General features: G+C 46.6%; 1 protein-coding gene across 1 annotated transcript; it reads left to right on the plus strand.

Moving 5' to 3' along the window:
- The first annotated feature begins 64,879 nt into the window (after positions 1 to 64,879).
- On the plus strand, positions 64,880 to 121,206 carry LOC116976490 (interphotoreceptor matrix proteoglycan 1-like). The gene is made up of 19 exons (XM_033026382.1): positions 64,880 to 64,892; positions 71,141 to 71,338; positions 73,337 to 73,576; positions 81,060 to 81,226; positions 83,010 to 83,052; positions 85,178 to 85,260; positions 89,037 to 89,186; positions 92,372 to 92,430; positions 95,013 to 95,183; positions 95,418 to 95,641; positions 96,691 to 96,767; positions 100,136 to 101,159; positions 101,972 to 102,594; positions 107,609 to 107,828; positions 110,668 to 110,878; positions 113,465 to 113,650; positions 113,820 to 113,985; positions 118,343 to 118,426; positions 120,786 to 121,206. Exons 1-19 carry the CDS (start codon positions 64,880 to 64,882, stop codon positions 120,882 to 120,884), a joined length of 4,038 nt encoding a protein of 1,345 aa, XP_032882273.1. The 3' UTR covers positions 120,885 to 121,206.
- The last annotated feature ends 3,465 nt before the right edge of the window (positions 121,207 to 124,671 follow it).

Genomic DNA, 124,671 nt, shown 5'->3' on the forward strand with positions numbered 1-124,671 from the left:
AATTTTCCAGAAGGGATGCCAACACCAGGGCTACCAACATTGGCTGGGAGTTGGGAGTGACAAATTGCGAGAGACCAAGCCTAAGGGCGCGCAGCGTCCAAGGTTGGGGGGAGGGTGTGGGAGGGGGGTGTCCCCCCTCCCATTGGTATGGAGCTTTTGCATTTATCAGCTTGAAATTATGCAATCTCGTGCATACTGTAACGAGTCTTTTAACTAACACTTGAATGCAATATTTATGCTTTAAATTAGATTAGCTATGAATAAAATTAGGCCAAATTACATTCCTAATTACATTACACAGTAGAGCCAGGCTCTGATCAACAGGTGCAGCACATGAATGTTCTTAGTATATTCATGTATGGAAACAAATTAAAATCAAACACTTGGCCCATGTTGACCAACCTGGGTCTCACTGCACACCTGGTACTACTCCTGACCCCGACTCCAGTTGCATACCTTCTCTCATTCCTGACCCTGAGTCCAGCCTTACACGTGGCCCCCTATTCTATCCTGATCATAGCTGCTTACCTGTTTAGGTTCCCAGTGCTGAACACTCCCATTGTCCCAGCTTTGACTGCACACCTAGTACTATTCCAGACCTTGACTCTGGATGCACACTTGGCCTTGCTCCTAGCCCCTCTCCACTGACAATATAACTGGCCCACACATAAAGCCCCATATCTGACCCCCTGGACTTAACCTATTACGTTCAAGTCCCTAGGTGCTTATCTAATGCGGTAATCCTTTATGGGGCACTTCACAGACCAAATTTTGTATAATAAAATTTGCTACATCCATTGGCTTTCTTGTTATTTAACATGCCAGTTACTTTGTCAAAGAAATCATCAATTGGTTGAACACAATTTCTCATCCCTAAAATTATACTCACTCAGCTGTATAAGTATTCTGTTATCATTTCTTTCATTTTCCTAACAAAGTGTCCTGAAGTCATTTTCACCCCCAATATTTTCACTATTTTGCTGTCTTCCTCTCAGCTGGGACTTTTCCAAAATGCAAAGTCCAATAACTATACATTCAAGCAATATTATTCTATTAAATGTGATCTTGAGAGTACATAATATTTTCTGTGGTATTCATAACACAACAATGATAAAAAGATATTTGTTTTGATTGCACCTGACAACATGCATACATTATTATATCACAATTAATATATACCGAGGGCAAATTTTTGTTCCAATGCTCCCCATTCCCAATTACTTTTACATTGAAGTGATTGAAATCCATGTGAAGTTTAAATGGCATCAGAAAAATAAAACCTCCGGAATGGATGATATTCATTACGTGATTGGTTGGAGTCAGCATCAGCATAATTAGTATATTAAACTTTGAATCTTCAGATGTCCTGGTTCAAGCTAAAACTAAAGACAAATAATAACCTCCTCACACATTCCCCTGAAAGTATCTCTGTCACTCCTTTAAACTATGCACCTTCTTTGAACAAGCTTAAACATCACATCTGAATCAGTTTCCATCTGATTACACTCCTTGAGGATGTTCATCTACGTGTTCAATTAATAAAACAACAAGATTGGGGACATAATAGTTGAGTGGCAAATGACAATAGTACTACCTGCCCAATATTTAACTGAAGGAAATAATGGGTTATTGGGGCTGTATGTTGTGTCAGACACCCTGACACCTTGCATGTTATTTTAATATTACACTTATCCCATCCCCCTGGATATTCACGGATTAATAAATTAAGGTTTTGTCAACTAATTACAAAACAGGCTAATTACAAATCAATAACGTTAACCAACTCCAAAACACGAAGCGCTGAGCATTAGGATCCAGACATCATGGACAACTGGCCTCAGTTCCCCGCTCACATCTGGCAGTGCTCTCTGTCTGAACCAGGGGCCATGGAGCACTTTTGAAAGTTGGGGGGCTGAGCAATCACTGATCACTGGCCTTGGGGTTACCCGGCAGGGAGTGGAGCAACTGAGTAGGAGGAGGGAGTGGGAGGAGGTTGTGGGACTTTTTGAAATTTGATGTGTTAAAATCATGTTTTAGTGCATTGTAAAAGTATGATTTCAATGTTTTTTGTTTGAAGTATTTTTAAGAGGTAACTTTTTAAGGGGTGACTTTTTCCACACAAAGGGTGGTGGATGTATGGAACAAGCTGCCAGGGGAGGTATTTGAGACAGGGACTATCCCAACATTTAAGAAACAGTTAGACTGATACATGGATAGGACAGGTTTGGAGGGATATGGGCCAAAAGCAGGTAGTGTAAGTGGGACATGTTGGTGGGTGTGGGCAAGTTGCACCGAAGGGCCTGTTTTCACACCGTATCACTCTATGACTACATTATACCTCCACCATGCATGAATGCTTCAAAATCAAGTGGTCGAGTTTTATTGCCATATACTCAAGCATAGAAATATAGAAAATAGTTGCAGGAATAGGCCATTCGGCCCTTCGAGCCAGCAATGCAATTCAATGTGATCATGGCTGTTCATCTAAAATCAGTACTTCTTTCCTATTTTTTCTTCATGTCCCTTGATTTCACGAGCCCCAAGAGCTAAATGTAACTCTCTTGAAAACATCCAGTGAATTGATTTCCACTGCCTTCTGTGGCAGAGAATTCCACAGATTCACAACTCTCTGGGTGAAGAAAGTTTGTCCTCATCTCAGTCCTAACTGGCCTACCCTTTATTCTTAAACTGTGACCCCTAGTTCTGTATTCCCCCAACATCGGGAATTTTTTTCCTGCAGTTACAGTAAGTGAAAATCTAGCAGGCAAGCAGGATGCTTTCTCCAACCACCCCCATTTGAAGGCCACTATCTTCCACCATTTCTACCCAGTGCTTGGTACCTACTTCAAGCAGCCACTGGTTGTCCTCCAGGATGCACCGAGCAGCAGCCTGAACGACCTGTCCCACTTAGACGATCTTTTGGGTGACTACACGCGGCAGTGGCAACAATTTTTGCTGTCGGAGGTTGTCGTAGGTTGTCGGGAGGTGTCGTAGGTGAATGCTAGTAAAACTAGTCCCTGACAGTTGACTAAAGAGTCGCTTCAGTGGGACAGGTCCATAAGTGTGTGGGAATAGTGTAGATCAGGGGAGCCGCGACCAGCTGCGTCACTCGTTGTCCAGCCCACTCTCCAAATCGCCGATAGACACAAAAAGCCGGAGTAACATCCAATTTCCTCTCTGGGTCTGTGGACCGACTCCAAGCACCAGAGGCCCATTGATCTGCGGCACTGCTCGATACGTGATTGGCTTTGTGGAGATCAGAGCCACATGTCACTGTGTCCCGGCACTTGGCCCTACACAGCCCTGCTAACCGGTCAGGGTTCAGTTTAGAGATACAGCACGAAAACAGGCCCTTCGGCCCTCTGAGTCTGCAACAACCAGCGATCCCCCCACTATCCTACACACACTAGGGTCAATTTACACTTATACCAAGCCAATTAACCAGACCAGTCTGAAGAAGGGTCTTGACCCGAAATGTCACACATTCCTTCCCTCCAGAGATGCTGCCTGTCCCGCTGAGTTACTCCAGCACTTTGTGTCTATCGGTTTAAACCAGCATCTGCAGTTCCTTCCTACACGTGTACCTGTCCAAATGCCGTTTAAATGTCATTGTTGTAATTTCAAGTGTAGAATGAAGACAAGAGTGTTTAGTTGTTGCGTGCAGCGACATCAGAACAATGACATTCTCAGTTGCTGCAACTTAACAGGCCGGTTAAAGCAACAACACACAGATACATGTAAATAGATTGATGTAGTTTACTATTGCCACCTGTAGCGAGGTACAGGGAAAAGCTTTTGTTGCGAGCTATCCGGTAAATGCAAGCAAGCCGCTCACAACGTACAGATAAAGGTGAATGGGCGCAACATATATAATCAATAATACAATGGATTAATAATCAGTAATATTGGGTAATCATCCCGGCATACCAGCGGAGGCCCAAGTATTGGCATTACAATTAATGCCCCACAGTGCCGGAGACCTGGGTTCGATCCTGGTCTCGGGTGCTGACTGTATGGAGTTTGCATGTTCTCCCTGTGACCGCGTGGGTTTCCTCCGGGTGCTCCGGTTTCCTCCCACGTCCCAAAGACGTGCGGGTTGGTAGGTTAATTGGCCCTCTGTAAATTATCCCCTAGTGTGTAGGGAATGGATGAGAAAGTGGGATAGCATAGAACCAGTGTGAACGGGTGATCGATGGTCGGCATGGACTCGAGGGGCCGAAGGGCCTGTTTCCACACTATATCTCTGAGCTAATTATAATATTGAACAAATCAAGACTTACCTATCGGATTTGACATGAACAATATTATCTCAAGGTTGCAGAGTATTTGAATGACATTCACTGCATAGTCCCTGAGGTTATTCTTTGTAAGGTGAAGGGCAAAGTTCATCTCTACAAGTTTCATTTTCTGAAGTTAATTTGTAGTTTATATTTACCATCTTGCCTTTGCTTATTTGTTCCCTACGATACATGAATCCAATACTTACATTTAAAGATTGAACAAAATATCAATTTAAAGACCGATATCAACTAATTTCCCCGATTGAATAGAATAATCGATTTCTTTAACGTCCCCTCTCTCTCCCGTTCCCTCCCCCACCCGAGTGGTACTAGCTTCAAAGCCTGTCCTTGTTGGGTCTCATTGTGTGAGAAGGAACTGCAGATGCTGGTTTAAACCGAAGAGAGACACAAAATGCTGGAGCAATCACAGCGGGACCTGCAGCATCTCTGGAGAGAAGGAATGGATGACGTTTCGGGTCGAGACCCTTCTAAGGGTTCACGACCCGAAACGTCACCATTCCTTCTCTCCGAGACGCTGCTGCTCCATGCCGGCTCCAGGGCGAATTCGGCACAGAGACTCTCTGGCAGCGGTGCAACGCTTCCGACGCCTCTGACGGCCCAGGACTCTTGCACTGAGGCTGCTCCATGGCCGGAGCTGCAACGAGCGACTCGCCAGCCCGGCAAACACTCGCCAGACCGGTAAACACTCGCCAGCACGGCAAACACTCGCCAGCCCCGGCTCTCCATCCGCATCTGCCCCCGCCGCTTCATCCCTCCCTCCGCCCCGGCTCTCCAACACCCGCGGCCCATGCACTTAATATGAGTTTTGAAATTCTCGTTGATCACCGAATTTCTCACAACAGAGCATGAGAAATTTGTGATCAGTGCGAGGGCGTGAGAATTTGGCCAACTGCGTGATTCTCACGCTCAATGCGTGAGAGTTGGCAGCCCTGCAATGACTTGGTCTCCACTGCCGACTGTGGCAATGAATTCCACAGTTTCACCACTCTGTGGCTAAAGAGATTCCTCCTCATCTCTATTCTAAAGGTAAGTCTTTTTATTCTGCAGCTCTGCCCTCTGGTCCCAGACTCTCTCACTACGGAAAACGTCTGCTCCACTTCCACTCCATTTCAGAGACTAGAGTCTGAGAGGGGAAAAGTTTAAAGGAGATGAGCGAGGCAAATATTTTTACACAGCAGGTGGTGGGTGCCTTGAACGTGCTGTCAAGGGTTGTGATAGCTAGGTATGATAGCTATTGATGTGCTGTTTAAGAAGCTTTTAGACAGACACATGGATATGCAGAGAATAGAGGGATATGGATCATGTGCAGGGAGAGGAGATCAGTTTAACTTGGCATCATGTTCGGCATGGACATTGTTGGCTGTTCCTGCAATGAAATGTTCCATGGCCAATCAGTGCAGATTCAGTGTACTGAGACAGTTTTCATTCGTGGTCTGATCGTTTTAAACCACATCATTTTCTTTAGTTTTTAGTGTAGTTTAGTTTAGTTTATTGTTATTTGTACTGAGGTACAGTGAAAAGCTTTTTTTTGTTATGTGCTATGACAGATGGGTGAAAATAATCGACTGGTTTTAAATTGAAAGTGTAGATGAAATCAGAGGTAGGAAATAGTAAAGCCCTTCGTGGCTCCATTTAATCCAACATCCATAATTATATGGCCACCATGGCCTTAACAACTGCAGATAAAAGAGTCCTTGCCCTATTTTGCAGTTGTATTGGGCTGCATTAGGTCTCATTAAGGACATCCTTGCAGGAATTGCAGGTGTCCCTTGTCTTTTGATTTTTTAGTTTAGAGATACAGCACGGAACCAGACCCTTCGGCCCACCGAGACCACACCAACCATTGATCACACGTTCACACTAGATCCATGTTATCCCATTTTCTCATCCACTCCTACACACTATGGGGCTAATTAACCTACAAACCCGCACATCTTTGGGATGTGGGACGTAACCGGAGCACCGGGAGGAAACCCACGCAGCTACAGAGAGAACATGCAAACTCCACACAGACAAATCCCGAGGTCAGGATCTAACCCGGTTCTCTGGCAGCGGCTCTACCAACTCTACTGACTGCCCTTAATTTATTTCAACATTGAATAACATCAGACTTTTCATTGGTGAGAAAGTTGAGATACACTTCAATCTTCCCCCTGTCTCGTGATCTCCCCTTGAGTGGGACTTCTGGCGAGAACGCTGGGTGACCTCCCACACCACTCTCTGCTGCCTGAGGCATCTTGCTGATGACCCATGGTAAATTTCATGTCATTTTCCTAGCATTCATAAATGTCCTGTATGTGTGTGGAACATTTCAAAGTAAAGTCAATTGCAGCTGTGCCACATGGCATTTATGGGTTAACAAGAGCCATTATTATTATAATTCAGCTTGAGGAGATTATTCCATTTTGGGATATGTTTCTTGTGCAGGAAGCTGATGTCAGAGTGAATGTGCTCTGTGTTTCTCCGTGTGGAAAGTTGTAGCAGTACTGATGCAAGCTTATTAAGAAATAATTTTCACATGCCTGTTGGGAAATACTTTAGTCAAGTAAAATAACACTAATATATCAGTTTTCAATAACAAAATAAATCACTGAAATGAATTTTTTATATGCATTCCTTACAATTAGAATTTTGTCATATCTTGGCTAAATTGAAGAAAATCCTTGAATCGTCCGACCTCAGAACATTACATATTTTAGCAATCTCTTTCAGCAGCATTAGATTACAGCAGCATCTGTGAATGTGTCTTTTTGGAGGACTATTGAGCCATTATCATGTCTGTCTGCTCTAGAGAGTTGTCCTGATTTTAGTTTCATTTAGTTTTGAGATACAGAGTGGAAGCAGCCCTTCGTCCCATCAAATTCATGCTGACCATCGGCCTTCCATACACTTTTTGCATCCTTCAAACTAGGGACATTTTGCAGAAGCCAATTAACCTTTGGAGTGTGGGAGGAAACCAGAGCACCCAGAGAAAACCCACGCAGTCACGGGGAGAACGTGCAAACGCACCCGTGGTCAGGATTGAACCCGGTCTCTGGCGCTGTGACGCAGCCAATCTAGTGCTGTGCCACTGTTCCACCTGATGTCCTGGTCGACGTTCTTCAGATATCAACACCAAGAGAATCGTCCTGACCCTAAATATCTGAATTCTTCAGATACCGATGGCTTGAAAATATTAACGCCGAGAGAATATAAGTCTCTACCCGAAACATCGCCTATCAATTCCCTCGGTAGATGCTGCCTGATCCACTGTTACTCCAGCAAATCTGTGTTTTGCACATTCACCCTGTGGCCACGTAGGTTTTCTCCAGGTGCTCTGGTTTCCTCCCACATTCCAAAGACATACAGGTTAATTAGCTTTGGTAAAAGAGTAAATTGTCCCGAGTGTGTAGGAGAATACTGGTGCACAGGGCGATCGCTGGTCCACGCAGACATAGTGCGTCGAAGGGCCTTTTTCCGCGCTGTATCTCTAAAGTCTAAAGTCTCAAGGAACTACCTAGCATGTGAGAATGTGCTAGACTTTAACACATACTTCCTACCCGCTGTGGGGTTGGGGTAGCCTTTTATCTCCATTATATTTTGACACTGCCAAAATTTTGACACTGAGTAAAGAGTTCACTCCCTCCCCGGGTGCACCGTGACTGGGTTTATGCAGGCTATAGTGCAGGTACATGAGAGGTTGGTGGATAGTCACACAGTGGGGCCGCTGATACTGATGTCCTGAGAGAGTGAAACAGGGTTCCCTCACACACCGTCTTAAATACTCTATGTGTCGGAAAGAACTGCAGATGCTGGTTTAAATCGAAGATAGACACAAAATGCTGGAGTAACTCAGCGGGACAGGCAGCATCTCTGGAGAGAAGGAATGGGAGACGTTTCAGGTCGAGACCCTTCTTCAGACTGATCTGAATTAGTAATTAGTTACTCTATGTATCTAATTAGTATTATAAATTAAATATTCTTTGCCAGGGATTGCCGTGGGTTCCCTATCCAACACTCTTCCATGGAACTGGTGCGCTACAATACTGAGAACTACATTCTGCACTCCCTATCTTTCTCTTCGTTCTACATAGTGTACTTGAGTTTGGCGTAATTATATCTATGGATGGTAATCTAATCTGTTTGGGTAGCATGCAAAACAAAGCTTTTCATTGTACTTTGGTACACGTGACAATCTATCTATACGTAACTAAAACTCTGATCTTATGCTCTTCTGGTTTGTGCGATTTTTCTATTTGTGCAAAAACAGTACGTGATAGTGCTATGATTTTTCGTCAGCTCAATCACTGTTCTCCTGTGCTGTGAGTCCAACAAGTTTCGTTCTGATCGGTAGTATATTGTAAAAATGAGCGAGGTTTAAAAATCGTAAAAACCACGCGTGCGCAGATCGATCTCCTCTCCTGCCAGTCAGTGCCGTGCGGATTGGTCTCTCCTGTCACTCCCTGGGATGGTCCACCCATTCCTGCACCATTGCGTCTTTACTGGAGCTGAGGGACGCTGCAGGTGGCCGGTGGAGGTCTCCAACCGGACACAGTTTTCGGAGGGACCGGAAGCGGCCCGGCGCGGAGTCAGAGATGTCGCCAAACGGAAAGCGGAGAGTCTGATCCTGGCGGAGGAGAGCATCCAGCGCCCGCTGTGAATCCCAAACGCACATCCCCATCGCAAAACCCCGTAGCTCCAGCCCCTTCCCCTCTGGTCCCCCTTGCTGGCTCCTGCCCCATCCCCCGTGATACCCCCCTCTTCCCCAATGGCTCTTCCCCCCTCTTTTCTCCAAGCTCTCCCCCACACCGCCATTGTGGGAGGAAGGGAGTGACTGAGGGTAGGGGAAAGGAGAGGGAGAGAGAGGTGAGGGAGGGATTGTGGGAGGGGAGGAGGAGAGGGGAAAGAAGAGGGAAAGTGAAGAGAGAGTGCTCGGGATGAGGGGAAATGAGCTGCGCCTGTGCCGTTGGGGGCTATGGGTGAGTGGAGGAATATTGTGTTGGGGGACCAAGCCTCCTGTGTGACAGGGACCCAATGGGTCCCACTTAGTCTAGTAATTAACCTAAATTTAAACCAGTTGAACAGGCAAGGGATAGAAGAATACAGTGGACAGCACAGTTTTAGTTTAGTTTATTGTCACATTGCTAAGATACAGTGAAAAGCTTTTGTTGCATGCTATCCAGTCAGCCGAAAGACCATACATGATTACAAGCCCTGTAGATTTGTTGCCTTATAGTGCCAGAGACCTGGGTTTGATCCTGACTTTTGTCAGTAGGGAGTTTGATGCTGTCAGTAGAGAGTTTGCACGTTTCTCCCTGTGACTGTATGGGTTTTCTCTGGGTGCTCCGGTTTCCTCCCAGATGTGCAGGTTTGTAGGTTAACTGGCATGGTAAAATTGTAAAGATTCCCCCTAGTGATAGTGTTAGTGCACGGGGTGATCGCTGGTCAGCGTGGGCTAGGTGGGTCGAAGGGCGTGATTCCTCGCTGTATCTCTAAAGTCTAAAGATACCATCTTGGTGCCGGAAATGGGATTTGCGAAGTTGGGCAAAAAGCTGAAGTGGCTGAAGGGCATGTTTCTATGCTCTATGACTCTCTGCCCCCGTTGTTCATTTTGTATGATAACCGCTCATTTTGTCCTTTTGTACAATGTTGCTTTCAGTCCATTAAACTGCCCACTTTGACAGTGCCTCGCTCATTTTAAACCCCTGAAGCTTCTTCAACTGACTCCCAGATCCCAACAAGTAGCCAAATGGCCTGCAGAAGTACTATATTTATCATTACATTGAGTACTGTCTGCCCACCTCAGGCAAGATTGCGGCAAAACCTAGGCTCTTGCCATCAAAACTGTTCCCAAATGTGGTTATTTGACAGGTCAACCCGGAGAAGTCATACAAAAACATGTTGGTCTGTCATTTAAAGAGGAATGAGCTGTCTGATTTGCAAAATAAAAATTCTTCATAGGACTGAAACATAGAAGAAACTGCAGAAAATTGATAGGGCAACAGTTATTACAGATTAAAATGGCATGAATATAATTTTATGCTGACAGCGAAGAGCACAAGCAGTTACCAAAGTTATCTTTTCGTGTTGGGGAGTGAAGATTCAATGATTCAATGATACTTTAATTTCACATCCTAGGTACAGTGAAATTCTTTGATTTTGGATACAATACACAAAGTAAGCATAGAGTCGTATTTGGCGTTGACAAAGTTACGAAAGTAGTCAGAGTACCGATGATCCCCCTTTGTTCTCGGGGTCCCCCATCCCCCCCACCCCACTATGTCCATGCTGACCATTCAGTACAACACTAATCTGATTTCTGATGGCGCCAAATCTGGCGACTCTGTACTGTCTCAGTGTCCTACTGCTGTACACTTGTACTGTATATGAGATGCTTATCTAAGATGTATCTAAGTATTTAAGTATAGTGATACTTGTACTGAAATGTATACAAAATGAATTTCACTGTACCTCAGTACATGACAAATAAAGAACCATTATAATCATTGGTTCGTCTCTCTACCTATTGTGTTTGAGTTTGACGATTGTATTTATGCTTGGTTTATCTGATTTCTAAAGTTTTTCACTGTACCTCAGTACACGTGACAATAATAAGCCTAAACCAAAATCTAATTTTGTATACATTCATCAGGTGTCCCCTCAGCCTCCTCGGATCCAATGGATATGATCTCAGGCTATCCATCTCTCCTCAGATTCACTCCCAGGCAACATCGCAGTGAATCTGCTCTGCACCCTCTCCAGTGGTTCATTCAGTTCACGGGGAAGCTGCTGAATGCATGAAGATCCCAGGCCCTCCAACGACAGATGAGGCTTTACACTGATCCACCGAGTCACGATCCATCACGGGTCCAAGAAGCTTTTGACTGAAGTCACTTTGACCCACATATTACAAGTTCCTAGAACAATGGGCTTCTAACCTATCCCCGACGACTCAGCAGGTTACAAGAGGAAGGAGTAAAGGAAGAATAAGTGAACCTTGTTGTACAGGTGCACCACTGACTACAGGCCTGGATCCTGCCACCCCCCCAAGGCCATGACCTTTATTGGTCCGACAAAACGGATAATCCAGCAAGGCTCTGGAACCAAGGGTGCTGGAAAATCAGTGTTGTACATTGTTGCAACTACATCTGGAGCATCAGGTGCAATTTTGACCCCAGTAATGAGGTAAGGATATAGACACAAGGAAGTGCAGATGCTGATTTACATAAGAAGACACAAAGTGCTGGAGTAACTCAGCGGGTCAGGCAACATCTCAGGAGGACATAACTAAGTGACGTTTCGGATCTGGATCTTTCTTCAGAGCAAATATTTCAGGATATACTTGACTTAGAGTCAAGTGCAGAGAAGAGTTTTAGAGATATCGTGAAAACAGACCCTTCAGCCCATTGAGTCCGTGCACGTACACGTACACTAACACTATCCTACACACTGGGACAAGCACCCAGAGAAAACCCACGTGGTCACGGGGAGAAAGTACAAACTCCATAAAGACAGCACCCATAATCAGTATCGAATCAGGGTCTCTGGTGCTGTAAGGCAGCAACTCTGCCACTGCGCCACTATGCCATGAGATTCACTAGATTAATTATTGGTATATGGGAGACTCCTTATGAGGAAGGTATCAGTATTGGATTATTATTGTCACATTACAGTGCTATCCAGGAAGACCACAACATACAGTACCATACCATACATTCATACCATGAATGAATAAGCTCATGAATGAATGAATATGTTTATTGGCCAAGTATTCACATACAAGAAATTTGCCTTGGCGCTCCACCCGCAAGTGACAACATGACATACAGTGACAGATAGGAATGACACATAAAACATTAAACATTAATAATAAAACATTATCGATTAAACATGTGAATTAAATAAAATACCAGAGCAAAAGGAGCCTACAGATTTTTGGTTATTGAGTAGAGCTCCAACTCTTGGGAAAAAAAGCTGTTTTTATGTCTGGCTGTGTCAGCTTGACAGTCCGGAGTCACCTTCCTGAGGGAAGTGATTCAAAGAGTTTGTGGCCAGGGTGAGAGGGGTCAGAGATGATCTTACCCGCTTGATTCCTGGCCCTTGCAGTGTACAGTTCATCAATGGAGGGAAGGTTGCAGCCAATAGCCTTCTCAGCTGATCAGACGATTCGCTGCAGCCTCTGGATGTCGTGCTTGGTGGCTGAGCCAAACCAGACCATGATGGAGAAGGTGAGGACAGACTCTACGATGGCCGTGTAGAATTGGACCATCATTGCCTGTGGCAGATCATGTTTCCTCAGCTGCCATAGGAAGTACATCCTCTGTTGTGCCTTTTCGACTGTGGAGTTGATGGTGGCCCCCATTTAAGGTCCTTGCAGATGATGGTTCCTAGGAACGTAAAAGACTACACAGATGTGACTGTGGAGTCGTTGATGGTGAGTGGGGGAGCAGAGGGGGAGCTCTCCTAAAGACTACAATCAATTCCACTGTCTTAAGACCATTGAGCTCCAGGCTGTTACGATGGCACCAGGACCCCATCTGTGTCACTTCCTGTCTGTAGGCAGATTCATTCTCATCCTGGATCAGTCCAATCAAGGTTGTGTCGTCCGCAAACTTGAGAAGCTTGACAGAGGAGTCTGTGGAGGTGCAGTCATTGGTGTAGAGAGAGTAGAGGAGAGGGGAGAGTACGCAGCCTTGCGGTGCTCCTATGCTGAGGGTCTGCGGGTCCGAGATGTGCTTTCCCAGCCTTCCATGCTGCTTCCTGTCTGTCAGGAAGTTGGTGATTCACCGACAGAGCGGTTCAGGAACATACATGGTAGGTCAAAAAGAGAATTAGTGCAGAAAATAATGTTACAGCTGCAGAGAAAGTGAAGATGAAATTATTATTGGTATATTATTATAAGATTCAATGAGGTCCCCCCTCAAATTTCTGAAGAACACTTGAAGTAGCATTTATAAAGACCAGCTTTAGTTTTTATGTTAATTAAACTAATTGATGAACATATATTCATAAATTGATAAACATAAATTAAAACATAATAATAAAGAACAAATTGAGGGTTACAGTTGAAAACAGAAAGGTAATGAGCAGAAGAAGAGGGGCGCCATAGTGGTGCAGTGGTAGAGTTGGTGCCTTAAAGTGCCAGAGACCCGGGTTCGATCCTGATTACAGGCACAGTCTGTATGGGGTTTGTACGCTCTCCCTGGACCACATGGGTTTCCTGCGGATGCTCTGGTTTCCTCCCACACTTCAAAAACGTGGGGGTTTGTAGGTTAAAGGATTTTTCTAGATTGAAAATTGTGTAGGATAGTGCTAATGTACAGGGTGATCAATGGTCGGCGCAGACCCGGTGGGCCGAAGGGCCTGTTTCCACGTTGTATCTCTAAAGTCTAACGTAAAGAGCTGGGAATGTTCATTTCCCTTGCTTTCTTGGATAGCACAACACTGAATTGGTTTATTTTGCCCAAATGCAAATATAAGAACAGATTGCAGCCTCAGGCAATTGAGATAAACAGAGTTGTCTCATTGATTTGACAGCAGTGTTTGCATAAGACTAAGAGCAAATGTTCTGAGGCAAAAAGTGCCTGCTCACATACTTGTCATGACCCACACTGCCCGTCACCAAAATGTAGAAACAACCTCCATCCTAGTCATTTAACCAGTTTTACAATTCTCCACATCGTACTCTTGAGATCACATCTTCCCCAGCCAACAAGTGGCCAACAGGCACCAACCTGCCTGAGGTCATATGTTGCCGGCTCTGATTTGTCGTGGCCTTTTCTCGCCTCCAGTTTATTCCCCGCACTCCCTACTTTCAGTCTGTAGATGGATCCCGACATGAAAAGTTTCCCATCCTGTTTAGTTCAGTTTAGTTTGGAGATGCAGCATGGAAATAGGTCTTTCGACCCTCTGAGTCTGCACCGACCAGCGATCACCCTGTATACTAGTTCTACCCACACACTCGCGACAATTTACAGAAGCCAATTAACCTACAAACCTGCACGTCTTTGGAATGTGGGGGGAAAGCGGAGCACACAGCCAAAACCCACACGGACACAGAGAGAACGTACAAACTGAACAGGATCGAACCTGGGTCTCTGGCGCTGTAAGTCAGCAACTCCACCTCTGCACCACTGTGCTGTCCTTTTTCTCCGGAGATACTGCCTGACCCGTTGAGTTACTCCAGTCCAGCACTTTGTGTCTATCTCTGCCCTTCACAGATCCCGATTCTACAGGTGATGGGGGATGTGCAATCATTCACACAGTGAGATTCTACGACCTGTAATGTGTTACAGGAACGGGCCCTTCAGCCCGCAATGTCCATGTCGAACATAATGCCAAATAAAATGATCTCATAATCCTGTACACAGTCCATATCCCTCTATTCCCTGCACTTCCATGTGCCTATCTAAAAGCATCTTAAATGCCACTATCGTATCTGTCTCCACCACCACCCCTGGCAATGTATTCCAGGCCCCACCACTCTGTGTAAAAAACATGCCCGGCACATCTATGTTCAACTTTCCCCCTCTCATCTTATAGCTATGCCCTCTAGTGTTGGACATTTCCACCCTTGGAAAAAAGTTCTGAGTGTCTACCCTACCTATGCCTCTCATAATTTTATATATTTCTATCAAGTCTCCCCTCATCCTCTGACGTTCAAGAGAAATGGTATCTGATGTGAGAGAACTAGATAAATGTCTGCAAAGTAGATATCTGATGAGTATGGCTCTTGTAAAGAGACCGCACAGGAATAAATGGCTGAATGGCCTTGTGGTGTCTTGTGAAACTCCATGATGCTGAATCTCTCATCAATTGAACTATAAACATTGAGTAGGAAGGAGTCTGTCATTGGGCCCCTTGACAATTGCAAATTGTAATTTGTCCCTAGTGTGTAGGGTTGTGCTAGTGCACGGGGTGATTGCTGCTCAGCATGGACTTGGTGGGCCAAAGGGCCTGTTTCTACGCTGTATCTCTAAACTAAAATAAACTAAAATATGTAATAGGAACAAAATTAGGCCATTCGGCCTATCAAGTCTACTCAGCCATTCAATCATGGCTGATCTATCTTTCCCCCTCAACCCCATTCTCCTGCCTTCTCCTCATAACTCCTGATGCCCGTACTAATCAAGAACCTGTCAATCTCCGCTGTCAATAATACCAGGATAAGTGCTCAACCAAGCAAACCAAGCCCAATACCAAAGTAGTATCTAAGCCACCTATACTTGCTTATGGTATAGGGCCATAACTAACTTCATATTCAGTAATAAGATATCTACATGTTAACAAACACACAAGCTAAATATTTAACCAAGTAACCCAAACCCAGTGCCATATGAGAAACTAAAATGACTTTACACAGTTAAGCTTTGGGACAAAAAAACTTGGCATGTAGTTTTGCCAGTGATTTACCCTTTACCAATGATGGCAATATATCATTGGGGTTATCAAGTAATCAAGAATCAACTGCCCTGACCTCAGGGCCAACTCTCCCCCCCTGTTGGCCACAATTAGAAAGGGGCGGTCACATTTGCTTCTGCAGTTAATGCTATGCTGATGACAAAAGTTCGCTTGTGAGCAAGCTACAACTGCCTGATGGACTCAACAGCCATGATCAGCCATGATCATATTGAATGGCGGTGCAGGCTCGAAGGGCCGAATGGCCTACTCCTGCACCTAATTTCTATGTTTCTATGTTTCTAACAAACAAAATCTAACTGAGATTTCCAAGGACATATTGGAAATCTACAACATAGAACAGAGAAAAGTTCAGATACAAAATGCTGGAGTGACTCAGATGGTCAGGCAGCAACTCTGGAGAAAAGGAATAGGTGATGTTTCAGGTCGGAACCCTTCTTCACACTGTACCTTTCTGCAGATTTGAGTCTGAAGAAGAGTTTAGACCCAAAATGTCACCTTTTCCTTTTCTACAGAGATGCTGCCTGAACCGCTGAGTTACTCCAGCATTTTATGTCTATCTTTGGTACAAACCAACACTTGCTGTTCCTTCCTACACATAGAACAGTACAGCAGAAGAATAGGCCCTTCATTCCACAATGTCTGTCCCGAACATGATGCCACTAATCTTCTCTGTCTCAATGTGATCCATATCCCTCCATTCAATGTGCCTAATTAAAAGCCTCATAAATGCCACTATTGTAACAGCCTCCAAGTGTGTTCCGGGCACTCACCACCCTCTGTATAAAAAAAACCTTGCCCTGTATATTTCCTTTAAACTCTGCCCATCTCACCTTAAAGTTAAGGTGACATTTCATGGAAACACAGAAAATAGGAGCAGTAGGAGGCCATTCGGCCCTTTGAGCCAGCACCACCATTCATTGCCAATCAGTATGCCTTCTCCCCATACCTCTTGATTCCATTAGCCCCAAGAGCTCCATCAATCTCTCTTTTAAATGCATCCAGTGAATTGGCCTCCACAGCTTTCCGTGACAGAGAATTCCACAAATTCACAACTCTCTGGGTGAAAAGGTTTTTTTCTCATCTCAGTTTTAAATGGCCTCCCCTTTATTCTTAAACTGTGGCCCCTGGTTCTAGACTCGCCCAATATTGGAAACATCTTTCCTGCATCAGTCCCTTTATAATTTTATATGTTTCTATAAGATACCCCCTCATCCTTCTAAACTCCAGTGAATACAAGCCCAGTCTTTCCAATCTTTCCTCATATGACAGTCCCGTTATCCTGGGGATTAACCTCGTGAACCTACGCTGCACTGCCTCAATAGCAAGGATGTCCTTCCTCAAATTAGGATACCAAAACTGCACACAATACTCCAGGTGTGTTGACTGTACAACTGCAGAAGGACCTCCTATACTCAAATCCTCTCGTAATGAAGGCCAACATGCCATTAACTTTCTTCACTGCCTGCTGTATCTACATGTTTACTTTCAGTACCTGCATGTTTACTTTCCACCCAGGGGAAAAAGGTTCAGACTGCCTACCCTATCTGTCCCCCTCATAATTTTCTATACTTTTATCAGGTCTCCCCCTCAATCCTGTTAGCGAATGAACCTTCTGTGCAGACATTCTCGTTGGCCTACTCCACTCTTTAACCCTCCTCAGAATAACACAGATAAAGGTTCAATGGTGCTTTATTGTCACATTAGCGAAGTGTAAAGGCACAGTGAAATTATTTTCTTACAAATAGTACAGTTGAGTATCGCCATACCATCCCCGATTATCAATTGTACGGAAATAGCCTAAAGGGCCTGTCCCACGGGCATGCGACTCCATGCAGCAAGCGCGACCTAACGTGGTCGCTTGAGCCGTACGGCCTCGCGGGGCCGGTCCCACTTCGATCGCCGGAGCCGTATGGAATTGCGTGGATCTGGTCCCGACATTGCGCGGGGCTCTGAAAAACTGACCGTGTTCAAAAATTCCGCACGCCAACGGACTGCCGGCCCGCAGCCGCCTCGACATCATACGCACCACCTCGACGCTGTACGTCACTCGCGAACTTCCCGCGGACTTCGCTCGAACTTCATGTCACTCACTCGACCTCCGCGCGGCCCCCGCTTCTGGTTTGGTCGCGCTTGCCGCATGCAGTCGCATGCTCGTGGGACAGGCCCTTTAGGTGGCGCTTGCCGCATGGAGTCGCTAGCTCATGGGACAGGCCCTTAATGATCCCGCATGCAATAGGCGCATGTATTGCCGCCATTTTCCAAGTCCAGTCCACGCTCCAGTTGTTAAGAGTGATCCAGGCAAGCCCCAGGCTTCTGCGGGCCTCCAGCCATTGCCTTCCTCGATCGACCGGCAACCGACGCCCCTTTCCTCGCATGTTCATCTTTGTTCCCCGGAGTAGCCTCCCGCAGCCAACCTCGAGGGCGCGGAAGGCCAGACCCTGGTTCCCTCTCCCCATCTACCTGCCTCGCTCCTCTCCCGTCACGTCCGTCGTTGTCACTGGCTCCATTTTGTCCCTCTGGCCTTCGTGGACGAGCAGTGGTGGCTCGGTGACCTCCACTCCCAGGCTGCTGTCGGTCAGTCCACCCAGCATGGGCCGGCTCGGCAGTTCCCCCTGCAGGCCACGAACCGTCGGGTGTTGCGTTCAGTCTTGGGGAAAGATACACATTGGAAAATTAATTTCCTCAGGCAAAATTAACCTGAAGGTGGATATAGTTTAAGATATATGGAGATGGGTCACTCACTCTACGATACACTGACCTGCTCTTACAGCATCACTATTAATGAGGAACATTCTTTATACATAACACTGCTAATGTGGAAAGCAGAGCAGATAATTTGTATGCAGCAACTGTCCACTATAAAACCAATCTACCACTGACTTGATAATCTCTCTTAATAGTGACAGTTAAGTGACAAATATTGGCCAGTGTTCTGGGGTTAATTGGAGACACATTAGACTGCAGACACTGTTGAGGAAAATGGACAGACGACGTTTTGGGTCAGGACGTCATACTGACACATCACTGTGGTAGCGAGTCGGGGAGAAAACATGGTCAAAGAGCAGCAGGAATCACAGAGGGGGAGCAGTGAGAGAGGGTCTCTGAGATACTGTCAGATAGAGCAGGAATCCAGTGTCCCTCTATATCCCTCAAGTGGATCTTGTGCCTGCAAAAGGGATTAACTAACCATACAAAACCCAAAGCAGGCACCTCAAGGCCTCGGAAAGACACCACTGACTCCGTCTTTGCAAAATTCTCCAAATCCACTGGAAGCGTAGCACCTTTTACACTAACATCTTTTAGGTTTAAGTCTAAGTTTATTATTGGCATGTGTACTGAGGTACAGTGAAAAGCTTTGTTTTGCATGCTATCCAATCAGATCAGATAATACTGTACATAAATGCAATCAAGTCAAACTCAGGTACAAGTTGGGGTCAGCACAGCGGCGTAGATGGTTGAGCCACTGCCTCACAGCATCAGTGATCTGGATTCAGTCCTGACCTCGGGTGCTCACTGTGCGGAGTTTGCTCATTCTCCTTGTGACCGCGTGGGTTTCCTCCGTGTGCTTCTGTTTCCTCCCACATCCTATAGGCAGGCAGGTTTGTAGGTTAATTGGCCCTCTGTAAATTCCCCCTAGTGCGTAGGGAGTGGAAGAGAAATTGGGATAACATAGAACTAATATGAAAGATTGTTGGATGATGGGCCGAAGGGCACGTTTCCATATTGAATCCTTCAATCAATCAATCCTGTGGTCATAAACTGTTTTTCTTTATTAGGATCAAAGACAAATAGTACAAAATACATGGAATCGGAAATTTTAATTGATAGCAATGCAAGTAATATTATAATTCCACTCAAAACTATGTATGAGTATAAGGATAATTCACGACAATAAAATGCTTGTTAACATTGGGTGATTTCAGATATGTTAAAAGTTGATAGAAAATCTGGTCAGCATGAGTGCGTTTCAGTGCTGTATGACTCTATGACTCTAATGTGTCAGGTATAACAAGAGATTGCAAGTCTAATCCATCAGTGACACCTAGATCACCAGGGGGTAGCTTAGATAATTCATTCACAACTAATGTCTTCATTTACCAGAGAAACACTGTAATCACACACCAGTAATGGGAACGTGTGATAAAGTGGACGTGCAGAAGTTTAAAGGTTCAATGGTGCTTTATTTGTCACATGTAGAACTGCACAGTGAAATAGATTTTTTATATATTACGCAGAGATAGTCCACTGAGCCCACATACAAGAGACGCCATGTTTTGGCACCATTTTCAAAATCCAGACTGCGCTTCAGTTCTTATGAGCAGGGCCCGATCCACGCAAGCCCCAGGCTGCTGCGGGCCTCCAGCTATCGCCTTCCTTGGTAGCGACATCCCCTTCCTCCCTCATCCCGTAGCCGACCTTGAGGGCGCAGGAGGCCAGACCCCGGTTTCTTCTCCTACCGGCCTCGCTCCTCGCACGTCATGCCCGTCCTCGCTATCGTTGCTCCCTCCCTCCCTCATCCCTGTCATTGGTCTGCGGGAGACGAGCAGGGGCCAGCTCGGTGTCTCCCCCTGCAGGCCGCGTCCACCAGGTCCTCTGAGCAGGGCCAATGCAAGCTAAGGATGACAGGCATCAACTCGCTGAAGGGCCTCAGTTTTTATGACATCCGATAGTTCAATGGCACCATTACAAACAAATGCTCTTCCTTTAAATTCCAACTGAATGTAAATCTCACCGTCGCCATGGTGAAATTTGAACTTGGGACTCTGGATTTTTCAATGAGACCTCTGAAGTGCAAGTCTATTATCTCAACGGGTGTGCTACAGAGTATCTTTTCATCACTTTTCTTCCCTCGTGGAATGAGTTTTTTTAGTTTAGTTTAGAGCTATAGCCTGCAAACAAGCCCTTCGGCCCACTGAGTCCAGGCCGACTATTGACCACCTGTTTAGTTAGTTTAGTTACATTTATTATCACGTGTACCAAGGTACATAGAAAAGCTTTTTGTTGCGTGCTAACTAGTCAATAGAAAGGCTGTACATGATTACAATCAAGCCATCCACAGTGTACAGATACAGGATAAAGGGAATAACATGTAGTAAAGTCAGTAAAGTCCGATTAATAGTCTGAGGGTCTCCTGTGAGGTAAATATTGTTCCTGTTGCAACTGCTTCCTCTAGCAGCCTATTCTGTATACCTACCACCCTCTGTGTGAAGATGTTGCCCCTCAGGTTCCTATTAAATCTTTCCCCTCTCACCTTAATCCTATGTCCTTTCGTTCTTAATTCTCCTTCTCTGTGTAAACGACTGTGCATCCATTCTATCTATTCCCCTCATGATGAAAGCATTGATGAAAGCAATTCTCAGGACCGCTCTCTAGTTGGTGATAGGATAGTTCAGTTGCCTGACACAGCTGGGAGGAAACCGTCCCTGAATTTGGAGCTGTGTGTTTGCACACTTCTATATCTCTTGCTTGAGGTATCTCTTAGAAGAAGGGAGAAGAGGGAGTGAGAGGTTAAGCCTGGTGACCTGGCTGAGGCAGCGTGAAGTGCAGTTTCACTGTGCAAGGGTCCATGGGATGTAATCTTACGTACATTGGGGAGTGTCCGTCTATGACAGTGGTTCTTAACCTGGTGGTCGTGCCCCCTATGGGGACATTTGGGGCTTTGCCAGGGTCATGAAGGGGACACAAATAACATATCAATTTGTTGAGCCCATGTTTAGGAACCTAACAAAGGTACATACCACATACAGTATTTTGTTCACGTATGCACGTACTGGTGCCCAAAAGGTTTAGAACCCCTGGTCTATGACAGGTGTCCTTGAGACTCTTGAAAGGCGCCCATAAATAAAATGTATTATTATTATTATTATGACAATAAACTAACCTGAGTCTGAATCATCTCGATTGACTCTGCATTCTTTCACTACAGCTCTGCTCATTGCTACTTCCAAATATTTACTCTGTTCGCTTTTCAAAACCACTTTAACTTGAACATACAATGAATATTGACAGTTTCTCTGCCCAAGAGGAATGGACCGCGAGCATGTTCGTACAGAGAATTGCTCTTCATTTATGATTAATGCTCAAAGCTTGGCCAGCCATCCTGGCCAGACATTGATTTTTCCTTCATCCTTCCCTTTAATTGCACAAACACAAAGGTTATGCACATTATTTCCCAATGTTTGCAACCAGATGAGGAAGTTCAATTTCTAAGCAATAACCAAGTTAATTGGAGCAAGAGTAAAGGATACTGTTTACAGTAGCAAGCAATAAAGTACGGTCTCCAATTTCCATTCAGTTTCGCTGGAACTCCTTGGTCAAATGTGCCCATTGATTCACGGGCCATGTTCCTTGATTTCAAGTAACAATGCAAATCGAAAGTCACATAGCCCCTCCAGTCTGTACACCACCAAGCCTTTTGTTGATAAGAATCTCATTAAATCTCAAATTTAAAATAAATCCAATGTCAATTGCCAATAGGGGAAGAAAACTGGGGGGGTACAGTAGCACAGCGGTAGTGTTGCTGGCTTACAACTACTACCTGATCCTGACTACAGGTGCTGCCTGTACACAATTTGTCTGTTCTCCCTGTGACTGCATGGGTTTTCTCTGGGTGCACCGGTTTCCTCCTACACTCCAAAGACATACAGAATAGTAGGTTAATTTGCTTCGGTAAGTTGAATAATTGTTCATAGTGTGTAGGATTGTGCTAGTGTATGGGGTAATCATTGTTCGGCGTGAACTCAGTGGGTCGAAGTGCCTGTTTCCGCGCTGCATCTCTAATGTCTAAAGTCTATAAAAACTCTACACATTGTCCACCCTATATTTGTCGGTGTTTCGCCCACAGTCCGCAAGGGCTGATTCTAATTTCTGAATTATGCCCTTTGATCCAGATTCCCTTCAATCGCCCCGTTAATATCTTGATAACCTCCATCCAAAGCATAAAGAAATGGAATGATAACCACCATTTCTCAAAGGTTCAGGGAGTGAGTGATTCCTAACTGTCTAGGGAATGCACCCTTCTTCAGATGACCTGAAACTTAACCTATCCATTTCCTCAGAGATGCTGGCTGACCGGATGAGTTACTCCAGCATTTTGTGTCTACCTCATCTAAATCTGTCCCAAAGATAGACGCAAAGTGCTGCAGTAACTCATTATCAGCATCTCTGGAGAAAAAGGATAGGGACCCTACTTCAGACTGAAAGTAGAGGGGAGGGAACTGGAGGTAAGAAAATGGGTATATACCAGTAGATTCTTTCTACAGTAAACCAGTCCCATTTGGATGTGACTAATGATGTTGCTTCAAGCAATCTCCAGGCAGTGCATGCAGCGATGATCAGCTGTTAATCAGATCTTTCCTCGCCTCTCCTTGGTGTTTTGCCAATTCTGTAAAGTTGACTGTTCTCTGCCTTTCCCATTATCAGCATCTCTAATGGAAACCCCTGATATAGAATTGTCAGGTGTAAACGCATCCTGCTTCTAGAGGTGGTGCTGTAACACTTCAATTACCGCCTTCCTGAACGTCAGTCTATACTGCAGAAAATCCCCAGGCAAACCTCCCATAATTGCTTCAAAACCTTCTATTTCAAGAAATAAAACCATGAGGTAAACATGTGGAGAATCTGTGACTTTCAACCGAGAATCTTCCAGATCTGTTTTGACTGCAGCGTAATATTTATTAAGCAAGATAATTATATTTCCACTTCCAGACAATTATTTATTGTCTCACACAGTTAAATATTCCTTGCTTGTAGCACCTTCTGGAGAGAATGAAGCATCTGTTGTGTTGATTACAATTTAATCAAGCTTAACTACCACCTGGGCGTTAGAAAGTTAAAACTCTGTTTGTGTATGCAAGCTGTCCTTGGGTAATGAACCTGGTCTTTTTTACAGATGTCCATAAGTCGATATTCATAAGTTCATAAGTTATAGGAGCAGAATTAGGCCATTCAGCCCATCTAGTCAACAGTGCTATGCAATCATGGCTGATCAATCTTTCCTTCTGAACCCCATTCTCCTGCCTTCTCCCCATAACCCTTGACACCCAGACTAATCATGAACCTATCAATCTTCACCTTAAAAATATAATTGACTTGGCCTCCATGGCAATCTTGTCTGTGGCAAAGAATTCCACTGATTTACCATCTGCTGACTAAATAAATTCCTCCTCATCTCAATAGACAATAGGCAATAGGTGCAGGAATAGGCCATTCGGCCCTTCAAAGGTGATCACATTGAATGGCCATGATCACCTTTGCAAAGGTATGTCCGTTTATTCTGAGGCTATACCCTCTGGCCCTAGATTCTCCCACTAGTGGAGACATCCTCTCCATATATTGTCCATGTCAGAAAATACACAAAATGACTAAATTTCGCAACCATACCTCCACAGTATTACAATGAAGAGGGTCAATTAACATGAACTATTTATTTATTGTTTTCTCGTATATATATTTGTGAGAGACATAGATAAGGGAGACAGTCAGAACCTTTTTCCCAGGATGGAAAAAATCAAATACGAGAGGGCATAGCTTTAAGATGAGAGGGACAAAGTTTAAAGGAGATGTGCTGGGTATGTTCTTTACACAAAGGGTAAGGAGTGCCTGCAACGTGTTGCTGGTGGCGGTGTGTTGGTTCCAGCTGTGTCTATGTTGTGGAGTTGTTGGGTGCTGGTTCTGGTGTGTATTTGTGCTGTGGGGGTGACTGCTGGGTGTGTTTGCAAGTTCTGTGGGTGTTGGTTGGGTCTGGGTCAGAGGGAGCAGGTTGGAGCTGGGGGTTGGCAGGGTGGCAGAAGGGTGGCTGATCATGGCGATGTTGAGCAGTCTTCAGGCTGCCTTGGGGTGGCTGCTCGTCACCCACCCAACACCAACGCATGTCTGACATTCGACTAAGTTGTGATTTGCAGGTTAGGCAGAATCGGATGAACAACTCACTGTGTAAACTAATCTGTGACACAAAGTGCTGGAGTTACTCAGCAGGTCAAGCGACATCCCTGGGGAATGCGGATAGATTGGTGGCAATTCTGTGTGGGATCCTTTTTCGGACATTGTCATCTGCCAACCTCCACTGATGGTCTGAAGAAGTGTTGTTTAGTATAGTTTATTGTCACGTGTACCGAGGTACAGTGAAAAGCTTTTTTGTTGTGTGCTATCCAGTCAGTGGAAAAACTATACATGATTACATTCGAGCCGGCCTCAGTGGACAGATGAAGGATAAATAAGATACAGATACAAGAAGAAGTGTTCCAACCTAAAACATTACCTATCCATGATCTCCAGAGATACTTCCTGACCCACTGAATTACTCCAGTGCTTTGCATCTTTTTTGTAAACCAGCATCTGCAGTTCCTTGTGTCAAGCATACTGAATAAAATCCTTCTTACGTTTTTACGCTCTAACTAGCAATGCTGCAGGTGCATTGAGGTTAGGCTAAAGTAAAGCAGATGCTAAAGTATAGCACAAGTGAGCAAAAAAAAAGTGCTGGAGTAACTCAGCGGGTCAGGCAGCATCTCTGGAAAATGTGGATAAGTGATGTTTTACAGGTCAGGATGCTTCTTCACATGGATTCCCAACCCTGAAACTTCATCTGTCCATGTTCTCCAGAGATGCTGCCTGACCCACAGTTACTCCAGAATTTTGTGTCTTTTTTTGTGAACCTGCATCTGCAGTTCCTGGTGTCACTAAATTAAATTGAGCATGCTGTCGTTAGTCATGCTTCAAGCTAAGCACTAATACCTGCCTCTCTGCTGAAGCAGTCTGGCTAAAATCAGAAAAAAACATAGAGCATAGACCAGTACTGCACAGGAATCAGGCAATTCACATCAGAAAATGTCTGTGCCGAACATGATGCCGTTAAACTGATCTCATCTAACAGTACATGATCCATATCCCTCTCTTCCCTGCACTTCCACGTGCCTATCTAAAAGCCTCGTAAACGCCATTTTCGTATCTGCCTCCACCGCCACCACAGGCAATGCGTTCTCGGCCACCGCCATTCTCTGCGTAAAAACACTTACCCCACACAGCTCCAATTAACACTTTACACCAATATCTTCTAATGTTGGACATTTTCACCCTTAGACTGTCTACCCTATCTATGCCTCTCAAAATGTTATATACTTCCATCAAGTGTCCCCTCGACCTCTGATGTTCCAGAGAAAAAAAATCCAAGTCTGTTCAAACTCTCCATGTAACCAATACGCCCTAATCCAGGCAGCATTCTGGGAAACCTCCTCTGCATCCTCTCCAAAGCCTCCACATCCTAAGTTCATGTTCCAGAAGCAAAATTAGGCCATTCAGCCCATCCTTCGTGTAATGGGGTGACGAGAACTGCATGCATCACTTCAAATGTGACCAAACCAACGTCCTATAGAGCTGCATCATGACTTCCTGAAAATACATGGTAAGAAAATGTGAAAATTATTCGCCTCCATTTCCCTCACCTGAGAGAAACCAGGCAGGAGAGCAAAATTGACAGCCATTGCCATGGCAGCTGTAAAGCCCTGTATGATAGGTTGGGATGGTGAAGGCCATTCAAAGTGCATCTTCAATCTGCCCGTGAATGTCAATCTGCCTGTCAAGTTATTATTTGTAACAGGTGCTGACACAAAACCATGACAACTGACATTTTATCGGCCAGCCATCAGAGTTACACCCAGACAAAAGAGCCTTTGAATTGTGTCTAAATACACAAACCAGTGCGAGTGTTAGCTGGTTGCTGGCAACTCAGGAAATGAAAGGAGCATCAGCGGGGAAAGCTTAATGAGAGACAAATTGATCGTGGCCACAGAGAGAAGAAAACCACAATTTCCTGCCCATTCGATGCTGTTCTAAATGATACACTGCATAAAAAAATGCCTGTTTGATTCTCTGCAAAATAAATTATGTCTTTAATTACATTCCAATGCTGATGTTTAATTAAGGACTGAATGCACAAACTAGAAGGAAAGTGCAGGAAAAAGCTGCAAGGTCGGCAGGTCGGGCAATGTTTGTGTGGAGGGGAACCATCATTCCAAGTTTGATTGATTGAAGGATGCAGCATGGAAACTGGCTCCTGCAGGTGCTGGTTATTGCCAAAGATAGACACAAAGTGTTGGAGTAACTCATTGGTTCAGGCAGCATCTCTGGAGAAAAAGGGTAAGTGATGTTTCGAGTCTGAAGACGGGTCCAGATAATGGGTGGGCCAAGTCTTTGATTATGTTGGCTGCTTTTCCCAGGCAGTGTGAAGTGTAGATGGTGTCAATGGTGGGGAGCCTGGTCTGTGTGATGGACAGGGCTACATCTGCAACTCTGCAGTTTCTTGTGGTCTTGGGCAGAGCTGTGGAAGGACTGTTCAGGTCTGATAAACCAAATGCTAATTGGGTGGTCACTTTGCAGAGCACTTGTGTTCAGTGGGCAGGATGACCCTCGGTCAGTGAATCACCCTCCCACTCCCACTCTGTACTTTCAGTCAATGCCCTCTTGCACTCTTCCCATGGAGCCCAATGCAAACTCATATAACAGCACCTCACCTTCCTTCCAGGTGTAACGTGAAACAGCGGTGGCACAGTGATAGAGTTGGTGCCTTACTGTGCCAGAAACCCGGGTTCAATCCTGACGACGGGAGCTGCCGGTACAGAGTTTACACATTCTCCCAGCGACCTCAGGACTTTTCTCAAGGTGCTCCAGTTTCCTCCCACACTCCAAAGACATGCAGGTTTGTAGGTTTTATTGGCTTTGGTACAGAAATTGTAAAAATGGCCCTAGTGTGTAGGGTAGTGCTAGTGTACGGGGTAAAATGGGTGGATCGAAGGGCCTGTTTCTGCACTGTATCTTCAAACTAAATTAAAACTAATCTAACCATGTCCGAAAAGCGTGCGGTGGAGGGCACCGAGAAGTAAGGGGGGGAGGGTGGGGGGGTGGGAGAAGGGCAGGGTGGAAAAGAAGACGTTCCCTTGAGGCACGTTACCACCCTCTGCTTAGTTTAGTTGAGCTTGTTATTGTCACGTGTACCAAGGTACAGTGAAAATCTTTTATGTTGCCTGCTATCCCATCAGCAGAAAGACTATACAAGACTATACATTGAGCTGTCCACAGTTAACAGATACAGGATAAAGGGAATAACATTTAGTGCAAGGTAAAGTCCAGTAAAGTCTGATTCAAGATAGTCCAAGGATCTCCAATGAGGTAGATGGTACCTCCTTGCCTTCGTCTTCCATCCTGACACACCGTGTTACCACCTGAAGGTGGGGGTTGGCCCCAGTGGAGGTCTCTCTACAAGGGAGTCATCCTCCTATACATTGGGGACCTGGGGTGGAGAGTGTTGCACAGAGCGGTGGCGTGTAATGAACTTTTGAGTCGGTTCACGAGCTCGCCGGCAGCCTTTATTTTCTACGGCGAGGAAGAGAACGTGTGTCAACGCGTATATGGAGTGTGAGAGGTTGCTGCCCCTGTACCAATATCTGAAGGGGTTGTTCCTCAAGTTTTGGTTGCATTTTAGTCCCACGATTCTGGTGTTTGGTCACAAGGCAGGGAGTGGGGTGAGCCGGTCGGGGGGGGGGGGGGGGGGGGGGGGGGGGGGTGGGACCTCCCTGTCGGTTTGCTCCTGGGGCTGGCCAAAATGGCCATTTGCGGGTCCAGGCAGCGGGCGGTCGATGGTCATGCCAGAGTCGGCTGCCTGCCCCTCTTCAAGGCCTACGTCCGTGCTCGCGTGTCCCTGGAGAGGGAACACGCGGTGTCCACGGGAACTCTGGAGGCCTTCCGTGAACGCTGGTCACCGCGTGGGGTCGAGAGCATTGAAAATAATGACTGCATCATTGTATTATAATGATTGCTTGATGTATTGTAACCTCTGAATGTGTTTTTGATGTGATGTACTATGCATTTTTGCTGAATAAAGTCCTTGGAAAAGAAAAAAAGAAAAAAAGAAAGGTCCTGACATCTATCCATTTTCTCCAGAGAATCTGCTTGACTGTAGGAGAGGTTGGACAAACTTGGATTGTTTTTTCTGGAGCGTAGAAGGCTGATTGAGGTATATAAAATTATGAGAGACATAGACAGTGTTTACTCTCCTTTTTCCAGCATAAAAATATCAAAGACTAGAGGGCGCAGTTTTAAGGTGAGGAAAGTTTTTAAGGGGATGTGCGGGCAAGTTTTTTTTACAAAGAGAGTAATGGGTGCCTGGAACATGCTGCCAGGGAGGTTAGTGTAGACAGATATGATAGCGGCGTTTAAGAGGTGCTTAGACAGATAGAGAATTGAGGGATATAGATCACACGGAGGCAGATGTGCAGCTTGATAGGGATTGTGGTTATCACAGACATTGTGGGCCGAAGAGCCTATTACTGTGCAGTGCTGTTCTATGTACTATTTATAGCTTCAGGAGAGTAATATAAATATTCAGACTCATCTTTAGCAGGAGAAATCATTGAATTCCCCAGCAGGCTGGTAGGAATGTTTGCCCAAGTTCCCAGCAGATCAATGAAAGTATTGAAACTAAAATGCTGGAACTATGTTGTTGAGCATTTGTGAACATAAATTGGACAAAGAAAAAAATCATTGGTATCTTTCCTTCTTTTGATGTCAAATAGCTGTCAGCAATTCAAATGTTCATTATGTTCTGTGCATTGGTATAACAGATGATAATTAGTTGAGATAATTAGAGGCTTTTTGCATCAAAATTCAATAACTGCTGTTGAAGTACAACTCTGGTGCAATGAAGAAAAACTGGATATGCTACAATGCAGTTCAATATTTTTATGCCAAACATAAAGAGGTGTTATCAAGAATCACAGGTTCCTGAAGTGAAATTTGCAGCTGCATTTTATTCCCACACTCTTGATCTTTACACACTTTCAAGCTTCTGTACCACCTGCCAGATGGGAACAGGTAGAAGAAGGAATGACCTGAGTGGGACAAGTCTTTAATTGTGCTAGTTTTCATTCCGAGGCAGTGTAAAGTGTAGATGGAGTCAATGGTGGGGAGTTCGGTCTGTGTGATGGACTGGGCTATATCCACGATTCTCTGCAATTTAGAGTCATACAGCGTGGAAACAGGCCCTTTGGCCCAATTTGCCCACACCGACCAACATGTCCCATCTACACTAGTTCCACCTGCCTGCATTTGGCCCATATCCCTCTAAACCTATCCTACCCATGTACCTGTCTAAATGTTTCTTAAACGTTGCGATAATACCTGCCTCAACTACCTCCTCCGGCAGCTTGTTCCATATACCCACCACCCATTGTGTAAAAAAGTTACCCCCTCATGTTCTTATTAAATCTTCTCTCCGTCTTGAGATTATCCATAACGCTAACTGGCAGAGCTATCTCCGGTCCCCTTTTTGCCTTCCTAGTTTCCTTTTTCGGCTTGTACCTTAATTTCTTCCTGTGTTGGGCACTGTGCCCAAGCCAAGCTGTGATGCAACCAACAGTATGATTTCTGTGGTGCATCAGCTTTCTAGAGTTGTTATCTTGTGGATGAAACAATAAACTGAGGTGAGGTCCATTAAAAAAAAACACTGGTTTATTTGAAGCTAAAGCAGGAGAGCTCTGCCCAGGGTCTTACTACTTTGCTTCAATTTTATTAACTTCCTACGTGAGGCTAAAAAAGACATAAAGTAGTGGAGTAACTTGTGGGTCAGGTAGCATTTATGAAGGATATGGATAGGTGATGTTTTGGGTTGGGACCCTTCTTCAGACTGATTATAAGGGATGAGGGGAAGTTGGAAGAGAGGAGAGGCAGGACAGAGTGTGGTGGGACAGATACAGGTGATGGGGGGGAGGGGGAGGGTATTGATATACAATATAATACAATACAATACAATACAATACAATACAATACAATACAATACCGTTTATTGTTATTTGAACCTCAAATGAAGTTCAAACGAAATTTGGTTTCTGCAGTCATACAAGAAAAGAACCAAGACGCACACAAGATAGCAGGTTGTGGACAAAGGTCACAGGTGAAAAAGGTGTGAGACAAAAGCTTTGAAGAGTTACGAATTGTGAAGCTAAAGGATGAAATGTAGGTGGAATGGGAAAGGAGTCATTGTGACCTGTGACTCCCATGTGGCCACAGGGAGAACGTACAAACTCCATACAGACAGCAGCTGTAGTCAGGATCCAACCCCGGTCTCTGTCGCTATAAGGCAGCTACTATACCATTGTGCCGCCCCATACTTCCTTAGGTTATGAAATGTGCGATACAAATGTGCAATACTAATGTAAGTCTTCCTTTCAAATGATGTGAAACATGGTAACAGCTCTAATGAGGAGAATTTTGAAATCAGTGATAGGATCCTGCGGACTGGAAACATCTCTGTGTGAAAACAAAGTTGTTAATATGCTTCATGGCTTGCTAGTGTGAAGCCTGCTCTTAAGGTGAAGCTCCAGTGGAGTGCTGTCCTATTTAACGGATAGATTTCAAGAATTATTTGTTCTTGTATTTGGGATGTTGGTGCATTCGAGCATTTAAACTCAAAAGGTTGAAGAGTTTTTATCTCAAGCCAGAACGTTAATGAAAGGTACAATTTTTTAACGTCACATTTGTACAAGATGGTGTTGGTGCGTCCACGTTTGGCGTATTGTATTCAATCCTGGTCACTCTGCTATAGGAAATATGTTGTTAAGCTTGAAAAAGTGCAGAGAAGATTTACAAGGAAGTTGCCAGGACTTGAGAGCCTGAGCTACAGGGAGGGGTAGGGCAGGCTAGGACTCTATTCCTTGGAGCACAGGAGGATGAGAGGTGGTCTTACAGAAGTGTATCAAATCATGAGAGTATTATGTGTAGATAAGCTGAATACCCAGAGTAGGTGAATCAAGAACCAGAGAGCATAGGTTTAAGGTGAGAGGGGAAAGATTTAATAGGAACCTGATGGATAACATTTTCACACAGGTATATGGAACGATGAGGTAGTTGAGGCAGGTACTATAACAATATTTAAAAAACATTTGGACAGGTACATGGATAGGAAAGCTTTAGAAGGATGTGGCCAATTGCAGGTAGGTGGGACTTTGGTAGATGGGGCACTCTGGTCAGCATGGACAAGTTGGGGTTAGAGGTGAATCGGTACCCAAGCTTCTCAGAGAGTGCTTTTTAGTGAAGCTTCATCAGCCTCCTGCTCTCAAATGGAACAGGTCTTAGTATTAGAGTCATGGAGTCATTCAGCATGGAAACAGGAAATGACTCTATGACTCGAATACTAACACCTGTTCCATTTGACTTTGACAGTAACTCTAAGACTTTTGCCTCCATCACAGTGAGGAGGTGTTTGGTGAACTCACTGTGGTGGATGTTAATTTGTGTTTATTGTGTGTTGTTATTATTGCATGTATGGCTGCAGGCAACAGCATTTCGTTCAGACCGAAAGGTCTGAATGACAAATAAAGGATTCAATTCAATTCAATTCATTTGAGGATAGGAGGCTGATAGAGCTTCACTGAAAAGCACCCTCTGATAATGGTAGTGCAGGCTTGACGAAATACATAACATATCGATCAAAATCTTTGTTTCTCATTCTGGTAAATTCCTAATCCTTATCAATAATTTTACAGAATTCAAATGTACCGTACTAATCATTTTAATTTCCAATGAATTTGTCATTCGTTATTAGGCAAGATAATGCCACCTACAGCGTTAAATAAACTGAGTCAACAGGTTATAAACCTGTGTAGGAGCAGGTCTGTATTATTATGACTCAGTTGAATCGGTCACAACCATAAGAAGCCAGATCCAGCATCAGCGATTAGCAGAAATATTTGGAGGAAATAGCGAGTGGGCAGAACTGTTAGGTGAGAGGGCCAGAGTTTAAAAGAGATGTTTTCACACAGAGAATGGTGGGTGCTTCGAATACGCTGCCAGGGTTAGTGGTGGAGGCAGATATTACAGTGGTAATCACAAGGCTTTTAGATAGGCACATGAATGTGCAGGGAATGGAGGGATATGGATCACATGCAGGCCAAGATTAGTTTAATTTGGCATCATATGAATGTTGTGAGCTGAAAGGCCGCTTCCCGTGCTGTACTGTTCTATGTTTTATGTATTTCCAATAAATTGCTCTAACATAACTTCTGTTTCACAAACCATGTTGGCTTTGCCTGATTACCATGAGTGTTTCCATAGTAATTTCTACTGACTGCAATCTGTCAGTCCCTGACCTGGTAAATGAGGCTACTCATTCACACACCGTTCATCTTTATTTTCCATTTGCTAAAGCTGCAGGATAAAGTAAAAGGTCAGGGAGTGGAGGGATGTGATCATGTGCAGGCAGATGGGATTAGTTGAGCTGAGCACCATGTTCAGCATGGACATTATGGGCCAAAGGGCCTGTTCCTGTGCTGCCCTCTTGTATGTTCTATGAATATGGTGAAAGGAAGTGTTGTGTGGGAGGGATCACCAGACTCAGGAACAACTTCTTCTCCTCTGGTTATCAAGCGTATCAACAGTCTTTCCATAAGCTTGGGTAATGTCCAATTCACCTCTGCCCCATTGAGGAAATTGGACTTTGTCTATGGAACTGATGCGCTACAATGCTGAGAACTATATACTGCGCTCTGTATCTTCCTCTTTCATACTGTTTACTTTAGAGATGCATTGTGGAAAGAAGCCCTTCGGCCCACCAAGTCTGTGCCGACAACAACGACTACACTAGCTCTAATCTACACACTGGGGACAATTTACAGAAGGCAATTAACCTACAAACCTGTACGTCTTTGGGATGTAGGAGGAAGCCGGAGCACCTGGGGAAAACCTAGGCGGTCACAGGGAGAACGTACGAACACCGCACACCTAAGACATCACACTTAGTCAGGATCGAACCGGGGTCTCTGGCGCTGTGAGGCAGTGGCTCTACTGCTGCGCCACTTTGCCGCCCCTGAGGTGTGGAATAGAAGGGCTTGTACATAGACTAGTGTGTGATGGGTTAGATTTGGGTGTGTATGTGGCTGTGTGGTAGTGGGGTGTGGAATAGAAGGCTGTAAGAAGGAACTGCAGATGCTGGTTTATACCGAAGATAGATAAAAAATGCTGAAGTAATTCAGCGGGTCAGGCAGCATCACTGAAGAAAAGTGAGTCTGAAGAAGGGTTCCGACCTGAAACACCACCAATTCCTTTTCTCCAGAGATGCTGCCTGACCCTCTGAGTTACTGCAGCATTTTGTGTCTATCTGTGGAGTAGAAGGGTTTGGATATAGACCAGGGTGGTATTGACTTTCTTTGTGAGTAACTCAAATGCAATGAGTCATATCATTTGGAATAGTGCACTTGAAGTGCTGGTAAATGCCGCATATCAATAAATGATATACCTTGTTCATCAGCCCCTATGAAACAGTCTCTACAAACCTAAAGGACAATTCTAAATGAATTTAGCAACATGACTGTAATTGTTCTGTGTGGAAGAGCTGACCTGGGAATTGAATTGCTGCTTTATTTAACTGTCACCAATGTAGGTAATTTAACGTCTGAAGAACAGTGACTCAGAAATCGAAGCCCACAATATCTGCTATTGATGCACAAATCATGCATTAAACTGTTTTGTGCATGTTTTAATGCATTTGCACCCATGTCATGCTGATCAAGAAACTGGACTGGGCACTTCTGTAGCAGCTATTTCCTTGGCATTATTAAAGCTCTGGCATCATAACAAGAGTAAAGATCGTTTTGTTGTCATATGTACTGTGACAATAAACTAAACAAACTAATTACTGAAATTGAGAGGTTATGTTGCAGTTTTAGCGGTGCAGAGCCGATGACCAGTTGATTTAAACAGATTTTATTACGAAATCGTTTTATGGTCAATAGCTCTACACATATACGACTGGCCACCATGGTGGTCAGTCGCTCACCTGCCGCGCGAAAGCGAAACCGCGCAAAAACAGCAGCACCTCCCAAGTCACGTGACCGTGGCTTCCAAACGCCGGGTTCGATATCTGCGTGCGCCAGCAGGTGCCGCTACATGGGCCCCCCCCCCCAGAATCCTCGGTACGGAAACGCAGGGGTAACCGGACGGTTCGACTGGAACGCGTAGGCCGAGGACTCAGGGCGAGTGTAACATTCGGGGCCGGCAAAACAGAACCGGAGGGGCGCGACACATGCAAACGAGGAACGGGCATAACAGAGGGGACCGGTGAAACATAACCGGGGGTAACAGGTGCAGAGGGCGGCAAAACGGCCGGCGGACGCCCTCTACACCGCGGAGTGGCCACCGCCACCGGGCTATCCTCGTCGACGTAGGCTGGCTTAAGGCGGCTGACGGAGACAAACTCCTCCCTGCCAAACATGTCCAACGTGAACATCGAGGTACCAGTCCCTAACACCTTGTACGGACCTTCGTACACCCGCTGCAACGGCGAGCGGTGAGCATCCCTACGAAGGAAAACATAAGCACAATCCCGTAACATAGTAGGCACATGCACCGCGGACGACCCATGTCGGGAGGTGGGGACCGGGACCAACGCACGCGCCCACTCGCGAAGGTCAGCTAGCACGGCCGAAGCCGGGACCTCCTGATCGCGGGCAGCAAGGGACCTAAACTGCAAAGATGGAGGCTCCCCGGTCCAGATTGCCTCCTTGAAGGAGTTTCACACCTTCCTTTCTACTGACTAAACCAAACAATTGATCCTGTCCCACCAGCCTGCTTTCAAAATTTAGCAACTCAAAATTGGGGTGCATCCTCGACGCTGGTGCGTCTTCATTGCCGGGAAATACAGTAGATTATGTGGAGGTAGATAAGAGATGGTCTTGGCATTGTTTGCATAGACATTGTGGGCCAAGGGGCTTGTTCTTGTGCTGCGCTGTTCTATGTTCTATGTATGAATAGAACCAGTTCAGGTTAGCAAAAGTCAAGTTGGACCAATGGGACAGTTATCATGATTCAATGACTCTATAAAGAACAAGTTTAAACCTGTTGTAAAGTTCAGACAAACATTATGATATTTGTAAAGCTACAGTATTGTGTAAAGGCTAGACTGTGTTAGCTTACTATGGTGAATGTATGGAACGAGCTGCCGGAAGAGGAATTTGAGGCAGGTACTATCGCAACGTTTAAGAAGCAATTAGACAGGTAATGGATAGGAAGGGTTTAGAGGTATATGAGCCAAACGAGGCAGATGGGACTAGTGTAGATGGGAGAAGTTGGGCCGAAGGGCCTGTTTCCACGATGAGAAGAACTTTTTTCACACAGAGAGTGGTGAATCTCTGGAACTCTCTGCCACAGAGGGTAGTCGAGGCCAGTTCATTGGCTATATTTAAGAGGGAGTTAGATGTGGCCCTTTTGGCTAAGGGGATCAGAGGGTATGGAGAGAAGGCAGGTACGGGATACTGAGTTGGATGATCAGCCATGATCATATTGAATGGCGGTGCAGGCTCGAAGGGCCGAATGGCCTACTCCTGCACCTAATTTCTATGTTTCTATGTTTCTATGACTATGATTATGACAGTGGAATAAAGGCAACATGAGAAAGAAATTAATTTAACTTCAAGGACGTCAAAGGCAAACGTTAGTGTCTGATAATACGAAACATAATAATAATACAATATCAAACGACTTGCTGAAGGGTGATAGAATTTGAAGATGCGAGTGTCAAACGAGGTGCCTACCTAAATTATGTTCAAACTACTTTCACCTAAAAAGTAATTTAGCAGAATTCTTTGCCTAAATTGAATTCTGTTCTGCCTGCCCACGTCTAATTGTTATTAATGTGGGTTGGCTGGAATTTAGTCACTAGAGTGGACTCAAGGATTGTTCTTCTGATGACTGCCACGGACTTGTGATAAAGAACCTGAGAATTATCTTTTTGAATTAAGAATGTGTAGCCAACCCAATTTAGTTTAGTTTAGTTTAAGGATACAGCACAGAAACAGACCCACCGAGCCCACGCCAACCAGCGATCACCCCGTACACGAGCACTATCCTACACACTTAGGACAATTTACAATTTTTACTTAAACCAATTAACCTGCAAACCTGTACAGTTTAGGAATGTGGGAGGGAACCGGAACACCCGGGGAAAACCCATGCAGTCACAGGGAGAATGCACAAACTTTGTATAGGCAGCACCCATATTCAGGATTGAACCCGGGTTTCTTGTGCTGTGGCGCAATGGGCTAAGTGTTCGGCTGGCAACCGGAAGGTAGCCGGTTCGAATCCCGCTTGGAGTGCATACTGTCGTCGTGTCCTTGGGCAAGACACTTCACCCACCTTTGCCTGTGTGTGAATGTGTGTGAATGTGTGTGAGTGATTGGTGGTGGTCGGAGGGGCCGTAGGCGCAGATTGGCAGCCACGCTTCCGTCAGTCTGCCCCAGGGCAGCTGTGGCTACAGAAGTAGCTTACCACCACCGAGTGTGACTGAGAAGTGAATGAATAATGCGATATAAAGCGCCTTGAGTATTAGAAAGGCGCTATATAAATCCCATCCATTATTATTATTATTACTCCGCCATTCAGTCATGGCCGATCTATCTTTCCCAACTCATTTTCTCCAGCCTTTTCGCTTCCACTCCCTACACACTAAGGGAAAGTTAGAGGGTCGATTAACCTACAAACACGCACGTCTTTGGGAATGAGGGAGGAAACCAGAGCACCCAGAGGGAACCCATGTGGTGATAGGGTGAACATAAGACATACAGGTTTGTACGTGACTTGGCTCAGAATAATTGTAAATTGTCCCCAGTGTGTGTAGGATAGTGTTCACATACGGTGATCGTTGTTCAGCACGGACTCGGTGGGCCGAAGGGACTGTTTCCACAGTACCTCTAAAAAAATCTAAAAAAACATGCAAGCTCCACATGGACAGCACCTGAGGTCAGGATTGAACTTGGGTCTCTATTAAGTGGGGCATGTTTTTTACACAACGTTCCCCATTGCCAGGGCTGATGGTGGAGGCAGATATGATAGGATCATTTAAGGGACTTTTGTACAAGCACATGGATGTGCAGGGAATGGAGGGACTTGGACATGGGGAAGATTAGTTTAACGACATCAAGTTGACACGGACATTGTGGGCTGAAGGGCCTCTTCCAGTGCTGTAGTATTCTATGTTCTACTCTCCTCCCTCACAAGAACACCAATTTCCGTGTCCTCCACAAACCTACTGATCACATTGTACCTGTAATAGTACAGAACCACACAATGTCTGTGCTTTTCTTTTCCAATCAATAGCCATCAGCACCAACTTACTTCTCTCATCTCAGCAACAGTGAGAATAAAGGGTTCATTTCCTATCATCATCTGGTAACTACTGACTACGTTGTATAAATGATGAAGGGTTCGTGGTTGCTAAGTGATGCTCCATTTTTCACGCTGAAAGAGAGAGGCGAGGGAACAATAAATGAGAATGTTATCTATCATTACTGGGACTTAGTCATAGATTCATATAGCACGGAAACAGGTCCCTCGGCCCATTACATCCATGCCGACCAAGATGCCCCATTCGAGGAGCGTTCCAGTTGACCGCAGGAGACACAAATTGCTTGAGTAACTCAGCGGGTCGGGCAGCATTGTTGACAAACATGGATGGGTGACTTTTCGGGTCAGGACCTTTCTTCAGACTGATGGTAGTGCGGCGGGGGGGGGGGGGGGTGGTAAAGAAAGCTGGAAATGAGAGAGGAGGGGTTGGGCAAAGTAACTTGTTGAGTTACTCCAGCACTTTGTGTCTTATTTCAGGACCCATCTTCAGACTTTTATTCTTGCTATTCTTTGGTCTGAAACGTCACCTGTCCGTGTTCTCCAGAGAAGCTGCCTGGCCTGCTGAGTTACTCCAGCACTTTATCCCTTCTTTTTGTAGACCAGCATCTGCAGATTCTTGTTTCTACCAGTGTTGAACACTGGTTGGCTGGCCTTTAAATGACTCACACATGTTAGGGTACTGAACAGCTGGTTGGTTGGACAGAACCGTGGCAGATGGAGTTTAATCCTGAGGCGAACATGGTGATACATTTTGGGAGTTCTAATAGCACAAGGCATACAAGGCAAATAGTAGTGCCATATGGAGTGTTCAGGAGCACCTGTGTACCAATTCATAAATCCCTCTAGGTGGCAGCACAGGTCAATGACGGTGAAGAAGGCATTTGGTGCTGCTGGCCTTCATTAACTGGGACATAGAAACTTAGAAAATAGGTCAGGCAGCATCGGCACCGAGCCAGCACTGTCATTCAATATGATGGTGGCTGATCACCCAAAATCAGTATCCCGTTCCTGCTTTTTCCCCATATCCCTTGATTCTGTTAGCCCTAAGAGAAAAATCTAGCTATCTCTCTCTTGAAAGCATCCAGTGAATTGGTCTCCACTGCCTTCTATGGCAAAGAATTCCACAGATTCACATCTCCCTGGGTGAAAACGTTTTTCCTCATCTCAGTCCTAAAAAGCCTACTTATTCTTAAACTGTGACCCCTGGTTCTGGACTCTCCCAACATTGGGAACATTTTTCCTGCATCTAACCTCTCCAATCTCTTAATAATTTTATATTTTTCTATAAAATATCCTCTCATCCTTCTAAATTCCAGTGATTACAAGCCCAGTCGACCTTTCATCATATGTTTGTTCCGCCATCCCAGGAATTAACCTGGTGAACCTATGCTGCACTCCCTCAATAGTAATAATGTGCTTTTTCAAATTAGGAGACCAAAATTGTGGTCTCACCAGGGCCCTGTACAACTGCAGTAGGACCGCCTTGCTCCTAAACTCAAATCCTCTCGAACACCAACATGCCATTTACTTTCTTCACTGCCTGCTGTACCTGCATGCTTACTTTCAGTGACTGATGTACAAGGGGACACCCAGGTCTTGTTGCACCTCCCCTTTTCTTAATCCGACACCATTCAGATAATAATCTGCCTTCTTGTTCTTGCCACCAAAGTGGATAACCTCACATTTATCCACCTTATACTGCAATGCCATGCATCTGCACACTCACCCAACCTATCCAAGTCACCCTGCTGCCTCAAAGCATCTTCCTCACAGCTCAAATTGCCACCCAGCTTTGTGTCATCTGCAAACTTGGAGATGTTACCTTTAATTCCATCATCTAAATCGTTCATATATATTGTAAACTAGACTGACTGAAGGGACTGGTTTCCAGAGGGCTAGTATGGACATTGTGGGCTGAATGGATTATTGGGGTGGCAGTCACTCAAGCCTGATGTGCTGGCAGCTCACTCACGGCTGGTGGGCTGGCAGTTGACTCACGGCTGTTCCTTGAAATTCCATTTCAAGCAGGATGCAAGGCCACCAAATTCAAGTGCAGTTTCATGCCACCAAGCAGGGTGCAAGGACACCAAATTCAAGGAGGAGGAGCCATCTTGGGGAACGGCTGCTAACCAGCAGCCGTCCGTTCAATTCATTTTTTAAAAAAGTTTTTAGTAAGTCCTGTGCTTCGTCTGTTGGAGAAATTGACTTTTTAATGTGGGGGGTAGGAGGTAATTATACTTCTAGATCCCTACCTGGTCGGTGAGGCAGCTTTTTCTCCGGGCTACCCCTTCGACCCATCCTCGTGGCCTACCAGCGGGCGTGGAGCGCCGTTTCCTGGCCGGGACCACCCAGCACCTCGGCTTCAGTGGCGGCACAGCGCTGGAGTGCTATCGCGGAGCGGAGCGGGCGATGCCTTGCCTGGGTCGCCGCACTGGATCGACGCGCAGGAGCTCTGGTGAGCTGTGACCGCCGAGATCAACACCTCCGGGCTGCGGGTCTGCGGAGCGGAGCGGGCGGCGCCGACTCTAACATCGGGAGCCTGGGAGCTCCAACCCGGCGCGGCCTTGTCGGCTTCGGAAGCCGCGGTCCCCAGCTAGGAAGCGGCCGTTCCAGGTGGCCCAGCCGCTGTGAGGACTCTCCCGACGCCGGGGCAACGGGCCTCCGTAGAGGCAATTGCGGTGGCCTCAATAGGCCTGACTTTGGGTGAACTGAGGATGGGGACTGGACATTGTGCCTTCCCCCACAGTGGTATCCACTGTGGGGGGATGATTTAAAAAAAAAAAAGTTTGCGTGTAAGTTAATATGTTAGTCTGTGTCCAAGATGGCTGTCGGAAGGGAGAGTGGACGCTAGCGCGCTTTAGCTGCCGCTGCTCTCTCTTCACATTGTGTTTTTTGCTTTTTTGTCTTTGGAGCGATTTCTGTCTTTAATTTGTGTACTGGTGATGTCCTTATTATTTATTTTACTCCGACTATATGTTTTTTCTCTTCTGTTAATTTCTGTAAGGTGTCCTTGAGATTTTGAAAGGTGCCCGAAAATAAAATTTATTATTATTATTAAGTGCAGTTTCATTCCACTTCAAGCAGGGTCCAAGGCCACCAAATCCAAGTGCAGTTTCATGCCACTTCAAGCAGGGTGCAAGGCCACCAAATTCAAGTGTAGTTTCATACAACTTCAAGCAGGGTGCAAGACAACCAAATTCAAGTGCAGTTTCATACCATTTCAAGCAGGATGCAAGGCCACCAAATTGAAGTGCAGTTTCGTACCACTTGGCGCAAGGCCACCAAATTCAAGTGCAGTTTCTTACCACTTCAAGCACGGTGCAAGGCCACTAAAGACAGCGAGTCGTCACCTCTCCCTCCTCCATCTTTTAGAGACTGAGCCATGCCCACACTTCTGGGTTTTATAGTCCCCCCCCTCCCACCAGAAGGGGCGTGGCCTTCATGGCTTGATTGACAGGAGAGAGAATCTCAACATTTTTTAAACACTAATAACTCTTTTATTTTTCGTCAATGGGAAAAATCCTCGCTACCTAATGAGCGGAGGGGGACTCTGAGTAAGATGGCCAAAAATCACAGCCGTATGTGGTAGCGTTTTTTCTAAAATCAATATAAAGGGAAAACAGGAAGTGGTCAAGTTTAGACTTTTAATTATATCGAAGGCAAGGCAACTTTAATTAGGCAGGGCAGCTTTAATTAGGCAATGCAGCTTTAATTAGGCAAGGCAGCTTTAATTATGCAAGGCAGCTTTAATTGGGCAAGGCAGCTTTAATTGGGCAAGGCAGCTTTAATTAGGCAAGGCAACTTTAATTTTGCAAGGCAACTTTAATTTTGCAAGGCAACTTTAATTAGGCAAGGCAACTTTAATTAGGCAAGGCAACTTTAATTAGGCAACACAGCTTTAGCATTTCCAAACCAAAGGCAACACAGCTTTAGCATTTCCAAACCAAAGGCAACACAGCTTTAGCATTTCCAAACCAAAGGCAACACAGCTTTAGCATTTCCAAACCAAAGGCAACACAGCTTTAGGATTTCCAAACCAAAGGCAACACAGCTTTAGCATTTCCAAACCAAAGGCAACACAGCTTTAGCATTTCCAAACTATATTTTCAAACCACATTAAGGGCACTGACAGGTCAGTAAAACCACTCACAGTTTAGTAGACATGTGTTCAGTGTTATTCACAGCTCAGACTGAGAGACATGACCCTCTTGCTCCCCCATCTTGCAGAGACTGACTGAGGCATTCAACACTTCCGGGTTTTCTAATAATAATAATAATAATAAATTGTATTTATTGGGCGCCTTTCAGACATCTCAAGGGCACCTTACATAGGTTAACAGGAAATATAAACATATAATCAGAATAAAATAAATAATAAAGACATCACAGAAACACAAATTAAAAACAGAATTCAGTCCAAAAACAAAAATCAAAAACACAATGTGAAGAGAGAGCAGCGGCAGTCCCTCCGGAAGGGGCGTGGCCTTCAGGAGAGAGACTCTCAACATTTTTTAAACACTAATAACTCTTTTATTTTACATCGATGGAAAAAATCCTCTTGTCCTGCGCAGCGGAGGGGGACTCTGAGTAAGATGGCCAAAAATCTCAGCCGTAAGTGGCAGCGTATTTTCTAAAATCAATATACAGAACAACAGGAAGTGGTCAAGATCAGACTTTTAGTAATATAGATAACTGGGGTCCCAGCACTGAGACTTGCGGCACCCCACTAGTTACTACCTGCCATTCTGACAAGGACCCGTTAATCCCTACTCTTTGCTTCCTGTCTGCCAACCAGTCCTCTATCCATGTCAATACCCTACCCCTAATACCATGTGCTCTAATTTTGCTCACTAATCTCTTGTGGGACCTTGTTGAAGGCTTTTTGAAAGTCCAGATACACCACATCCACTGGCTCTCACTTATCCATTCTACTTGTTACATCCTCAAAAAATCCCAGATTAGTCAAGCATGATTTCCCCTTCATAAATCCATGCTGACTTTGACCGAGCCTGTCACTGCTTTTCAAATACACTGCTATTACATCTTTAATAATAAGTGAGTTCAGTATTCCGACTGCGCATGCCCAGGTCATGGATCGCTCGCAGCCCACTGACCTGCTGCATGAGTGCAAACCTGCATTTTGTCCATGGTCGGGGTCGGGTCCGGGTCTCCGGCCCAGTTGAGTTGCTGCTGGGCCGTTCCCGTCCCCTCCCAAGTGTCCCGTCCCTGTCCGGGGGGGGGGGGGGGGGGGGCAGGGATGTCCGGGATGGCCCTGGGCAGGCGGGAGTCGGACGGGAGTGGTGGCCCAGGCTTGCGGCCGGCGCGTAGGGGAGGAGCTGGCTCCGGCTCGGCTCTGCCTGTCCCGCCGGGTTGACCGGCGGCCCTGGACTGACTTTTCACCAGCCCGGAACAGTGGAGTTGGCGCTTCTTTTCTGCACTGGCTGTGGGCCTGGGCCACCGCTGCGATGGGCCATCGGTCCAGGGCTGTCGGTTGGCCTGGCGGGACAGGCAGATTTGAGCTGGGGTTGGCATTTCTTCTCCGTCTGACTCCCGTCGGTCCGGGGTCGCTACGAACGTCTCTGGCCGCCCCTGGATGGGAGTGGGGCACTCAGGAGGGGACGGGGATGGTCCATGCCAGTTCGGCAATGCTTGCGGCGCCGGGGACCCAGGTTCGATCCTGGCTGCAGATGAGGCGAAGGTCTGTGTGCATGTGGCGGCATGGGTGCCAAGAGTGTTTATATTTAGCCTTTGACAAATCCCATGATTCCGTGGGTTTTTCAGAATACCGAACTCGCTTATTGACTCAAGCAACTTCCCCACTACTGATGTAAGGCTACTGGTCTATTTTTCTCTCCCTCCTTTCGTAAAAAGTGGGGTTACATTAGCTACCCTCCAGTCCACAGGAACTGATCCAAAGTCTATAGAACATTGTAAAATGATCACTAATGCACCCACGATTTCTAGAGCCACCTATTTGAGTACTCTGGGATGCAGACCACCAGGCCCTGGGGATTTAGCTGCCTTCAATCCCAACAGTTTACCTAACACCATTTCCTGACTAATGTGGATTTCCTTCAGTCCCTCCCTCCCACTGGATTCTCAGTCCCCTCGTATTTCTGGGAGATTGTTTGTGTCTTCCTTAGTGAAGACAGATCCAAAGTACTTGTTTAACAGATCTGCCATTACCTTGTTTCCCATTATAAATTCACCTGTTTTTGACTGTAAGGGACCTACAGTTGGCTTCACTAATCTTTTCCTCTTTATACATAAAAGTATAAGAACACTGGAGTCATGGGGGGGTGGGGGAATAGAATGCTGGAACCGATCCAAGTTTTCCAGAGATCTGCCTGACCCGCTGTTACTCAATCACCTTGTGTCTTCATCCGTGTATTAATGTTTTTTGAAGTAGAAATGTTGATCAGGGCACTGAAGTTAATTCTACCACTCATCTATTAAGTAACTTTTAGAGACACATGGATATGCAGGGTATGGTGGGATATAGATCACGTGCAGGCAGTGGAGATTAATTTAACTTGGCATCATGTTCATGTGGTCCGAAGGGCCTGTTCCTGTGCTGTACTGTTCTATGTTCGGTAAATTACACTTTATAAAAGAGAGCAGTGGACAGGCTGTTTTAGATCTGGCTCATCAGAGATATGTCATGGAAACAGTCCCTTCGGTTTATCGAGTCCGCATGGACTAACAACCAACCATTCACACTAGTCTTTATTATCCCAGTTTTGCATCCTACACACTAGGGGCACTTGAGGGAGTTAGATGTGGCCCTTGTGGCTAAGGGGATCAGAGGGTATGGAGAGAAGGCAGGTACGGGATACTGAGTTGGATGATCAGCCATGATCATATTGAATGGCGGTGCAGGCTCGAAGGGCCGAATGGCCTACTCCTGCACCTAATTTCTATGTTTCTATGTTTCTATGTTTCACAAAAGTCGATTATCCTCCAAACCTGCACGCCTTTGGAGTGTGGGAGGAAACCGGAGCACCCGGAGAAAACCCACAAGGTCACGGGGAAAATGTCACTCGTAGTCAGGTCTCTGCTGCTGAAAGGAAGCAACTCTACCTCTGACCCACCGTGCTGGCTATGTGTGAGGCTTACAGGATCTCGTAGAACTGGATCCTCGGAGATGAGAGATCAGAGAGGCAGGGGTCCAAAACTGATAATGAAAGTAGAGCTGCTAATGTGGATTGGGAAAAGAAACTAAGAGAAGAGGCGGAAGATATTTAAGAAGAACTTTTCAACAAACATGTATTCCATAGAGAAATAAAGGCTGTAAGAGATAGGTGATCCATCATAAGGAAGGTAAACGCCGTAGCAAATTGAAGGAAAAGACTTACAGAGCTATAAAGGTTACTGTTAGCCAGAGGATAGAGAGAAACAACGAAACCGACAAAGGATGAATGAAAACTGGAAATAAATTACAAAACATATAAACGCAGAAATTAACGGCTTCGGCGAATAATTAGAGAAGAGAGGAGACAAGGTCCCGTAGAGAATGAGATGTAGCATAATGATTTTAAAAATATTATTTTAGATTTACAAGGGATATGCCAGGACTCGAGGGCCTGAGCTATAGGGAGAAGTTGAGCAGGTTAGGACTTTATTCGTTGGAGCGCAAGAGGATGAAGGTGATCTTATAAGATCATGTGAGGAATGAATAGAGTAAATGCACAGTCTCTTGCCAAGAGTAGAGGAATCTAGTAACAGAGAACATGGGTTTAAGGTGAGCAGAAAAAAATTTAATAGGAACCTGAGGGGCATTTTTTTGTAGATGATGGTGGGTGTATGGAACGAGCTGCCAGAGGAGGTCTTTGAGGCAGGTACTATGGCAACATTTAAGAAAGATTTAGACAAGTACATGGATAGGAGAGGTTTAGAGGGAAATGAGCCAAATGCAGGAGGGTGAGACAAGTTTAGATGGGGCATGTTGCTCGGTGTGGGCAAGTTAGACTGAAGACCCTGTTTCCACGTTGTATGGCTCTTTGACTATACATGACTCTATTTCTCACGGCAGACAATAGACGGTGCAGGAGTAGGCCATTCGGCCCTTCGTGCCAGCACCGCCGTTCAATGTGATCATGGCTGATCATCCCCAATCAGTACCTCGTTCCTGCCTTCTCCCCATATCCCCTGACTCCGCTATTTTTTAGAGCCCTATCTAGCTCTCTCTTGAAAGCATCCAGAGAACCTGCCTCCACCGCCCTCTGAGGCAGAGAATTGCACAGACTCAGCACTCTCTGTGAGAAAAAGTGTTTCCTCGTCTCCGTTCTAAATGGCTTACTCCTTATTCTTAAACTGTGGCCCCTGGTTCTGGATTCCCCCAACATCGGGAACATGTTTCCTGCCTCCAGCATGTCCAAACCCTTAACAATCTTATATGTTTCAGGGAAGGTGACCGTTCAGCCCATCGAGTCAAAACAACCCACAGAGTCATAGAGCATGGAAACTCCCTTCAGACCAACTTACCCACGCCGACCAGAATGCCCCATCTCCACTGGTCTCACTGGTTCATACACCCTTAAACCTTTTCTAACCTGAATGCCTGTATTAGGGGGTATTGGCTACAGTGAGAGGTTGGGCAGACTTTTCCTCTGGAATGACGGAAATTACGTGGAGACATCATTACGTACATCAAATTGTGTGAGGCATAGATAGGTTAGACAGTCAGGATTTTTCCCAAGATGGCGAAATCATAGACTTGAGGGCATACATAACTTTAAGGTGGGAGGGGCAAAATTTAAAGGAGATGTGCAAGGGGATTTTTTTACACGGAGGGTTGTGAGTGCCTGGAACGTACTGCCAGGGCTGGTGGTGGAGGCAGATACTTTAGTGGCAATTAAAAGACTTTTGGATAGACACATGGATATGCAGGGAATGCAGCACTCACCGGGAGAATGTGCAAACTCCACATAATCAGCACCCAAGGTCAGGATCGAACCCGGGTCTCTGGCGCTGGGAGGATGCGGCTCCACCCACTGCGCCGTCCTGTCAAATCCTGTCAAACATTGCTGATCTTTTGGGATCCCTCTGCATTTACTGTATGTTAGCTCCCATGCAGGTGGAGAGTTTTGCTCAGATGTTTTGTGAGTTAGTTTGGGTATTGAACTGAATTATATGAAAGGCATCGATGGGGTACACAGTAAGAACCTTTTCCCCACAGACTAGACAACATAGCTGTAAGATGAGAGGGGCAGAGTTTTATTGGAGTTGTGCAGGGAAAGTTTTTGACACAGAGGGTGTTGTGGGCCTGCAACGCGCTACCAGTGGGGTGGTGCAGGCAGATACGATAGTGGCGTTTAAGAGGCCTTTCGATAGGCACATGGACATACAAGGAATGGATGCGTATGGATCATGTGCAGGCAGAGGAGATTAATTTAGTTGGCATCATGTTCAGCACAAACACTGTGGGCCAATGGAATCTGTTTCTGTGCTGTACTGGTCTATATATCCTGTGATTTATTTTAACTCCGGAGATTACAGGTCCACCACTGATTTTCCAGCAATTGGTGGTCTGGCATCTCCTTTAATCTGGACAAAATTACGAGATTTGCATTTGAAATCCCTCACAGACGTCTCCCCAAAAATATGGCACCTAGGCCGGGTGAGGTGGCCGATCTCGACATCATAGGGATCTCCGTGACCGATTGGCAGGTTGAATTTGCCCCCTACGGCTGGGGTTCTGGCACGCCGGCCCAGCCGGAGCTGGCAGATCTGTTCCTGTAGCCGACTTTCGAGGCTGACTTTGCGGGCCGATATCTCAGCCCCTCGGCAGCCTAGATGGACCATTTAGGCACCATTGGACTCCTCTTAGAGGCTATGACCTCAGTTGGTCCAGCAAAACGGATAATCCAGAAAGCCTCTGGGTGCCAGAAATTCAGTGGTGGACCTGTATTTGATTTTGCACGATGATTTCTGGTTTACCTTTGGCTTACTGAAGAAATCCCATTCCCCACATTCAAGCAGGAAGCATCTAACTGTTCAGTGATTCAACCCCGAACCATTCTAAACCTGTTCTGTTAAAACATACCAACATTTTGTTCTAATTTCTCAGTGATTATTCATTTACATTAATCACAATTTGTGTAATCTAAACTTTCAACTTAACCTCAGAGTGTATCAATCTGCACCTTTGCGAGCTTCTCCTGATTGTGTTGCTAATTAGTTATTTTAGCTCCAGGACTCCGAGCTGCTGCTCAGGGACAAGGGAGGTTCAGTGTGACTGGAATCCCTGCTTTTCCCAATCTTTTCTTTCCATTTCTTCTTTGGATGGGAGTGGGGTTGGGAACTATCCCTCGGTTTGCATTTCATAAGGATATCCTTCTCACCTGGTTAATAGCCAAACAGGGTGGCACAGTTGCGCAGCTGGTGGAACCACTGCCTCGTAGAGCCAGTGACCTCCGCTCTGATCCTGAACTTGGGTGCAGTCTGGACGGAGTTTGTACGTTCTCCCTGTGACTGCATGGGTATTCTCTGGGTGCTCCGGTTTTCTCCCTCACTCCAAAGATGTACAGATTTGTAGGTTTATTAGCTTCTTTATATATTGCCCTTAAGAGTGTAGGATAGCTGATCGCTGGCCGGCGTGGACTCAGTGGACCAAAGGGCCTATTTCCATGCTGTATCACTCAACTAAATTCAACTCAACTCCACTACAACTAAACTAAATAAAACATGGCTTTGGGACGGGACCTTTCTTCAGATTGATTATAGTGGGGGGTGGAAGAATGCTGTAAGAGAGGAGGGGCAGGACAGAGCTGGGAGGTAGCAGGAGGATACAGGGGAGGATTGTTGTTTTATATACATAAAGGCCAGAGATGAAAAGACAGGAGGTGTGAGACATAAGAATTGAAGAGTTGTCAATTGTGAAGCTGGAGGATAGAATGTAGGTGGAAGGGGAGGGAGAGGGGAGACATAGGAGTGAGTCCAGGTGGGACACAGAGGAAGGGGGTTGGAATGAAGATGGTGGTTGAGGTGAAGTGTAGATGGAGTTAATGGTGGGAACTCTGGGCTGTATGACGGACTGGACAACATCTACAACTCTCTGTAATCAGTCTGAATAAGGATCCCGACCCGAAACGTCACCTATCCTTGTTCTCTGGAGATGCTGCCTGACCCACTGAGTTACTCCAGCACTTTTAGTCTTTTCTTCGTAAACCAGCATTTGTCGTTCCTTGGTTCTACTCTGCAGTTTCATGCGGTCTCAAGCAGAGCTATTGACACCAAACTGTAATGCATCCTAATGGGATAATTTGAGGGATTGTCCGAGATGAATATGATTTATTCTCTTCATACAAACCACTCGCTCTACAATTCTCTTTGACTGGTGTCTTCAAGGAAGCACCTTGTTATCTGGAGGAAGAATTGTGCTCGGCATAGACCCCTGTATCTGGTCATATGTGTTCACAAATTATAGGACTAGTATTATGCCACTCAGCCCATCAAGTCTATTCCGCCATCCAATCATGGCTGATTTATCTTTTCCTCTCAACTCCATTTTCCTGCCTTCTCCCCATAACCCTTGACATCTTTTCTAATCAAGAATCTAGTCAATCTCCGCCTTAAAAATACCCATTCACGAGCTCCACAGCCGTCTGTGGCAATGAATTCCACAGTTTCACCACCCTCTGACAAAATTAATTCCTCATCTCCTCCTCACCCCTTCCATCAGGTGGCGCCACCGCAGTGGTTACCTCGCCCGCAGCTCATCAGTCCTTTCGCCTTTTTTTGTTATTTTTAGTGCATCTAAATGTATGTTTTAATGTTTCTCAGTATTTCTTATGTGGGGGCTGGTGGGGGGGACTAGGTTTTTCAGTCACTTACCTGGACGAAGATGCGTCTTTCTGCGTATTGCATCTTCGCCCATCTCGGGGCATACCAACTGGATTGGTGCGGCTTTTCCGACTGGAGACCGGCCCTGAACTTCAGCAGTACGCGCAGCGCTGAATTACCATCGCGGAGCCTGGAATGATGTCGAGGATCGCCAGTGTTGGAGCTCCATCCAGCAGGGCCTGCTGACTTTAACACCGTGGAGCTGTGGTCTACGGAGCTTCTAGCCACGGGCGCGACGCTGACTTTAACATCGTGGAGCCTGGGATCTTTTGCCGAGGATCGCTCATGTTGGAGCTCCGTCCAGCGAAGCCTGTGGACTTCGGAAGCAGCGGCCTCCTGTAAGAAGCGGCCGATTCGGAAACTGCAAGCCGCAGAGTGTGTTCCGATCCGTTCTGACGCCGGAGTTTCAATCATCCTGACGAGAGGGCCTGTACAATACAATACAACAATACAATACAATTTATTGTCATTTGAGCCTCGGTGAGAAAAAGAGGGCCTGTACATCGGGCCGTCCATAGTGGCGACTGCGGAAACTTCTAGGCCCCGACCACGGGTGAACAAAGAGGAAGATGACTGAACTTTATTGCCTTCCATCACAGTGAGAAACGTTGATTCTGTTGTGGTGGATGTTTATGTTAAATCCAATTGTGTATTGTGTTCTTTTTATTCGTATGACTGTATGGTAACTCAAATTTCACTGTACCAATTGTTGCATGTGACAATAAATTTGAACTTGAACTTGAACTTTCTAAACGTACGTCCTTCTATTCTGTGTCTGTGCCCTCTGGTCCTAAACTCTCCCTCTAGTGGAAACATCCTCTCCACATCCACTATTCAGGCATTTCAATATTCGGTACATTTCAATGAGGTCCATCCTCATCCTAAACTCCAGCGATTACAGGCCCAGTGCCGTCAAACACTCATCATATATTAAATGTCATTCTCGTAAACCTCCTCTGGACCCTCTCCAACGCATGCATGTCCTTCCTCAAATATGGCGCTCACAATTGCTCACAATTCCCTAAATGTGGTCCGACCAGTGCCTCATACAGCCTCAGCATTACACCTCTGTTTTTGTATTCTTGCTCTCTCGAAATAAATGCTAGCATTGCTTTTGTCATTTGTCATCGGTTACCTTTATGGCTTTGTCGATAAAGTCCTATCTTTATCAATAATATCTGAAGGCACACACCATCAAAGTAAACTCCCTCATTCCTTTTGATATCCTCGTGAATCTATATTGTGCTGCCTCATATCCTGCACACCACCAGATTTATAAAACCATTTACAAAGATAGGATGGGACAGTGGTGCAGCCCGTAGACCTCCAGCCTCACAACACCAGAGACCCTGGTTTGATCCAGGCCTCTGGTGCTGTCTGTGTGGAGTTTGCACATTCTCCCTGACCACCAGGGGCGCCGCATGATTGGCAGCCCCGCCAACAGTCTGTCTGTTTTTTCGTCTATTTTTAATTTTAGTGTGTGTTAAAAGTCCATGTAAATATTCTCCAGTTTGTTTTATGTGGGGGGAGGGGGAAACTTTTTTTCAGTTTCTAACTTTGCCGGAGATGCGATTATTTTCCGGATCGCATCTCCGGTCACTCTGTGGCCTACCATTGATGGAGCTGGAAGCCTCCTTGGACTGACCATGAGCCCCACTGCGGGGCGTAGACTTAACATCGGAGCCGATCCCTTGCGTGGGATCGCTCCAAAATGGGCCCGACTGACTTTATCATTGTGAGCCTCGTGAGATTGTGATTGATTGTGATTGTGATTGTGATTGTGTTCGGGTGCGTTTCCTCCGGGTGCTCCAGTTTCCTCCAACATACCAAAGATGTGCGGTAGGTTAATTGACCCCCAGTAAATTGCCTACTCCTGCACCTATTTTTCTTTGTTTCTATGTAGGGAATGGATGAGGAGGTTGGATACACGTGATCGATAGTCGGTGTGGACTCTGTGGGCCGAAGGGCCTGTTTCCACGCTGTATCTCTGAACGAAACGTGCTAAGGTGCAGCATGACTGGATTACGATCTCGATCAATGTTACCTCTTTGCTTTTGTATGTTATGCCCTGAGCTACATAAACAAGCATTTTTGTGCTGTTTGACAAGCATTATAAATTAAGCTAGATTGCTGAGATACCTAAGGCAAGTAACCCAGTGAAATTACTTACCAAGGAGATTTGTCTGTATCATGAGGCTGTTTTCTGGGCAAGGCACCAAGCTCAGTATAATCGCACATGACAGTCAAATTTAAACCCATAAAAACCTTAATGTCTGATTTCACTAAGTGCCTGCAAAGCCTTAACACCCAATGACTTGATGTTAACATGGTTTACACAAAAGAACATTAGAAGTAGACACAGGGAACTACAGTCCCTGGAACCTGGAGCAAACGGAAACAAATGCTGGAGGAGCCACAAGGAGCTGCAGATGCTGGGTTCACAAAAACCCCACAAAGTGCTGGAGTAACTCTTCATATACCCACCACCCTCAGTGGGAAAAATGTGACAGAGGTGCAAGGTAGAGCTGCTGCCTCACAGCGCCAGAGACCCGGGTTCGATCCTGACTATGGTTGCTGATTGTGGAGCTTGTACGTTCTCCCTGTGACCACATAGGTTTTCTTCAAGTGCTTTAGTTTCCTCCCATATTCCAAAGACATGCAGTTTTTAGGTTGTGTAGGAACGGACTGCAGATGCTGATTTACACCGAATGTAGACTCAAAATGCTGGAGTATCTCAGCAGGATAGGCAGCATCTCTGGATAGAAGGAATGGGTGATGTTCCTTCTATCCAGAGATGCTGCATGTCCCGCTGAGTTACTCCAGGTTTTTAGGTTAATTGGCTTCTGTACAATTCTCCCTAGGGTGTGGGATAGAATGAGTGTATGGGGATCATTGGTCTCTCTGAAGTCTCGAAAGTCTAAAGTGCCATTAACCCAATATCCCTCCACTGGTGCTGCCTGACCCGCTGAGTTCCTCCAACACTCCAGGTCTGGGATAGGGTCTCGACCCGAAACATCACCTATCTATGTTCTCCAGAGAGATGGTGCCTGACCCACTGAGTTCCTCCAGCATTTTGTGTCTTTTCTTGTAAACCAGCATCTGCGGTTCCTTGCATTTAACTCGGCATCATCAGGGCGGCACAGTGGCGTAGCAGTAGAGTTACAGCTTTACAGAGCCAGAGGCCCAGGTTCGATTCTGACTATGGGTGCTGTCTAGAGTTTGTACATTCGCCATGTGACCGCGTAGGTTTTCTCTGGGTGCTCTGGTTTCTTCCCACATCCCAAAGCATACAGGTTTGTAGGTTAATTGGCGTCCGTAAAAAAATGTCAATGTTCCTAGCTTGTAGAATACTGCATGTTAGAGTACTGGGTGATCGCTGGGCGGCACAGACTCAGTGGGACAAAGGGCCTGTTTCCGTGCTGTATCTCCAAAGTATAAAAGTGTAAAATCATGTTCGGCATGGATATTGTGGCCCGAAGGCCTGTTTCTCTGCTGAACTGTTCTCTGTTTTAAAACACTCTCCAGGGCCTTAACAGTGTATAATGTCACCACTGCAGATGGGGCTTACTCAGTGATTTGTAAAGCTTTAGATTCCTTGCTTTCACAACCTTGTTATAAATGGTTTCTTTCATGAGTATTGACACGCAGAACATCACACTCGGGATTTTCAAGTGCTTGCCACGTCTTCCTTTGGAATTTGTATCTTTTGTAAGGCTTTCACATTCCCCTATAATCTTAATCTGATATTCTATTTTGGTTCGCTACACCGGACATTAATCTCATTAATCTTCTCTTACAATTACCATGTTATAGGAAAGATGTTGTCAAGCTGGAAAAGGTGCAGAGAAGATTTACAAGGTTGTTGCGAGGACTCGATGGCCTGAGTTATCAGGAGAGGTTGAGCAGGGTAGGACACTATTGCTTGGAGGACTGCTGAGTGCCCCCCCCCCCCCCCCCCCCCCCCCCGTGTTACACAAAGGACGCCACGCGCCCCCCCCCCCCACCCCTCCCCCCCCCCTCTGCGTTGGGGGACGGGGCCCAACGGGTCCCACTTGGTCTAGTATACCTTAATTCCCTGCAATATCCATGTGCCTATCCAAAAGTCTCTTAAATGTGTATTTAAGCATGTGTAACAATCCTTCTTGATTCATCCTAATTGGGAGATGGTCACAGTTTTTTTAGAGATACAACATATACCACAGAGACCTTGCCGAGCAGAGACCACTCTGTACACTAGCATTGATCCTACACACTAGGTTAATTGGCTTCTGTAAATTGTAAATTGTCCCTAGTGTAGGATAGTGCTAGTGTATGGGGTGATCAATAGTCTGTGAGCTCTTGCTGGGCCGAAGGGCCCATTTCCACACTGTATGTCTAAAGTCTCCAAATCACCTATCCTTGGTCTCCAAAGATGCTGCCTGACCTGCTGAGCTATTCCTGCACTTTGTGTCCTTTTGTATATTAACCAGCATCTGCGGGTCCTTAATTCTATATGTACCTGTCTGAATGTCTTTTAAATCATATAATCTGGAGAAAATAAATAACATTTTCCCTTGGTTTCATGATTAATTATCCTGGTGCATTAAGCTTTGCCATTTGCAGCAGACATAACAAGCTTCCTTCAATTCTTGTTAGCACTTTGTCTTAATCCCCGCCTGCCCACACCTCCCGGTAATCCTCTCTCTAATTCTCATTAATAACTGGCTGCCGGCTGACCGCCAGAGTTCTGCAGCAACTGTGGGCATGATTGTCCTCTTCACATCTCTCAGAAAGGCTCAGCCTTTAAAAACCTGAAGCACGCTCCATGTGCGTTTTGATCAGGGTGTTTGAGGTGGTAATGAATGCAGAAAAGATGCATCAGATATGTTGTTGCTTTGATTATAAATTAGTGCTTGTGATGCATTCATCTCTGCTCCAAGCTCAGAATTACTTACAAGCTCCGCAGCCCAGTTCACCATCTGGAGCACAGGTCTTAATCTTTCTTAATCCCCTGGAGGCGCTGAAACTTCAAGGCTATACAGATACCCGCTCTCATTCTTTTCCAGGTATCATCAATTCCAACTGCTTTTGGTATGTGAGCATCAGAGACTCCGGATACTTGGAGGTTATGAAGTAATCGAGTCATGCGGCGTGAAATGGAGGGATACATAGAGTCATGTGGTGTGAAATGGAGAGAAAACAAAATGGCGCCCAAGCCAGGCGACTCTTTGGTGCTGGTCGCAGAAGCGGATCTGCAACCACTCATTGCAGTCGCTCCATTCTTTTAAACCTCTCCTCCAACAGCAGCATTACTTACTTTATGTGCACACCGTGGACTGCTCGAGAGTAATCATGTATAATCTTTCCACTGACTGGATAGCACACAACAAAAAACTGTTCACTGTACCTGACCATGTACACTGTACATGTGACAATAAACTGATCTAAACAGGCCCTTTGGCCCAGCTTGCCCACACTGACTAAAATGTCCCATCTACACAAATCTCACCTGCCTACTTTTGGCCCATATCCCTCTAAGCCTATCCTATCCATATACCTGTTCAAATGTCTTTTAAACTTGGTGATAGTACCTGCCTCAACTACCTCCTCTGGTAGCTTGTTCCACACACCCACCACCCTTTGTGTAAAAAAAGTTGCCCCTCAAGTTTGTATTAAATCTTTCCCCCTCACCTTAAACGTAGAGTATGGGATTCATGTTCGTGAATCCCATACTCTGGGTAAATATGTTGAAGCCAAACTTGATAGAAGTATATAAAATTATGGGAGACAAAACTAGGGTAGGCAGCCAGAACCTTTTTCCTGGGGTGCAAAATGTCAAAGGCTATAGGGCATAGCTATATGAGTGGCAAAGCTTCAAGGAGATGTGTGGAGCATGTTTCTTCACATATAGCATGGCAGATATCTGGAACCTGCAGCCAGGGGTGATGGTGGAGGCAGTTGGGATAGTAGTGTTTAAGAGGCTTTCAGATAGCCGCATGAATTTAAGGGAATCATAATCATAATCATAATAATACTTTATTAGCCAAGTATGTTTTGCAACATACAAGGAATTTCATTTGCCATACTAATAAATAGCAACAGAACACACAAAATACATCCACCACAGTGACTCCTCCACATTCCTCACTGTGATAGAAGGCGAAAATAAGTTAAATCTCCCCTTTGTTCTCCCGGCGGTCGGGGGCCTTGAGCCTTCCATTGACGGGCCGATCTTGTATCCCATAGCCAGCGGTCGGGCCCTCCGCATCGGAGCGATCAAGCTCCTGCATTGGGGGGGAATCTCAACTCCCCCACGCCGGGTGATCTGACCCCTGGTTGGGGCTGGTCGAAACCTTCTTCGTCGTTTGGAGTTTCCCGACATCGGACTCTCCACGAGACAGCGAGCTCCACGATGGTGAAATCCGCAGGCTGCGGTTGGAGCGTCCATCCCAGGCAAGGGATTGGCTCCGATGATGTGGGGCTCAAAATCAGTCCTGAGCAAGGCCGCCAACTCCATGTTGTTAGGCCTCAGAGCGACCGGAGATACGATCCGGAAAGCTATCGCATCTCTGGCAAGGTAAGATGTGACTCAAATGCAGACAGAGCAGATTAGTTTTACATGGCATCATGTTTGGAATTGACATTGTAGGCCGAAAAGTCTGTTTCTGAGTTGTACTGGTCCATTACAGAGATTAGACTTCGAACAGTGAGGGGGAATCATGCTTGACTAATCTTCTGGAATTTTTTGAAGATGTAACTAGGAAAATGGAGAAGGGAGAGCCAGTGGATGTAGTGTACCTGGACTTTTAGAAAGCATTTGATAAGGTCCCACATAGAAGATTAACGGGCAAAATTAGGGGACATGGTATTGGGGGTAGAGTGCTGACATGGATAGAGAAGTGGTTGGCAGACATGAAAAAAATAGTAGGGATTAACGGGTCCCTTTCAGAATGGCAGGCTAGTGGGGTACCTCAAGGCTCGGTGCTGGGACCGCAGCTATTTACAATATACATCAATGATTTTGATGAAGAGATTCAAAATAACATTAGCAAATTTGCAGATGACACAAAGCTGGGTGGCAGTGTGAACTGTGAGGAGGATGCTATGAGAACGCAGGGTGACTTGGACAGGTTGGCGGAGTGGGCAGATGCATGGCAGATGAAGTTTAATGTGGATAAATGTGAGGTTATCCACTTTGGTAGCAAAAACAGGAAGGCAGATTACTATCTAAACGGTGTCAAGTTGGGAAAAGCGGAAGTACAACGGGATCTGGGGGTCCTTGAACATCCGTCTATGAAAGTAAGCATGCAGGTACAGCAGGCAGTGACAAAAGCGAATGGCATGTTGGCCTTTATAACAAGAGTAATCGAATATAGCAAAGAGGTCCTTCTGCAGTTGTACAGAGCCCTAGTGAGACCACACCTGGAGTATTGTGCGCAGTTTTGGTCCCCTAATTTGAGGAAGGACATTCTTGCTATTGAGGGAGTGCAGCGTAGGTTTACAAGGTTAGTTCCCGGGATGGCGGGACTGTCATATGCTGAGAGAATGGAACAGCTGAGCTTGTATACTCTGGAGTTTAGAAGGATGAGAGGGTATCTCATTGAAACATATATGGACTAGAGGGAGGAAACATGTTCCCGATGTTGGGGGAGTCCAGAACCAAGGGCCACAGTTTAAGAATAAGGAGTAAGCCATTTAGAACGGAGACGAGGAACCACTTTTTCTCACAGAGAGTGGTGAGTCTGTGGAATTCTCTGCCTCAGAGGGCGGTGGAGGCAGGTTCTCTGGATGCTTTCAAGAGAGAGCTAGATAGGGCTCTTAAAAATAGCGGAGTCAGGGGATATGGGGAGAAGGCAGGAACGGGGTACTGATTGGGGATGATCAGCCTTGATCACATTGAATGGCGGTGCTGGCTCGAAGGGCCGAATGGCCTACTCCTGCACCATGTTGTCTATTGTCTATTGTCTATTGAACCATTGTAGGTGGCAGGGAGTACAGGACTCTTGAACTAAGCTATAAAGCTACATCATAATACTTATAATCAATGCCTCAAGCTAAGAAGGCAAGCATACCATACGCCTTCTTTACCACTTCATCTGCTTGTGTTGCCATTTTTATGGAGTTGGGGCCTTCGAATAAACAAAAAAACTCTACTGCCAAGCACCTGAAATAACAAATTGGAAATATCTGAGTGTTGCCAGTATTGAAAGAGAGTCAACGAGTTACTCAGCTGTCGGCTTCTTTGGATGTTTGCTCTGCTTTTGTCGGTAGCTCTTTTATCTCTGAGTCAGAGGTTTGGGAAACTTTTAAAGAGCAACAGAAGATAACTAAAAAGGCAATCCGGGGAGAAAATATGAGGTACGAAGGTAGGCTATAAAGGAGGATAGTAAAAGCTTCTTTTGGGATGTGCAGAGGAAAAAAATAGTTAAGACAAATGTGGGACCCTTGAAGACAGAAACAGGTGAATTTATTAAGGGGAGCAAGGAAATGGCAGACGAGTTGAACAGGTACTTTGGATCCGTCTTCACTAAGGAAGACACAAACAATCTCCTAGATGTACTAATGGTCAAAGGACATAGGGTGACGGAGGGACTGAAGGAAATTCACATTAGGCAGGAAATTGTGTTGGACAGACTGATGGGACTGAATGCTGATAAATCCCCAGGACCTGATGGTCTGTATCCCAGGGTAATTAAGGAAGTGGCTCTAGAAATCGTGGACGCATTGGTGATAATTTTCCAATGTTCTATAGGTTCAGGATCAGTTCTTATGGATTGGAGGCTAGCTAATGTTATCCCACTTGTTAAGAAAGGAGGGAGAGAGAAAAAAGAGAATTATAGACCAGTTAGCCTGACATCGGTGGTGGGGAAGATGCTGGAGTCAATTATAAAAGATGGAATAGCCGCACATTTGGATAGCACGATCGGTCCGAGTCAGCATGGATTTATGAGGGGAAATCATGCTTGACTAATCTTCTGGAATTTTTTGAGGATGAAACTAGGAAAATGGACTAGGGAGAGTCAGTGGATGTAGTGTACCTGGACTTTCAGAAAGCATTTGATAAGGTCCCACATATTAGATTAGTGGGAAAAATTAGAACACATGGTATTTGGGGTAGGGTACTGACATGGATAGAAAATTGGTTGGCTGACAGGAAACAACAAGTAGGGATTAACGGGTCCCTTTCAGAATGGCAGGCAGTGACAAGTGGGGTACCGCAAGGCTCGGTGCTGGGACTGCAGCTATTTACAATATACATTAATGATTTAGATGAAGGGATTAAAGGTAACATTAACAAATTTGCAGATGACACAAAGCATGGTGGCAGTGTGAACTGTGAGGAGGATGCCACGAGGATGTAGGGTGATTTGGACAGGTTGAGTGAGTGGGCAGATTCATGGCAGCTGCAGTTTAATGGGGATAAATGTGAGGTTATCCACTTTGGTGGCAAGAACAGGAAGGCAGACTATTATCTGAATGGTGTCAAGTTAGGAAAAGGGGAAGTACAACGAGATCTGGGTGCTCTGTATATGAGTCACTGAAAGCAAGCATGCAGGTACAGCAGGCAGTGAAGAAAGCTAATCGCATGTTGGCCTTCAGAGCCTTCTGAAGTTGGATTGCAATCTTGTCGTGGTCGGGGAGCTTGTGTGTCTCAGTGACCCCTAGAGCTATGCCAGCGGGAGATTCGTCTCCTGTTAGGGTCTCCCATGCTGGACAGGTCGAAGGGTAGAGGCGAGACGAAGAGCGATTCACTGGTCCTCCAGGTTGGAGGTTGAGCACAGGGCTAACAACCCTGTCTCGTAAAACAAATATGTTACGGAAACAGCAACTGAAGGAATCAACACTACTGGGCGTGATGGACTTCCAGGGCTATCGACAGATGCTAGGATGAATGTCAATGGTGAAAGCCAAAGAGAACCAGACAGCATCCCAAGAATAGCCCCTGCACTGGACGGGAAAAGGAAAAGAGGGAGACCCAAAACCACCTGGCGTCGAACTGTAGAGGAGGAAATGAAAACAATATACCTGACCTGGGGTAGTGTCCAGAAGCTAGCCCAGAACAGACAGGAGTGGAGGACCTTCGTTGCTGCCCTACATGTCAGGAGGCACAATAGGCAGTAAGTAAGTAAGTGAGTCTGAAGTTGTACAGGCCCTGGTGAGATCACACCTGGAGTATTGTGTGCAGTTTTGGTCTCCAAATTTACGGGACATTCTTGCTATTGAGGGAGTGCAGCGTAGGTTCTCAATGTTGATTCCCGAGATGGATGGACTGTCATATATTTAAAGAATGGAGCAGCTGGGCTTGTATGCACTGGAATATAGAAGGATGAGAGGGCATCTTATTGAAAGTAAGATTATTAAGGAATTGGATACGCTAGAGGCAGAAAACATGTTCCCGATGTTGGGGGAGTGCAGAACCAGGGGCCACAGTTTAAGAATAAGGGGTAGGCTATTTAGAACGGAGATGAGGAAAAACTTTTTCACCCAGAGAGTTGTGAACCTATGGAATTCTCTGCCTCAGAAGGCAGTGGAGGCCAATTCTCTGGATGCTTTCAAGAGAGTTAGATAGAGCTCTTAAAGATAGCGGATATGGGGAGAAGGCAGGAATGGGGTACTTATTGTGGATGATCAGCCATGATCACAATGAATGGCAGTGCTGGCTCAAAGGGCCGAATGGCCTACTCCTGCTCCTATTGTCGATTGTCGATTGTTTTATGTTCAAATCCCACATGATGGAGGCTGACATTAAATAGTGCCGTACAGCAATTTCTTGGATATGATATCAATCACTTCGATGTACAAGATCTGATGACTGCTATGAAGTAGGTTGAGTTCTATTATTATTTATCCCTCAGCTAATCCAAGTAGCAAATCTGTTGATTGTCACATTGACATTTCTAGGGCCAATGTCTGTGCAAATTGGCTGTTTCCTACGACTTTTTTGAAGTAATGCTTGGCCCCATTGCACCTTTAGTAGCATCTAGAGGAATAGATGATATACAGTAAATGCAATCCATTCTTAATGATGGTTCCTGTAGAACGTAGAACATAGAAGTGTCTGTGCCAAACATGATGCCAAGAGTAACTGCTATACGCTTGCACATATTCCAAGTCCCGCCACATCCAGTATGTAGGAAGGAACTGCAGATGCAGGATAGACACAAAACACTGGAGTAACTCAGTGGTTCAGGCAGCGTCTCTGGAGAAAAAGAATATGGATGATCAGCCATGATCATATTGAATGGCGGTGCTGGTTCAAAGGGCCAAATGGCTTACTCCTGCACCTATTTTCTTTGTTTTTTTCCCTCCATATCCATGTGCCTATCCAAAAGGTTCATAAACCATACTCTAGTATCTGCATCCACCACCAAACCCATCAGCACAATCCAGGCACTCACCACCCTCTGTGCAAAAATAATTTGCCCCGCGTATATCCTTTAAACTCTGCCCCTCTCACCTAAAGGTTTGCATGCTAACATTTGCTATATTCTCTAGTATTTGATATACCTTCTCTGTATTTCCAATTGTGTTCTGTTTCCATTTCTAATGTGTACACACGCAAACCAGAGGAACAGTACCTCAATTTTCTGCTTGGGTAGCTTACAACCCAACGGTATGAAGACTTAGTGCTCCAATTTTAGGTAACCCCCTACTTTAGCCCCACACACAATCCCCCCCCCACCCCCCCTCTCTGCCCACACCACCCCCTTTTCCTTCCTGCCTCTCCCCCCCCACCTCTCCTGTCCTGGTCTCCACCTAGACTCCCACCTATTGCTCCCATCACACGCCGGGACACTCTGGATCTCAAGTCTTCAGTCTGAAGAAGGGTCCCGACGCAAAACGTCAACCATCTTTTTTCTCCAGAGATGCAGCGTGACCTGCTGAGTTTAGCACTTTGTATCTACCCCAGTAACTCATCGGGCCCCTGCATCTGTTCCTGAGTGTTGATTCAGAATTTGTCTGCGTTGCATGAACACAAGGGAAAGAGGCTGGAATAATGAAGTCTCCCACTCGACCGTCTTGTATCAAACGCATTGACAAAGGAGGATTCACGAGTGGCCCAATGTGAATGAGACCATTGTGGTTTGCTGGCAAGCATCCCTTTGAGCTGCCGCTGTGAATAAATCTCACTCGAGTACCCAAATATCAAAGAGGAGACGTTGACATGTGAAGAGTGGTGAGCCTGGCAGCAGCCCACTGTCTGCCACAGGTTGGGAAGAGCACAGTTCTGATCCTCCACTGGGGCAGGTCTGTATAAAGGTGTCAAAATGTCTGTGTCACAAACACCTGCCGCTAATAGGTGCAAATGCCAGCTAATAAGATGAGCCCCGGCTGACTCACAAACAGATTACATCTACCCATCAGGTGGAGATTATTCCAGGGAAAGCATTGCTGCTCTCTCAGTTTGCCACCTCAACAGCTCAGTTGCATTTGCAGGTTGTTTGCCTGCTCTGCTTCCTGAGTCCGACACGGTTGATTCAGCAAGAAGACATCTTACCCCCACCGACCCATCTAACAACATCCTCTCTCACTCTCCTTGAGAGAATTCCAGTCACCACCCTGTTTTGGAACACGCCTGGACTCAAAGCACGTCGATTCACAAGGACATTTAACCTTCCTTTCTTAAAAGTCGCTGTTGGGATCAATATCACCAGGAGTGGACTTGCCAAGAAACAAGCTTCACCACTGAAAATTGATAAAGGATTATCTTATGAAAAATTTATCACTTCACCATGCATTTGCAAATTGGATTAATATTTTTCATCATCATTTTTGCAACACATCCAATCCACGGGAATAGTGAGTTAATATTGATTTTATTGGTATTGTTATGTAATGTATTGAAATAATTGATAACAAAATGGTAGACATTTATTCAGAGCATGACCTGAAAGAAGTACTGGAATGGTTTGCATTTTGACTTACCCCATTTAAAATTGTATTGCAATAATTATGAGTGGCGCAGTGGTGCAACTGGTAGACCTGCTCCGCGCGGTGCCAGGGACCTGGGCACGATCCTGACCTCGGGTGAAGTCTCCCGGATGGAGTTTGCACGTTCTCTCTGTGACCTTGTGGGTTTCCTCCAGGAGCTCCAGTTTCCTCCCACATTCCAAAGGTCTCTGTAAATCGCCCCTGGGTGTGAAGAGTGAATGAAAAAATGGGGTAACATAGAACGAGTAATCGATGGTTGGCATGGACCTGGCGAGCCGAAGATCCTGTTTCCATGCTGCATGTCTAAACTAAAATGATTAATTGAGCAAGTGTGACGGACAATTGTCAGTAAGGTAGCAATGTCTAAAGTTAAGGGCATCTTCTTCTATTAGTTAGTTAGTTTAGTTTGTTGTCACGTGTACTGAGGTGCAGTAAAAAGCTTTTTGTTGGAAGCAAACCAGTCACCAGATAGTTTATGCATGATTACAGTCGAGCCATCCACAGTTCACAGTTACATGACAAAGGGAATAACATTTCGTGCAAGATAAGGTCCAGTAATGTCTAATTAAAGATACTCTGAGAGTCTCCAATGAGGTAGATAGTCGCTCAGGATACGATCTCTAGCTGGTGATAAGATGGTTCAGTTGCCTGATATCAACTGGGAAGAAACTGTCCCTGAATCCGGAGGTGTGCGTTTTAACACTTCTCTACCAGATGAATGGGTTAAAATACGTGGACTGATTGCAAAATCTGGCTTTCTGTTCTCCTGAGGATTAAGCAGTGACCTCTTTGAGAAGTTTAAGATGATTAAGGAATTTGTCGGTCTAGATTTAGCGAAACCACTTCCTCTTCTACCCGTGTCCAGAATAGAGACCTAATCTTAATATTAAAGTGAAGGTGTTCATGTTCCATGCTAACGTACTTTTTTTTCTGGGAAATGTAAATTGTCTCCTCAATAGCTCCATAGAACATAGAACAGTACAGCGCAGTAACGGAAACCTTCGGCCCGCAATATTTGTGCTGAACATGATGCCAAGTTAAGGTGATCTCATCTGACCGTACATGATCCATATCTCTCTATTCCCCGCAATTCCATGTGTCTATATAAAAGCCTCTTAAATGCCACTATCGCATCTGCCTCCACCACTACCCCAGGCAATGCGTTCCAGGCCCCCACCACTCTGTGTAGAAAACTAGCCCTGTGAAACATCTCTGCTAAACGTTTCCCCTCTCACTTTATAGTTATGCCCTCTAGTGTTGGAAATTTCCACCCTCGGATAAAGGTTCTGACTGTCTACCCTGCCCATGCTTCTCATCATTTTGTATACTTCTACCAAATCTCCCCTCGACCTCTGACATTCTAGAGAAAGCAATCTAACATCTCCCTGTAGCTGAAACCCTCTAATCCAGGCAGCATTCTGCTAAACCTTCTTTGCACCCTCTCCAAAGCCCCCACATCCTTCCCAGAACTGCACGCAATACTCCACATTTTTTCTCAATGTTTTGGAAGTTGTGTTCACTGAAAATGTTAAACCTAGCATCAAAACATGTTTTAATAGACATGTTTCATGGATAGGATAGGATTAGAGGGATATGGGCCAAATGTAGGCAGGTGGGACAAGTGTAGATGGGGCATTTTGGTTAGTGTGGGCAAGTTGGGCCGAATGGTCTGTTTCCACGCAGTCAATGTATGACACTATGACTCTAAGTGCAGAAGGGAGATGGAGATAATGTAGGATTAATGCAATTGTGATATAGACCAGTCCGATCTAATTGACCACTGGGACACATCTTTCTATATTCCATTTTGAAGCCCTGGCTGTGTGAGAGTACTGGAGATTATCTGACAACCGTCTGACTTCACTAGTCCTTTTTTTTTAGTATTTGTGCATCTCGATATGTGTGTGTGTGTGTGTGTGTGTGTGTGTGTGTGTGTGTGTGTGTGTGTGTGTGTGTGTGTGTGTGTGTGTGTGTGTGTGTGTGTGTGTCTGTGTGTGTGTGTGTGTGTGTGTGTGTGTGTGTGTGTGTGTGTGTGTGTGTGTGTGTGTGTGTGTGCGCGCGCACACTTTTTCTTACTTGTTTATCATATTGTTTACAGTGTACTATGTTTACATATTCTGTTGTGTTGCAGCAAGTAAGAATGTAATTGTTCTATCTGGGACATCCATCTATATTATCTATCTATCTATCTGTCTATACATCTATCTATCTATACATAAAACTCTGATCTTGTGCTCTTCCAGTTTGCGCGGTTTTTCAATATGCGCAAAAACGGTACGCAATAGCGCTAAGATTTTTCCTCAGCCTCCTGTGTGACAGGAACCCAACGGGTCCCACTTAGTCTAGTATGACAATAAAACACACTGACTCTCTTGACTCTTGACTAATAGGAACCTGAGGGGTGACATTTTCACACAAAGGGTGATGGGTATATGGAACAAGCTGCCACAGGAGGTAGTTGAGGCAGGTGCTATCACAACGTTCAAGAAACATTTAGACAGGTGCATGAATAGGTCAGGTTTAGAGAGTTATGGGCCAAATGCAGGCAGGTAGAACTAGTGCAGATGAGACATGTTGGTCAGTGTTGCCAAGTTAGACAGAAGGGCCTGTTTCCACGCTGTATGACTCTACAACTCTATAGACTCTAACTTTCCCCTAAAATAGTGTGATCTGTCACAACAATCTGTACTGCAGCACGGCACGTAATCCTTCGCCATGAGTGGCAAGACTCCTAATTTGCGTTGAGTGCAACTGCACACTACAACAGGCCCGTGATATTGCATCAGAGCTCATTCTTGCTTGAGAGGCCATAAATAAACCCGCATGGCGTTATTTTCGGTCGTTTGTGCACTTTACCCCGACTGTGAACATTGTTCATCTCACATCATTATGGGGTGAAACAGTGCCTTCAGTTTGTTTTTGGCAAGAAACATTCATTTATCCTGTTGCTGTTAATGTGGAGCTTGTTGACAAAACAGTGGCTGACTTCATTAGTTGCTGTAATGGTTTCAGCAAGAATTGATTTCACATAAATAATCGTAGTTCAGAAAGTAGGGCAGCTTCTGTCTCCATGGAGCAGAGAGGCTCTTGTTTGCATTTCTATCTTTGATGCCTCGCTGCACATAATACATCGCGTTAGAACATTATAATTATCCCCATTTCCAACTGAAATGAAGTGAAAGAATGAACAAAAAATATTTTTAACGGAAAAACTAAAAACCACAGACAAATGGGACGTGTAGATGGGACATGTTGGTCAGTGTAGGCAATTTGGGCCGAAGGGCCTGTTTACATGTTGTATGACTTTATAAATCTATAACTCTAAATGCTTTCATTAATAATTTCATCATGAGGTGATAGATAGAGTGGAGATGCACAGCCTTTTTACCCAGAGTAGGGGAATCAAGAACCTGAGGAGCATGGGTTTAAGATGAGCGGGCTAATAGGAACCTGAGGAGCAACTATTTCACACGGTGGGTATACGGAACAAGTGCCAGAAGAGGTAGTTGAAACAGGTACAATATCTATTTCATTGGAGACATCTACCTCATTGGAGACCTTTGAACTATCTTTAATTGGACGATCAGATTTGAATGTTATATCTTGCACTAAATATACCCTTTAACTTTTATCTGTGCACTGTGGACGGCTTGATTATATTCATGTATAGTCCTTTCTTTGACTGGGTAGCATGTAAAACAAAGCTTTTCACAATACCTCTGTACAAATGACAATAATCTATATTATTGTGTACCGACCATCATGTACCGAACCCAAATACCACCAACCCTGGTTGCGTGGCAATTAAAGATTCTATTCTATTCTATTCTATTACTAAAAGTCTGATCTTGACCACTTCCTGTTGTTCTGTATATTGATTTTAGAAAAAACGCTGCCACTTACGGCTGTGATTTTTGGCCATCTTACTCAGAGTCCCCCTCCGCTGCGCAGGACAAGAGGATTTTTCCCAACGATGAAAAATAAAAGATTTATTAGTGTTTAAAAAATGTTGAGATTCTCTCTCCTGAAGGCTACGCCCCTTCCGGAGGGACTATAAAACCCTGAAGGGTTGAGTGCCTCAGTCAGTCTCTGCAAGATGGGGGAGCGGGAGGGTCACGTCTCTCAGTCTGAGCTGTGAATAACACTGAACACATGTCTACTAAACTGTGAGTGGTTTTACTGACCTGTCAATGCCCTTAATGTAGTTTGAAAATATGGTTTGGAAATATTAAAGCTGTGTTGCCTTTGGTTTGGAAATGCTAAAGCTGTGTTGCCTTTGGTTTGGAAATGCTAAAGCTGTGTTGCCTTTGGTTTGGAAATGGTAAAGCTGTGTTGCCTTTGGTTTGGAAATCCTAAAGCTGTGTTCCCTTTGGTTTGGAAATGCTGAAGCTGTGTTGCCTAATTAAAGTTGCCTTGCCTAATTAAAGTTGCCTTGCCCCATTAAAGTTGTCTTGCCCCATTAAAGTTGCCTTGCCTTCTGTATAATTAAAAGTCTAATCTTGACCACTTATGTTTGCGCTTTATATTGATTTTAGAAAAAAACGCTATCACGTGCGGCTGTGATTTTTGGCCATCTTACTCAGTCCCCCTCCGCTCATCAGGTGCCGAGGATTTTTCCCATCGATGAAAAATAAGAGTTTTTAGTGTTTAAAAAATGTTGAGATTCTCTCTCCTGTCAATCATGCCATGAAAGCCATGCCCCTTCTTGTGGGTGGGGAGGGACTATAAAACCCAGATGTGTGGGCGTTGCTCAGTCTCTGCAAGATGGAGGAGAGAGAGGTCACGACTCACTGTCTTTAGTGGCCTTGCACCCTGCTTGAAATGGTTTGAAGCTGCACTTGAATTTGGTGGCCTTACACCCTGCTTTAAGTGGTAAGAAACCGCTCTTGAATTTGGTGGCCTTGCACCCTGCTTGAAATGGAATTTCAAGGAATAGCCGTGAGTCAACTGCCAGCCCACCAGCCGTGAGTGAGAGAGCTGCCAGCACAAGAATTCATTCGGCCCACAATGTCCATACTAGCCCTCTGGAAACCAGTCCCTTCAGCCCACTAGCGCTCCAGAAAGCACCCCCCCACCCCCACTGGCCACCAATATTGGAATTGCTGGAGAGGTGGAATATTGCGTTGGGGGAACAGCCCTCCCATGTGATGCTGGGACCCAACGGGTCCCACTTAGTCTAGTAACCAATAAAAATATAAACATAACAGCATTTAAAAGACATTTGGACAGGTACAAGGATAGGAAAGGTTTAAAGGGATAAGGGCCAAACACAGGCAGGTGGGACTAGCATAGATGAACATCTTGGTGGCATGCGCAAGTTGGCCTGAAGGGCCTGTTTCCATGCAGTGTGACTATAACTTTGCTTCTATTATATTAATGACATTTTAAGAATTTGAAAGATAGGAATTGCCATGCTTCTGGGACTAGTTTATTGTTGTCCTGGCAACACTCTGAACATGTGGTTTATTGGTTTGCAACATCCATGTGTTGTTCATAGTCAGATCTACCCGTACAACTTAGTCCATTCCTCCAGAGGGCTGCACTAGCTCCGAAGCACTGTTAATGAGGATGTTGCCAGGACTCGAGGGCCAGAGCTATAGGGAGAGATTGAGCAGGTTGGGACTTTATTCCTTGGAGCACAGGAGGATGATGGGTGATCTTATAGAGGTATACAAAATCGTGAGAGGAATAGATCGGGTAATCGCACAGGGTCTCTTGCCCAGAATAGGGGAATCGAGAACCAGAGGACATAGGTTTAAGGTGAGGGGGAAAGATTTAATAGGAACCTGAAGTGCTTCTTTTTCACACTAATTGTAGTGGGTGTATGCAACAAGCTGCTAAAGAAAGTAGTTTCTACTTACAGGTACTAATGCAACGTTTAAGAAACATTTAGACAGGTAAATGGATAGAATACGTTTAGAGGGATATATTCCAAACTCTGGTGAGTAGGTGTAGTGTAAATGAGACATGTTGGGCGGTGTGGGCAAATTGGGCCGAAGGGCCTACTTCAACGATGTATGACTCTTTGACATGTTGGGCTGAAGAGCCTGTTTCCACGTTGCATGACTCTATGAGCCTAAATAACCTTATGACACCCTCTTGCAAATCTTTCCATTGATCTTTCTCAGAACATGGAACAATGCAGCACAGGAAATAGTCCTTCGGTCCACAGCGCCAGAGGCCAAGAAAAAACTAATCTCTTCTGCCTGCACGTGATCCATGTCCATCTATTCCCTGTATTTCCATGTGCCGAACTAAAAGCCTCTTAAACGCCACTATTGTATCTGCCTCCATCACCACCCCCGGCAGCACATTCTAGGCACCCAGCAACCTCTGTGTAAAAAAAATTGCCCTGCACAAACTTTTCCCTTATCACAAAGATATGCACTCTGGTCTTTGACATTTCCACCGTGGGATAGGGTGGGAGATTGCAACCTTCACGTGGTCCACCCTTTTTTGACAAATGCCGTCAACCTGGCGTGCACAATCAAATAAGATCAAATAGAACAAGTTGTCCTACAACTTTAGGCTGTGCACGCCATACGCAACAAGAAGACCCTGGGAAAAAGGGTCTGATTGTCTATCATATCTATGCCTCTCATAATTTTATATTTCTGTCAGGTCTCCCCTCAACCTCTGGTGTTCTAGAGAAAACAATCCAAGTCTGTCTGTCATCTTAAAGCTAATGCCCTCTAATCCAGGCAACATTTTGGCAAACCTCTTCTGCACCCTCTCCAAAAACTCCACATTCTTCCTAAAATGGGGAGACCAGACCAGCTCACAATACTCCAAATGCAGCCTAACCAAAGTCCTATAAAGCTGCATCATGACTTCCTGGCTCTTATACTCGATGCCCCGCCCAATGAAGGCAAACATACCATACATCTTCTAAACCGCTCTGTCTATTGGTGCTGCCACTTTCAGGGAGCTATGGACTGGGACTCTATACATCAATCGTGTTCATGGTTTTGTCATTAACTGTATACTTTTCCCTTACATTCAACCTACTAAAGTGTAACACCTCACAAAATTGTTTTTTAGGGACAAATTGGGCCAAAGGGTCTGTTTGTAAGCTGTATGACCCCATGACTTTACCCAGGGCAGGGGAATGAGCTTCCAGTGGAAGTGGTGGAGGCAGGTTCGATTTTATCATTTAAAAATAAATGGGATAGGTATATGGACGGGAAAGGAATGGAGGGTTATGGTCTGAGTGCAGGTAGATGGGACCAGGGGAAAATAAGTGTTTGGCACGGACTTGAAGGGCCGAGATGGCCTGTTTTCCGTGCTGTAATTGTTATATGGTTATATATGGAATCAAACTAGAAGACAGGTTTAAAGTGAGAGGAGCAAGATTTAATAAGAACCGAAGAAGCAGCTTCATCACTCAGAGGGTGGTGGGTCTATGAAATGAGCTGCCAGGGGTAACTGAAGGTGGTATAATAACAGCATTTGAAAGATATTTGGATAGTACTGTACATGGATATGAAAGGTTTAGAGGGATATGGGCCAAACACAGACAGGTGAGACAAGCATAGATGGAGTATTGTTGTCGGCGTGGGCAAGTTGGGCTGAGGGGCCTGTTGCTGTGCTGTATGACTCTATGCACTCGTTTTGTTGCATTTTTCCACAAGATCAGTCGAGTCAAGTCAGATTTAAGAAAAATTATAAATACTTGGGCTGAACGCAGGTTTTCTCCATAGATTGAGTTAGGTGTGATTTGAACGTTATTCCCAACCGCACCTTCAGTTCACATCAGTGGTATCTACCCGACAAGGTGCAGGATTGTAGATTGATTGAGCCAGTCTGATGAAAGGTCCCAACCCGAAATATCACCTATCCATATTCTCCAGAGATACTACCTGACCCACTGAGTCACTCCAGCACTTTGTCAGGTGAAGAGTTGCCCTGGTGCGCCCTGTGCACCTAAAGCAGGGCAAAACCAATCCAACTCATAACCACCCAATACAGACACAATGTGTTGGAGTAACTCAGCGGGTCAGGCAGCATCTCTGGAGAAAAAGGATGTGTGACGTTTCGGGTCAGGGCTCTTCTTCAGATTGGGGCCCAACCCGAAAAGTCACCCATCCTTTTTCCTCCAGAGATGCTGTCTGACCCACTGAGTTACTCCAGCACTTTGTGCCTATCTTCGGTATAAACCAACCAGCATCTGCAGTTCCTTCCCTAGTTATTGTCTGCTTTCTCTCAATCATGGATGAAGTAGTGGAACTTGTCACCATCCTGATACCACGAACCAGCCACTCACCAATAACCTATTCACCAATGCCCAGTTTAGTTTTCACATGGATCGTGTGGCTGCACATCATATCCACAACCATCATCAACATCGGCTACCATTCAAGGTCGAAGGTGATTGCCCTCCTGTTGGGTCCTTTCTGTGGGTCCTCAAGGTGGACATGTGTGTGTAACATCTTTTACCGTGGGGAGACTGGTGCACTGACAGAGACAGACCCGGGTCCAATGGCACTGACTCCACCACAGTTGCGAGTCTCTCCCTGTTGCAGCCTTCTTCCCCCTTCTCAGCCATTGTGGTGCTCCACCCGCTTGCCAGACACCATCCTCCTCCGCCTGTTCCACCGTCAAGGTCTTCTTGGGCCGCGCTTTGTCAGGAACCTCCCCCTCGAACTGCCCGTCAGAGGTGGCCCTGCCAGGAGCACAGCTCGAGGCGGATCTCAGGCACACGCAAGCTTCTCCACCTCAACGTAGTGGCGGCTAGGTTACACCTTGGCATACGACCTGGTGTGGATTCTCAATTACGTATCTGCCTCCTGATCTGACTGCACACCATTTGGCACAGCCCCAGAGACCCAGGTTCAATCCTGACTATGGGTGCTGTCTGTATGGAATTTGTACATTTTCCCTGTGTCCACGTGGGATTTCTCTGGGTGCTCCTGTTTCCCCCTATACTCCAAAGATGTATGGGTTTGTTGGTTAATTGGCTTCGGTAAAAAATTATACCTTGTCCCAAGTGTGTAGGATTTTCGGTGTTTTTTAAGTTTTGAGACCTATCAATGATTCAGTTGTTCAATGGTTCTTTATTGTCATGTGCATACAGTTCAGTGACAATCCTACCATATATTGGTAATACTAAGTACAGATGTGTACGAGAGTAGACCAAACTGAGACCGTACACGAGTTGGCACATTTCAGGCACCATTGTGAAGGAAGAAGGGTAGGAGATAGTGAGTGAGGGGGAGGTGGGTGATGGGGAGGTGAGTGAAGGGGGAGGTGGGTGATGGGGAGGTGGGTGAAGGGGGGTGGGTGAAGGGTTTGGTGAGTGAAGGGGAGGGGGTGATGGGGAGGTGGGTGAAGGGTAGGTGGGTGCTGGGGAGGTGGGTGATGGGGAGGTGGTGTGCGGGAGGTGGTGATGGGGGGATGGGGAGGTGGGGGATGTGGGGAGGTGGGGATGGGTGGGGGGTGGTGCGGGAGGTGGGTGATGGGGAGTGGGTGATGGGGAGGTGGGTGTGGGTGGGGGGTGGGGTGGTGGGTGGTGGGGAGGTGGGTGGATGGGGAGGTGAGTGAGGGGGGGTGGGTCAGGGGGGGGGGTGAGTGATGGGGAGGGAGTGAGGGGGAGGTGGGGGTGATGGGGAGGTGGGTGATGGGGAGGTGGGGTGATGGGAGGGGGTGATGGGGAGGTGAGTGAGGGGGGGGTGGGTCAGGGGGGGGGGTGAGTGATGGGGACGAGTGAGTGAGGGGAGGTGGGTGATGGGGAGGTGAGTGATGGGGAGGTGGGTGATAGGGAGGTGACGTGAGGGGAGGTGGGTGCTGGGGAGGTGGGTGATGGGGAGGTGAGTGAGGGGAGGTGGGTGATGGGGAGGTGGGTGAAGGGTAGGTGGGTGATGGGGAGGTGGGTGATGGGGAGGTGGGTGATGGGGAGGTGGGTGATGGGGAGGTGGGTGATGGGGAGTGGGTGATGGGGAGGTGGGTGATGGGGAGGTGGGTGATGGGGAGGTGGGTGATGGGGAGGTGGGTGCTGGGGAGGTGGGTGAAGGGGAGGTGGGTGCTGGGGAGGTGGGTGAAGGGGGAGGTGGGTGATGGGGAGGTGGGTGAGGGGAGCAAGATTAGGGAGGGTGGAGAGGAATATGGGGGTGACAGAGAGGGGAGCAGAGATGGTGAGGGAGGGGAGAGAGGAAATGTTGAGGAATGAGAAAGGGAGATAAAGAGGGTGAGGGAGGAGGAGAAGGTGAGGAAGGGAGCAGAGTGGTGAGGGAGGGGGGGGAGGGATGTGGGGTGACAGAGGGGGGAGCAGAGATGATGAGGGAGGGTGGAGAGGAATATGGGGTGACAGGTGGGACTAGCTTAGATGGGGCATCTTAGTTGACATGGATGAGTTGGGCCGAAGGGCTTGTTTCCATGCTGTACGACTATATCTTTATTTTAAGGTAAAACAAACAATACTAGATATAAAGTGCTGGAGCAATTCAGTGGGTCAGACAACATCTTTGGAGAAAAAGAATAGGTGATGTTTTGGGTCGGGTCCCTTCTTCAGATACTGTAGATCTGAGGATAGGTCCAGACATGAAACGTCATCTATTCATGTTCTCCAGAGATGCTGCCTGACCCGCTGAGTGACTACAACATTTTATGTCTCTTTTCGGTATAAACCAGCATCTGCAGTTCCATCCTGTACAAATAAATCGATACGTTCAGTGGAAATAAGTTGTAACAATAGGGGTCATTGTTTATCTTTGTGTTTGCAGATGGCGTTGCTGCAGTGGGAGACGGAGAGGAGGAGGACGGTTCCTCTGAGCTGGCGGAGTCCCCCAGTTCAGGGCAAGCTCCGGAAACAAGCCCACCGACCTCGGCTCTGGGGAGAATCGTGGCCTGGAGCAGGCAGAGGGCCAAGCGGACAATCTTCTTCCCCAACGGCGTGAAGGTCTGCACCACCGAGTCCATGAAGCAGATCATGGCCAGCCACCTGGAGTATTACAAGCTCAAGGGTAAGAAACACACGCTGATCGATGGTGAATCTGTGGAATTAATTGCCACAGACGGCTGCTGGAGGCCAAGTCATTGGGTATTTTTAAGGCAGGGATTGACAGATTCTTGATTAATAAGGATGTCAGGGTTTATGGGGGAAAAGGCAGGAGAATGGGGTTGAGAGGGAAATATAGATCAGCCATGACAATGGTGGAGTAGACTCAATAGGCCAAATGGACTAATTTGGCTCCTATAACTTATGAATTTATGTTGGTTTGATGTTGCACAACCCACTGTAGGAAGCAGACTGTCAGGCTGCATCACAACCTGGTATGCCCAAGACCATAAGATCCTGCAGAGAATTGTAGAAGTGGCAGTCCATCACACAGAGCAGACTTCCCACCATCAACTCCATCTACACTTCACCATGACTTGGAAAGCCAGCCAACATAGAGAGCGGTCCTGAGCTACTATCTACCTCACTGGAGACCCTCGGACTATATTTAATCAGACTTTACTGTACTTTATCTTGCACTAAATGTCATTCCCTTTATCCTGCATCTGTACACTATGGAGGGCTTGATGTAATCATGTATATCTTTCTGCTGACTGCATAACACACAACAAATACAAGCCGACTCCTGCAACTTTAACCGAGTTAAGACTCACATTTTTTTTTAATATTTTGGATTTGAAGGGTACAAGATGGTGCCTAAATTGCAAAGACTCTTGTGTACTGACTCAGTGTGGTCCACTCTTATACTTAATCTGACTGTGCCTAATGCATAGTAGGAATGTCACTGAATTATATGCAAAATAGGAATTTCACTGTACTTAGGTGCATGTGACAATAGAGTACCATTTAACCATTCTTTAGACTCTTGAGATACAGCGCAGAATTATGCCCTACAGCCCATGGAGTCCACGCCAACCAGCGATCACCCCGTACACTAGCACTATCCTGCACACTAGGGACAATTTACAATTTTACCAAAGCCAAATAATCTAAAATCCTGTACGTCTTTGGAGTGTGGGAGGAAACCAGAGCACCCGGAGAGGACCCATGCGCTCAATGGGAGAACGTAGAAACTCCATAAAGACAGCACCCGTAGTCAGGATCAAACTCAAGTCTCTGGTGCTGTAAGGCAGCAGCTCTAACCGCTGCGCCACAATGCTCTGATGGCATCCTCCGGGGAGAGTTAGCAAGATCATTCTCAACTAGTAGGATCAGTTCCTGCTGTTGGTTGGATCACAGAAGAGCATTAATGGTATCTATTCTTAATATCACAAAATAACTGAGATCAATGGGATCTTCAAAGAGATGGGAACTCAGACAAGCGAAAACAGATCAGAGGGCTAAGAGGGGGACAGAGATGTGGAGTGTGTTCTGGCTTTCAAGTTACACATAGCAGCCACAGCCAGATAATCTGACAAGCAGCTGCAGTGAATGCTAATGTCAGTATTAATATTGCAGTTGCAACAACATCCAAGGGATAAAGAGGCTGAGCTCTTTATTAATTACCTCACAGTGGTCATGGCTGAAGCACTAAGAACTCTGCAGAGGCAGGAAACGGACCTTAACTTAGAGGATAACTGGCAGATTAGAGATAAGGCAACTGAACCATCCTATCAACAACTAGAATGCTCCTGATCTACCATATATCTCAGCGGAGACCCTCAGACTATCTTTAATTGGACTTTACTGTACTTTATCTTGCACTAAACGTTATTCCCTTTATCCTGTGTCTGTACACTGTGGACGGCTTGATTGTAATCTTTCCACTGACTGGAAATAAAAGTATGCAACAAAAAAGCTTTTCATGGTACCACGGTACAACCAACGATCACTAGTTCTGTGTTATGCCAGTTTTGTATTCTACACACTAGGGGCAATTTACCAAAGCCAATTAACGTACAAACCTGCACGTCTTTGGGATGCGGGAGGAAACCAGAACCGGTTACTCTTTTTTAGTTTAGTTTAGTATGGACGTACAGCGTGGAAACCACCGAGTTTGTGCCGACCAGTGGTCACTCGGGACAATTTACAGAAGCCAAATAACCAGCAAACCTTTGGAATGTGGGAGAAACCGGAGTAGTCGGAGAAAACCCACATGATCACAGGGAGAAGGAGCAAACTCCACACAGACAGCACCCGTAGTCCGGATCGAACCCGGGTCTCGGGCAATGTGAGGCTGCAACTCTACCAGCTGCACTACTCTGTCACGGTACGACCTCTGAACATCTGCATATCCCTGAAGATCTGTCCTGGGCCCAGCACATTAATGCAATCATAAAGATTCAATTGAACGTTGAATTCTCCAGTTTTAGGTAACCTTACACCAACCCAACCACCCCTCCCCCCCCTTCCTCGCCCCCCTTTTTAACCCCACCCCCCATTTTTACTCCCCTCTTCCCTCATCTGTACCCCACTTGGACTCCCACCTGTTTCTCCCCTCCAGTCACCTCTTTTACTTGAGTGTGGACAAATTACACTCATGTATGGCATGATTTCCCTAGCATTATGAATAACCTTCACATTAACAAGTGGATTGAAACAATGCTGCTTTTTTATTTACAAAATTGTTTTGGCACCATCTGTGAAATGTATAATTAAGTATAATTATCGCTAAAAACTAGTTCGCAGAGACTTATCCCATGCAACATCCAGTCACATCGCTGACATAATATGTCGGTGCCATGACATGTCATTCTTTTCTAGTTTAGTTGATAGACACAAAGTGGAAACAGGTCATTCAAACCACCGAGTCTACGCCAACCAATGATCACCTCTACACTAGTTCTATCCTACACACTAGGGACAATTTACAGAAGCCAATTAACCTACAAACCAGCACGCCAGTGTGGGAGGAAACCGGAGCACCCGGAGCACAGCATAACATGTCAGTGCTATAACATGTCACTCTTTTTTAGTTTTGTTTAGTTTATTTTAGTTTAGAGATACAGCTTGGAAACAGACCCTTCAGCCCATCGAGCCCATGCCAACCTGCGATCACCCCTACACTAGCATTATCCTACACATTAGGGAGAAATTACACATTTTTCTGAAGCCAATTAACCTACAAACCTGTACGTCTTTGGAGTGTGGGAGAAAACCGGAGCACCCGGAGAAAACCCACGCGGTCACAAGGAGAACGTACAAATTCCATACAGACAGCACCTGCAGTCAGGATCGAGCCCGGATCTCTGGCGCTGTAAGGCAGCAACTCTACCGCTGTGCCACTGTGCTGCCCCTGGCACTGCGCCGCTCTTCTCACCTTAACAGAACGCAAACAGTCTTTCACTGTGTCAATGTAGCACAAACAACAATAAACCAACACCTAGAGTGTGGTTTGGAGCCTAGGCCCTAGACATTGTTACCATTGTCCATCTCTAGAAACAGCATTCTAACCCTGCGCTGATAAGACAGAGAGATTTAGAAAATAAACCATGAACTGGAAGAACTCAGCGGGTCGAGCAGCATCTGTGTGGGGAAGAAATTGTCAACATTTTACATCAGGTTTCAAAACGATTTAGCCATGTTATTATTTCTGCTCTTTAAGAGTCAATTGCATTTGGATGCATTCTCTACCACTGCCTCCATGATGATTCTGACCTCTCCCCATAATTATGTGCCACAGACCTTTGGCATTATATTTTTATATCTATTTACTTGAATGCTGTGAGATGTTTTATATGTCCTATATAAACGCCAATTGTTTGACTTACAGGTTTCCAGATCAAAGCTTCCATTAGCATCTACAATGAAATCTTTGAAATAATATTACACAGCTTTCAAAATAATTTATATTTAAAATAATGGATAGTATATTGAATTGTTTATCTATAATACAATTATGGCACACAGATGAAGTCCAGTCCATCACCCAGACCAGACTCCACGCCATTGGCCCCAACTACACTTCATGCTACCTCGAAAAAGCAGCCAACATGATCAAACACTTGGCTCTACCCGAGCCGGCTGCCTCCCCCTTTTCCGGGGATACGTCCGTGCCCGGGTGAAGTTAGAAAGGGAATACGCCCTGTCCACGGGCACCCTGAGGGAGTTCCGGGACCGCTGGGCTCCGCAGGGTGTAGAATGTATCCTCAATAAGGATGGTATCATAATTGTATAATAGTTTACTATGGATATATGTTTGTATTGTATTATGGTGGTGGGTTCAGGTTTGTTTTATTGTAGTGTAAATATTATTTTTTTAATAATTGAATACATTTTTTGTAAATTTAAAACAAATTTTTTAAAAAAAACATAATCAAACACTTGTTCCACCCCAGTCATTGCTTCTTTTCCCTGCTCCCATCCGGCAGAAGGTATAGAAGCTTGAATGCAGGAACAACTGATAACTCTGTTATCAGACATCTCAATGTTCCTTCCACAAACTAGGATACTGTCCAATTCACCTATACCTCATGCGAACATTGAACTTTGTCTCTGAAACTGATGCTCTACGATGCTGAGAAGTATATTCTGCACTCTGTATCTTCCCCTTTGTCCTATCTATTGTACTTGAGTTTGATGTGATTTAATTCACGTATGGTATATCTGATCTGTTTGGACAGCATGCAAAACAAAGCTTTTCAATGTACCTCAGTACACATGACAGTAAGAATAAACCTAAGAATGTATATGAAGAAAATTGACAGATTTATTAAAATGTGGTGTAAGTTCACATTTGAGAATTAGGACAGAGAAAATAGAAGGAATTTTATCTTTTGGGTTCCATAGAATAACTTCTCGAGTTGATGATGAATATATCCACTGAACTCTCTGGTTTGGCAATTCCTGGCCAGTTTTGAGTCTGTAACACAGATCTATATTAATAAATTCTAATTATGATCTAAAATTAACTATGATCCATACTAATCTGTAGCTAATTAACCTGCCAATACAACTTTTGCAATCTTCGCTGAAAGAAAGAGAGTGAAGAGTCCTGAGTGTTTTATTGTCTCGGAGTTATTTGGCGTTACAGACATTTCCCAAAGCTCTTGTGTGACCTGGGAAGTATCAAGTTCTTGGAGCAAGTATCAAGATCATTCTTCTGTCCAGAGGACTATGATCAGGGAGCTATATCTGTGCTTCAGATTTTCTGTAATCTGGCAAGTCAGCTTCCAAGGGCATCAATCCAGAGACCTTCAACCTGAATTAGGTGAGACACACCAGATCTGAGGACTGAAGAAGTGTTCTGACCTAAAATGTCACCCATCCTTTTTCTCCAGAGATGTTGCCTGACCCGCTGAGTTAGTCCAACATTTTGTGTCTATCTTAGGTGAGACACATTTAGGTTTAGGTTTATTATTGTCACATGTACAGAGGTACAGTGAAAAGCTTTGCTTTGCAAACAGATCATAAATATAATCAGAGATAATATAAGACCACAAGATATAGGAGCAGAATTTGGGATGGATAGATGGATAGATGGATAGATAGACATATAGACAGACAGACATACAGACACAGACAGAATGACTATGTCTATCTTCACAGTCAGATAGAGAGAAATATATATATACACACACACACACACACTAATTACTTATATTACTAAAAGTCTGATCTTGACCACTTCCTATTGTTCTGTATATTGATTTTAGAAAAAACGCTGCCACTTACAGCTGTGATTTTTGGCCATCTTACTCAGAGTTCCCCTCCGCTGCGCAGGACAAGAGCATTTTTCCCATCGGTGAAAGATAAAAGAGTTATTAGTGTTTTTAAAATGTTGAGATTCTCTCTCCTGAAGGCCACGCCCTTTCTGGAGGGACAATAAAACCCGGAAGTGTTGAGTGCCTCAGTCAGTCTCTGCATGATGGGGGAGCGAGAGGGTCACGTCTCTCAGTCTGAGAGACTAAACTGTGAGTGGTTTTACTGACCTGTCAGTGCCCTTCATGTAGTTTGAAAACATAGTTTGGAAAAGCTAAAACTGTGTTGCCTTTGGTTTAGATATGCTAAAGCTGTGTTGCCTTTGGTTTGGAAATGCTAAAGCTGTGTTGCCTTTGGTTTGGAAATGCTAAAGCTGTGCTGTCTAATTAAAGTTGCCTTGCCTAATTAAAGTTGCCTTGCCTCTATATAATTACAAATCTAATCTTGATCACTTCCTGTTTGCGCTTTATATTGATTTTAGAAAAATCGGCTGTGATTTTTGGCCATCTTACTCAGAGTCCCCCTCTGCTCATCAGGTGCCGACGATTTTTCCCATCGATGAAAAATAAAAGAGTTATTAGTGTTTAAAAAAGGTTGAGATTCTCTCTCCTGTCAATCACGCCATGAAGGCCACACCCCTTCTGGTGGGAGGGGGGAAGGGACTATAAAACCCAGAAGTGTGGGCGTGGCTCAGTCTCTGCAAGATGGAGGAGGGAGAGGACATGATTCGCTGTCTTTAGTGGCCTTGCACCCTGCTTGAAATGATATGAACTGCACTTGAAGTTGGTGGCCTTGCACCCTGCTTGAAGTGGTATGAAACTGCACTTGAATTTGGTGGCCTTGCACCCTGCTTGAAATGGAATTTCAAGGAATAGCTGTGAGTCAACTGCCAGCCCACCAGCCATGAGTGAGTGAGCTGCCAGCACAACAGGCTTGAGTGACTGAACCGCCAGCCCAAGAATCTATTCGGCCCACAATGTCCATACTAGCCCTCTGGAAACCAGTCCCTTCAGCCCACAACACCCATACTAATGCTCCAGAAAGCACCCCCCCCCCCCCCCCACCCACTGGCCACCAATATTTGAATTGGTAAAGAGGTGGGATATTGCGTTGGGGAGCAGCCCTCCCGTGTGATGCTGGGACCCAAAGGTCCCATTCATTTCTATTTCATCAGTCTGAAGAAGGGTTTCGGGTCGAAACGTTGCCTATTTCCTTCGCTCCATAGATGCCGCTGCACCCGCTGAGTTTCTCCAGCATTTTTGTGTACCTTTGATTTTCCAGCATCTGCAGATCCTTCTTAAACACTAAGTGGAAGTCACGGAATGAGCGGGACCTTTGGAGTAAACACAGTCTGACCTAACAAAGCATTTATTCCTTCCAAACACACTCGGACCTAACAAAGCATTTATTCCTTCCAAACACAGTCGGACCTAACAAAGCATTTATTCCTTCCAAACACAGTCGGACCTCATTGCATTGCTGTTTCAAGCACAGGGCAGGCCAAACAACTCATTGCATTGTCACTTAATTTCTAATTTTGCATTGCAGTTTCAAGCACTGGCAGGGCAGGCCAAACAACCCATTGCATTGTCACTTCATTTCCAATTTTGCATTGCAGTTTCAAGCACAGGCAGGACAGGCCATTTTCCTGCCTTCTCCCCATAACCTTTGATGCCCCTTCTGATCATGAACCTATCAATCTCTGCTTTAAAAATACCCAATGAGTTGGCAATGAATTCCGCAGATTTGCCACCTTCTGGCTAAAGAAATTCCTCCTCATCTCAGATATGCAAAGCTTTGAACAGCAGCAACTGGCCTTTTCAAGCTGACGTGTTGTCCCTGTTCAGTTTGCCAGGAAGCCATCTGGGAAGCATTCCGGATTTTCTTGGACAGGATTCCCGAGCACAAGGAGTACCAGCACTGGGTCAGCGTCTGTCTGCAGGAGACTCATTCCCCCATCGAGATCGGCCACCAATTCAGCAATTCCCTGGAACACATCTCCATGCTTCAGCAGGTAAGGAGCGACTCTACTCAAAGAGAACGTTCAACGTGAATGCGCTTTACTTCCAGTTTTCATTCTATCTTCCGGCACATTTGGAAGAGCTGCTGCCTCACTGCACTGGCGGCCCAAGTTCAAACATGACCTTGGGGTGCTGTTTGTGTGTGGAGTTTGCACGTTCTCCCTGTGACCGTGTGGGTTTCCTCCAGGTGCTCCGGATTCCTCAACATCCCAAAGACGTGCACGTTTGTAATAATAATAATAATGGATGGGATTTATATAGCGCCTTTCTAATACTCAAGGCGCTTTACATCGCATTATTCATTCACTCCTCAGTCACACTCGGTGGTGGTAAGCTACTTCTGTAGCCACAGCTGCCCTGGGGCAGACTGATGGAAGCGTGGCTGCCAATCTGCGCCTACGGCCCCTCCGACCACCACCAATCACTCACACACATTCACACACAGGCAAAGGTGGGTGAAGTGTCTTGCCCAAGGACACAACGACAGTATGCACTCCAAGCGGGATTCAAACCGGCTACCATCAGTTCGCCAGACGAACACTTAGCCCATTGTGCCATCTGTCGTCCCAATTAATTGTAGGTTAATTGGCCTCTGTAAATTGTCCCTAGCGTGTAGGGAGTGGATAGGAAATTGGGATAGCATAGAACTAGTGTGGATAGGTTATCGATGGTAAGCATGGACATGGTGAGCTGAATGGCCAGTTTCCATGCTGTATCTCTAAACCAGGTGAGAACTGTCATTATTAGTTTAGAGATTCAGCATGTAAGCAGTCCTTCCAGCCCACTGAGTCCACACTGACCAACAATCACCTGTACACTAGTTCTATGTTATCTCACTTTCTCATCCACTCCCTACACACGAGAGGCAATTTAACAAGGCCAATTAACCTGTAGACCCGCGCGTCTTTGGAATGTGGGAGGAAACCAGAGCACCCGGAGGAAACAAACATGGTCACAGTGTGAACATGCAAGCTCCACACAGACAGCACCCGAGGTCAGGATCGAACCCGGGTCTCTGGTGCTGTGAGGCAGCAGCCCTACTGCTACCCTTATGTTTAGCTTCTGTGAAATGCAAGTAAATGCAAGTAAATAAAATGAAATGCTCTGTTTTGCAAATTCGATTTATTAGCAGTCCTACATTTTGGTTTAGAAGTTAAAAAGGAAATAACAGTTTTTCTTTATTTCCAGAAACTAGCTATACAAAGTGGTGATCTTCAACTCAGGTAATGAATTGACTTCACAGATTGTTGAAACTTGTTCAAGTGGGCCTATTGTTTGTGCACAATCATTACAGTTATAGTTATAGAGTCAAACAGTACAACATGAAAACAGCTCCTTCGGTCCAACTTGTTTATGCCGGGCAAGATGCTCCATCTATGCTAGTCCCATCTGCCCACGTTTGGCCCACATCTCTCTAAACCTTTCCTATCCATGTACCTGTCCAAATGTATTTTAAATGATGTGATAGTACCTGCCTCAACTAACTCCTCTGGCACCTCGTTCCATATACTCACCAACTCTGAGTGAAAAAAAATTACCCTTCAGGTTCCTATTAATTCTTGCCCTTCTTACAAACCTACGGTATTTGATTCCTCTATTCTGGGTAAATGTCTCTGCACATTCACCCTATCTATTTCACTCATGTTTATATACTTATATAAGATCTCCCCTCAGCCACCTGCGCTCCTAGGAATAGAGTCCTAGCCTGCCCAACCTCTCCCTACAGCTCAGTTCATTGAGTCCTGGCAACATGCTTGCAACATTACTATTCATCAGGTGGAAAGTAACCTTGGTCCCACAATTACTATTAAAACACAAAGTACGTGCTCTAACACCAGGATAAGTGCTCAACCAAGAAAACCAAGCCCAATGTCGTATCTAAACTACCTATACACACTTACGCAGTAGGACAATAATTAACTTAATGTTCAGTCATAAGCTATCTGCTTATTGACAAACACACAAGCTAAATGTTTAACCAAGAAACCCTATCCCAATGCCACATGATAATCTAAAATGCCTTTACACAATTAAAATATGGGACAACAAAAGCTAGGCGTGTAGATGACAGTATATCAATGGAGTTATCAAGTGGGCACCTCCCTTCACTGGTGTTTCATTGCGACATTAATTAAAATTGCCATGTTCCGCATGTAAGGAGGTATGAAAATCCCTGTCAGAGCCTGAACAGATGTCACAGAATTAAGGGAAGTTGTTATGTTTGTATTGTGTGATCCACATGAATTCTACTGTGTCTTCTGCACAAGCTGCACAGTGGCTTAGCTTAAAAGCTGCACAGTGGCTTAGCTTGAGGAGCCGCTGCGTCTCAGCACCAAAGATCCAGGTTCGATCCTGACCTCGGGTGCTGTCTGTGTGGAGTTTGCACGTTCTCTCTGTGACCGCATGTGTTTCCTACCACATCCCGGTTTTGTAGGTTAATTGGCCTCTGTAAATTGCCCCCTAATGTGTAGGGAGTGGATGAGAAAGTGGGATAACATTAAGCTCATATGAACTGGTGATGGATGCTCAGCGTGGACCCAGTGGGCCGAAGGGCCTGTATCCATGTTGTATCTTTAAATCAATCAATTAATCAAAGAGTTGATAAACTAAACGACCAGAATGACTGGTGTCTAATTTGTGCTTCCTTTTCTCTCCGCTGAGAAAGTATTCCAATGGATCATGGACCTACCGAGAACTCAGTAACAACTTCAGGTATGATTTCACCTTTGATAATTGTAGGTGAGAGGGGCAGAGATTGATAGAGATATGCGGGGCTTAATTTTTTACAGAGGATTGTGGGTGCTTGGAATGCGCTGCCAGGGATGGTGGTGGAGGCAGATACGAGAGTGGCCTTTAAGTGACTTTTGGATAGGCACTTGGATATGCAGGGAATGAAGTGATATGGATCATGTACAGGCAGATAGACTTAGTGTTGATATCATATTGACACCATGATGTTGACAGCACAGACATTGTGGATCGAATGGCCTATTCCTGCCCAGTGCTGTTCTATGTTCGATATTCTATGATATTTAATCCGTGCAGGCTAGAAACAGTTGGCTTGTACTGAAAGCCCTCATTTAGTTTGCATCAATTTTGCAGTACAGTGCCCTTCCATAATCTGGTCTCTGCCCAACTCTCTTGCCATGCTCAATCTGTCCAATGGAAGCTATAAGAGAGAGAAACAAACTCCAATTGGAAAAGCATGAATGAGAAGCATATCCCACATATTTGAGTAGGAGACATAAATTGCTGGAGTAACTCAGTGGGACAGACAGCATATACTTCTCTCCAGAATGTCTACCTTTGATGTAAACTAGCACCTGCAGTTCTTTTCTGCACATATTTGAGTAGTATGAGTCAGAGGGAAGAAACTCTAGAAGTTTAGAACTATAATATAATTGGTAATGCAGCAAATAGGTGTCAGAAATTGACAGAGAATTCGATTAATCAAAATCTTTTGAATTTGAAATAAAATAAATTATGAAGCTATAGGAAGGAACATAGGAGAAGATGGGAGAGATTTATTTATTAATCTCTCATTAAACTTATAACCTCTGGTTCTCGATTCCCCTACTCTGGGCAAGGGGCTCTGTTCGTTTACCTGATCTATTCCTCTCATGTTTAGTTCAGTTTAGTTTATGATTGTCACGTGTACCGAGGTACAATGAAAACCTTTTGGTTGTGTGCTATCCAGTCAGGGAAAATACTATAGATGATTACAATCAAGCCGTCCACAATATACAGATACAGGATAAAGGGAATACATTTAGTGCAAGATAAAGTCCAGTGAAGTCCGAGTAAAGATAGTTCGAAGGACTCCAATGAGATAGCCAGGAGCGTTCTTTAGGATGCCAGCCTTCAACCTTTCAGCTTAGCTCCACTGATGGTGTTCCCAGTATATCATCTAGTTATGTTACTTCTGAAAGTCACTTTTTTTTCAGATAAACTTATGCTGTCACCAGCTTCAACCCCTAACATCGAGATCTCAAACGAAGTTGTGAATGAAACCAAAATTCCTGTTAAGGTGAGAAGAGTGAAATTCTACTTGTTATGTCAGTGATGTGACTAGATATTGCCTTGTGATTGTGAATTAGCGAGCAGTAATTATACCAAATTTCACATTTTACAAATGACAGTAAAGAAGGTTTCATTGTCGGGGTATTGAATACAAGAATCAAGAAATCATGCTGCAGCTTTATAGAACTTTGGTTGAGCCACATTTGTATTATTGCATGCAGTTCTGGTCACCCCATTACAGGAAGGATGTGGAGGCTTTGAAGAGCATGCAGAGGAGATTTACCAGAATGGTGCTTGGGTTGGATGGAGAGGTTGGACAGACTTGGATTGTTTTCTCTTGAACGTCAAAACTTGCTGTAAAACAAATCATTTTTCCACAGCATATATATTCCTAGGTCTTGTGTACTTTAAGTTGACTGCAGCTACACTTTTGCTTATTTTTCTGGGTTAGATGTTATTAAGGTGAGAGGGAAAAATATTTAATATGAACCCAAGGGGCACCTTTTTCACATAAAGGGTGGTGGGTGTATGGAACGAGCTGCCAGAGGAAGTAGTTGAGGCAGGTACAATAATAACATTTAAACGATGTTTGGACAGGTTCATTGATAGGAAAAATGTAGAAGCATATGGGCAGGTGGGACTCGTGTAGATGGCACATCTTGGTTGGCATGGGCAAGTTTAGTTTAGTCTAGTTCCTTATTATTGGCACGTGTACAGCAAAAAGCTTTTTTGATGTATGCTATTCAGTCAGTGAAAAGACTATACATGGTTACAATCATGCTGTCCAAGTTGGGCCGAAGGGACTGTTTCTATGCTGTATGATTCTATGACATTCTTTGATCAAGAAGAACCTGGTTCACAGACCTGTGACTAGTGCAGGGGATGCCCTGTGCAAAGCAGAAATAAAGTAAAGAGGAAATTTATTGCAGGCATTAATATAGTCACCAGACTAGGTGTAGGTGTGTTGGCATTAGTATTAGCTTATTGTTTACCGTGATCCAGTGAAAATCTTTATTTTGTATGACACATGAGTGATAAATGCTTAGGGTTAGATTTAGGTTTAATGTTGTCATGTGTACCAAGGTACAATAAAAAGCTAAAACTAAAACTCTGATCTTGTTATCTTCCGGTTTGGCGGTCTTTCTATTTGCGCAAAAACGGTTTGCGATAGTGCTACAATTATTCGCCAGTTCACTCAATGTTCTCCTGTGTTGCGAGTGCACGGTTTTGTTCCGATCGGTTGACTGTCATAAAAGTTAGCGAGGTTTAAAAATCTTAAAAACCGTGTGTGTGCAGATCGATCTCTTCTCCTGCCAGTCAGCACCGCTCTTCCCATGTCACACCCCGGACGGTCGGCCCCTTCCTGCGCCATCGCGTTTTTACTGGAGCTGAGGATGGCCGCCGAAGGTTTCCAACCGGACTTCCGGAGAGACCCGAAGCAGCCCAGCCCAGCCCAGTCCCAAGCAGCCCAGCCCCAAGCAGCCCCGACCCAGCCCAGCGTGGGAGACCCAGCCCGGAGTCGGAGATGTCGCCAAACGTAAAGCTGAGACTCTGATCTCGGCGGAGGAGAACGGCCAGTGACCAGCGCCCGCTGTGAGTCCCCATCACACCGGCAATTCCAGCAACTACCCCTCTGGTCCCCTCGCTGGCTCCTCCCCCCCTCGGCTGTGATGCCCCCCTCTCCCCCATGGCACTTCCCCATCTTTTCTCCAAGCTCACTCACTTCCCACCCACACACCCCTCTCCCCCCATAACTCCTCCGCCCACACACCCCTCTCCTCCACACAACCCCCCCCACCCACACACCCCTCCCCCCACAAGCCCCCCTGCCCACACCCCCGCGCCCACACCCCCCCCACACACACAACCCCTGTCCACAAACGCCCACCCCCCAGCCCACCCACACACACACACCCGCACGCACCCACCCCACACAACGGCCCCCATACCCCACCGCCCACACACCCCCTCACCCACACAGCTCCACCCCCACAACCTCCTGTCCCCACAACCCCCCTGCCCCCACACACCCTCCCCCCACACACCCACCCCTACAACCCCCCTCCCTTCCACAATTCCCCCTCCCCCACAACCACCCCCTGCCCCTAAAACCCCCCCACAACCACCCCCCGCCCCCACAAACACGCCCCCACAACCACCACCCCACCCCCATAACGCCCTCGCCCCCACAACCCCCCTGCCCCCACATCCCTCCTCCCCCTCCCGCCCACAAATACATCTCCCCCCACCCCACACACCCCACCATACCCCCTGCTCTTCCACCCCCCCTCCCTCCTCCTACACCCTGTTCACACACACCCCTCCTCCCCTCCCACCGCACCCCAACCCCGCCACACACTTCACTTCCCTCCTGTCCTCCCCTCCCACACATGAAGAGGAGGGGGAGGGAGTGCTCGGGGTTGAGGGGGAATGAGCCGCGCCTGCGCAGTTAGGGGCTATGGGTGAGTGGTGGAATATTGCGTTGAGGGAATGGGTTGTGTTGGGGGAACTGATGAGTTGCGGAATATTGCATTGGGGAATGAGTTACGTTGGGGGACCAGGCCTCCCATGTGACTGGGACCCAACGGGTCCCACTTAGTCTAGTAATTGCTAATAATGCTATTACGTGCTGCATTTTGTCCTGCCTCTCCCACTTCCAGCTCTCTTCTCTCCTGCCAATCAGTCTGAAGAAGGGTCTTGACCTATAAGGTCACCCATCCATGTTCTCCAGAGATGCTGGCTGACTTGCTGAGTTACTCCAGCACTTTGTGTCCTTTTCTGATAATACTATACATGATGACCACTAGGGGGCGCCGGGGAGATGGCTGCCCTGCCGGCAGTCTGTCGTATTTTCTTTCTTTTTGTTATTTTTCAGTGCATTAAAAGTTTGTTTTAATGTTCTTCGGTTTGTTTTATGTGGGGGGTGGGGGGAGGGGATCGGGGGAAACATTTTTTCAAGCTCCCACCTTCCCGGAGATGTGATCAATTTTCAGATCACATTCTCCGGGCTCTGCGGCCTACCATCGGTGGAGCTGGAAGCTTCCTCGGACTGCCGTGAGCCCCACCGTGGGGGGCGGACTTAACATCGGAGCTGATCCCTTGCCTGGGATCGCTCCCACCGCGGAATTACCAACAAGAGCTTGCAGTCTTGGGTGAGGCTAGTAGGGAGCTCCAACATCGCGGAACGCTCAACCAGCCCCGACGCGAGGTTCGATCGTCTGGCGCAGGGGAGCTGACATCCCCCTTTGCGGGAGCTTGATAGTCTCGACGCGAAGGGCCCGAACGCCGCCAGCTACGGGAGTCAAGATCATCCCGTCAACGGGGGCTCGAGGCCCACGATCGAGGAAGAACAAAGGAAGAGACTTGAACTTTATTTTGCCTTCCACAACAGTGAGGAATGTGTAGGAGTCACTGTGGTGGATGTTCATGTTAAAATGTGTGTTTTGAGTGATCTGTTGCCTTTAATTGTATGACTGACCTGGCCAATGAAATTCCTCGTATGTTGCAAAACATACTTGGTGAATAAAGTGTGATTGTGATTGTGATTACAATAAAGCCAAATACAAGTACAAACGATGAAGCAAAGAGAAAGATGCCAAAGCGCAGAATATAGTTTCTCAGCATTTTAGACCAAAATATAGTGTTACAGCAACAGAAAAAGTACAGATTAATAAAAGTGCAAGGGCCGCATGATTGGAATTTATTCCTAGGGTATGAGAGGTGTGTGTTGTGCGTAGCAGGTTGAGTGTGATGGAAGGTAACATTCTTCTCTTCGTGTTTCAGGACATACACGTGACCAACGTTGTTCCAGAAGAGCCTTCAGAACACCTTGTGAAGTTCAGCGTTAAACTAACCGACCAGAATTATAGCAGAGAGCTGAGTGACCACAACTCACAGCAGTACCAGGAACTTGCCCAGAGGTTTGAGATTCAGGCAAGTGCTGTGCCAAATGGAGAAACAGGGAATTGCAGTTGCTGGTTTACAAGATAAGATGCGAAATGCTGAAGTTACTCACCGGGTCACGCAGCATCACTGGAGAACACAGATAGATGTCATTTTGGGTCGGGACCCTTCTTCAGACTGGTTGCAACCCGAAACGTCACCTATCCTTTTTCTCCAGAGATGCTGCCTGACCTGCTGGGTTACTCCAGCACTTTGTGCCTATCCTTCGGCCCACAGTGCTTGTGCTGAACATAATACCAAATTAAACTAATCTCCTCTGCCTGCATGTGATCCATATCCCTCCATGCTGCCTGACCCGCTGAGTTACTCCAGCACTTTGTGTCTATCTCTGGAGAGCATGGATAGGCAACATTTTGGGCAAGACTCTTCCTCAGACTGAAACAAGGAACTGAAGAGGGTTCCAGTCTTAAGAAGAGTTCTGACTTTAAAGGTCACTTATCCACATTTTGTGTCTTTTCAAGTGTAATGTTTGCTGGAATGTCCATCCTCCTAACATGGAATAGACTGCTCGCTCTCCCATCTCCTACCAACTGGAAATTGTACTTCATCCACATCCATTAGCCCAAGCACACATTTACCAAAATGATTTTGGGATTTGTCGTTAGCTGAGATTGGCTGACTCCCACTGTCTGATTTAAAACTTAGAAAGGGAGAGCACCTTCCAATTACGTACGGTGTTACGGTACCCGGACATGGCGCCGACGGACGAGAAGCCGAAGCAAAGAAGTGGAAGCTAAATAACCAAATGGAAACAAAGCCAAAACGCCAAATAAGCGAATGGAAACGAAGCCGAAAGGCCAAATAACCGAAAGGGTGGACGCCTAAATGCAAACTAACCGAAAGGGCAGGACACCTAAAAGCCAACTAACCGAAATGCTGCATTGCCTAAAAGCAAACTCACTGAATGGCCGCTCTGCCGAAATGCCACCTACCCGAAAGGTGGCGTCGCGTACAAGCCAACGGACCGAATGCCGCTCAACAGAAAAGTCAAACAACGGACACGACACTGCCGGGAGGTGGGACTTGTCAGCGATTGGTCCAGACCCCCGCGTCCATCACATCACTGTGGAGGGATGAACATTGTCCCACATCTCCGCTCCATCCAACCCACAGCCCGCGGAGGGTGACCGTGGGAGAGTGGGGGCTGCCCTGAGGGATGCGCACCATCAGCCAATAACAACTTAGTGCTTGGGTTCAGATTGCCCAGTCACCTATGGCTTGTGTGGGAAAATGGCTCCCACGTTCCCGTCTCCCCCTTCTCCGTTCCACCTCATCCCTCTTCTCTCCTCTCTCGTGGCCTTCTTCCTCTTCCCCCGTCTTCTCTTCTCTTCACTTCTTCTCTTCTCCCTTCTCTCTTTCTCTTCCTCTTCTCCTCGATCTCTCGCCTCTCTACGCTCCAGCCGGATCCTTCTCTCTCTCCTCCTCTCTCTCCCCCTCCTCTCTCTCGCTTTTAGGCGACGCAGCCTTTCAGTTAGTTGGCTTTTCGGCGTCCCGCCCTTTCGGTTAGTTTGCGTTTCGGCTTTGTTTCCATTCGGTTATTTGGCTTCCACTTCTTTGCTTCGGCTTCTCGTCTGTCGGCGCCACGTCCGCACACGCGGTTTTACGGGGCAAAGGCAATCCAACTGCCTGCAAGTGGCATCACAAGTGGATCGAGTGGTAAAGATCAACCTTCAGTGGTCGGGGCATTGAGTACAAGAGTCAGGATATCATGATGCAGCTTTATAGGACTATAATCAGGCCACATGTGGAGTAATGCGTGCAGTTCTGGTCGCCCCATTACAGGGTGACCTGAACTGTAAAGTATTTGGAGTCTTTGGAGAGGGGGTGGATTTGAAATGCCGGAAGGATGTGGAGGCTTTGGAGAGGTTTACTGGAATGCTACCAGGATTAGAAGCTATTAACTATAAAAAGAGATTAGACAAACTCATTGTTTTCTCTGGAACGACGGAGGCTGAGGGGAGACCTGCTAGAAGCATATAAGATTAGGGAGGCATAGATGGAGAGTCGACAGTCAGAACCTTTTTCTTATGGTGGAAATGTCAAAGACTAGAGGGCATAATTTTAAAGCAAGAGGGATAAAGTTTAAGAGATATGCAGGGCAAGTTTCTTTACTTAAAGGGTGGTGGGTGCCTGGAACGTGCTGCCTAGGGGTGGTGGTGGAGGTAGATACGATAGTGGCGTTTAAGAAAGATTCGGATCGGCACATGAATATGCAGGGAATGATGTAATATGAATCATGTGCAGGCAGATGAGGTTTATTTATACTGGCATCATGTTTGATAGGAACATTATGGGCCAAATGGCCTGTTCCTGTGCTGTCCTGTTCCATGTTGCATGTTGAGTAAGCCAGCAAGCGGCGATGAGCCTGTATTAGCCAACGCAGTCTAAAAACTCAGCGAGTTTACAAGACCGTCATGTCTTGTCTAGTGAGTGGAGTTTATTGTCATATGCTCAAGGGTGGTGAGATTCAGTTACAATGAAAATCGTGCTTGCAGCAGCATCATAGACAATAGACTCAGACAACACTCAAAAACTTAAATTACATTAAAATGTTAACTTCTACAAGACAGTGAAAATAAAAAGTCTCAACATAAAACCAAAAGACATAGGAACAGAATTAGGCCATTCCACCCATTGGGTCTACTTCCCCCATTCGATCATGGCTGATCTATATTTCTCACAGCCTCTTTCTCCTGCCTTCTCCCATCTCTGCTTTAACCAATGATTTCCACTGATTCACCACCCTCTGGCTAATGAAATTTCCCTCATCTACATTCTAAAGATATGTCCTTTTATTCTGAGGATGTGCGCTCAGAATCTCCCACTACTGGAAACATCCTCACCACATCCACACTATCTAAACTTTTCATTATTCAGTAAGTTTCAATGAGGTCACCCCTCATCCTTGTAAACTCCAGCGAGTACAGGCACAGAGCCTGTTCCTGAGAAGGTGCCAAGAACAATACATCAATGTCGTATGATCTTGATAGCATTTGAGAGAGCACAAAGGGTCTCACTCCAAAGACTCATCTCAAAGACAACATCTCCAACACTTCCACCATACTGCATCGGCTTTCCTAAACTCCGGACTTGAACCGAGTGACTGATGAACTGTGTCCATTTTAAAATATTTTAAAGTATTATTTCCTTTACAGATGCAGAATCTGTTTGAAATCCTCCCAGGATTCAAAGGAGTTCAGGTGTTAGGATTCAGGTAAATACATGCAGTAGTAACAGCCTGTGTTACTCTAGTTTGTGCTGTTTCTCCTGTTTGTATGTGGCCTCACCTTGGCAATGGAGGGGGCCCAGGACAGAAAGGTTGTTATTTGAAGAGTAGTTAAAATAGTTAGCAACCGGGAGATCCAGCAGGTGGACCGAGCGCAAGTGTTCAGCGAAACGGTCGCCAAGTCTACGCTTGGACTTGCCGATATAAAAAGAGACCACATCAAGAACGCTGGATGCAGTGGATGAGGTTAGAGGAGGTGCATGTGAACCTCTGTCTCTCCTGAGAGGGCTGCTCAGGGTCAGGGTCCCTGGGTGGATGCGAGGGGTGAGATATGAGGATAGGTGTTACATCTCCATCAGTTCAAGGGCCAGTCCTACTGTGAGCAGCGTTAGTGGTGAGGAATCCCTCACATTCCCAAGTGATAGAACGCCCACCAGCAGGAGCTGGAAGGACCATCATCAGTGGGCAATTTCCCAACTTAATTAAGGGCACAAGCGACTGAGAAGGGATTCTGGGATCGCTCTAGGAGATGGGAGATGAGTGCAACATGCCCCAACCACCTAGCAATGGGTCAAGGTTGCTCGGTAGCCTGGAAGTAATGTGTTCCATAACCAGCCTCTCAAAGCACTTCAAGCTGGTGAATGTCAAGGTCATTGGATGGCAACCGTTAAGGCATGAGATCTTGGTTTTCTCTGGCACTGGGATGATAGTGGTCTTCTTGAAGAAGGTGGGCATCTCAGAATGGCTTAGTGGGAGATTAAAGATGTCCCGTGAACACTCCTACTAGTTGGTCCGTGCAGTTCCTATTAGGACACGGCCTGGGAATCCGTCCAGGCCAGTTGCTTTCTGGAGGGGGAAGAAGTGGAAGAAAGGCTTGAGGGTGAGGGAGAGGGCAGATAGGTTGGTAGTTGTGGGGGGGAGGGGGGTGTTGTTGGTGGGAAGCTGCAAGGGGTGGGGAAGAATGACAGGGTGGGAAAGAGGATGCAGTTAGGGGGGAGTGAGGGAAAGGGTGAAGGTGCAAGGTACCCATTGGAGATGGGGATGGGGAGGGTAGAAGGGTGGGGAGTGGGGACAGGATGCAAGGATGGGGATGCAGTTTAGATACGGGATGTTAGTTTAGTTTTAGTTTATTATTTTCACATGTACAGTGAAAAATGTTTTTGTTGCTAACCAGTCAGTGGGAAGACGATACATGACTACAATCAAGCCATCCACAGTGTACAGATAAAGAATAAAGGGAATAACGTTTCGATAATATACGATAAAGTCCAGTAAAGTCTGTTTAAAGCTAGGTCTCCAATGAGGTAGATGGGAGGTCAAGATCGTTCTCTACTTGGTTATAGGATGGTTCAGTTGCCCGATAACAGCTGGGAAAAAACTGTTCCTGAATCTGGAGGTGTACGTTTTCACACTTCTGTACCTCTTGCCTGATGGGTGAGCGGAGAAGAGGGAACGTCTGGGATGAGACTGGTCCTTGATTATACTGATGGCATTGCCTAGGCAACGTGAAGTGTAAATTAAGTCACTGGAAGGGAGGTTGGTTTGTGTGATGGTCTGGGCTACAATTCTATTTAATTTCTTGCGGTCTTGGATGGAGCTACAGTATTCCTAAACCATGTTGTGACACTTCTGTGGCACATCTGTCAAAGATGTTGGTAGTAAAAGCCTTGATGTAAGCGGGACTCTCACCAGCAGGGTGAGGCTGTGAGAGTGTACAAACTGTACGGCACAGCAAGCTCCCATCGAGAGGAGGTATTGACAATCTGTCATCTAGGGTCACGGCCTTGACTCCTGCCCTCTCTCCTCTGGATGTTCCAGGTCACTGTTTCTTCAAAAATTGATTAGTACCTTAAAAAATCAACTTGTAAATTTAAAACCAAGTAAGTTAGATGATGAAGAAGAATGAGCACAGCAAATAACAAAAGTTCTGAACGTGCAGTTGAGTGAGTTCAAAGCTAATCTGAAGAAGGATCCCGACCCAAAACATCACCTGTCTGTGTTCTCAAGTGATGTTGCCTAAGCAGCTGTCACTCCAGCAGTGTGTGTCCTTCCTGTGGTAGTCATTGCATAGCAAGTCTCGTCCCAACAGTTGGCTTCCCAACAAGGCCAGTGGCACGGCTGGTAGAGCCACTGCCTCACAGCGGCAGAGGCCCGGGTTCCATCCTGACTTCGGGTGCTGTCTGTGCGGAGTTTGCACTTTCTCCTTATGGCCACATGGGTTTCCACCATGAGCTCCAGTTTCCTCCCACATTCCAATGACGTGCCGCTTTGTAGGTTGGCCTCTGTAAATTGCCCCTCCTGTGGAGGAAGTGGATGAGAAAGTGGGATAAGATAGAACTGGTGTGAACAGATGTTCGACGTGGACTCAGTGGGCTGAAGGACCTGTTTTTGTGCTGCATCCTTCATTCAGGTCTGTGGAGAAATATGACGGGCAATCTTTTTTTATTAAAACTAAATTAATTTAATTATTTACAATAATATTTACACAACAAACAATAACAAAACCCCCACCACCATAATATAAAATTGACAAGTATTCCCTAATATTAAACATCAAATTACTATATTAGAAGTGTGATCCAGGATGCATTTGACTGCCCACGGTGCCCAGCGGTCCTGGAACCCTCCAATGGTGCCCGTGGACATCGCATGTTCCTTTTCGAGGGACACCCTGGCACGGACGTGACACCGGAAAGCGGGCAGGCAGTCGGCTCTGGCGGAGCCCTCGTCTGCCTGGCGCCGTGACCCATGAATGGCCAGCTTGACCAGGCCCAGGAGCAAACCAACCTGGACATTCCCACTCCCCTATGCACTGGGTGCCAAAGACAAAGATAGTTGGTCTGATGTGCAGTCAGAAAGCGAGGAGCAACCCCTTCAAAAACTCAACCTCAATGCCGGGCGACTGCAGTGAGATGTGACAGGCAGCTGTAGTGAGATATAACGGGCGGCTCAACTGTGAATCCCTTTCCTTCCAGCGTTGAGAACGACGTGCTCCACTTTGCTGCCATCTTTGACAGACGGGCCGCGGCCCCCAGTGACATCCTCAGTGCCGTCCTCAACATCGGCTCCAATAAGGTGGAGAACGGCGACCTGCTGTTTGAGTCGCAAGAGGAGGTCAAGTTGCAGGATATGGTGGCAATGGCGCTGTTCAACGACACCTCGTTCTCCATGGATCCCACTTCACTGCAGTTTGCTGAGGGTACGTAGTTCCCCACTTCAGATCTATAACCTTCTGTGTAGAGATGCTGCCGGTCCCGATGAGTTACTCCAGCATTGTGTGTCCATAACCTTCTGGTCGGCTCTCTCTCTCTCTCGTATGACTGGACCATAAGGCAGGGGGGCAGAATTATGTCATTCGGCCCATCGAATCCACTCTGCCATTCGATCATGGTTCCTCTGTTTTCCCCTCTCAACCCCATTCTCCTGCCTTCTCCCCGTAACCTTTGATACTCTTACTAATCAAGAACCCTCATGCCTCCAGGGCAGCACAGTGGCGCAGCGGTAGAATTGCTGAATTGCTGCCTTACAGCGCCAGAGACCCAGGTTCAATCTTGACCACGGGTGCTGTCTGTACGGAGTTAAGCACATTGTTCCTGTGACCACGTGGGTTTTCTCTGGGTGCTCCGGTTTTCTTGCACGTTTCAAAGACGTTCAGGCCTATCAATCTCTGCTTTAAAATACCCAATGACATGGCCTCCGCTGGCTTCTGCAGCAATGAATTAGACAGATTCACCACCCTCTGTCTAAAGAAATTCCTTCTAATCTCATTTCTGAAGGTATGCCCTATTATTCTGAAGCTGTGTCATCTGGCTCTCCCACTTCTGGAAACATCTGAGGGAGAACTGAGGGATATGGGCCAATGCGGGCAGGTGGGACGTGTAGATGTGACATGTGTGTAAGTTGGTCTATGCCATATCTCTCAATGTTAACAGTTATCCTGATCCATATCAAATCTCTGATGGTCTGCATGTATTTGCTAACTTTGAGATCACATGAGAACATACAGTATAAGAAGCAGGAGCAAGAGTGAAACTTTCAGCATGTGACTCTGCCCCAACATTGAGTCATGAGTCATAGACGGTACAATGGTGCAGCTGGTAGAGCCACTGCCTCACAGCACCAGAGAGCCGGGTTCGATCCTGACCCCGGCTCCTGTCCGTGTGGTGTTTGGACGTTCTCCCTGTGAGCGCGTGGGTTTATTCTGAATCATGTCACTTGAACCTTATGACACAATGCTTAATCCCCTAGATTCAAAGGAACTTTCTCCAGATTCTGAAGACCTCAAGCAACTAGTTGCCAACTCAGCCCCATCTCTTTTCATACAGGTACTGTAAATGTCTATGACAGATCTCCCATGTAGATGGGTTGTGATTTCATTGTGTGTTGTATGTCACGTAGATCATAAAGTGATCATAGAGTCACAGCACAGAAACAGGGTCTTTGCCCATGCCAACCAGAGATGCTAACCCAATGAGTTACTCCAGCACGTTGTATCTTTTTTGTAAACCAGCATCTGCAGTTCCATGTATCCAAAGGTCATGCCTTGGTGGAAGACATTGGCAAGGGCTATTTTTTTAACAAATGTGAGGTAAAGCATGGCTCTCTGTACACATTGAATACAAGTGCACCAGTGGTCCCTACAGCAGCTCATTTCCCCAGCCTGCGCATTCAGGGCAACTTGTAATGTAAACAATTGTAAGAAAATTGGCAAAGGAAATGAGTTCAGAGAAAGAGCTCCAAAGATTAAGTTAGGGGTAACTTTTTTACACAAAGGGTGGTGGGTGTATGGAACGAGCTGCTGGAGGAGGTAGTTGAGGCAGTTACAAATGTTTAAGAGACATTTCGACAGGTTCATGGACATTTAGGTTTAGAGGGATATGGGCCAAATCTAGGCAAGTGAGAATAGTGTCGACGGGACATGTTGGTCAGTGTGGGCAAGTTGGGCAGAAGGCCTGCTTCCACGCTATATGACTCTAAAATAGGTTATACTTCAAATACGTTTAGCTCTTGAAAAATAGCAACATAAGGAGATAGAGTGGTAAAGAAGACATTTGGTATGCTTCCCTTCATCAGTTGTGGTATTGAGTACAAGTTGGGAAGTCATGACGCAGTTTTATAGGACTTTGGTTAGGCCACTTTTGGGAGTATTGCGTGCAGTTCTGGTTACCCCATGACAGGAAGGATGTAGAGGAAAGGGTACAGGGAAGGTTTACCAGAATGTTGCCTGGATTACAGGGTATTAACTATAATGATTTTTTCCCCAGGTTTGAGGCAGGTACCATAACAACATTTAAAAGACACTTGGACAGGTACATGTATAGTAAAAGTTTAGAGGGATACTAGACCAATTGGGATCCGTTGGGTCCCGCCCCCCAATGCAGGAAGGGGTGTCAGAGAGGGAGGGGAGTAGAGGGAGGGGGGTAGTGTGGGAGGGGGGGTAGAGAGGAAGGGGTGTCAGAGAGGGAGGGGGGTAGAGAGGGAGGGGGTAGAGAAGATGTAGAGAGGGAGGGGGTAGAGAGGGAGGGGGAATAGAGAGGAGGGGGTTAGAGAGGGAGGGGGGGGGGTAGAGAGGTAGAGGGGGAGGGAGTAGAGAGGGAGGGGGAGGGGGTAGAGAGGGAGGGGGGGGTAGAGGGGAGGGGGGGTAGAGAGGGAGGGGGAGGGGGGTAGGAGGGAGGGAGGGGGTAGAGAGGGAGGAGGGGGTGTTAGAGAGGGAGGGGGTAGAGAGGGAGGGGAAGGGGTAGAGAGGGAGGGGGTAGAGGGAGGGGGTAGAGAGGGAGGGGGTAGTAGAGAGGGAGGGGTAGGGGAGGGGTAGAGGGAGGGGGGGGGGGTAGAGAGGGAGGGGGTAGAGGGAGGGGGTAGAGAGGGAGGGAGAGGGGTAGAGAGGGAGGGGGGTAGAGAGGGAGGGGGGGGGGTGGTAGAGAGGGAGGGGGTAGAGGGGGAGGGGGTAGAGAGGGAGGGAGAGGGGTAGAGAGGGAGGGGAAGGGGATAGAGAGGGAGGGGGTAGAGAGGGAGGGGGTAGGGGGTAGAGAGGGAAGGGGTAGAGAGGGAGGGGGTAGTGAGAGAGGGGGTAGAGAGGAGGGGGGGGGTAGAGAGGGGAGGGGTAGAGAGGGAGGGGGTAGAGAGGGATAGAGGAGGGAGGGGATAGAGAGGGAGGGGGGGGTAGAGAGGGGGTAGAGAGGGAGGGGTAGTAGAGGAGGGGAGGGGGTAGAGAGGGAGGGGTAGAGAGGGAGGGGGTAGAGAGGGAGGGGGTAGAGGGGGAGGGGGGTAGAGAGGGAGGGGGTAGAGAGGGAGGGGGAGGGGGTAGAGAGGGAGGGGGTAGAGGGGGAGGGGGGTAGAGGGGGAGGGGGTAGAGAGGGAGGGGGTAGAGGGGGAGGGGGTAGAGGGGGAGGGGGTAGAGAGGGAGGGGGGTAGAGGGGGAGGGGGTAGAGAGGGAGGGGGTAGAGAGGGAGGGGGTAGAGGGGGGGGGGTAGAGAGGGAGGGGATAGAGAGGGAGGGATGGGATTAGAGGGGAGGGTATAAGAGGGAGGGGGTAGAGAGGGAGGTGGGGGGGTTTTAGAGAGGTAGGGGAGGGGGGTGTAGAGCGCGGAGGGGGAGGGGATAGAGAGGGAGGGTATAGAGAGGGAGCGGGGTAGAGATGAGGGTAGAGAGGGAGGGGGAGGGGGGGTAGGGTGGGTAGAGAGGGAGGGGGAAGGGGGGGGGGGGGTAGAGAGTGGAGGGGGTAGGAGAGGGAGGGGATAGTGAGGGAGGGGGGTAGAAAGGGAGGGGTAGAGAGGGAGGGGGAGGGGGTAGAGGGAAGGTAGAGGGGGGGAAGGGAGGGGGAGGGTGGTAGAGAGGAAGAGGGGCAGAGAGGGAGGGGGATAGAGTCCCTACCCCATCTCCCTCCTCTTCATTTCCTGTATCCTCCTCCCATTCCCTGCCCCAGGACCTACCCAGGTCGTAGAACAACGCCAGGCCTGGAACGCAGCCTGGTTCTCGTACTCGACCCGCCCCTGGCTGTAGAGCCAGGCTCGTCCTTGGTTCCAGCGGCAGCCTCTAGACTTAAGCTCGGCCGCCGCCTGGGCTCCAGTGCGGGTTCGGACTTCACCATCCCTGACCCTGGACCCAGACTTGTCCTTGGTTCCAGCGGCAGCTTCTTTATCGGCCCCAGTCACGGCCCCATCCCAAGACCCGGGCTCGGCTCTCACTCCAGCTCGAGCACCAGGCTCGGGTTTAACCAGGGCCTGCGGCGCCACCAGATGTCTGGCGCCGGCAGCCGCCGCACACGCGCTGGAGTGGCCCTCCCTCCCGGAGTGTACCGTCCTGCCTTGAGAGTCCATTGTGATGTCGCTTGTTTTTTTTTTTCCCGAAATGGGTGAGTTTTCAGGCTGTTTTTAATACTTTAAAAGATTAAAAAGTTCGGAAATATAGGTGGGAATGCGACAGGAAGATGTTTATCGCCTCGAGGGGGGAAATGTGAGTAGAATGTGTGAAAATGGGAAGGCTGTGATCTAGCGTTTGTAAGGAAATGAGAATCAAGCAGATTGTGCCTAGATGACACACACACACATATATATACATTCACACAAACAAGATGCGAGTTTTAGTTTGTATATAGAATGGCCAAAACGCACACGGGTGGGACTATCATGGGTAGGTTGAAGGGCCTGTTTCCGTGTTGTATGACTCTAACGTATTTGCGTTTTCTGTTCTTTAGGAAAAGCCTGGCACAGAAGATGATGCGGGGGACAGTTTTGTCGAGTGGGTTCCCATGATCACTGCTGAAGGGGAACTGGTTGGGGCATTGGATGCGACCGTGATGGACTCTGCCTCTCAGACCACACAGATGCCCCCTGGCCTAAACAGTGGCTCTGAGGAGGAGTCCACCAATCACCCCACGATGAACCCTTCCCTCATTGTCCCAGGACAGGTGTCACTGGAGCTGGAGGGTGCATCCCCTGTGGTAGTGGTGGGCTCAGAGAGAGAGGTGACCGAAGGCATACTGGACATTGGAGTGGCCATCGTCTCAGTCATCGGTGGGCTGGTGGAGGCAGATGAGAAGGACGCAGTGACTGCTGCAACCTCGCCCATGGTCCCCCAGCAGGTGGAGGGGCACTCGGACCCGGCCACAGGAGGGCAGGGGCAGGAAGTAAGCCCAGAGGCGCAGGGGGAAGAACCGGCGTACAGCACAATACCTGCGGCTAAGGAGGGGTGGGAGTGGGGTACGGACGGCGATCTTCATGGGGGGATAGGAGAGGACCTCAGCTATGGCGGGGACATCGAGCCAACATGGTCTCCACCGAGCGCACAACCCCAACACGGGCAGGAACCGGAGGAAGCTGAGAAGATCACAGCTCCTGCCACCTCGCCCCACCCAAGTGCGACGGGCCCCTCCGACGGCCAGGGAGATGACGCCACCGAGGCCGAGGCTGAGCCCGCGGAAGGACCGCGGACCGAACCCACACGTCCTCACGAGGACCGCTCCGTCCCACCGGCAGACGAGGAGGAGCCGAAGCCCGGTGTGGGTGAGGGAGCGAAACAGCCCAACGGGCCCTCGCCCACCGCCCTCCCTCCTCCCGCCGCCCAGGGGGAAGAGTGGGCCGGCACGGTGCCACCGGGAGCCGCAACTACAGACCACACCCTCGCCGCTGCCAACAGGCTCACCGGGCGGTCAGAAGAAGATGATCCAGGCACGATGACGGCGTGGACCTCCCCACCCACTGTGGTGGGAGAGCAGGCGGGTGAGTGAGAGTAACCTTTGGCCTGCAGACTGGGAACTACGATCAAGGGGAAATAGTGCCAGGGGTTGGGGTGGTCATGGGGCAGATTCTACAGTCACAATCCAGGCGGCACACACAGCCCAACACACCCTTACACACACCCCTACACACAGCCCAACACACCCTTACACACACCCTTACACACACCCCTACACACACCCCTACACACAGCCCAACACACCCTTACACACACCCTTACACACACCCCTACACACACCCCTACACACAGCCCAACACACCCTTACACACACCCCTACACACACCCCTACACACACAGCCCAACACACCCCTACACACACAGCCCCATATTTTTAAGGCTGATATTGACAGATTCTTCATTAGCACGGGTGTCAGGGGTTATGGGGAGAAGACAGGAGAATGCGGTTGAGAGGGAAAGATAGATCAGCCATGATTGAATGGTGGAGTAGACTTGATGGGCCGAATGGCCTCATTCTGCTCCTAGAATTTAGGAATTTAGATCACACCTTCCCTAGCCAACAATGGGTCTAGCAGGGCCCAACACAGTGGCTACCAGGGCATGGCCCTGTCTGAGGTCACATGTGGTCAGCCCTGAGTGCTCCTGATCTTTTCTTGCCTCCAGCTCTTCACCCCCCTCCCCTCCACCCCCTACTTCACTCTGAAGAAGTGCCCTGACCCAAAAGATCACCTATCAGCGTTCTCCGGAGAGGCGGCCTGACCCACTGAGTTACTCCAGCACTTTGGTATAAAGCAGCACCTGCAGTTCTTTGTTTCTTTTTCTTTGTTCCCAATAGATGCAGAGATAACGGACATGCCTGAAGCCCCCAGGGATCCACTGATGCCGTTAACAACACCCGCCGTGAGCATGGTGCATCTCCTACTCTCCACCCTCCACACAAGTCCTGGGGATGACGGAGAGATCATCGCCACTTGGCCACTGACGATGGATGTGGAAGGAAGGTCCACCCCAGGCGTCTCCTTCACCGCTGCCTCGGCAGTGCCCGTTCAGTCCAGTAATCAACCATCTCCATCCGGACTGCCAGCCTCTGCCTACTCTGACCACGATGGAGGTCCAAGTCCTACCATCTTGACCATGACCACCGCTCTTCCCCAGTCGGCCACTGGGACCACAGTCTCGGAACCAGGGGAGGAAGAAGCTGGAAGCACCGTCGAGGCATCAGGGGGGGAGGTGGGCCTGCTCACGGCCGGAGATGTGGAGGGGCATCAGCCCCAGCTGCCCTCCGCCACACCACTGAACCCTCTGAACGATCTCACCATGGGCCAGCTGACTACCCATTCTCCAAAGGAGTTGGTGGTGTTCTTCAGCCTGCGAGTCACCAACATGATGTTTTCTGAGGACCTCTTCAACAAGAGTTCCCCGGAGTACAGGATGCTGGAACAACGCTTCCTTCATCTGGTGAGTTGCCTTGTTTGGAGCCATTTGTTCTGCAGCCACAGGCCCCAGGGTGGTGGGAGTCAGGATGGTGGGAGTCAAACCCATAACGTGTTCACAAGCATCCACAATGGGGCCCAATGCAAGTTCAAGTCACAGCACCTCGCCTCCTTCCAGTTACAAGGCGGAAACAAGGAACTGTAGTTTAGTTTAGAGATACAACATGGAAATAGGCCCTTCAGCCCACTGAGTCCATGCTGACCGACCTGTAGTTCTGTGTTATCCCACTTTCTCATCCAATCCCAAACACACTGGAGTCTATTTACTGAGGACAATTAGCCTACAAACCTGCACATCTTTGGGATGTAGGAGGAAACTGGAGCACCCGGTGAGACCCCACATGGTCACAGGGAGAACATGCAAACTCCACACAGACAGCACCCGAGGTCAGGATCAAACCCGGGTCTCTAGCGTTCTAGACGGCAACTCTACCACTGTTGCATCCTGGGTTTTGCAAATGCTGGTTTACAAAAAAAGACACAAAGTTCTGGAGTAACTCAGCAGGTCAGGCAGCATCTCTGGAGAACGTGGATGGGTGACGTTCTGGTTGGGATCCTTCTGCATTGGCTGACAGGCAAATGGAAAATAAATGGCTGGGACAATGAGAACATTCACCCATCCCACCCAATATCAGAAGTTAAAATTATTCCTCCTCATGTTTAGGTGTCCCACCATTTTTATTAAATGTAAGCTTAACCAGACTCAGCACAGTGGTATCAGTATCCCTGTGATGGAGTGTGATATCCATGGTGGCAACGGCACTCTCTGTGGAAACCGGAGCACCCGGAGGAAACCCACGAGGTTACAGATAGAAAGTACAAACTCCACACAGACAGTATCCGAGGTCAGGATCAATCCTCTGACACAATGAGGCATTGGAACATCACCAACAGAATTGTCTGAAGAAGGGTCCTGATCTGTAACGTTATCTATCCACCATGTCCGCAGATGCTGCCTGACCCACTGAGTTACTCCAGCACTTTGTGTTTTTTCTTTTGTAAACCAGCAGCTGCAATTCTTTGCGTCTCCAACCAAATTTAAGGACATACCTTAAATGAGGAGGAATTTCTTCTGTCAGAGGGCGGTGAATCTGTGGAATTAATTGCCAAAGGTAGCTATGGAGGCCGTCAATGGACATTTTTAAGGCTGAGATTGACAGATTCTTGATTAGTAAGTGTGTCAAAGGTTATAGGGAGAAAGCAGGAGAATGGGTTGGAGGGAAAGATAGATCAGCCATGACTGAATGGAGGAGTAGACTCAATGGGCCGAATGGCCTAATTCTGCTCCTATGGCCTATGAACATAAATGTGCTTGAGAAACCAGCTTTTGATTCAAAATCTTTACAAAGCCGGAGGGATTTTCAAAGGTGAATTGTCTAGAAAATAATATTTACTGAAGCATTGTGGCGGCACCTGGTGGCTAGCCATAGGCATAGCGAACCCTCAGCTCAGAAGGGAGGAGTTGAGCGTCTTGGAGTGGGAGGCGTAGGGTCACGGGCATGTTGTTGGAGTAGGGAGCAGCACTGAAATAGTAATAAATACGTTCGATCACACAACTTTGTGTTTCCGACTAATTGTTGGCTGGACTCCTGTGAGTCCCCGCTACTCTGGTGACCCCGACGATCAGGAGTGTAATCCTGGAAACATTTCCAAAAAAATGCACCTCGTTCAACCCGCCGCTGCTGCCTATGATGCCGAATTCCACGCGGTCACCCAGAAGCTGCCTACCTTTTGGACCTCGCAGCCGGGGGTATGGTTCCGTTAGGTCAGTTCGCAGTTCCTCGTCCGCGGCGTAATGGTCGACAAGACCCGTTACGATTACGTGGTAAGCGCTCTCAACCAGGAAACGGCCGGTTGGGTCGTGCCGTGCCTGGATAATCCGCCGGTGGTGGGGAAGTATGCAGGCCTCTGGATCTTCGGGCCAAGCCGCATGGAGTGAGCGGCGCGGGTTCTCAACATGGACGGGCTCGGCGACCGGAAGCCCTCCACCCTCATGAGCAAGATGCTCGTGCTCATGGGCGAAGACCGGCCCTGCCTATTCTTCGAGTACACCTACTTGCAGCAATTGCCGCACGACATCCGCCAGCAGCTCTCAGGGGAGAGCTTCGCAGATCTGCTGTGGCTAGCGGCGTGCACTGACGAGCTGTGGCTGGCAGGAGGTGGGTGTGCTGGAAGCCCTGGACCGGATCGATACAGCACCCTGTAAGGCACAGTGGCCCAGAACCATGCCCACAAGAAGCTCCATGGAGCCGCAGACCAGGCAAGTTGCACAGGAGCCAGGGAAAAATATGTGATGCCCTTACCAGCTACTCCGAGGGCAGCGGCCCGCCAATGCCGCCAGCCATGTGCGTTCCCGGGAAACTCCGGAGCCGGCTGCCGGTAGTCACCGCGGTGGTTGGCAACATTCATCATTTGTATGTCTGGGACCAGCACTCGGGGCGTAGGTTCCTGGTGGACACTGGAGCGGAGGTTAGTGTTTTGCCTCCCTCCGGAGCGGACACTCGAACCGGCTCGCTCAGGTCCAAAATGGGCCCAGCATCCTTGTCGCGGGCGCCCGCTGTCACGGGTTCCTGTATGTTCTTCTGGGCGGGTCAAGGACTCTGTTCGGGTAGACGTGTTTACGCAGTCAGGCCGCCTCGTCTGGCGTCCCGTCCGTTTCGGCGCCTCCGGTTCTGGTGAGGTCGTGTGGCGGCACCTGGTGGCTAGCCATGGGCGAACCCTCGGCTCAGGAGGGAGGGGATGAGCGTCTCGGAGAGGGAGGTGTAGGGTCACAGGGTCTGGCCTTGGGTATTTAAGGTCGGGTAACGCCCATGCATGTTGTTGGAGTAGGGAGCAGCACTGAAATAGTAATAAGTACATTCGATCACACAACTTTGTGTTTCCGACTAATCCTTGGCTGGACTCCTGTGAGTCCCCGCTACAGCATATGTTTTAAAAAATGTGCAAACTGCTGCTGTATTTGAATATAAAATAATCATTATAAGAAAACTGTCAACACAGATCAGATCCAAAGGGGATTTGATTATTAATTAGATTGTTTTAATCTGCCTAATCTGGTTGTCTGGAAAGATAATTTTGAAATAATATGTGCAAGTTTTGGGCGGCTAGCCTAAGCATTAATTGTCCATCAAGGAGTATTCATGAATTAAAGCCTGGAGATTAAAGGGAGAAATGTAGGTTCGGAAGGCAACAAAACCCACTTTTATTGTTTATTGTCTGAAGAAGGGTCTCGACCCAAAACATCGCCTATTTCCTTCACTCCATAGATGCTGCCTCACCCACTAAGTTTCTCCAGCATTTTTGTCTACCTTCAATTTTCCAGCATCTGCAGTTCCATCTTAAACATTTATTGTTTATTTATTTATTTGTCTTTTTTTTAAGATACATATTGAACTTTTTTTCGCTGTTCATTTACACAGAGTACTATGTTTACATATCTGTTGTGCTGCTGCAAGTAAGAATTTCATTGTTGCATTTTAGGAACAATAAAACCCTCTTGACTGTTGACTCACAACTAATGAAAGGCTTGGATAGAGTGGATGTGGAGAGGATGTTTCCAGTAGTGGGGGAGTCTAGGACCAGAGGGCACAGCCTCAGAATAAATGGACAATCCTTTAGCATGGAGCTAAGGAGGAATTTCTTTAGCCAGAGGGAGGTAAATCTGTGGAATTCATTGTCACAGACGGCTGTGCAACCCAGGTCAATGGATATTATTAAAGCAGAGATTGATAGGTTCTTGATTAGTAATGGCATCAATCCAACGATGGAAAAATCAAATTCTAGAGTGTCTGAGCTATAGGCAAATGTTGAATAGGCTGGGACTCTATTCCTTGGAGCGTAGGAGATGAGGGGTGATCTTATAGAGGTGTACAAGACCATGAGAGGAATAGATTGGGTAGATGCATAGAGTCTCTTGCCCAGAGCAGGTGAATCGAGGATCAGAGAACATAGGTTTATGGTGAATGGGGAAAAGATTTAATAGGAATCTGAGGGGTAACTTTTTCACACAAAGGGTGGTGAATGTATGGAACAAGCTGCTATAGAAGGTAGTTGGAGCTGGGACAAACCCAACATTTAAGAAGCAGTTAAACAGGTACATGGATAGGACAGGTTTGGAGGGATATGGACCAAATGCTGGCAGGATTCGAGGGCCTGAGCTCTAGGGACAGGTTGAGCAGTCTCGGACACTATTCCTTGGAGCTCAGGAGGATATCGGGTGATCTTGTAGAGATGGAGAGAATCATGAGGGGAATAGATCAGGTAGATGCACAGTCTTTTACCCAGAATAGAGGAATCAAGAACCAGAGGGCGAGGTTTTTAGGTGAGAAGGCCTAGATTTAATAGGAATCCGAGCGGCATCTTTTCCATACAGACGGTGGTGGGTGTATGGAACGAGCTACCAGAGGTGGTTGTTGAGGCAGGTACTGTAATAACATTTAAAAGATAATTGGACAGGTACACGGGTAGGAAATGCATTGGGTCTTTTACCTAAGGTAAGGGAATCAAGAACTAGAGAGGACATAAGCATAAGGTGAGGGGGGAAAGATTTAACAGGAACCTGAGGGGCAACATTTTTACACAGAGGGTGATGAGTATATGGAACGAGCTGCCGTAGGAGGTAGTTGATGCAGGTACTATCAAAACGTTTTAAAAACATTTAAACAGGTACATGGAAAGGACAGGTTTAGATGGATATAGGACAAATACAGGCAGGTGGGACTAGTGTAGATGGGGCTTGTTGGTCAGTGTAGGCAAGTTGGGTCGAAGGGCCTGTTTCTACACTGTACGACTATGACTCTATTTTAAGTGTTTGTCACATATAGTGCAGCAAGATTATCATATCTGCTTGAACCCCGTCTCCAACTCAGAGAGACACTACCTGTCATGGTGCCAAAGCTGAGATCGACTTCTCCCCTAATACAGACAAGTAAACATGAGGAGAGTTATTTGAGTATAATGAGTCTCTGTTCTATTTGCAGTTGCTTCCGTACCTGCAGACCAACCTGACGGGATTTAGACAGCTGGAGATTCTGAACTTCCGCAATGGTAGTGTGATTGTGAACAGCAAAATGAAGTTTGCCAAGTCCGTGCCCTACAATGTCACGCAGGCGGTCTACTTTGTCTTAGAGGACTTCTGTAATGTGGCGGCTGAGAGAAATAACCTGGAAATTGACCAATATTCCCTCGATGTGGAGCCAGGTAACTAACATGGGGTGCTCCCCACTTGGAGTCTTGTCGATTTGTGTATAGAATGGTCCCATCCTGAAACGTCACCTCTCCATGTTCTGCAGAGATGATGCCTGACCCACTGAGTTACTCCAGCACTCTGTATCTTTTGTTTCCACCTATCACCCGAACCGTTTAACCAGTTCCACAGATCCCCACATTGTTTCTCTTGAGATCGCACCTTCCCCAGCCCACAGTGGCCCACCAGACAACACCCTGCCAGAGGCCATCTGTGGCTGGCCCTGACTGGTCCTGATCTTCTTTCACTTCCAGCTTTCAGAGTTAATCGGAATTAAAATAACAATTAGTTTAATGGTGGGTGTCAAAGAAAATCAGCGACCGTATCAAAAATAGTTTTGGAGAAACTTTTAAAGGAGGTCACTCAGGCGTGAACTCGGGCTCATCTGAGGCTGTAATTAAATCTCAAAATGAAAGGGAGGTTTTTGCTTTCCACACGTTTCCAACGCAGGCAGAACTGGAGCATGGAAGAAACCAGAACAAAAGCGGGTGTCCTGGCTTTGTCATGCGAACTCTACAAAACTGATATAGAACCCAAGTAAAATTAAGATTAATCTCTAGAACAATCCAGAGGGAAAATCACTGGCGCATTAAATAAGTTGCACTAAAATGGGTATAAATACTGCAGTTGATCATCCATTCGTGTAATGATGCCCCCATTTACTTTCTAATTGGCTTGGGTAAGTGTTATGCAACAAATGTAGACATGTGCAGCTCTGTAGGACTTTGTTTAGGCTGCATCCGGAGTATAACGTGCAATTCTGCTCGCCCATTACAGGAAAGACGGGGTGGTTTTGGAGAGGGTGCAGAGGAGGTTTACCAGATTGATGCCTGGATTGGTGGGATTCAGCTACAGGGAGAGGTTGGATAAACTTGGATTGTTTCCTCTGGAACATCAGAGGTTGAGGGGTGACGATAGACATATATAAAATCATGAGAGGCATAAAAAGGGTAGACAGTCAGGACCTTTTTCCCAGGGTGGAAACGTTTAAGAAACATTTAGACAGATACATAGATAGGATAGCCTTAGAGGGATATGGGCCAAATGCAGGCAGATGGTACTTGTGTAGATGGGGCATCTTGGTCGGCATGGGCAACTTGGGCAAAGGGCCGGCTTCCATGCTCTATGACTATGGATATCTAAATTGTCCATCACTGAGGGCATAGCTAGAGGGTGAGAGGGGGGAAATTTAATGGAGTTGTGTGGGGCAAGTTTTTTTTTACACCGAGAGTGGTGGGGGCCTGGAACGCACTGCCAGGGGTGGTGGTGGAGGCAGATATGATAGTAGCATTTAAGCGACTTTCAGGTAGGCACATGGAAGTGCAGGGTATAGAGGGATATGGTTCATGTACAGGTGGATGAGATCAGTTTAACTTGACATCATGTTCGGTACAAACATTGTAGGCTGAAGGGCCCATTTCTGTGTTGTACTGTTGTGTGTTCTGTGTGTGGTGATCAATGGGGTTATAGACAATAGACAATAGGTGCAGGAGTAGGCCATTCGGCCCTTCGAGCCAGCACCGCCATTCAATGTGATCATGGCAGATCATCCCCAATCAGTACCCCGTTCCTGCCTTCTCCCCATATCCTCTGACTCCGTTATCTTTAAGAGCCCTATCGAGCTCTCTCTTGAAAGTATCCAGAGAACCGGCCTCCACCGCCCTCTGAGGCAGAGCATTCCACAGACACATAACTCTCTGTGAGAAAAGGTGTTTCCTCGTTTCCGTTCTAAATGGCTTATCCCTTATTCTTAAACTGTGACCCCTGGTTCTGGACTCCTCCAACATCAGGAACATGTTTCCTGCCTCTAGTGTGTCCAAACCCTTAATAATCTTATATGTTTCAATAAGATATCCTCTCATCCTTCTAAACTCCAGTGAATATAAGCCCAGTCAATCCATTCATTCATCATATGTCAGTCCTGCCATCCCGGGAATTAACCTGGAGAACCTACGCTGCACTCCCTCAATAGCAAGAATGTCCTTCCTCAAATTAGGGGACCAAAACTGCACACAATATTGGAGGAGAGATCTCAGGATAAAGCACTTCCAAGGGCTTGCCCAATGAAGTTGGCAATTCTAAGTTGTTTGGAACATTATTAAGGACCCTTGGAGAGCGTGGAGTTTTACGTCTCCCTGTGACCGCGTGGGTTTTTCCCGGGTGCTCCATTCCCTCCCACAGATGCTGCCTGACCCTTTGAGTTACTCCAGCACTTTTCTCGAGATTTGTCCAACTGATTCAAAATTTAAAATTGAACTCGCTCTCTTACACATCAGTTACTTCAGGTTTAATTTAGAGATACAGTGTTGAAACAGGCCCTTCGATCCACCGAGTCCGAGCCGACCAGCGGTCACCCCGTACTCTAGCACAATCCTACACACTAGGGACAATTTACAATTTTTACCAAAGCCAATTAACCTACAAACCTGTGCATCTTTGTATTGTGGGAGGAAACCGGGGCACCCAGAGGAAACTCACGTGGTCACAGGGAGATCATGCAAACTCCATCACAGAGACAGCGACCGAGGTCAAGATTGAACCCGGGTGTCTGGTGCTATGAGGCAGCGGCTCTACCAGCTGCACCACTGTGCTGCCCAGACTGGTGGCACTGAGGAGGGTCAGGACCCTTCTTCAACCTGAAGCAAAGGGTCCAGACCCAAAACGTCACCTATCCTTGTTCTCCAGAGATGCTGCCTGTCCTGCTGAGTTACTCCAGCACTTTGTGTCTTACTTTTTGTAAACCAGTGCCTGCAGTTCCTTGTGTCTCTGGACTAATCCTGAATCTTGTTTCAGCTGACCAAGCCAACACGTGCAAGTTCCAGGCATGTGATGAACATTCGGAGTGTCGAGTCAATAAGCAAACGAAGGAAGCCCAGTGTGTGTGCTACCCCGGTTATGTCAGTGTGGACGGACTGCCCTGTCAGAGTGTCTGTAGCCTCAGACCAAACTACTGCCTCAACAATGGCAGGTGTGAGATGGATCCGGTGAAGGGGGCCATTTGCAGGTACGTGACTAATTGGGGGGGGGGGGGGACTGCGGGTGAAACTTATGTGTGTCAGGACCTGTTCTGGGTACAGAACGGTATCCAATCCTAGAGGTATCTAGGGAGGTGGCACAGTGACACATCAGTAGAGTTGCTGCCTTACAGCGCCAAATACACGGGTTCGATCCTGACTATGGGTGCTGTCTCTACGCAGTTTTTACGTTCTCCCTGTGACCTGTGTGGTTTTTCCCTGGGTCTTCCAGTTTCCTCCCACACTCCAAAGACGTACAGATTTATAGGTTAATTGGCTTCGGTAAAACGGTAAATTGTCCCTAATGTGTAAGATAGTATTAGTGTGCAGGGATCATTGGTCGGCTGGGACACGGCCTTTCTCTGAATTAAACGAAACTAAAACTAACTATCAGTTCATAAGGTCATGTCATAGGAGCAGAATTAGGCTATTCATCCCATTGAGTCAACTCTCAAATTCAATCATGGCTGATCTATCCTTTCCCTCTCTACCCAATTCTCCTGCCTTCTCCTTAAAGCTGTGCCTTCTAGTATTTGATTTTTCCATCCTGGGAAAAAGGTTCTGACTGTCTTCCCTATCTATGCTTCTCATAATTTTATTCTAACAGGTCTCCCCACAACCTCCGGCATTCCAGAGAAAACATTCCAAGTCTGTTGAACTTCTCTCTGCAGCTAATATCCCCTAATCCAGGCATCTAATGAACTGATTATCATGTTATGTCATAGGAGCAGTGGTGGACCATTTGCCCATCAAGTCTACTCCACCATTCAATCATGGCTGATCTATTTTTCCCTCACAACCCCATCCTCCTACCTTCTTCCCATAATTATTGACGCCTTTACTAAGCAAGAATCTGTTTTAAACAACGTTAAACATACCCGATGACTTGCTAATGAATTCCACAGATTTACTACCCTCTGGCTAAAGAAATTCTTCCTCATCTCCATTCTAAAGGTACATCCTTTTATTCTGAGGTTGTGGTCTCTGGCCTTAGATTCTCCCACTTATGAAAACATCCTCTCCACATCCACTCTGTCCAGGCCTTTCACTAAACTAAACTAAACTATTCAGTAAGTTTGAATGAAGTCCCCCCTCAACTTTCTAAACTCCAGCAACTACAGGCCCAGTGCCGTCAGATGCTCATCTTACGTCAACCCAACCGTCTCCGGGATCATTCTCGTAAAGTTTCACAATGGGCACAATGTCTTTGCACTGTTTCTTTACATTCAACAAAAGATTTACCTAAAGTAAGTTAAATCACTTTCCATAACTCTGGCAATTAGACTTTGCTGTTCAAGCATCCTGAGATTTGCTCTTTCATGATTCACAGAGGGTGGTGGGCAAATGGAACGAGCTGCCGGAGGAGGGAGTATAGAAGATACCAAATTATTTGAGGCAAACTGATGTTCAAAATAGGTGGCGACACTCCTTCTTAAATGTTGAATTCGTATATAGATTCCCTTTGACTGTGTGATGGATGGGGTCCTCTCATCTGCTAGATCTATAGTCCCGATCTTCTGACCAACCTTATTGTGGACATTGCACGTAAAACAAATCTGCACTTTCTCTATAACTGTAAAGCTGTATTACTTTATATAGCACTATATTCTGTACTCTGGTATTTTTCTCTTGCGCTTCCTTTTTGTACTTGTGTGTGTGTGTGTGTGTGTGTTGTTTTTGAAACAATTTTTCTTCCTCTCTGAGTTTTTCTTTTGCTCCGATAATGTTCGAGGTATTTGTGATCTTGTTCTGTGACTTGACTGTACTCATGTACAGTATGATTTGACTGGATAGCACGCACAACTCCATTTGGGGTATTGTGAGCAGTTTTGGGCCCCATATCTGAGAAAGGATGTGCTGGCGTTGGAGAGGGTCCAGAGGAGGTTTACGAGAGTGATCCCAGGAATGATTGGGTTAACATATGATGAGCATTTGAAGCCACTGGGCCTGTACTCAATGGCGTTTAGAAGGATGAAGGGTGACCTCATTGAAACATACTGATGAGTGAAAGGCCTGGATAGAGTGAATGTGGAGAGGATGGTTCCTCTAGTGGGAGAGCCTCGGACTAGAGGCCATAACCTTAGAATAAAAGGACGTACCTTTAGAAAGGAGATGAGAAGGAATTTCTATCGTCAGAGGGTGGTGAACATGTGAAATTCATTGCCACAGTAAGCCGTGGAGACCAGGATATTTTGAAGGCGCAGATTTACCAGATTTTTAATTAGCAAGAGTATCAGGGGTTATGAGGAGAAGGTAGGAGAATGGGGTTGAGAGGGAAAGATAGATTAGCCTTGGTTGAATGGCAGAGTAGACATGATGGCATAATTCTTCTCCTATAACTTATGAAAACAAAGATTTTCACCGTAACTCGTTACACCACTAATAAACCACTAATAATACCAGGGCTAGATTGCAAGCACACTCCCCAGACACAGCAAGAGAAGCTAAAGATCCCAGGCCTCTTTTGTACCTGCGATAGGACTCTCTTCCCCCCCCCCCCCACCCCCCCCATACCCCCGAGCATCGTCTTGTTTCAGCGGGACTTGCACAGATAACCTGTATGCTTTAAATTCCAGATGTCACCTAGGGTCTGACTGGTTATATCGAGGCAGACGCTGTGCTGAGCTCGTGTCCGAGCCGCCACTGACTACAGTTACCATGGTCCTGTGTGTTTTTGGAGCGCTGCTCCTTGCTTCCGTTCTCACTCTCCTCTTGCCCAGGCTATTCCACCAACTGGTGAAAAACAAGAACCGTCGTTCTCTGTAAGCCCCCTTTCATTTTTAACCTTTTCCAACAAATTTCTTTCAAAGGCTTTTTTTTCCCTTGCTTCTTGTGCACGTGTTTGTTTTTGAAACAATTTTTCTTCCTATCTGAGTTTTTCTTTTGCTCCGATAATGTTCGAGGTATTTGTGATCTTGTTCTGTGACTTAGACACGGTGGTGAAGTGGAGGGTCAGGCCAGTTTTAACTCAGGCTTTGAGGGGGATGAGTCATTGAGTGTCTCTGACTACTACCCACAAGATCTCCACAGACAACCACACGGCAACAACTCGACCACATCCTCTCCACACAGAAACCCACAGGCATTTGGCCAAGAGGTAACTACAACAGATTTTTTTTGAAAAACATGCATCTTTTTTTCTTTTTTTCTTTATCCAGAACTCTCAACTTTATTTCTGGTGTTGTCGGTCATTTTTCATTTTTGTTTTTCTATTTTCTATTTTTAATCGACTGAAGTTATTTTTGATTACTGTTAAAATGGCTGTCGAGATTTGAGGTGAGAAGATCTTGGTCCTGCATTGTATTGTATTGTATTTTAATGACCACACAGCCAGGCTGGTGGAATTTTGGGTTGTCAGCAGCGATACAATAATAAAGAACACACAATAAAACTGTAACACAAACATCCACCACAGCATTCATCACTGTGGTGGAAGGCACAAAATTTGGCCAGTCCTCCTCCATTTCCTCCCCGTGGACAGGACCAGAGTCCAGAGTCAGTCCAGGATCGGCTCTTCCTCACCGGAGACCGCGGCTTTAGATTGTTGTAGGCCGCAGGCCGGCGGTCGAGATTTAAAGTCTCCGCCGCAGCCAGAAGCACCGTAGACTGCAGGGCCGGCGGTCGAAGCTCCCCTCCAGGGGTGATGGTAAGTCCATGCCGGCCCCGCGGTAGAAGTTGGCCGCGGGCCGGCAGTGATGGCTTCTTCTTCCCCCGGGTCCCCCACGAGGGATGCCGGGCTGTAGACGCCGCACCAGCTGGAGCTCTGCAGACCGCGGCTTCAGGCTGCGACTTCAGGCTGCCGGCAGCCCCGGGCCAGCGAAACGGAGCGCTCCCCTCCAGCGAGCCCCAGCGAGGGCTCACCCGCTCCACGCCGAGAGTCCACGCTGCGCCCGCCGCTGAAGCCCCGGGCGCGTCTCCGGGAAAGGCCGCGCCGATCCTTGATGTTAGGCCACGGGGGAGGCGACCTGGAAAAAGTCGCCTCTCCATGGAGGAGGCGACAGAAGCGGTTTCCCCCTTACCCCCCCCACACCACCCCCCACACAAGACACACAAAGAAACATTAAATACACACTTTAAAACATACTAAAAAATAAAAAAAAGTTGAAAAAACTGACGCACTGCTGACATGGCTGCTGCCAGAACAGCGCCCCCTACATGCTCTTTTGTTCTCCTTCCAAATCGGTCCCTACGTTTGAGGGTAACTGGCCTCTCCTCCATCTCTGTGTTGGGAACAGCTCTATCCAAGACCACAAGAAATTGCAGAGAATTGTGGACGCAGGCCAGACCATCACAAAACCAACCTTGGAATAGGACAGGTTTAGAGGGATATGGGCCAAATGCAGGAAGGTGGGACTAGTATAGATGGGGTGGGCAAGTTTGACCGAAGGGCCTGTTTCTACGCTCCACGACTAACAGTCTTGGCCCCTTATGCCCCTGTCCCACTTAGGAAACCTGAACGGAAACCTCTGGAGACTTTGCGCCCCACCTAAGGTTTCCGTGCGGTTCCCGGAGGTTGCAGGTGGTTGCCGGAGGTTACAGGTAGTGGAAGCAGGTAGGGAGACTGACAAAATCCTCCGGGAACCACATGGAAACCTTGGGTGGGGCGCAAAGTCTCCAGAGGTTTCCGTTTAGGTTTCCTGAGTGGGACAGCGGCATAAGACTGTGCCAGGGGAAACTGAGTAACCTCCCACTTTGTCATTTTGAGTGATACCTCCCATTAATAACCTGCAGTGACCGGACTGGGGCTCAGATGAACCATTGCAGCCAGGGAGAGTGTACATAGTCAAAGATAGACACAAAATGCTGGAGTAAGTCAGCAGGACAGGCAGCATCACTGGAGACAAGGAATGCAGCTAGATCTTAGGAATCACACGCCCAATGTTAATGTTAAACACTCCACTAAACTCTTACAAACTTACAAATAGAGTTTGAAAATAAAGTTAGTTTCTTCCCAGCTGCTATCAGGCAACTGAACCATCCATTCACCAGCTACAGAGCAGTCCTGACCACCCATCTACCTCATCGGAGACCTCTGAACTATCTCTAATTGGATTTTATCGCACTTCAATGTTGTATCTTGCACTAAATGTTGTTCCGTTTGGTTGAAAAGACTGGTGACAATTTGGAGGGACGTTCCAATGCCAAATTACGGTGGTGTGGAGCAGATGTTGGGGAGAGTATTAGGCCTGATCATGCATCATACATGATCAATTTTGGCCTTACATTCACGCCTCCAGCCGGTTTGAGCAACTGCCGGCAGGGCTGGGCACAATTTCTCCCTCCACTCCATCGCTTTATTTTCAGGATACAAATCCACCACCAATTTTCTGCCTAGCATGTTTCCAGAGTCTTTCTGGATTATCCGTTTTGCCAGACCAACAGAGGTTACGGCCTCTGAGAGGGGTCCAATGATACCAGAATGGTCTGTCTAGGCAGCCGACGAGCTGAGATCCCGGCCCACAAAGTCGGCCTCGGAAGTCGGCTATGGGAACGGATTTGCCGTCTCCGGCCGGGCCGGAGTTCCAGAGACCCGGCCGCAGGGGGCACATTCGACCCACCGATCGGCTGCGGAAGTCCAGATGAGGTAGAGACCAGCTGCCTCACCCAGCCTAGGTGCCACGTTTTCGTGGGGGACTGCCAGGCGGGGGGGGGGGGGGGGGGGGGCATGTGGCAGCGTGCATGCGTGGGTGCATTGTTGAGCTCCCCCCTGTGTTGGCTGTCTCGTGGTATGGAGAGCAGCAGCAGTCTGCTCCATCAGGTAAGTACTGGACTGGACTGACCCTCAGGGACTCCTGAACCCGCGACGGATTCTGAAGGTGGAGTGAGAGTCTTTTCTACCGAGTTGTTCGTTAGTCTAGGACTGCTGCGGGATTAATCAAGGCTCCGCAGGCGTAGGATTAAGGTGAGGGGCGGAAATACTTAATAGGAACCTGAGGAGCCACATTTTTTACAGAGGGTGGTGGGTGTATGGAACAAGCGGCCGGAGGAGGTAGTTGAGGCAGGTACTTTGGCAGCTTTTTTAAAACATTTGGTCAGGTACACGTATAGGATAAATTTAGGGAGATTAGGTGGGATTAGTGTAGATGTTGACGTGAGCAAATTTGACCCAAGGGGCTGTTTCCAAGCTGTTTGACTCTGAGATCCTGAGAAATGTATGCTTTAGAGAGACACAAGGAACTGCAGATGCTGGAATCTTGAGCAAAACACAAAGTGCTGGAGGAACTCAGCGGGTCAGGCAGTGTCTGCGGAGGGAAATGGACAGGCAATGTATTGGGTCTGGACCTTTCTGATTGGAGTAGGGGAGAAAGCTGGAGAAGAGGTGGTAGAGGGACAAAGCATGGCAAGTGATAGTTGGATACAGGTGAGGTGGGTTGGATTGGCAGATGGGTCGAGTAAGTGACAAATAGTGGAAGTGAGAAGGAGACAAAAGGGTAGCAGATAAGGAGAGAAGAGGAGCTGGGATGAGGGATGTGGGTGGAAGGGGAGGGAGAGGGAAGTAGAGGGAGGGTGAAAGGGAAATATGAGATTCGGGGAAAGGAGATGAGTGACAAGGGTGGGATTTAAACTTTAGGTTACAGAGTGGAAACAGGACCTTCGGCCCACCGAATCCATGCCGTTCAGCAATCACCCCATACACTAGCACTATCTTACACACTAGGGACAATTTACAAATTTACAGAAGTCAAGTAACCTACAAATCTGCATATCTTTTGAGTGTGCGAGGAAACCGGAGCACCTGGAGAAAACCCACGTGGTCACAGGGAGAACGTACAAACTCGTACAAACAGCACACATGGTCAGGATCGAACCTGGGTCCCTACCGCTGTGCCACGGCGCTGCCCTGAGCGAACAAGTGAGGGAGGGGGGATGGAACAGGGTGACTGGGTGGTGGGAGATGGTAGGAAATGTGGAGGGGACAAAGGGAAGGGATAGTGGTGGGGAGGAGTTATTACTTTGAATTGTAGTACAAAGGAGGGGAAAGGAACAGCTAGTTGTTCGTATTTTAATCCAATTCACGATTATTGGTAAATTGTGGTTTTAACATTGAAGGCGGTACAGTGGCAGAGTTGATGCCTTACAGCACCAGAGACCCGGGTTCAATCCTGACCATGGGTGCTGTGTATACGAAGTTTGTACATTCTCCCTGTGACCGCGTGGGTTTTCTCCAGGTGCTCCGGTTTCCTCCTGCACTGCAAAGACGTGCAGGTTTGTAGGTTAATTGGATTTTGTAAATTGTCCCTATTGCGTAGGATAGAATTAGTGTACTGGTTGATCGCTGGTTGGCTGAAGGGCCTGTTTCCATGCTGTATCTCCAAACCACACTAAACTAAACATTGTAGAGGCAGCAAAGTGTTAAAATGGACCATTGTCATCCAACACCTCCCGTTGGCCAGCAACCTCAGTCCTTGAACACAACGCTGCCAAAGCCACCATTTCCGGTTTATTTCCCACAGGTCACCGGAGTTTCGGCCAAGACCAGGACTCACCAACTAGCTGCCAAACACATGCAGTGGGAGCAGAATCCACAGCACTCACAGGTCAGTTGTGAAACATATTTGTGCATGGACCAACCTCATTTCATACATTCAAAGAATGAAGCCAAAAAGCCTGCACCTGCAGGAAAACTGAAAGAAAAAACAAAAATACTAGAAACACTCGACAGGTCAGGCAGCTTCCGGAGAGAACAGTTGATGTTTTAGTCATAGAGTCATACAGTATCGAAACAAGGCCACCTAGTCCCACCTTAAAACTATGCCCTATAATTCTCAATTCCCGTACTCTGGGCAAGAGACTCTGTGCATCTACCCAATCTATTCCTCTCATGATTTTGTTTATCTCTAGAACATCAACCCTCATCCTCCTGCACTCCAGGGAATAGAGTCCCAGCCTGCTCAACCTCTCCCGATAGCTCAGACCCTCGAGTCCTGGCAACAGAGAATATAGGTGCAGGAGTAGGCCATTCGGCCTTTCGAGCCAGCGCCGCCATTCACTGTGATCATGGCTGATCATCCACAATCAGTAACCTGTTCTTGCCTTCTCCCCATATCCCTTGACTCCGCTATCTTTTAAGAGCTCTATCTAATTCTCGCTTGAAAGCCTCCAGAGAATTGGCCTCCACTGCCTTCTGAAGTAGAGAATTCCACAGATTCACAACTCTCTGGGTAAAAAAGTTATTCCTCATCTCCATTCTAAATGGCTTACCCCTTATTCCTAAGCTGTGGCCCCTGGTTCTGGACTCCCCCAACATCGGGAACTTGTTTCCTGCCTATAGCGTGTCAAAACCCTTAATAATCTTATATGTTTCAATAAGAATCCCTCTCATCCTTCGTCACCCTGCATCCTCCTCACATTTCACCAAGCTTTCTGTCATCTGCAAATTTGCTAATGTTACTTTTAATCCCTTCATCTAAATCATTAATGTATATTGTAAATAGCTGCGGTCCCAGCACCGAGCCTTGCAGGACCCCACTAGTCACTGCCTGCTATTCTGAAAGGGACCCGTTTATCCCCACTCTTTGTTTCCTGTCTGCCAACCAATTTTCCATCCATGTCAGCACTCTACCCCCAATACCATGTGCTCTAATTTTGCCCACTAATCTCCTATGTGGGACCTTATCAAATGCTTTCTGAAAGTCCAGGCACACTACATCCACTGGATCTCCCTTGTCCATTTTCCTAGTTACATCCTCAAAGAATTCCTGAAGATTAGTCAAGCATGATTTCCCCTTCGTAAATCCATGCTGACTCGGACCAATCCTGTTACTGCTATCCAAATGTGCCGCTATTTCATCTTTTATAATTGACTCCAGCATCTTCCCCACCACCGATGTCAGGCTAACTGGTCTATAATTCCCTGTTTTCTCTCTCCCGCCTTTCTTAAAAAGTGGGATAACGTTAGCTACCCTCCAATCCACAGGAACTGATTCTGAATCTATAGAACATTGGAAAATGATCACCAATCTGTCCACGATTTCTAGAGCCACTTCCTTAAGTACACTGGGATGCAGACCATCAGGCCCTGGGGATTTATCAGCCTTCAGTCCCATCAGTCTACCCAACACCATTTCCTGCCTAATGTGAACTAATGCTTTCCAACTATACAACATCTTTCCTACAACCTAGTGCCCAGAACTGAACATAATATTCTAAATGCTGCCTCACCAATGTCTCACCAACATCCTCCTCGCTCCTCACCAACCCTCCTCGTCCCTGGACAACCCTCCTCATTCTCCGACAGCCCACCTCGCTCTCGCGGCACGGGTCCCATCAACATCCTCGACGGGCGATCTGGGTCTTCCGGAGGTGATTAAACTATCCCAATGAAGGGATGGGGAAGAGCTGATAATGAAGGAGAAAGCTTTCAGGGCAGGTTGGGGGGAAACAGTTAGACAGCACCACCTAAGACCACACGTAAATCAGAGGAACACCCCCTTCATATTTCGCTTGGGCAGTTTACAACCCAGCGGTATGAACGTTGATTTCTAGAATTTCACGTAACCTTTGCATTCCCTCCTTCCCCCATCCATGTCATCCTACTAGTTCCACAGTTCGTATTCTTATATCCCTTCGTTATCACCTCATCCCCAGCCCACAATGGGCCATTCTGGGCTCCACCATTCCATGGTCATGCTTTGTTTTGGCCTTTTCTTACCTCCAGTTCCATCCCCTCTACTTTCATTCTTCACCCATGTTTTTTCTCCAGAGATGCTGCCTGAGCCGCTGAGTTACTCCAGCACTTTATACCCATCCATGTTTTTTCTCCGGATATGCTGCCTGAGCTGCTGGTACTCCAGCACTTTGTACCCATCCATGTTTTTTCTCTAGAGATGCTGCCTGAGCCGCTGGTACTCCAGCACTTTGTGTCCACCTCCCAACTCTACGTCTATTTGTTTGCAGCTTTGGGTGTTACCAGAAGCACAGGAGGATAGTGCACTCTCCTCTCTTCCCCCGGCAGAACAGAATACAGAGACATCGACTGAAGTCACAGCTTTCTGAAGAATTTGGTTACCAATAACTTTAACAGGACATCTTGCCTATTGGCTTTGCACAATAATTCATTCCCTCACATGTCCGTGCTTTGGTAACAATATTGAAGCTCTGTGCTATGGTATATATATCTCTTAATATATAATCTGGGGTCTAGAGTGGTGGGGTATCTAAATAATGTTGTTAAAAGTATATCCATCAGTTTAAGTGTTTTTTTTTAAATGAAGCACTGTGTTTGTAGTTTAGTCGTTAAGAACCCAGTTAGGAAGTATAAAAGTTGTGCTACATTCTTCTCCATTTTTTTGTTTATTTTAGAGATACAGCGCAGAAACTGGCCCTTCGGCCCACTAAGTCCGTGCCGGCCAGCGATCCCTGCACACTAACACTATCCTACATGCACTAGGGACAATTTACAATTATACCAACACAATTAACCTACAAACTTGTTCATCTTTGGAGCGTGGGAGGAAACTGGAATACCCGGAGAAAACCCATGCGATCACAGGGAGAATGTACAAACTCTATACAGACAAGCACCTATAGTCAGGATCGAACCTGGATATCTGGTGCTGTAAGGCAGCAACTTTACCGCTGCACCACCTCTTTCTTTAAGCTGCTTCTTAAAACCTACCCCTAATACTTTAGCCATTAATCCTAATGTTTCCCCAAGTGGCCTGACGTCAAACAAAGAATGAAACGCCTCAGCATTTCCCTACACAAACAGCCTGTTGTTTCTCTACACATCTTGAATTTCTGTTAAAATAACAACTTTTCATAATTTAAAAAATATTAAAAATTGCACCTGAAATGTAGCCAGAGCTATAAACATAAAAAATGATGTTTTAAGACCATAAAACATATGAGCGGAATTAGGCCATTCAGCCCATCAAGTCTGCTCCACTATTCAATCATGGCTGATCTGTTTTACCCTCTTAACCTGGCAGAGTGGTGCAGCAATAGAGTTGCTGCCTTGCAGTAGCAGAGACCCGGGTTCGATCCTGACTACGGTTGCTGTCTGTAGGAAGTTTGCATGTTATCCCTGTGACCACACTGGTTTTCTCTAGGTGCTTTGGTTTCCTCCCATATTCCAAAGAGCAGGCTTGTAGGTTAACTGGCTTATGTAAATTGTTCCTAGTGTGTAGGATGGATCGTTGGTCGGTTCGGACTCGATGGGCCGAACAGCCTGTTTTCATGCTCTATCTCTAAACTGAACTAACCCCCATTCTACTGCCTTCTCCACTTAACATTGTTTTGTGTTATTTACTTCATCAACCTGGGTCTCGTTTACAGATCCTCTACGAGGTTTCCCCTTCTGACGGTGCGTATCTTTATCTCTACGTTCGGTCTCTATCTCACCGTTAAATCTCTTGCTTCTAAACAGTCTGACAGACCCTCGGTGACAATAGTTTCAGCTGTCTTAGCTCCACCCTCCAAACCGGTTCCCCCATCCCTTTAAACACAGCTTTGAAACATCTTTGATGATTTTACTTCCCTTAATTGCTTCCATTTACTGAGTGTTTTTGTCTGTATTCGTGAAGCACCTTGACGTACATTCCTGGTTGGGCAAAGGTGTTGTGTTGGTCCGCGGTGCTTCATGTTTCCAATATTTTGTGCTGTTATAGCAAGAAATCTGTGTGTGTTGAGAATTATACTTGAAATAAATAAACGTACACACATGAAGTATCAAACCCAGTGCTTACGAGTTGTGGGAGATGCAGGCAGACACGTGGCTTCACTGATCAATGGAACAACATAAAAGGGGAGAATTCCCAGATCATTCACCCGGTTACATTCTGCCTCCTGTGCACTGCAATCCGCAATAGTAACGTGGACCATTTTCACCACCTGAAGCTGGGTTGAGTTTCAAAATAATAGAACTCTTCTGTTCTAGAAGGAACTTCACAGGTGTGTGCATGTGTATATATGTAGAAATAAGGAACTGCAGATGCTGGTTTACAAAAGAAAGTCACAAAGTGCTGGAGTAACACGGGTCAGGCAGCATCGCTGAAGAACATGGATAGTCTGCAGATGAGTCCTGACCCGTAACATCACCTATCCATGTACTTCAGAGACACTGCCTGACCCGCTAACTTACTCCAGCACTTTGTGTTTATTTTGTGTGTATATGTGTGCGTGTGTGTTTAGTGTATGCGCAAGTTTGCGTGAGAATTTTTTGTTGTTGCATGTGTCTTTGTGTGCGCGTGTAAGTTTGTATGTTTATATTGTGTGTGCACATCTGCTTGTGTAATGAACAGATTTTAAATGCAAGGGGATGGGAGAGGGAAAGCAAAACGAGCAGAGTGGAAGCAAGAAACATTAACTAGTGTTGGGACAAGGAAAGCACCGAGAGCTGCCTCTGCACCACGTGTGGCAGAATCATTGTCTGAAATAGCATCACAAACTTCACCCTTTAAGGGCTTGTCCCACTTAGGCGATTTTTTAGGCGACTAGGCGGTTGCCACATGGTCGCCGGGATGTTGCCTGTATGTCTCCTCAGTCGTCCAAAGAGTCGTAGCATCTTCCTGGTTGCCGCTGGATTTTCAACATGTTGAAAAATTGTCGGCGACAGTAGGTTTGATGCCAATGAGCATAACTTGACTTCCCCTGACGTAGGCGCTGTCGTAGTTGTCGCCAGGTTAACGTAGGTTGTCGCCGGTGCTGACTTCGTTTTTTTTGTTGTTAAAGTAATGATTCTATTTCAAATTTTATGTTGAAAGGGGGTCCAGTCGGCAGTTTTCGGCGACCTGCTACAACTATGACAGTCGCCTAAAAATAGCCTAAATGGGACAGGCCCTAAACTCTTTCCTCTCCGTGTGAGAGTGGGAGCCCTTAGCCTCAGTACATTTAAAATATTGACACAAAGAACTGCAGACGCTGTTCTCAAAAATGCCTCAAAGTGCTGGAGTTCTGCAGCTGGTCAGGCAGCGTCTCCATAGATGCTGTCTATGAATAGTGATGTTTCGGGTCAGGACCCTTCTTCAGACTCTGACATTAAGGGTTGAAGACTTTCAGACAATCGATGTTCTCCAGAAATGCTCCGAAGAGCATGGATAGATGGCGTTATGAGTCGGGACCCTTCATGTCAAATGTTTAACAGCCCATGGGAAGCGTTGTGGTGCAGTCTCCTGTGGAAACTAATCAGAGTGACACATCTGTACCAGAGGAGGTACTATCACAATGTTTAAAAGACATTTGAATAAGTATATGGATAGGAAAGGTTTAGAGGGATATGGGTTAAACGCAGGCAGGTGGGACTAGCGTAGATGGGGCATGTCAGTTGACATGGGTGATTTGGGCCGAAGGGCCTGTTTCCACCTGTGTGTCTCTATGACTGGTGAGCAGGACATAGCTTGGCAATGTCTCTGAAGCACATCATCACAGGCATCAAGAGTCTACTGACCTCTCACTGACCTTCAATGGGTGTTACTGTCATTAAATCCCCCTGCATCTTGGCACACTATAGGTCAGAAACTTGTGTGGAGCAACCATATATGGTCTCAATAGCTCAGTCATAGAATGGACAGCACAGTGGTGCAGCAGTAGAGTTGCTGCCTTACAGCGCCAGAGACCCGGGTTTGATCCTGACTACGTGTGCTGTCTGTACGGAGTTTGTCCGTTCTCCCCGTGACCGTGCGGGTGCTATAAGGCAGCAACTCTACTGCTACACCACTGCACTGCCCTGTGTGAAGAAATTCACCGCACTTAACCACCACAGGGACAGTGAATAGAAAGCCACCACCTCAAACCACATCCCATCCTGATCTCCAAGTACCTTGAAGGTAGGAGTCATTGATCG

Source organism: Amblyraja radiata, chromosome 8, assembly GCF_010909765.2.
Source record: "Amblyraja radiata isolate CabotCenter1 chromosome 8, sAmbRad1.1.pri, whole genome shotgun sequence".
NCBI lineage: Eukaryota > Metazoa > Chordata > Chondrichthyes > Rajiformes > Rajidae > Amblyraja > Amblyraja radiata.

Excerpts from the sequence above, each read along its gene's own strand:
- LOC116976490 (XM_033026382.1), top strand. Across the intron at positions 81,227-83,009 it reads ACATCTCCATGCTTCAGCAG|GTGGAAAGTAACCTTGGTCC; the intron begins GTAAGGAGCGAC and ends ACTATTCATCAG. Across the intron at positions 113,651-113,819 it reads AACAAGAACCGTCGTTCTCT|ACACGGTGGTGAAGTGGAGG; the intron begins GTAAGCCCCCTT and ends TCTGTGACTTAG.